This window comes from Schistocerca gregaria, chromosome 6 (genome assembly GCF_023897955.1).
Source record: "Schistocerca gregaria isolate iqSchGreg1 chromosome 6, iqSchGreg1.2, whole genome shotgun sequence".
Classification (NCBI taxonomy): Eukaryota; Metazoa; Arthropoda; class Insecta; order Orthoptera; family Acrididae; genus Schistocerca; species Schistocerca gregaria.
Genome location: NC_064925.1, coordinates 347,668,064 through 347,812,242, shown reverse-complemented (window position 1 = coordinate 347,812,242; position 144,179 = coordinate 347,668,064). Strand labels below are relative to the sequence as shown.

Here is a 144,179-nt window from a genome sequence, read left to right as displayed (position 1 = left end):
TCGGGCACACAGTTTTAATCTGCCAGGAAGTTTCATATCAGCGCACACTCCGCTGCAGAGTGAAAATCTCATTCTGGAAACATCCCCCAGGCTGTGGCTAAGCCATGTCTCCGCAATATCCTTTCTTTCAGGAGTGCTAGTTCTGCATGTCTCGCAGGAGAGCTTCTGTAAAGTTTGGAAGGTGGGAGATGAGGTACTGGCAGAAGTAAAGCTGTGAGTACCAGGCGTGAGTCGTGCTTCGGTAGCTCAGTTGGTAGAGCACTTGCCCGCGAAACGCAAAGGTCCCGAGTTCGAGTCTCGGTCGGGCACACAGTTTTAATCTGCCAGGAAGTTTCATATCAGCGCACACTCCGCTGCAGAGTGAAAATCTCATTCTGGAAACATCCCCCAGGCTGTGGCTAAGCCATGTCTCCGCAATATCCTTTCTTTCAGGAGTGCTAGTTCTGCATGTCTCGCAGGAGAGCTTCTGTAAAGTTTGGAAGGTAGGAGACGAGGTACTGGCAGAAGTAAAGCTGTGAGTACCGGGCATGAGTCGTGCTCGGTAGCTCAGTTGGTAGAGCACTTGCCCGCGAAAGGCAAAGGTCCCGAGTTCGAGTCTCGGTCGGGCACACAGTTTTAATCTGCCAGGAAGTTTCATATCAGCGCACACTCCGCTGCAGAGTGAAAATCTCATTCTGGAAACATCCCCCAGGCTGTGGCTAAGCCATGTCTCCGCAATATCCTTTCTTTCAGGAGTGCTAGTTCTGCATGTCTCGCAGGAGAGCTTCTGTAAAGTTTGGAAGGTAGGAGACGAGGTACTGGCAGAATTAAAGCTGTGAGTACCGGGCGTGAGTCGTGCTTCGGTAGCTCAGTTGGTAGAGCACTTGCCCGTGAAAGGCAAAGGTCCCGAGTTCGAGTCTCGGTCGAGCACACAGTTTTAATCTGCCAGGAAGTTTCATATCAGCGCACACTCCGCTGCAGAGTGAAAATCTCATTCTGGAAACATCCCCCAGGCTGTGGCTAAGCCATGTCTCCGCAATATCCTTTCTTTCAGGAGTGCTAGTTCTGCATGTCTCGCAGGAGAGCTTCTGTAAAGTTTGGAAGGTAGGAGACGAGGTACTGGCAGAAGTAAAGCTGTGAGTACCGGGCGTGAGTTGTGCTTCGGTAGCTCAGTTGGTAGAGCACTTGCCCGCGAAACGCAAAGGTCCCGAGTTCGAGTCTCGGTTGGGCACACAGTTTTAATCTGCCAGGAAGTTTCATATCAGCGCACACTCCGCTGCAGAGTGAAAATCTCATTCTGGAAACATCCCCCAGGCTGTGGCTAAGCCATGTCTCCGCAATATCCTTTCTTTCAGGAGTGCTAGTTCTGCATGTCTCGCAGGAGAGCTTCTGTAAAGTTTGGAAGGTAGGAGACGAGGTACTAGCAGAAGTAAAGCTGTGAGTACCGGGCGTGAGTCGTGCTTCGGTAGCTCAGTTGGTAGAGCACTTGCCCGCGAAAGGCAAAGGTCCCGAGTTCGAGTCTCGGTCGGGCACACAGTTTTAATCTGCCAGGAAGTTTCATATCAGCGCACACTCCGCTGCAGAGTGAAAATCTCATTCTGGAAACATCCCCCAGGCTGTGGCTAAGCCATGTCTCCGCAATATCCTTTCTTTCAGGAGTGCTAGTTCTGCATGTCTCGCAGGAGAGATTCTGTAAAGTTTGGAAGGTAGGAGACGAGGTACTGGCAGAAGTAAAGCTGTGAGTACCGGGCGTGAGTCGTGCTTCGGTAGCTCAGTTGGTAGAGCACTTGGCCACGAAAGGCAAAGGTCCCGAGTTCGAGTCTCGGTCGGGCACACAGTTTTAATCTGCCAGGAAGTTTCATATCAGCGCACACTCCGCTGCAGAGTGAAAATCTCATTCTGGAAGCTTTATGATAACCTGCTTAAAAGTGTGGCACATTAGTCAGTAACAGTTTGACACTGCCCATAAAAAAGATGATGATAATGAAAATCTCTTGTGTACCATATACACACACACACACACACACACACACACACACACACACTGCTGCTAAGTTCATTCCTATAACACTGTAATGTTCATCTCATTAAAAAATTGCTGAAAATTTCATTAACTTAATGTGGATTTTCAAGAACGTTAATTGGTCATATTTAAGAAGTGAGAAATTGAGTCAGTAAATCAGTTTTGAGTCTCTTTTGATTTCCAAACACATATCTTTGCAAATTTTCTGTACTCAGAGTTATATGTATGTGTTATAATTAATAACAAATGTCTAAGTAATGAGAAAATATAAGCACTGCTAGTATAGTAAAGTAGCAAATTTATTTGTCTTTTCATGTTGGTAAATGGCGAGCACCATATTACCTACGGACCTAATGAAAATGTAAAGGATGACTTACACAAAGGACCTGCTGCAGGCAGTGAGACTGTTTTTTGTGAAAATGGGGCCAGCAGTGAGTAAACAAATTGTTAACAGAGGAAAATATGCAAAATAACACAAATTATCTGTGGATCATGAAGCAACATGATAAAAATGTATTGTAAAATATTGGAATTTCATATATTTCTATGCTGTTTAGAAAGTTTGTAAAGTGTCTGTAACAATGTGGCAATGGAATGTTGTTAGGTAACAGTGAATTAAGATACCTAACTTCAAAATTATAACATGTTGCAATGTTACGCCTGCAAGGTCAACAATACATCCTAAATAGTGTCAAGGGCTGCTTGCTCACCACACAACCACTTCTCCCAAAAAAAAAAAAAAACACCTGATTTCCTGGTGTTCCACTATGTGGCCCAAATGCCGCAGCCAGAGGTTGTGAAAATCTACTTGCTTCCATAATTAACATGACTGCAAATAGATCCCAAGATATACTTCCACTGGACGGTATTTAGGCCAATGAATGGCCATCCATCCGGCAATTCATTCTGAGGCAGAATTTCAGTTTGAACATCCAGCTCCACACTGCTGCCACCATCTCCACCACTGAACAGCTGTACCACTATGGACTACTCCCTGGGTCACAGTGCTGCTGCCAAAAGACCTGTCTGTTTGGTTGTGGATGTTGTAAGATTTTGCTTAAATTATTTTTGTATCACATTTACTGCAGACTATTCCAAGGGAACTTCAGTTCCATGCTTAGTTGGCAGAACTTAAACCTTTTGTTGAACTTTAACTCTGTGCATAGACAGAAGAACTTAAATTGTTTGTTGGATTGTAATAGCATTCTAGGACAGAACAGTTTCAACTCTTAGCTGAACTTCACTTCAAGTGGTCTCAGCCAGATGATGGAATTTCAGATGTGTGTCAAACTTGTTTTCTAAACTGCAGCCTTCAACCTGTGACTTTCAGTTAGTAAACATTGAATTATTATTCATTATAGTACATGAACAATGTTTCTGATTTTTGTAAATAAACCTTCTGAAGAGTCTGTGACATTCTTTGTGCCACTTACGGCAGATTCTTCAGTGACAACAAGGATTATTAAAAGGCTCACGTATGCACCAACAGCAATGTTTACTGAACTGTGTGCGCTCTCAAACTGTGCCAAGTTTATCTTTGTTTTTGAGACTGTATGATGGATTTTACTGCAGGTTATACTGATGCTCCAACATATGCATCAAGCTCTGCATACCACAAGAGAATCGCCACAGTTTCAGCCTCAACACCAGAGGTATCCAATTCTCTCTGCAGTACTGACACTGTGTGGTCATGATGTTCTGCACAGCAGCCCATATTTGAGCCATTTGACCCTGAGACTGAATAGTGTGCCAACTGTGTCACAAGTATGGAACAGCACTTCCTGGTCCACAGCATCTCTGATAATTAGCAGCAATGTGCTTTTCTGTTGGCTTGCACAGAACGAGAGATATATCATCTCATACAACAACTTAACCCGAGACAGAGTCCATGCCCTCCCATATGATACAGTCAAATCCAATTTCTGTGAATACTTTGATTCTCAAGTTCATAAAGCTGCAACTAGACTTAGTTCTTTAGCTGTCGTAAGCCAGCAGATGATCATACAGAGGATGGATTGCATTGTTACAAGGATTATCCATGGACTGTATATTTGTGTGGAATAACCAGGACAACAACAGTCATATGCAGCTTCATCAGTGAGAGACATGATATTAGTGCATGCTCTGGATGACACTCCCCAGATGGACTTGTTCAGATTGAAAGACACTCTGTTAGAATCAGTTTTCCCATCATTAGTGCTTTTGAATAGTCATTGCATTCAGCAGGAACTCTGCAAGACCTTCCCAAATTTTCTCGACTAGGGCAACCTTCACACCTCACCACCAATCAGAACAGATTGATAGATGGCAAGAAAAGACTAGGCACCAATGCAACAACTACAACAGCTCTGATTGTGTAGCAAGAGTTTTATATGACACCCCCTTCAGCAATATCATTATCACAGGGCAAAATTTAGAACATGTGGGAAGTCAGGACATCGGGCAGAAGTATGTCAATCACTGCAACAAATGTCAGTGGACTACATCAGTGTGAATCCACTGGAAGAAGAAACAGTGACCAGAGATGAACCTAATCCTGACATAGCATACATTGAATCTGTCCTCCCAGCTACCACAAAAATATTTCCTAATTATCTACATGAGGACTTACAGTAATAGCTTCATGCATTTTTCGGGGCAGTTCACCGCAAAGGTTTAGTGTGGCCCCCATGCTGTCATGATCTAAATTGTTGTAAACTCCAGAAGCAGTAAACCTATTGGGATTAGATGCCTACAACACATTGGGACTAGAGGTGCACAACACTACACTCACTGCCCACTCCTTCAGCATTTCCAAATTCCTTGACAAATTGTTTGCAAATTGCAATTCAGTTTTTATCAACCAATATCACATATCAAAGAGTTTGAAGCACATATAGCTCAACTCCTGTCTGTCACCCCAAAATTTTTCAAAGCACAGAATGTGACTTTTACCTTATGAGACAAGCTAAAAATTGAATTAAAACAACTACAGGATGAGGGAATCCTTACCCATATCTCAAACATTCAATGGGCCACACACATGGTCATAGTAGAAAACCTGAATAGCCCCGTACACATATGTGGTGATTTCAAACACACATAATACAGTCCCAGTCCATGGTGGACTCATACAAAGATGTACGATATCTTGACCCCTTTAGCAGGTGGATCAATTTTTGCTAAAATTGACCTCAAAGGCGTGTACCTTCAGCTTCCCCTAGATGCTGAATCCCAGCAGAAACTAGTAATCGGTACTCAGTTTGGACTTTATCAATACAACTGCATACCATTACAAGTGGCTAGTGCCCCAGCCATCTTCCAAAGATATCTGGAAAATCTCACTCATGAAATGCCATACACAGCAAATTATCTAGACAACATCACTGCTCTGGGCAAAAATGCTCAGGACCTAACAAACACCTTAGTGACATTGTTTCCAGTATTCTAGAAAGCAAATCTTAAGAGCAATAAGGAAAAGTGTAGCATGTTTGTAAGGCAGGTTGAATACTTGGGGTGTTTTCTCAATGCTACAGGCATTGTCCACACCAAAAGATACTGGCCAACACAAGTCACCACTAGGAAAATTGAACTGTTAATGGAAATTCATGCCAGAGGCAGCAGAAATTGCAGCAGCTATCAACCAGTCCCCCCCCCCCCCCCCCCCCCTCCTCCCCCCAGACTAGCCCACACTTACAGAACTGATGCTGACTGAAGTGGTGTCATTCCATCCAATTCCCTACCCACCCACTGTCAAGGGTCCAAACGTACATTTTCAGAAATGTTGTCCTCAAATTAACACCTAAGTTTCATACTAGCACATTTCTCTTGGCCAGGAATGCCCTTTCTCCTAATGCTAGTCTGCTTTTTGTGTCCTTCGTACTCCATCCATCATGGTATATTTTTCTGCCTAGGTATCAGTATTCTTTAACTTCATCTACTTCCTGATCCCAAATTTTTATGTTTCATTTCTCACTGTCTTCATTTCTGCTATTTACCACTACTTTTGTCTTCCTTCAATTTACTCTCAATCCATATTCCGCACTCATTAGAGTATTTATCCCATCTGACAGATCCTGTAATTCTTCTTCGTTCTCACTATGGATAACAATATCCCTTCACCTTGAATGTTAATCTCACACTGGAAACATCCTTTTATTTTCCTCATTGCTTCTTCGGTGTATAAATTGAATAGTAGATGTGACAGACTACATCCCTGCTGTACACCCTCATTAACCCGAGCACTCCTGTCTTGGCCCTCCATTTTTATTGTTCCCTCTTGGTTCTTGTACATTTTGTATATTACCCATCTTTCCTTATAGTTTACCTCTACTTTTCTCATTATTTCAAACAACTTGCACCATTTTACACTGTCAAAAACTTTTCCCAGGTTGACAAATCCAATGAATGTGTTTTGATTTTTCTTCAGTCTTGCTTCCATTATCATCTGCAACATCAGAACTATCTCCATCGTGTCTTACCTCTCCTAAAGCAAAACTGATCATCATCTAACAGATCCTCAATTTTCTGTTCCATTGTTCTGTATATTATTCTTGTCAGCAACTTTGATGCATGAGCTGTTAAGACTGATTGAGCTAATGGACAACAAAAGGAGATATTGTTACCAGTCATTCAAAAGCAGACATCTCAACTGTTCAAGCACATATTTTGAATGATTTGAAACTAATTAACTTAAGAAATAACTGATATTAAAAGTTTGAAGCCCCACAATTGCCTACTTTGTTTTCATGCCTACAAGATTCTGAACTTCAACAACATGTTTTTATTGCTCTGTTTTTGCTGAATCAGGCAACATCTCTCACTAATTAGTCTCTAATGATGTAAATAAAATAGAAAGAAACTTCCACATGGGAAAAATATATTAAAAACAAAGATTCCAAGACTTACCAAGCGGGAAAGCGCCGGTAGACAGGCACAATAAAATAACACACAAACACACACACAAAACTTCGAGCTTTCGCAACCGGCAGTTGCTTCATCAGGAAAGAGGGAAGGAGAAAGAAAGATGAAAGGATGTGGGTTTTAATGGAGAGGGTAAGGAGTCATTCCAATCCCGGGAGCGAAAAGACTTACCTTAGAGGGAAAAAAGGTTAGGTCTGTACTCGCACACACACACACAAATCCATCCATACATATACAGACACAACTAGGGTAAAGATAGATGACATCTACTGGAAAATTAAAAGGGCAATGAATGGAAATCTGAAAGGTGAAAGTAATATATAGAAGGTCTATCTCTTTAAACAAATTTGAGGACAATATCATAGAAAAAAAAGAGGAATTCAGTGAAGATGAGATGGGACAGAGAATAATCTGATGAAGCACTAAAAGATCTAAGTGGAAACCAGACCTTTGGAATAGATGACATTCCCTCAGAATTATTGAGATCTTTGGCAGAGCCAGCCATGACAAAATTATTCTACCTGGTGTTTAAGACATATGAGACAGGTGAAATTGCCTGAGACCTCCAAATAATGTAATAGGAGAACTGCTAAGAAGGCAGGTGTGAACAGGTGTGAATACTTTTGAACCATCGGCTTAATACACCATGACTGCTGCAAAATATTGACATGAATTATTCACAGAAGAATGGAAAGAACTGGTAGAAGCCAACCTTGTCGAACTTCAGTTTGGGTTTCAGAGAAATGTAGGAACATGTGATGCAATACTGACCCTATAACTTATTCTAGAATATATGTTAAAGAAAGGCAAATCTATGTTTATAGCATTTTTAGATTTAGAGAAAGCTTTTGAAAATTTAAGTGGACTACATTCTCTGAAATTTTGAATGTAACAGGGATAAACACAGGAAGTGAAAGTTGTTAGGCAAGCAGGGTGCACTCAACCTTTGTGACACAAACTGAGGAGCTATTTGATTGAGAAGTAGTTGTTTCAGTCTCGTAAATTGGGAATGGGAGGGAGAGTGGTGTGCTGGCTACATGCCCCTGCATATCGGCATTCTGTGATGCCTATGGGGTGAGGATGACATGGTGGTCTATGATTAATGGTTCAATTAGTTCTCTTCCAGGTATGTTTACAAAGGAAGAGATGTATGCCTCTTTATCTGTTTAAACTGTGATCTATAAAACTAGAACTGGCCATAAACTAAAGAGGGAGATGCCACATTTAAAATTCATCTGTTGTGTAGTTTATATCATTTGGCACTAATCTTCACAGTATCATTTTTCAGAATATCTTTTCAGTACATCAAGATCTGACTCTTCAAGATATGAAAAAACCAAGGGCAACAGCCATAACAGGTGAAAGGGAATACAGATGTCTAAAAAATTAGATTGACATAAGTGCAAAATGATTAAGCAGGAATTGCCAGAGGCTGAATGTAAGACTGTAGAAGAATGTACAACTAGGGTAAAGATAGATGACATCTACCTAGATTCTACTTGTCTGAAAGCATTTGAGTTCTTTGGAACAGGACCTTTTGTACAAAATATGTCTGTGAGGGAGTGCTCCCATTAACTAGAGTGTCAGTCCTGTTGGGCCTTCAAAGCCTGTTTGCACTGTGTCAAGGAAAGGTTATTTGCAACTTGTGTGGAAACCAAGCTGCAGATATAAGACACAAAAAACATGAAATGGAAGTTGTGGTTGAGAAGGTAATGAGACAGGGTTGTAGCCTATCCTGATATTATTCAATCTGTTTATTGAGCAAGCAATCTAGGAAACAAGGAGAATTTTGGAATGGGAATTAAAGTTCATGGGAATGAAATAAAAATGTTGAGGTAGTGAGACAGGGTTGTAGCCTAACCTGCTGTTATTCAATCTGTTTATTGAGCAAGCAATCCAGGAAACAAGGAGAATTGTGGAATGAGAATTAAAGTTCATGAGAATGAAATAAAAATGTAGACATTTGCTGATGACACTGCAATTCTGTCAGAGAGAGTAAATGATGGTGTCTTGAAATGAGATTATAAGAAACACTAACAAAAGGGACTCAAGGGTAATGAAGTGTAACTGAATTAAATCAGAAAATGCTGAGAAAATTAGTTTAGGAAATGAGAAACTAAAAGTTGTAAATGTATGGGCAGCAAAATAACTTATGATGGTTAAACTAGAGAAGATACAAAATGCATATTGGCAGTAGCAAAAATAAACTGTTTCTGAAACAGGGGATTTTATTGGCATCATTTAAGTGTTATGAAGTCTTTTCTGAAGATATTTGTCTGCAGCATAGTGCTATACAGAAGTGAAGTGCAGATAATAAGCAGTTCAGATAATAAGAGACTAGTAGTTTTTGAAATGTGCTGCTACATAACAATACTGGAGATTAAATTGCTAGATCACATAACTAGTGAGGAGGTACTGGAGCGAATAGAGGAGAAAAGAGATTTGTGTCAGAACTCGATTAAAAGATGGGAATGGTTGGTAAGACAAATTTTGAGGTATCAATTAATTATCTGTTTGATATTGGAGGGAAGTAGGGGGTGGAAGGGGATGGATGGTACAAACTATAGGGAGACCACAGCTTGAAAACAGTAAGCAGGTTCAAATGGAAGATTGTGGTATTTCTGCAGGGATGAAGAGTTCTGCACAGGTCAGACTAGCAAGGAGGAGCTGCATCAAACCAGTCTTCAAACTGAAGACCTTAACGGTGATGCTCTCTCAGATTTTCTTGGCATGATAGATTAATAGCATATTTTCAGTTGTTCAACTGATTTGCTATTTCCATTTTCCTGCAGTATTTTGAAGAGTGACCCAATTGTCTTCTTGTGATGGGGAAACTTATGGTGTTATGTGTGCTCTCTGTTTGGACTCCAACCAGACAGTGAACTATTGTTGGTATCATGCTCCTATTTAGAGCTGATGGTGAATCATGCAAAAAATTATCTTTGATGCTCTTTTGTTTCTCAAATTTCTCAATGATATTCCATGAAATGACCATTCTCTCAGAACTTCTCTTCCCTGTTGGATGTGATGGCTGATGAAATCTTAATAAATCAAGTGTTGAACCCCAAGCTTTGTTTAAATTGAAACCTCTATCGCTATTTGTTACGTTTTCTGACAGCTTTATTTCAACTGACTTCTTATTTGTTTCAAAAGACCCATTAACTAGAGTGCTCCAAAGGCTTGGGGCTTGCTCCATGATACTTATCTCATCCTATCTCATTTCATAATTATATTTAAGGCAGTTCACAGTGATAGCTGATTTGTTTGATTATTTTAGTTGATTGCAATATGAATTCATCCACTGAGTAACAATATTTAAGTCAGTGTCTCATATAGCTTGTGTTGCTGAAATTCATTGCCTCTCTCCTTGACCATTCTAATAGTCTACCCCACATCAGATATACCACATTCTCATGGAAGACAACATATACCAAGCTTCTGGACTCCTATACTGTCTTTAACATGACAAAGAAGACTTTTTATCTTCATTGGGAAGAGTGAAATGCACTGGATGCCTGCATGTTTCCATAGGAGTCTACTGATCTTTCTGGATATTAGAGCAGCATAAGGTATAGAAGCAATTCTTACCTTCTCTTTCTCTTTGTCAGTCTCAACTTCTTTCTCAGGTTTTGTTGATTTTTGGTGTAATGCCCACTCAATTTGGTAATCTGTGTACCCATTTCTATGGGACACTATTTATAGGTGTTGCAATTCTTCAGCTAGATTCTACTTGTCTGAAAGCATTTGAGTTCTTTGGAACAGGGCCTTTTTGTGCAAAATATTTTTGTGAGGGATTGTGATGGCTCAAGATGTGGAGATAAAGGTTAGTGTGCTTGAATTTTCTATATAAACTGTGACCCAGAGGTCCACTGGTCTTCTCTTTACTGATGCATTGAGGAAGGGTAGCTGGCCTTCTTTTTAAGGTCCATCATGAAGGGTGGCTGGGCTTCATTTTAAGGTCCATCATCAATTTTATATTAGTATGGATAGAATTTAAATGTTCCAGGAACTGTTTGAGTTTTTTCATAGCAGATGGTCATACAACAAACATGTTGTCCTTGTGTTGATAGAAACATTTTGGTTGAACTTGGCAGCAAAGTGTTAGCCATGCCTTTTGTTTATTAAATAAAATTTTCCATCAAAAAGGAAATATGAGGGTAATCCAGAAACTAAAGTTATAAGAAATTTTTGAAGTACAAAAAACCAATTTATTTTAATAAAGTTTACATGGATTGTAGTATAGGTCTCACATTATTTTTCCACATAATTACCACTTACATCAATACATTTGGTCACCCGTGGGATGCATTTTTTGATTTCTGTTCATAGACGCCTTTTTCAGACAGTTCTTCAGTCTGATTTTCACCTCATGATCATTGGAAAACAGGTTTCCACAAAGGTATTCCTTCAATTTAGTGAACAGATGATAGTTACTAGGTGCAAAATCGGGGCTGTGAGAGGGGTATCTTAAAATGTCTCAACCAAAGAAAGTCAATAATTCTTGTGTTGCATGAGCAGTGTGTGGATGCGTGTTGTCTTGAAGGAGACGGACTCCCTTTCTTAGCATCCTGCGACGATTGTTTTGTACGGCTCTGTGAAGTTTCTTCATGGTCTCATAATATCTTGCAGCATTTATTGTTTCACCTCGTTTCAAAAAATCAACAAGTAGAACCCCTTTTCTGTCCCAAAATACTGACACCATGATTTTCCTTGCTGTTTGCTGAGTTTTGAATTTTTTGGCTCATGGAGAATGAGTACAGCTCCACTGCACTGATCGTCGTTTGCTCTCTGGAGTATGGTGATAAGCCCAAAAGTTTCATATTCTGTCCCTATAGAGTTGAGAAAAGTCTTGCCTCCAGTCTCAAAACAGTCAAGAAATCCACGAGTGACACTGAACTCTGTCCATTTTGTGTTCTTTGGTAAGCGTCTTGAACACCCACCACACACACAACTTTTAATAATTTAGTCAATCAGTTACGACTTCACGAATAACAGTTCATGAAATGTTTGGACAAACTGCATGCACGTCATCAGTTGTCGAATGGCGGTCAGAGAGAATATGTTCTTCAATTTTCTACACCACATCAGTCACAACAGACTGCCTTCTACTTCTGTCTTCACCATGAATTTCTGTGCTTCCAAAATTAAAATTTCATACCCACTTCATCACATGCTGCCTTGACATTATGTCCTCTCCATAAACTGAAACAATTTCATAATGAACTGCAGCAGCATTCATGCCTTTAGCATTTAGGTAGTGAATTACAGTGTGTTCTTCACACTTGGCAGGAGCCGAAATGGGAATGCCCATTTCCAACAGTCACCACAACACTAATCAACGAACTAGTGATTTTTGGGAAAGCTTGTTACTTCTGTTGGCTTCCCACTATATGACAGTGGTACCAACTTCTCCCACAGACATTTCATGCTAAAGCTACATGCCTTGTAATCTTAGTTTCCCGATAACCCTGAAAAGTTGACATCAAAACATGACTAAAAAGATCAGTGAAACTATCATCAAATTTTTCAGCCTTCAGTTCCATGCATTCATTACATTCTTCAGTCCTCAGTTCAATGGATTCTGAAAGAGGGTCTCTTGCAACAAGATCGACTACATCAAAATTTAACACAATATATACATGACTGAAGTTGTGTACAAAAGTGAGTGGAGCTCTGACAGTGGTTATTGCACTTCCCCACATATTAGCTGAGGATACATTTGAGGTACTTCACCAACTGGTACAGATGTGTGCCAATATTATTTACTATAGGTATTAGAGGAATGCCTTACTTGAGTACCTTAGTCCAGTCATGGTGGCACAACTGGTTGTTTTCTAGGACCGTTCATGATCTTACTTGGCATGCTTGACTCACTGAAGAGAACCATTATCGTACTCTTGATTTTATTCATAGGGTTGACATCTGTTTGTCTGCAGGCAGCTTCATTCAGAGGATTGAAAATTGTCTTATTGTATTTCACATGTGACATAATGGCTATAGTATTACCTTTGTTGGCTGGCAGAATTACAGTTTCCTTTTTCCTTCTGCAGGTTTCTCAGTGTAACTTGTTCTTTCTTGGAGATGTTTGATTTTAGGATTGCTGCCTACAGGTTTTGATGCAAACCCTTTTGCCATTTGTGATGACTGAGAAACTGCAACATGATCTATAGAACTGATGTAATCTGCCATAGAACTGATGTAATCTGCTATTGGTAGCATTTATGAAGTGGGTGCAAAATTTAGCCCTTTAACAAGCTTCTTCATTGTATCCTCATCCAGATGTTCATAAGTGAGATTGGATCCCTGCTTCCTGTCTTGGCTTTTTGTGCAAATGATCAAATCCTGCTGTCTGGCTTTCATACATTTTCAACTGCTTTGTTTCTGCTTGTGACCATTCACACTGTAAAACATTCCAAAGAATTTACAGAGAGGCAGTCAATATGTAAAGATGTGGATGAAGAAGCTCTTGGGAAGTGATGTCTAACATTCATCAGATATCCCAAATCCTCTCGTACTAGTGCCAGGCTTAAACGGTAGGTAATCCTATTGTCTGATGGTGTGACTCTGGTGTTTCATTTTGACAAGCATGGACACAACTTGTCCATCTTGACAACTTGTGAGGCAGGTCAGTGTACTGAGAAATCTACCTTCTCCTTTAGCAAAGATAATTCAACTTATCAACTTTGTGGAACAATTCTTCCCCTTAGAATGAAATGATCTGATCTCTCTGGGTTTTTCAATGTGATCCATTTAAGGTGTACTTTTGGCTGTTCACTTAAGTTAGCATTTCCATTTTCACATACTATTTCAATGACTCACCTAATCGTCTCCTTCAAGTGCTGCAAGTTATGCTGTTATGTGTACTTGCTGCCTGGACCGCAGTTAGACTGTGAACTATTGCTGGTATATGCACATTCTCTCAACATTTACCTCCCTAGTGAATATAATGGCAATGAGACCTTCATAAATTGTGTGCTGGACCCCAAGCTTTATTTAAATTGAAAGCTCTGTCCCCATTTATTAGGCATTTCCAAAATATTTATTTCAATAAATCCATTACATACAGTCTCCCAGAAACTTGGCACAACATGATGCTAGTCTCATCATATTTCATTTCCTGATTATATTCAAGGTATTACTTGACAGTGGCTGATTTGCTTGGTTGTTTTAGTCATGTGTGTCACTGATATTCCTTGCATTTCTCCTTAACTATTATAACAGTCTGCTCCACATAAGACTTGCCACATTCACATGGAATCCTTATCTACCTCTATATCTTGAAAACCATTGTGAGGTGCATGACAGAGGATACATCCTGTTGTACCAGTTATTAGGGTTTCTTCCTGTTCCCTTCACTTATGGAGTGCAGGAATAATGATTGTTTGAATGCCTCTGTGCATGCAGTAATTATTCTTATCTTATCTTCACGATCCCTACGTGAGTGATACATAGGGCACTGTAGTATTTTCTCACAGTAATCATTTAAAGCCGGTTCTTGAAACTTTGTTACAAAATTTCTTGGAATAGTTTGTTTATCTTCAAGAATCTTTCACTTCAGTTCCTTCAGTATCTCTGTGACTCTCTCCCATGGATTAAACAAACCCCTGATCATTTATGCTGCCCTTCTCTGTATATGTTGAACATCCCTCATTAGGCCTATCTGATATGGGTCCCACATGCTTCAGTAAGATTCTAGGACCAGTTGCATGAGTGATTTGTAAGCAATCTCCATTGTATATTGATTACACTTCCCCAGTATTCTACCAATAAAACGAAGTCGACCACCTGCTTTAGCCACTACTGAGCCTATATGATCATTCCATTTCATGCCCCAACAAAGTGCCACACCCAGGTATTTGTATGAGTTGAGGTGTTCCAACAGTGTTCTCTGATATTATAGTCATAGGATGCTACTTTTTTTTTTTTTTTATTTTGTGAAGTGAAGTGCAAAATTTTACATTTCTGAACATCTAATCTTTGCACCACTTTACAGCTTCTTTCAGATAGTATTATAGATAACTGCATCATCTGTGAAAAGCCTGATTTTATTACTGATATTTTAGTGTCTGCAAGGTCATTAATGTATACCATGAACAGCAAGGGTCCCAACACACTACCCTGGGGCACACTCGAAGTTACTTTTACATCTGACGATGACTCTCCATCCAAGATAACATGTTGAGTCCTTCCTACCAAAAAATCCTCAGTCCAATCACAAATTTTACTTGATGCCTTATTGTACTTTGGATAGTAAGCGTAGGTGTGATACTGAGTCAAATGCTTTTCAGAAATCAAGAAATACTGCGTCATCTACCTGCCTGCTTTGATCCAAAGTTTTCAGTATGTCACATGAGAAAAGTGTGAATTGGGTTTCAAATGATCACTATTTTCAGAATCCATGCTGGTTGGCATTGAGAATTCCATTCTGTTCGAGAAACCTTGTTATGTTGGAGCCCAGAATATGTTCAGCCCAAAATATGTTCTAAGATTCTATAACAAATAAGTGTCAATCCACTGGATGGTAGTTTCATAACTCACTTCTACTATCCTTCTTGTATGCAGGTGTGACCCATTGTTTTTTCCAATAACTCAACAAGATTTCTTGTTCAAGGGATCTACAATAGATTATAGTTAGAAGATGTGATACATACCTGACTTTTTGAGACCTAGATAATCTTTAATAGTACATTTATCAGGCCACTGTTTAAATTAGTGCTCAGAATTTGAACTGTATTCATATTGAAACTTCCTGGCAGATTAAAATTGTGTGCTGAACTGAGACTCAAACTTGGGACCTTTGCCTTTCGTGAGCAAGTGCACTTCACATCAGTGCACACTTTGCAGCAGAGTGAAAATTTATTCTGGAAACATCACCCAGGCTGTGGCTAAGCCATGTCTCCACAAGATCCTTTCTTCCAGGACTGCTAGTTCTGTAAGGTTCACAGAAGAGCTTCTGTGAAGTCTGGAAGGTAGGAGACAAGGTACTGGCATAATTGAAGCTGTGAGGATGAGTCATGAGTCTTGCTTGGGTAGCTCAGTTGGTAGAGCACTTGCCTGCGAAAGGCAAAGGTCCCGAGTTCCAGTCTTGATCTGGCACACAGTTTTAATCTGCCAGGGAGTTTCATATCAATGCCACTATCCACTGTTAAGTGAAAATCTCATTCTGCAAAATCCCCCATTCTGTGGCTAAGCCATGTCTCCACAATATCCTTTCTTCTAGGAGTGCTAGTTCTGTAAGGTTCACAGAAGAGCTTCTGTGATGTTTGGAAGGTAGAAGATGACGTACTGGCAGAATTGAAGGTGTGAGGATGGGTCATGAGTCATGCTTGGGTAGCTCAGTTGGTAGAGCACTTGCCCACAAAAGGCAAAGGTCTCAAGTTTGAGTCTCAATTTGGCACACAGTTTTAATCTGCCAGGAAGTTTCGTATCAGAGCACACTATGCTGTAGAGTGAAAATCTCATTCTGTATTTGTATTATTATTTATTCTGATTTGATTCTGTTATTAATCTGTGAAACAATTTACACTGTATGGATTGTGTCATTGAATATTAGACAATTTAACAGTTTACATTTGTTTCTTACACAATACTTGACAGTGAAATTTTCTTAGAATCTAATTTACATTTTTCAGTCATATATAATTATTATTTCTCCATATAGTTGAACACAGAACTTTCAGATTTTAAGTAACCTTTTTTAATTCAAGTACTCCATTATTGTATAGTAACTTTTATTTTGTAAAATTTTTTTTAGTTTTTCTTTGAAGGAGGAGATTGTCTCTATGTCTTTTATGTTTACCGGTAATTTATTATATAATTTGATGGCATTGTATAGTAGACTCTGTTGTATTTTAACTTTATTTTTTCTATCCAGGTGCAAATTATTTGCAGTTCCTAGTTTTGTAACCATGTACAGAACCATTGTTAACATAGTGTCCAATATTTTCTGAAAAATATATTCACATGGGGCAGTTAAGATTTCCAGCATTTAAAAAAGTTAAAGGTAATGAGCCATGCTGCCACTCTTGGTCATTATATGTACTGCACTTTTCTGCAATTTGAATGTAGCTTCGGTATTTTTCCTGTTCACTCCCCAGAATATTATGCCATAACTACTAACAGAATGGATATACGCAAAGTATACTGATATAATACATGAAATATCACATGCCGAAGTAAGAACTCTGAGGGCATAGCATGCTGTAGAGATTCTGTTACGAAGTATTTTTACATGGCCTCCCAATTCAACTATCAACTTGCATGCCACGAAATTTTGTGCTTTCCACCCATTGTATGTTTTCATTACCTAACTTCAGGTTATTATAATATGGTTTTTTGTTTATGTAAAAGTCCATAGAACTTGTTTTCTTAATATTAAGCGTGACTTTGTTGTTAGCTGCCCACTCATATACACTTGTTAGTGTTTCTCCAGCTTCCTCTCTTAGATCTACGTGTGATGTGTCATTGATTAGCACATTAGAGTCATCTGCAAACAATATTGTATGCCCATGCTTTATATTTTGTGGGAAATCATTAATATAAATTAGAAATAGTACTGGACCTAGGACACTACCCTGTGGTACACCTATATTTATATGTTTGGAGTCAGAAATATGTTTTTCAATACAGTTGGATTTACATGATAAATGTGTTATTTCAATCATCTGTGTTCTATTTTCTAGATATGACTGGAACCATTTTTTTTTACAATCCCCCCAATTCCCAGTTCATCTAGCTTATGGGTCATTCCATGTCAAACTGAGCCTGAGGCTTATTTTTTGAAAAAAAAATCCAAATTTAACAATGTTATAGTTTTTCGAATCTACAAAAGTTGAATTTTGCTGTCCTGAAAAAATTATAAAAATTACATAATTAGCTCAGCAAATATAGCCTAGTTAACCAAAGCCGGCAATTCTACAGATGAGGATGGAAAACAAAAAGTTTGCTTTTTGTATTGGCAGCTGTTTAAATTTGGGTTGCAGCGATTGTTGATGTTTTAATTGTTAAATTTCAAGAGCAGAATCGTATCTTTCTGACAAACTTCAGTTTTTAAAGAAAGGTAAGTTATTAAGTATGCAGCTAATTCACAAAAGTTACTATATATTTGGTGTCCCACCCATGACAAAAAACATGAAAAAGTTTAACTTCTAACTCAGCAATTATAGTAATTCTATATATTTTAGGTTAGGAGTAAGAAAAACAAATAAAAACATCCAATGAACCATAAAGCAACTTCTAAGTTGTAAATGATAATTTATAAATGTTAAAAGAAATTGTGTCCCACGCGTGACAGTTTTTTGGATGTTACTTAAATCTAAACCATTTAACACTTCTTGTTATTGTTAAGTTAAATTGGTTGATATAACAAATGCTTTGATGGTTTACACATAATAAAAACTTACTATTTATTCAGAAAATGGGGAAAACAACATAAGCAGAGCGTATGAGAAAACTTCAAGAAAAACTGAAGAAAGATACCAGCAAGTACAACATCCCAACATCCATAAAGAAAAAGAAAGAGAGTGTGATAAAAGAAGAATGGAAAATATGAAGATAAAGGTATCCTTCAGCAAAAAATCTTTATTGGAATATCGAAAGAAGGAAGCTGAAAGAAAAAGGAAGTACAGACTTCAACTAAAATCCGTATTAATTGAAGGTCAGTCTGAGGCCCGTATTTCCCAGTTAGGATCATATAAATGTCCTCAGTCCTTTGGCAAAGCAGTTTCTCGGGTAAAGAAGGTGCTTCCTTCAAGCCCCTAAAAAAAATCAGTACTCAGTAATAAAAAAGCTTGTAAGTGAAAGCTTACCTAAAAAGGTAGTAAAGAAGATTTTCCCAGTAGTGAAGAAAATGTCTCCTAAATTTACAGATGATAATCTGCTCAAAAATATGACAGTTAAGGAAGCATTTTTTCTTTTTAAGCAAGACAATCCAGTTACTGATATCAACGTTTCAAAATTCTACGAGTTGCGGCCTAAAAATGTTCTAACATCTCAAATGCCTCACAATGTAAGCGTGTCCAGATATCATGCTAACTTCAACTTCATCATTGAAGCCGTTCACAAAAAAATAGCCAGTTTTCCTGCTACTCACACTCACCCTATGAATCTTGTTTGGTGTGATGTAGAAAGTGAAATATGCATGACAAGTCAGTGCAAGAAATGCATCATGAATTTGCACACATTAATAGATGGAAAGTTTGATTTGTGTGACATAATATCTTGGAGAAAATGGACCAAACGTGTCACCCTAAACAGACTACTACCAGTGGAACACTTTGTGAAGCTATCTCTGAACTTCAGTCTCAACTAAAAACATTCAAGGAGCACTTCTATGTCAAAAGAATGCAATCTGGAGCTTTCAAAACACAGATTGTACTTTACATGTGTCCCACCCATGACAGTCTTTGATTGCAATTATTGTAAGCAAGTATTACTAATCTAATATTTATTGATGTCATGTGGAGAATTGTTTTATTAATGTGAATTCAATATTTTCAAAAGAAAATAAGTGCATAAATCACAGATTTCTTCTAAAATGTTGGTAGTTATTCAATGCTATGTCTATTTGCTGTCCCACCCATGACACAGTTTTAAAGATGAATAACAGCTCAATTTGTAAACTTCTGACATTCAGGTTTAAAGGGAAGGTAAAACAATTATTTGTATGGCAACCAGTCAATCTTTACATTATTTATATTTATACTTTGTGTTATATCAGCATCTGACTCTTGAAAAATGTAGTGCAGCTGTCCCACCTGTGACAATGGAATCCCCCTTATCGAGTGCTTCAAGAATATATTTAGTGAGATATGTTTTTGCTGCTTCTGTGCCTTTCCCTGTTCAGAATCAAAACTGGTCTTTGGTTAGGAGGTTGTGTTTATTTAAGTAGCTCATAAGTCTATCTTTCACAATAGTTTATAAAATAGAAAGGAACTTCCACATGGGAAAAATATATTAAAAACAAAGATTCCTAGACTTACCAAGCGGGAAATTCTGTGTGTGTGTTTGTGTGTTTTATTCATTGTGCCTATCTACCGGCGCTTTCCCGCTTGGTAAGTCTTGGAATCTTTGTTTTTAATATATTTTTCACAATAGTTTCTATTATTTTTGCAAAGCACGAGAGCAGTGAGCGTGGCCTATAATTTTCTATATTTCCTGTGTATCTTTTTTTGAGGAGAGGCAGTACTTTAGCATATTTTAAGTAGTCAGTAAAGTAACCCTGCTTGAATGATTGGTTTATAATATTAATTGATGGTGATAACAGTCTCTCTATACAGTCTTTAATTAGAAAAATTTGAACCTCATCTAAACCAGCTGAATTTTTATTTTTCAGTTTGAAAACTATTTTGCAGACTTCTTCCTTTTTTGTGGGCAGTAATACCATTGAATGTGGTACATTTTTGTTTAGCATTGTGATCTGAGGGACTTTTTGCTGTAATTTTGTACCTATACTGCTGAAATAATTATTTATATACTTTGCCAAATATTTTGGATCTTTTATTAGAATCCCTTCTTTTTTTAATTTTTATGTTTGACACATTCATCTTTCTGTTGCCGGTTTCCTGTTTTACAATCTTCCAGACTGCTTTGTTTTTGTTTTAAGCACTCAGCACCAGTTTGGAGTTGTGAGCCCTCTTAGCAGCACCCAACACTTAGAGCTGAGGTACTTCAGTGTTTGAGATGATTTTTTTGATACCTTTTGTTACCCATTTCTTTTGTTCAGCTGTTGAGAATGGATGTAACACTTTAAGAAAGATCTCTTCAAATTTTAGTTTGAATAGTGTCATGAAGTTCTTGAATTTATCATTTGTATCTACTGTTTCCCATGTTTCATCTGCTATTTCTATAGCAAACTCCAGCCTTTTCGGTTTTGAAAAATCTCGCCTATATACTTGTATTTTCTTTGTTATTTCGTTAGTCATTTTTATATTTACAATTTGACCAGCATGGTCAGATAATCCTAGCTCAACAACATCTACACTACAGTTTTCTTTGTCTAAATCTGTTAAACCTGATCAATAGCTGTCTTTGAATGGTTTGTTATTCTTGTTGCACTGTTAACCCTTGGCACTAAATTGAAACTTATTAATGATTCCCAGGTAGGATCTGTATTAAGTTTGTCTATATTTAGGTCTCCACATATGAGAATGTTGCTCCTTGGCTTGGATATCATATCAAGCACTTGATTTAGTTTAGACAAAAACTTACTTATGTCTCCACTAGGAGACCTGTATAAACACAAAATAGTTAATTTTCTACGTCTGTACTGATCTCTAAATTCTGTTGCTGCCAACTCAAAATGTTGGTCTTCACTGATTGCACATAAATCACTTCTGACATTATATGGATAATTTTGTTTAACATAAATACAACCTCCACACTTCATAGAACTTCTACTGTATGCACATGCTAAATTGTAAGATTTTACGACTACTTGATTGATTTCCACTTCATTGCACCAATGCTCTGTGATAAAAACAACTGAGCTGTTTATAGTCTCCAGCTCGACTTCTAGCTGTTGGACTTTGACGTTTGTCACTCAGAAATTTGTTAGGGTCGACGAAAATCGCACCAAGTTCATCGCACTGTTCCCTGATGACTCAGTTTATATTGTTTATATAAGTGTTACTCACCGATCTTCTATGTAAGATTCCACTGATTACGATTCTACAGCTTGTAAACAATTTTTTCGCCAAACGAATTACATTTCTTGTATCGTTTATGATTTCTTCTTCACTGCTGCTTCAAATTGAGTTAGTCCCAACATGGGTCTATGCAAGGGCGATGTACTTGAGGACAATATTATGGAAATGGAAGAGGACGTAGATGGAGATGAAATGAGAGATAGGATACTGCATAAAGAGTTTGACAGAGCACTGAAAGACCTGAGTCGAAACAAGGCCCCAGGAGTAGACAACATTCAATTAGAACTACTAATGGCCTTGGGGGAGCCAGTCATGACAAAACTCTACCATATGGTGAGCAAGATGTATGAGGCAGGAGAAATACCCTTAGACTTCAAGAAGAATATAATAATTCCAATCCCAAAGAAAGCAGGTGTTGACAGATGTGAAAATTACCGAACTAACAGTTTAATAAGTCACAGCTGCAAAATACTAACCCGAATTCTTTACAGACGAATGGAAAAACTGGTAGTAGCCGACCTCGGGGAAGATCAGTTTGGATTCCACAGAAACTTTGGAACACGTGAGCCAATACTGACCTTACGCCTTATCTTAGAAGAAGGATAAAGGAAAGGCAAACCTACATTTCTAACATTTGTGCACTTGAAGAAAGCTTTTGACAATGTTGACTGGAATACTCTCTTTCAAATTCTGAAGGTGGCAGGGGTAAAGTACAGGGAGCGAAAGGCTATTTACAATTTGTACAGAAACCAGATGGCAGTTATAAGAGTCAAGGGGCATGAAAGGGAAGCAGTGGTTGGGAAGGGAGTGAGACAGGGTTGTAGCCTATCCCCGATGCTATTCAATCTGTATATTGAGCAAGCAGTAAAGGAAACAAAAGAAAAATTCCGAGTAGGTATAAAATATATGGAGAAGAAATAAAAATTTTGAGGTTCGCCGATGACATTGTAATTGTGTCAGAGACAGCAAGGGACTTGGAAGAGCAGTTGAATAGAATGGACAGTGTCCTGAAAGGAGAATATAAGATTAACATCCACAAAAGCAAAACGAGGATCATGGAATGTAGTCGAATTAAGTCAGGTGATGCTGAGGGATTACGAGGGTATTCCGGAAAGTAAAGATACACTGTATGCCAGAGGAACAGAAGAGTTTGGGTGAGCAAGTTGGCAACAATGGTGTTAACCTTGAACCATCAGATTTCTCCTTGCGGTCATTCGGCAGTTGATTCAGAATCTCGCCAAATGTGAAGTGCGCTCCATTATAAGTTTTCTTCATGCAAAAGGTCAGCGACGAGCAGATATTCACAAAGAAATTGTTTCTGTTTAGGCGACCATTATGAATCGATAAAATGTAATGGAATGGTGTCATCATTTCTCCGAAGGTAGGACTGATGTTCATGATGAACAAAGAACAAGTCGGCCATCTGTGATCTTTGATGCCCTTCTTCAGAGAACGGAGGAAGCAGCTCGTGAGAATAGACATCTCACATTGAAAGAATTGCATCAGATCATACCGTTCGTGTCAATGACAACTCTTTATGACGTTGCGACTGTCAAGTTAAAGTACAGGAAATTGTGTGCCCACTGTTCCAAAACTGTTAACAGAAGAACACAAAAAGAAAAGGATGGGCTTTGCACTCGACTTCCTCACACGCTATGCTGAAGCAGGTGACGAGTTCCTTGATCATATTGTGACAGGTGACGAGAAGTGGGTTTATCATCATACACCTGAATCCAAGCAACAATCAATGCAATGGCGCCATTCAAATTCACCAAAAGCCAAGAAATGCAAAACGTCGTGAAGAAAATCATGGCTTTTGTGTTTTGGGACAGACAAAGCATTCTTCTGTTGGAATGTATGCCTCCTGGATGACAGTTAATGCTGCTGCATATTGCCAGACTTTGAAATGTCCTCGATGGGCAATCTAAAACAAACACAGAGGAATGCTGACAAGTGGAGTCCACGTGCTTCATGACAACGCTCGGCCTCACACAGCGCTTGTAACCAAAGCACTACTCAAACAATTCAAATGGGACGTATTGGACAATCTGCCATACAGTCCGGACTTTGTGCCCACTGACTTCCATGTCTTCCATTACCTGAAGTCACATCTTGGTGGAAAGTCATTCCAGGATGATGAAGAGATCAAAGATGAAGTTGAAATGTGGTTCCAACAACTGGCGGCAACCTTCTATGACTGTGGGAGACAAAAGCTTGTGCACCGACTTAACAAATGTTTGGATAACAGGGGTGATTATGCCGAAAAATAACAAATAATCCAGTTAATAAGATGTAACTGACGTTTTCTTAATAAGTGTTCTATTTAAGGATTGCGAGCCATTGTATCTTTACTTTTCGAAATGCCCTCGTAGATTAGGAAACGAGACATTTAAAGTAGTAAAGGAGTTTTGCTATTTGGGGAGCAAAGTAACTGATGATGGTCGAAGTAGAGAGGACATAAAATGTGGAGTGGCAATGCCAAGGAAAGTGTTTCTGAAGAAGAGGAATTTGTCAACATAGAGTATAGATGTCAGGAGGTCGTTTCTGAAAGTATTTGTATGGAGTGTAGCCATGTATGGAAGTGAAACATAGACAATAAATAGTTTGGACAAGAAGAGAATAGAAGCTTTCGAAATGTTGTGCTACAGAAGAATGCTGAAGATTAGATGGTTAGATCACGTAACTAATGAGGAGGTATTGAATAGAATAGGGGAGAAGAGATGTTTGTGGCACAACTTGACAAGAAGAAGGGACCTGTTGGTAGGGCATGTTCTGAGGCATCAAGGGATCACAAATTTAGAATTGGAGGGCAGTGTGGAGGGTAAAAATCGTAGAGAGAGACCAAGAGATGATTACACTAAACAGATTCAGAAGGATGTAGGTTGCAGTAAGTACTGGGAGATGAAGAAGCTTGCAAGGGTAGGGTAGCATGGAAAGCAGCATCAAACCAATCTCAGGACTTGAGACCACAACAACAACAACCCAACATGGATTATCACACCTCTGAAGTTTGTCGTCATATCGCTACTATTCCTAAAGTTAGTCTGTTTTGTGTTCATAATATTTTTAAAATGCTTATTAATTTGTTGTGGTCAAATGCCATGGCGAACATCGACGTCACAGTTCAGAACTACTACATTTTTCAATATGGAGTCGCCAATTGCAAGAAATTCATTTTTGTCTTCCTATTTAGACAAATCACTTTCACGTTTCTTGTTCTTCTTGTATGTCACTGTTTCCCAGCTATATTTGTTTACAGTTTCACCACACGATTTGTTTTCTGCGTCCTTTTTTTCTGAGGTTTGCACACAAGAATCGTCACAGTTTTTTCTTTTGTTTGACAAAGGATTTCCACATACACAGTATGGTGATTCACTTACTAGTTTAGCGTTTGCATCTTTTAGCAATTTAATTTCTTTTTTGAGAGCACCAATATCACTTTGTAACAATTTTATTATTTCGTCTTTCAACTTTATTGAACTTACAAGATCTGTTGTTTCACACTTTAGACAGTCAAGGCAAATCCAGGGAGAGTCATCACTTATGTATTTTAGGTTCACTTTTGCGCACCTTTCATGTAGCCAATATTTGCACTTAGCACATAAAATGCCTTTTGTAACACATTTTTTGCACTGCTTGCACGATGAACTGATGTTTTTTCTCCCTTTTTGTAAGAGAACAATGTGTTCAGTCGGCACCATCTTGCTCTATCAACTATTGCTTTCAAATGCACTACATACAAATTAATCAGATACACCTTATGTATGGATAAGAACACCATAATTGAAAACACTAAAGAAGTGACTAAAAAAGGTTGGTCTATTCTGAGTGATATCAGAAGTGTATGTTTTGTTACAGTCAAATGCATATGTGCAAACACACACACACACACACACACACACACACACACACACACACACACACACACACACAAAAGTAGGCACATTCTTGAACTTCCTGCTTGCTCTTAACATAGTATATGTGAATGAATGCACTGAATAAAATAACTGTTCATAACATTGTTAAAACAAATGAAGTAAACATAACATGAAAAACTATACATAACGCCAACATGGGAATATGTTGGAATGAGCAATGTGGCCATATGGATCTGGATTTTTCTGATGACATCATTCTTCTGTCAGAAATGCAAAAAGTTTACAACAACTGACTATCAAGATGGATGGAATGGGCAGTTCCGCAATACTAAAAATAAACACTGGTGAGACAAACAATGTGTACATAAATATTGGAAATATATCTACTCTAATTATAAGACAACAGAAAATACTACAAGATGTTGAGTGGTTTCCCTATTTCAGCAGACTTATCTGTAATAAAAGGGCCACAGATGCAGACATCAGCTGCAGAACTGAGAAAGCCTCTGCAGGCTTCCAATTGGTGCAATCCATATAGCATTTAGTCTGTATGAGGTCTGTTCAAAAAATTCCAGAACATTCGTAATTTCGCATAAATGGTGTTTGCAGCGAAATGTGGTGACATCGCTGCACATGCCTGTGTTTAATGTGTAACTGCCAGAAGTTTCATTGTTGAATGTCTGTTAGTTATTGTTCAGCACTGTGTTGCATAGAATGTTGTATCACACAGATTGCGAACTTAGAGATGACAGAGTTAGAGGAGCAATGCAGCAATGTATCTGCATTAAATTTTGTGTGAAACTCAAGAAAACCTTTACAGACACACAAGATGATGCAGAAAGCCTACAATTTTTATGTCTACCAATGAAGTTCATGCCAGGGACATCAAAGAAATTGTGCATGCCAATCAAAGACTGACAGTCTGAAAGATTGCAGAAGAAGATAACATTTCAGTTGGATCATGTCATGAAATCTTGACAAGCACCTTGGAATGCATCGTGTTGTCACCAAGTTTGTCGCACGGCTCATGAGAAGAGACTAGAAAGACCTTCGCCTCGCAATCTGTGAAGAGCTTTTGGATCACGAAAATGAGAACGAGGTGTTCCTTAAGAGAATCATAAATGATGTTGACATGTGGTTCAGTCTTCACAATCGGCTGGGAAAGGTTCTCTAAGACTAACAAAACCTTGTCAGCTCAGGTCAAATGTCAAAGCTATGCTGATAGTTTTTTTGACTTTGTAGGATTAGTTCATCATGAATTCATACCACAGTTACAAACTATTAATCGATGTTACTATCGAGACAGGCTGCAATCTCTCCAAGAAAATTTGAGAAGGAAAGGGCCTGAAATGTGGTGAGACAATTCATGGCTCGTGCATCACAAAAACACACCCGCACATTCATCCCTGTTCGTGCGTGGCTACTGCACAAAAAACGAAATCACTGTGCTGCCTCATCCTCCTTAGTCTTCAGACCTGGCCCCTGTGGACTTTTTTATTTCCAAAGTTGAAAACCACTTTGAAATGATGAAGATTTGCAATGATTGATGAGATAAAAGAAAATCTGCACATGGTGCTTTGTGCGATCCAGCAAGAGGCATACCAAGACTGCCTCCGGATGTAGGAACAGTGTTAGGAGTGATTTATCAATTGTGGAGGAGAGTATTTTGAAGAGGACCACGCACAATAAATGAAAGGTAAGCATAGAAAAATTTTGTGGATGAAGTTAAGGAATTTTTTTAACAGATCTCGTTTAAGTATGGCCACAAAACTTCAGCTGTACTGCTCTATCACTACCAATGGCCATACGTACATGTCAGACCTCGAACATGTCAATAAAATCACCACAGAAGCTCAAAGTTTTTCATTAATGATGCTTGAGTTGATTTTTGAAAATCAGTTATCACAGCCATGTTTTCAATGATGAAGTTTTGAGAAGAAGTGACCAAAACACCCAGCACAAAATCATTGCTGAAAGAAGACTCAAGCTTGTGGAGCATATTCTGCATGGAAGATGGAACAATCACCACTGTTGTGGAAACTGACAGATGGATACAAAAGTAGAAAAAGACCTTGTAACACATGAAAATAAACCTTGGCAAAGCATCTTCAGTACATGGACATGGACATGAGTTGAAAACATGGCAGCTGATCAAGGAAACTTGTTGCCCAATATGGTATCTTGCATTGGAGGAAGTAAGTCTAAGACTAAGTAAGAAAGCAGATATGACATGATAAATGTGATGAGACAGAAGGAAACAGAGAAGAAAATGAATGACTAGTAAAATATAAATAAAAGAGAAACAGTGGGCACAGACAAAAGGAGAAAATGAACTATAGCAATACTGAAAGATGGCACAGAAATACAGATACACAATTACTTTTGAGCTACCTCTCTTTTTCCAGATTAAGCACAAACACTTATATACATGATGAAACAGACACCCAAACATATCCACCTGTGGCAGTGCCAATTTCATCATGTGTTTTTATTCATGTTTCTATTTACATTTTATCTTACTGTAACACATTTCATGAAATTACAAACAGTCAGAATCACAGGCAAGCACTTACCATCAGAAGGAAAAATTCTCGTAATGATACATTTGATGGTGAAAACTTTAACCCTAGCTTTTGGAACTATTGGTGCATTTCCTTGGGAGGAAAGAGGATAGATTAGTGGTGATTAGAAAGGAGAGATTGATCATTCAGGCCCCCTGGATGGCACAAACGAACTGTTGTGTAGATAAAGAAAAATAGTTTAGAAAGGAGGCACATGTCATTCAGATCCTAGGATGAGAGACCAACCAGCTTTGAAGATCAGGGAAAATAATCTTTTGTAACACATTTCAGTCATTTACCTGCAAGCAAGATTATATTTGTTACCAAACACATTACCTTTAGTTGGGCAATCTTTCTTTCATAAGTGCCTTTGTTTTTCTTCACTGGTGACTTCATTTTTGACATGTTCTCTTGTAAGATAGCTTCTTCCAGTTTATCTAAATTAATTTTCTGGCCAAATTTTCTTATCATACAAGCCTCAATTTGGGATTTCAGTTTTCCAATTTCATTTTCCATATGATTACAATCGATTTTCAGTCTATGAAGGTGTTGCTTATTTGTTCTGAAATTAAAAATCACATAGTTTTTAACACATAGTGAACTCGTCTTCATACACTGATGAGCCAAAACATTATGACTACTTCCCACTCTGAGATTGAATGCTGCTTGGTGTCATTGTGGGCACATGGTGCAACAAGAAATGTATGAAAGCAGAGTTGAGACAAATGGGGTATCATTCCAGCAATGACACAGGTCACAAATGAGGAAATTCACTGTCACTGTGACAAAAGGCAAATTGTTATGGCCCAGTGCCTGGAAATAAGCAGCTTGGAAGTGGCCAAGCTGGTCAGCTGCTTGCATACTACTGTCATCAGTATCTGTGGAAAGCAGTTGAAAGACAGTGGAACAATGAGTTGGCAACAAGACGTTGGATATCCGCATCTCATCAACTTGGATGTTGGAGGTTTGTCCTCTCTTTGAAGCAGGACAGATAGCAATCTGTGGAAAATCTGAAGACAGAGTACACTGCTGATGCAGACACAAATGTTCTGGAACACACCTTTCAGTGCCCATCGCTAAACAAATGCTGCAGTAGATGACTCCTATGTGTTTCCGTATTGACCTAATGTCATCATCAATAACAATTTGAGTGATCACAGTATCATCGAGACTGGACTACGGATGAATGGAAACACGTCATGGAAATGTGTCACCTTGTTGGAAGACTCATGTTTCTTGTTATACCAGGTCACATCCAGAAACACCACCATCCAAGCGAGTGGCTATTTGAAACATTCACCTCACCATAGATGCAGGTCATTGGCAGCAGTATTATTCTATGGAGGCTATTCATCTGGACTTTTTTATGGTCTGTGGTAGGAACTGAAGGCTCCACAACAATTGTGGACTACATGAACATTACTGCAGACTACCTGCATCCCTTCATTTTTTATGTCTTCCCTAAAGGTGAAGTATCTTTCATGAGGATGACTGTCCATGTCACAATGCCTGAATCATGCTACAGTTATTTGAGTAGGATTACAGGGAACTGATGTTGATGCCTTGTCCACCAAATTCACATGATGTGAATCTGAGAGAATATACTGGGATGCCATCAGGCCCATCTCTGCAACCACAACCACAGGCCCATAATTTATAGGAATTTCATGATCTATGTATGGACATTTTAATGCTGGAAACTTACCAAAGACTTGTCACATCCACAGCTCATAGAATTACTGCTGTATTGCATTCCAGTGATGATCATAATGTTTTGGCTCACCAGTGTAAATCTAAAGTCTCTTATTACATATAAGTAGACCTTAAAAAAATATAGCATTGTTAACATATATGTATGTAGCAGAAGACAAATTTTGGAAATAAATAACTAGAAAATAACAGCATAAGGCAAAAATATAAAAAAGTAATCAATTTTTCAAAATATAACTGTATAGATGAAAAAATCTACTCACCAAGCAGCTGTAGGAGAAAAACATATAAAAGTTATGGAAATGTGAAAGTTTTCAAAGCCACTGGCTTCTTCTTCATCTGGCAGAAGCGTTGAAGTGAAAAGAAGAGGAATGAAGAAAAAGGACTGGCAAGGTTTAGAAAATGCGAGAGTTTATCAAATGGCATGAGAAGCAAGGACTGATTGTTGAGACTCAGAACAGAGAATTCCTTTTGTAACCATACTCTTGCACCAACTGAATTAAGGTTCTACATTCTGTTTCTTGAAATTTACTTGCACCTTGGAGTTACTTGCAAAGGCATAATTTTGAAAGTCCCTATTTCTGGATGTCTTCCCACTCTTCACTGACCACTTTTACAGTTTCAAATATAGTAATCTCTTGCATTTACCCAGCAAAGCTGTGACCTATATACCACACCTGCCAATTTTCACTCCATCTTATTATCTTATTCTTTTCTTCTACAAAGCCCTGAAGTTATCTGCTCATGATCCTTGGATGATTTCATGCACCAAGCCAACTTCAAACTGCAACAGCAGTGTTTCCATCCCTGACCCACTCCAGCTCCCTAAGCAGCCACTCCATTGGCCATCCCATCTCTTCTACAAACTGAGCTTGGCCAACCTATATAACATACCCCAGTCTTCACCAATGCCTCCCAGTACAATGGTAACTTATGCTCACAAGAAACAGCCACAACAGTCCTGTGTTTTTGTCTTTCAACTAAGACCCTCTCTCCACCTGAATTATCTGTATTATCCAAAGATCTCACTTTCAGCCCTAATGCTGATTTGATGAAGGACCTGCTCTCTTTCAGGCATAATGACAACTGGAAGTATCACTTTGCGACACGATCCTAACATCTTTCCATTTTGACATTGAACCCTGCCTTGAACAGTTCCAACCACGATCCTAACTTAATCCACCAACACCATCTCAAAATCACCTCTTGCAAGCTTTTCAAGAATTCCTAACATTCAGCATTGCTTCAGAACCCTTTCTCAGGCCCTTAAAACATGACACTAACCTATCCTCTACAGAACTCCAGGCTCTCCACATCTTAAAAAGTGATGACTCTGTCATCATTCTCCCAGTGGACAAAGGGTCTAGCACAGTGACACTTGACCAATGGAGGTACGAAAGTGAGGGTCTATGTGAGCTTTTTGACACCTTGACACACAGCATCTATGATCAAGATCCTCCCCCTCCCCTGTGGTACAAACTGTCCTCCAGTCCCTTTATAAAATCTCATGCCCCTCTTAAAGATGAGCACCTCAAACCATAGAATTTCTTATCCCACCCAAACCATGGACCCCCACCGTTGGTAACAGTACTATCAAGTTATCAGTTAGGATGACATAAACTGCAATTAATATCAGACTTTCTGTATAATTACTTGTACGGACATAGTATACTTGAACAGTGTTTTCAAAATCCCTATTTGGACTGTAAGCAATGACTGCCAATTATTAAAATTCAAAACATATACTTTTTATCTGCCACCTGTAATCACAATATTGCCTTGAATACTGATTTAAATATGGTAATGAAGTGTGTTACAGATTATGTGAATGTGATAGTAGGATGATGCAAATTTGAGAAATTTTTACTTATCTTGTCTGTCCATTAACCCACTGACAATATACATCATTACCTGCTTGCTATAGCTTCCAATAGTACAGATTTTTGCAAAATGGGTATAATGTTGGCAGTCTCATAAAGAAAACACATACTAAAAAGTTATAATTTACACTAATAATGTACAATGAACTGTCTCTATTGAAAGCTGCAGTGAACTATGGCAAATGCAGCCACTGTGGTATAAATAAAAAAGTAACATTAGGAACTAATGAAGAATTATTAAAACATCTCCACAAATAAACTTATAAATTACAAGTTCACAAAAGTTCATTAATGTTCACAAATAAGCAGAAAATATTTGGTATAAATTTAATGTTATTTAGAAATAATTTTATATACAAATTTCTAAAAATATGAGTAGTGAACAACTGGTTCCAAAGAAGTTACTTTTTAACTGTTTAAGTATTTTAATTGATAACATTTATGGTGTAATTTAACACTGGATAGATCTGTCTAGTTTTTGCTCTTTAATTGGAGATTAATTAAAGATTTAAAATGTGACAGTTAACATAACCAAAAATAAAACATTCCCATACTTGAATAATAATGACCTTACTTATCCTTATGAATAATATAATAACCAGTATTTAACAACAGTGAATAAATAGAGTCATAATTCTTGAGTATTCATGAATGGAATAAACATAGATCACATAGTTTACTAAACGTCACACTCACACACACACACACACACACACACACACACACACACACACACACACACACACAGAGAGAGAGAGAGAGAGAGAGAGAGAGAGAGAGAGAGAGAGAGAGAGAGAGAGAGACAGAGAGAGAGAATGCATCTCCCGGAGTGAGAGGAGATGAAATTTTACATGTACAAGTGGTGCTGACACATCCTGAACAAAGTTTACTGTGGGTCATGATCTGTTACTGGAACGGAAAGTATGTGGTTTTTGGGCATGATGACATGACAACATACAATCTGCCATTTTTCAGATGTGTATGTCAACTTTTACCTTATAAAATACATTCGGCTGCTGTTCTTGGAATAATTTGTTGTAGTGGACATGCTGTGCAGTGCCACTGAAGCCTGCTGTTGGACTTCTCCACTTGTTGTACAAATGCTAGAAGAGAGCTCAGATCTAGTGAAGCTACTAAATGATGAACTCACTTCTGCATCAACTGTTCTGTATTTACAACAGAATCTTAATACCTTACAACCTTGGTTACAATTTATCGTGACCAGATTTTTCACAATGTATAGCTCTCAATACGTCACATAATGTATGTGTATTGACATGACATTTCAAAAGAAGAGATAGATCTCCTCAACATCTTCAACTGTTCGGACCTTTACATTGTTGACCGTGCCCTTTGCCTCATGACCTCCAAGGGAGATACACCTTGTCTGTGGCTGGAGCTGATGTCTTTACAACCCATCTGCACATATATAACAAAGTAGGTCATGCACAGTGGGATGTTCCATATTTATCAACTACATTAAATAATGTTTTTGGTTTGTACAGACATCTTTCATCTGCCTGAGTGGTCAGAAGTGGAACATGTTACCACATAGGATAGACATTTTACACCACAGATTCCCTCCCGCACCACATGAAAGGCATAATGGAACCCACCTTTCCTAACTAATCACAAAAATCAAATAACACTGAACAAAGTGCCAACCAAATAACAACATATGTCTTCACTCATCATTTCTTAGATAAAATTTCTTCTTTCAAACTTTTATGAGAGTTTAGCTCTCCCCTGTGCATTTTCATTTTGAAAAGATATTTATTACATAATTCAGCTTGTTTATATAAGAGATGAAGTACCTCTTTACAAGTGTCTATCTTTCAAAATTCAGGTTTATGTCTATTGCCCCATACAGTTGTTTATTGTGCAATATAATCCAGTAAATGATGTCCCCATTATGCATTTTATTGCTCTGGTAGCTGATAATAACCTACTATGGTGGGGATTTAGTCTTCTATCAGTAGTTTTATAAATGTAATAATGGACAAAAATCTGCAGTGAAAGACTTTCTTATTTCGTTTTTTAAATTTATTTATTTATTTATTTATTACACATAAAGTCTTTACATTAAATTGCATATTTAAATACTAAATTTGATGTTTGGTTATATGATTCATACACACATATATTTTCTGCTTGTCTCACACTTGAGAACACAGTATAGAGAAACAGGGTTCCTTCAAACTACCTCCGCAGTTGTGAAATGTTTGGCCCTGAGTCTTATTGATTGTCATACTACAAGCTTAGTTCATAGAAAATTGTCATCTCTTGAAATAAAATGGCTTATAAGTTTAGATCATTCGTATTTTGGTATGGACACAGATTTTCCTTTTTATTTACCAGTTAAAACTATTGCTTCAATAATATTATGAAGCAGTTGTTTGATAAACAATCTTGTGATATTACACAAGCCGAGTGGGTTAATATTTCATAATAGTATTATAGGCAATCCAATTTTCAGTTTGAATGTGTGCAGGGGCATACTGAATGGATTTAATGAGTTTAAAAATTTGGTTGGAAGGTTGACACTTTCTTCTTGATCCATTATTGTATCTATTGATTTATTTATTGTTTCTGCTCCTTGAATCATCTTCTGTATTAGCTGATTTATTTGTTGCACTACCTCATTCCTTGATGTTGAAACTGTCCACTTGCCCAACCAGTTATTTCTATCAGTGGATACACTTGATCAGTAAGTTGTTCCTTGGCTTCTACCACATTACATAATTCTTGTGTTAAAAGAAGCTTACCACAGTACAGATCAAGAGGGTAAGTTTTCCAGTTTTCAGTAAATGTTTGGCAAATATGTAAACTTTTGGATCTCCTGACATTATTGTACGCATATTTTCTTACAAAGGCAACTTTCCAACCTTATCCCAAAATATTAATCTCTTTAAACTTGCATTTATTTCATCTGTCAGTGTTGATTCTGAAATTACTGGTAATGTTTGCTGAAAATCTCCCGAAAGTAGCAACAAAACTACCTCCATTAATCTGTCATTTTTCCGAAGATCTTTTAATGTTGCATTGAGTGCTTCAAGATTTTTTTTATGGGCCAAGTCTTGCAGCAGGGAAGATCACAGGGGCAGAAGCCATAGATGAAGGGAGATGGGTGCAGATGGAGCTTAGGGTCTGGTAAGGATATTGCGGAGATCGGGAGGGTGACAAAAAACTATTCTAGGTGTAGTGTACATAATCTCAGACAGAATAGATCTCATGGGGGCATGATTTTAGGAAGCCTCAGCCTTGTGAAAGTAGCTGATTAATACATTCAAGACCAGGATAATACTGAGTGACAAGTGATGTACACAGAAGTTATTTTTTGGAGAGATCGGCTGTACCAGGAATGCATGTGACAGCCCAGGAAGTCTGTTTTTGAACTAGATTGTTGGAATAATTACATGCAGTGAAGGATGAGGTGAGAATGGTGTTATATTGCTGTAAAAAGTCTGCATCAGAACAAATATGTTTGATGCCAAGGCTGTATGGGTGGGAACATTTGACATGTAAAGCATGGCAACAGTCAAAATGTAAGTACTGGTGTTTGTTGCTAGGTTTAATATGGACGGCAGTGTGTAGCTGGCCTTCAGTGAGAATGAGATCAACGTTAAGAGAAGTGACATGGGATTTGGAATAGGGCAATGCGAAATTTAATTGGGAGAAGGTATTCAGAGATTACAGGAATTTTAGCAAGTCATCCTCACCATGAGTCCATATGGTAAAGATGTCATCAATGTATCTAACCCAAACCAGGGGCTGAAGACTTATGGATCATCTGCAAGTGACCCAGGAAAGGGTGGCATAGGAAGGAGCCATTCCTGTTTCCATGGATGTACCTCTGATCTGTTTGTATGTCTGTCCCTCAAAGGTGAAGTAGTTGTTGGTAAGTATAAAGTTGATTAAGGCGAGTTGGAAGGAGTTCATAGGTCTGGAATTTGGTAGGCACTGACTGAGGAAATGTTCAGAGAGAGATTAGATTAGATTAATACTTGTTCCATAGATCATGAATATGACACTTCGTAATGATGTGGAATGTGTCAAGTTAAAGAAAGATGTCTGTACAAGATATTACATTACACAAAATATTGCATGACACTAATGCTCAAGTTAGTTTTTTCCCTTCCTTAATTTATATCTAAAAATTCAGCCAATGAGTAGAAGGAGTTGTCATCTAGAAATTCTTTTAATTTATTTTTAAATGTTGGTTGACTATCTGTCAGGCTTTCGATGCTGTTTGGTAGGTGACCAAAGACTTTTGTGGCAGAAAAATTTACCCCCTTCTGTGCCAAAGTCAGATTTAACCCTGCATAGTGAAGATCATCATTTCTCCTGGTGTTATAGCTATGCACACTGCTATTACTCTTGAACTGGGCTGGATTATTAACAACAAATTTCATAAGTGAATAGATATACTGTGAGGTTACTGTGAGGATCCCTAGATCCTTAAATAGATGTCTCCAGGATGACCTTGGGTGGACTCCAGCAATTATTCTGATTACACGTTTTTGAGCAATGAATACTTTTCTACTCAACAATGAATTACCCCAGAATATGATACCATACGAAAGCAGTGAATGAAAGTAGGCATAGAAAGCTAATTTACTGAGATTCTTATCACCAAAATTTGCAATAACCCTAATAGCATATGTAGCCGAACTCAAGACATTTCAGCAGACCATCAGAAGCACACAGACCTTGTATGTTGAGGATGTTGGTATAGTGGGAGGTGGCATCAATGGCGACAAGCAAGGTGTGTGGTGGGAGTGAGACGAGTATGGATTTCAGACTATCTGTGATGTAGGAGGGGAGTCTTTGTACTATGGGTTGCAGGTGTTGATCAACTAAGGAGATATATGTTCGCTGGGTGCTTTGAACTGTAGGACAGCCAGAACAATTGGGTTTGTGGATCTTAGGAAAAAGGTAAAAGGTGAGGGTGCATGCTTTTGTTGGGGTGAGAGGTTCTGTGGATTGAGTTGTTAGTCCTTGTGAGGGCCCTGAGGTTTTAAGGAGGGACTGCACATTAGTTTGAATCACAGGGATGGGATCTGGATGGCAGATGCTGTATTTAGAGGTGTCAGACTTGACACCTGGCATAGACCGTCACTAACATACTCCTTTTGGTAAAGTACTACAGTGGTAGATCCTTTGTCTGCTGGGAAGATAATTATGGATTCATCAGCTTTTAGGGAATGTAGGGCCTGGAGTTCTGCAGAGGGTAGATTAGAGTTATTTTTCAGCAACATGACAAATGGATGTGATATAATGCTGGATGTGAGAAATTCTTGGAAGGTTTCTAAGGGATGATTTTGAGGTAGTGGTGGTGGATCAAGTTGGGATCGTGGTCTGAACAGTTCAAGGCATGGTTCAATGTCAGGTTTGCTGTTGGAAAAATTTTGGGATTGGGTTGCAAAGTGATATTTCAGATAATTCAGGAGGGGGGAGTGCTTTTGATGAGAGGTTAAGGACATTGTACTGTTTGACTGGTTCTTGGGATTATGGGTTATTCTTGGTCTGGGAGGCAGTGGTGAAGGGTGTGTAAATAATTTTGTCAATAATTGATTGTTTTCATTGTTATATATGCTATTAAGTGATCTAATAATAAGCTTTCTTTTGTGTCATCCCTCCTACATTTGTTTTGCTCTGAATTACTAATACCATGTATGTATGCTTCTTGAGGAAGTTTTCACCTCCTGATAAACACTAATAGTCATTTATTGCACACAAGGGAGCTATTAATTGTGACTTCATTATTAGGTCCCCCTCTCCCCTTCTTCAAAATATTTGCCTTCCCTTCACCCCAGAAGAAAGAATATTACAAAAGTGCAATTGGCAGTGTCTGATAACTTACTCTATTCTTCAATTCTTTAGAGAAATACTCACTTTGTATATTAAAAGCCTCTTTTAAAGTTCTGTTGGAAATAACTGTAAGTTTGTTCTGTAGCTGATAATTATAAGATACATCTACCTAATATCTCATTAATTCTTTGATGTTACACCTCCTGGCATAATCTAATTATGACTATAGCCTTTTTTTCAGTTGCTAAAATCACTTATCCATTAGCACACTTTCCCTATCATCAGAGGTTAACTTGAAACTTTGTAAGTATTTTACACATCAGTTGTTCAGCAGTAATTCTTTAGCGTCCTCTGACCAGAGATTACTGTAAACTTACCATTACTTCTCCACTGCAGTGGCAGAGCAAGTAAATTGTTATGCTGTTGCTTTTTATTCCATGCACATTAGTATATTCAAAAGGACTGTTTGGAAAGTAATTGACAATTTATAAGTAAAAAAAATTAACACTATGGAAAAACCCAATTCTGTTAATACATATTTTGAAGGTAAACTCTTCAGCTATGTGTCTACATAACTGCCATTCACATTGCGGCAGTTATAGTACTGTGGCAGAAGTTTTTCACAAACGTCTCTGTAGGAATCTGCCACCTGCAATTGCAATCACTGGTTTATACCAGCAAGGCACCTGAACGGTGGCTGTAACCCTCTGCTCATTGCCACGATAGACCAAATATATATGGAGGCAAGTAAAAAATTATCTACATTATTGCCATAACGTTTGCTACATTGTGCATGTTGTCTTCTGTCGTCACATATGTCATTGTTATACTGTTGTGGTAATGTGCTGGTTGGAGGGTGTCAAAGGGGCAGACATTCATTGCTGACTATTATTGCAATATGTGAGAAGTGCAGTATCACACAAAATTGTGTTTTTGTGGTTTGAGAAGATTAAAAGTGGTCAAACAAGTGAAACACATGAAGAGGGAGAGGGGCGGCCATCAACCTCCACTACAGAAGACAACCTTCAGCAAGCTCAAGAGATAGTTCTGGTGAATAGGTGAATTAATATCTATGAGGTAGCATCTGCTTTGAACATCACCCATGACTCCACCCATCACATCATCCATGACGAGCTCAGTTTTCATAAGGTCTGTGCATTGTGGGTACCAAGAAAGCTTACCGACAACCATGAGTTCACCCCTGTTAGGGCCTGTCAACACTTACTCAGTTGCTTCAACAACAAAGGTGATGCACTTTTAAGGTGATTTGTCACTGGAGATGAAACGTGGGAGCAACACTACAGCCTGAGTCAAAGCACCAGAGTATGCAGTGGAAACACCCCGGATTGTCGATGAGAAAGAAATTCAAGACAGAGCCATCCAGAGGAAATGTTATGTTAACTGTGATTTGGGACTCAAAGGGGCCTATACTGGCAGAGTTCATGGAAAAGGGAATGACTATCAACAGTGTGGGGTATAGTGAATTGTTGGAAACAAAGCTGAAGCCAGCAATTTGCACCAAGCACCGAGGTTTGCTGTTGGAGAAGGTGTTGTTGCATGAGATTGCACAGTCACACATGGCCTGTCACACTATTGAAACAATCAACAAGATGAAATTTGAGGTGTTGAAACACCCTCCTTACAGCCAAGACCTTGCTCGAAGTGATGTTCACTAGTTTGGGATGCTCAAGGATGTTTTGCTTGGTCGCCGATTTGCCTCAGATGTGGACATGCGAAATGTGCTGCAAAAGTGGCTTTATGACTAACTGCAAACCTTTTATTTGGAAGGAATACGTAAGCCCGTTGACCGTTGGGCCAAGTGCATTGAGAAGGAGGGAGTTTACGTAGAAAAATGATGTGCATCGTATACTCCTATCTTCACGTTAATAAACAGTAGAGTGAAAAGTGTAATATATAAGTAAGACATTCATGAATACTTGATGGTACATCAATAGTGGTGTGTAACAGACTGGAAATTTGGGTCAGAAGGGAAACATGTTCAGATGGCCAAGGCAGTTAAGGTGAGTTCAGATGGCCAAGGCAGTTAAGGTGACTGCCTGTGTAAAGTGCAAAATCTGGGTTCAAATCACAGTCCTGCACAAATTTTCACCTGTTATCATTGACACATTTTAATGACTAAATGCGGCAAACATTTGTTTATTTATTTATTTATTCCATGTGATCTGATGGTACACAGTGTGTTGCAGAGGTTGGAAAATATCAGTTAACATTGTTAACATATATTAATGTAGGTCTATAGTATCCTAATGTATTATATTGCTCAATGTTTTCAATTTAACACAAATAGCAAGATTCCTGTTCTAAGTATTCATTTACAGAGTAAAAACAGTGACACAACAAATATGACTTCACGGCTTTGCCAAATTTTATGTTGTCTTTGATAGACATAATACTAGTGGGATGATTGTTGAACAATTGGAGGCCCATGTGAAAAGCTCCCTTTTTACACAGTTGAGTGTTTGTACATAAAACATGCAGATTTGCCTTTTTCCTGGTGTTGTGTTCATGTATTTCATTATTTTTTATGACTCTGGTGTCAGTTGGCACTATGTGGTTTCTGAAAAATTTTGGAGTCTCGAGAATGTACAGGCAAGGCAGTGTAAGGATTTTCAACTTTCTGAAGATGGGTTTGCAAGAGTATCTGGGTTTGCTGCCAGTGATAGTCCTCATTGCTCTCTTCTGGATTCTGAATGTGTTCAGAGCAGTAGGAGAATTTCCCCAGAATATCACACCATATTTTAGGTGGGCTTGTATGTAAGCGTAGTATGTGCTGGTTAATGTTTTCAGGCTGGCACATGATTTCAGTACACTCAATGCATAACAGCCAGTACTAATTCTAGCATTTACCTTTCCTGTATATGGATTCCATTTCAGGTTATCTTCAACCCATAGACCCAGGAAATTGAAAACAGTGTCGGTATCTATTGACTGGTTATTTACAGTGACAAATGGCAGAGAGGAATTTGCATATTGTGTTGTTTGAAAGTTCATGGAAGCTGTCTTTTTGGTGTTGATAGTTAATCTGTTGATTTTAACCCAGTTGCTGAGTTGTTCAGTGGCCAAGTTCACAGCTTTTTGCACAGCCTCTGTATTCTCTTCTTTGAGGAGTACAGTTGTGTCATCCGCAAATATTATTGTTTTGTGTGCATCAACATTCAGGCTCAAGCCATTAATATACAGGAGGAAAAGTAGGGGTCACAATATTGAGCCCTGTGGAACACCTTGCTTTACAGTTTTGTTATATCACACCATATTTTATGTGGGCTTTTTTAACATCCATGAGATGAATTTTTGGCTACAGTGCAACAAGAGGAAATTATGCCTCTAACAGTTATAAACATTATCTATTCGACGCATGAAAAAACAGAGAAAACTTATAAATATTAATTATTTATATAATATTCTATGATGTAATGGGACATGTGTATCATACAAAGACAATGATAATTGTAAATTCCTTTTATGATCTGCGTTTGTCTTCCTTGTTTTTACCTTTTGTTGGTTGGCTTTTGTAGGTTGCGGACGCATATCAAACTGAGGTCTGTTAAGAAATTGTAATTATTTGTTAATTATTACTTGAAAATAGAGTTCATTATTATTATAAATATGAGTGAATAATTATTTGTAACTTTAATTCCTCTCTCAGTAAACATTATCTGTGTTAATTATTTCTTTCCGCTACAAGGAGCGCAGCCATTGATGATAGCGATTTGTATCGCGTTTTTGTCTGTGTTTTCCTTAGAAACAAATCAAATGTTTGCTTGATGAAGTCTAAATAGTGCACAATATGAAAGTAGAGTTTATGTAAAGTTTAATAAGCATTTAAAATACTTATTTGCTCTAACAATAGAAAGTCTCTATCAATTGTCTGCCACCATCTTAACAATTATCTCAGTGGCAAATTCAAATTTAAATTACGCAATTCTGCAGAATAAATGCCGAAGGTAATACAAATGTGTAAAAATAAATGGGCACCGGTGGTCCCGAACTCATTTTAATGAAAATGATTTGAATCGGATTGGTTCTTCAAACACAGTGCTCATAGCACGATCCTTATAAGGAACTTTTCTAGCTGATGTATGGAGCCGAAATTAATTATGCCCGAGTTGCGAAGAATATTGTTTCAGGTAACATACATGTGGCTGATATTCGGTGGTTTTAATGATGATTTTGCTGAAGATAACTGCTTCCATCTTAAGCAATAGTTGTAAGGAATTTGTTGTGTGAACTGTGATTTAGTGACACTTACACAACTTACAGACAACACTTTAACACGACGTTAACTTGGAGTTCTTTAGCAACTTGATCAAATCTTTAGCCGGGAGAAAAATTATTTAGTAATTACTCAATGTAATAAAATAAGATTATCTTTTCCATTTACAAATTAGTTAAATACCAAACCACTGAATAACACAGTGAACGCCACAACAGGCAAGACAGTGTAAGGATTTTCAACTTTCTGAAGATGGGTTTGCAGGAGTCTCTGGGTTTGCTCCCAGTAATAGTCCTCATTGCTCTCTTCTGGATTCTGAATGTGCTCAGAGCAGTTGGAGAATTTCCCCAGAATATCACACCATGTTTTAGGTGGGCTTGTATGTAAGCTTAGTATGCGCTGGTTAATGTTTTCAGGCTGGCACATGATTTCAGTACACTCAATGCATAACAGTCAGTACTAATTCTGGCATTTACCTTTCCTGTATGTGGATTCCATTTCAGATTATCTTGAACCCACAGACCCATGAATTTGAAGACAGTGTCGGTATCTATTGGCTGGTTATTTACAGTGACAAATGGCTGAAAGGAATTTGCATTTTGTGTTGCGTGAAAGTTCATGGAAGCTGTCTTTTCGGTGTTGATAGTTAATCTGGTAATTTTAGCCCACTTGCTGAGTTGTTCCGTGGCCAAGTTCACAGCTTTTTGCGCAGCCTCTGTATTCGATCCTTTGAGGAGTACAGTTGTGTCATCTGCAAATATTATTGTTTTGTGTGCATCAACATTCAGGCTCAAGTCATTAATACACAGGAGGAAAAGTAGGGGTCCCAATACTGATCCCTGTGGAACACCTTGCTTTACAGTTTTATTACTTGATAGTATTTCGGTTATTGAGTTGCTTTGTCTATTAGTGTATTTCATGCTGACTCTCTGCATCCAATTGGTTAGGAATGTAGCAATCCAATTGTTTGCAATTCCTCTGATATCATAGTGTTCTATTTTTTCCAGCAATATTTTGTAGTCAACAGTGTCAAAAGCCTTTGACAGATACAGAAATATGCCTGTTATGGGTTGTTTTCTATCTAACAGTTCTAAAAGCGTATTTATGCAATCATATATTGCAGTTTCAGTAGATTTCGTGCTTCTGAACCCATGTTGAGCTAAACTTAGTAAATCTTTTTTTTTTTTTTTCAGTGAAGTCCACCATTTTTTTGTACATTATTTTTTCAAAAAATTTAGAAAAGCAGGATGAGATTGAGATAGGCCTGTATTTATTCATATCTTTATTATCACCTTTTTTGAAGACAGGAATTACTTTAGAAAGTTTCAGAGCTTCAGGGAAAATACCTGCCTGAAAAGAACAGTCACAGAGGTGAGTTAATGGTTCAGCAATTGTGTGTTCACAATTTTTATTACAGCTGCTGGAATACCATCAATTCCAGCTGAATATGAATTTTTTAACGCTCTGAGGGCTTTTGTAACATCATTTTCAGTGATTTTTCTAAAAGTCTTTCTAAAATTTTTGAGAGTGCTGACAAAAGTAAAATTGGACAGGAATTTGATGGTATTTATCTCCTTCCTTAAACAAAGGCTTAACTTCCGCACATTTTAACCACTCATGAAATGTCCACTGGTAAATGACTGGTTTCATAGATAATTTAATATGTTGCTAAAATCGTAAACACACTGTTTGATTAATAAAATGGTTAGATACTAACGAAGTTCAGTATAAGAGGAGACTAAATGAATTACTGGTGGCCAGTTCACTCTCTTCCGAGCATGACTTTTTTAGTAGAACCAACTGATGTATAAATTATTTAATAATACAAGGTAATATGAACATTATTTAAAAATCTGACTTCTGCACATATTCACTGTAATAATGTTATCAGTGTAAATTAAGTGCTTCAAACTGCTTTCTGATGCATGGCTACAATAATCTAAGAATTAATTATTGCACCACAGTACATACGCATTTAAATGCTTATGACAAGGAATTATGATAATTTAAATGAAAATATATTAGAGATATACTGACTTATTCCACGTCCACAAGGACTATTTCACTTAGAACTTGTGGAAGGAACATTAGCTTACAGTTTTTTTTAATAAGTATGTTTGATATATACTTGTTTTTATGACACATTCTACAACCTTGTGGATCTCCTCTCTATGGATTTAAGAAACATTCTGCATCCTTCTGGATCTCCTCTCTATGGATCTACACTACTGGCCATTAAAATCGCTACACCACAAAGATGACGTATTACAGATGCGAAATTTAACCGACAGGAAGAAGATGCTGTGATATGCAAATGATTAGCTTTTCAGAGCATTCACACAAGGTTGCCGCCGGTGGCGACACCTACAAAATGCTGACATGAGGAAAGTTTTCACCCAAATTCTCATACACAAACAGCAGTTGACCGGCGTTGCCTGGTGAAACGTTGTTGTGATGCCTCGTGTAAGGAGGAGAAATGCGTACCATCACGTTTCCAACTTTGATAAAAGCCGGATTGTAGCCTACGGCGATTGCAGTTTACCATATTACGACATTGTTGCTCATGTTGGTCGAGATCCAGTGACTTAGCAGAATATGAAATCGGTGGATTCAGGAGAGGAATGCCGTGCTGGATCCCAACGGCCTCGTGTCACTAGCAGTTGAGATGACAGGCATCTTGTCCGCATGGCTGTAATGGATCTCTATCCCTGAATCAATAGATGGGGACATTTGCAAGACAGCAACCATTTGCACAAACAGTTCGACGACATTTGCAGCAGCATGGACTATCAGCTCAGAGACCATGGCTGTGGTTACCCTTGAAGTTGAAGCTGCATCACAGACAGGAGCACCTGTGATGGTGTACTCAATGATGAACCTGGGCGCACGAATGGCAAAACGTCATTTTTTTTGGATGAATCCAGGTTCTGTTTACAGCATCATGATGGTCGCATCTGCGTTTGGCGACATCATGGTGAATGCACATTGGAAGAGTGTATTCATCATCGCCATACTGGTGCATCACCCGGCGTGATGGTATGGGGTGCCATTGGTTACACGTCTTGATCACCTCTTATTCGCACTTTGAACAGTGGACGTTACATTTCAGATGTGTTATGACCCATGGCTCTACCCTTCATTCGATCCCTGCGAAACCCTACATTTCAGCAGGATAATGCACGACTGCATGTTGCAGGTCCTGTACGGCCTTTCTGGATACAGAAAATGTTCGACTGCTGCCCTGCCAGCATATTCTCCAGATCTCTCACCGACTGAAAACCTCCGGTCAATGGTGGCCGAGCAACTGGCTCATTACAATACGCCAATCACTACTCTTGATGAACTGTGGTACCGTGTTGAAAGTGCATGGGCAGCTGTACCTGGACACGCCATCCAAGCTCTGTTTGACTCAATACCCAGGCGTATCAAGGCCATTATTACGGCCAGAGGTGGTTGTTCTGGGTATTGATTTTTCATGATCTATGCACCCAAATTGCGTGAATATGTTATCACATGTCAGTTCTAGTATAATTTATTTGTCCAATGAATACCCGTTTATCATCTGCATTTCTTCTTGGTGTAGCAATTTTAATGGCCAGTAGTGTAAATATCAAAAAGTATGTCTAAATCTCTAAACAAAGCTTAAAATGATAAATGTCATTTACTTCCAATTTGGCAAGTGGGTATTTTTCTTGTTACACTGTTTGAAAAGATTCTATTAGATAAATTCCTTGACTGCAGTGTATGTTGAATGGTTCTTTAGACAAATCATTTTGCCTTGTCTTGAATGAGAGAGTAATATGTGACAATGTATTTTCATAATATATTATATTTGACAGTTATTACCTCTGAATGTCTTTTTGATCATCAGTCTCTTTCTGCAACTCAGTTACACGTTGAATCAGTCGCTGGAGAACACTTGCTGAGAACAATAATTTGTCATTCAATCTGTGTGATATGGTGTTTGCGTTGTCTACACACTGCATCTGATGAAGATGTAGTACTACCACAGTTTCAATTCTATTAAGCAGTCGCTGTTTCTTGAGCTGAAACACATTTTTATATTATGCCATACAACAGACAACTTTTAGCTACAAAAAACAGTTACAGATCTAAAGTATTAGTGTACAGGATATGAATTGTATTTGCATGATCATTAATTTAGTGTGAAAAAGTGAACTAACAGCCATTCCAAGACGCTAAGTCGGGAAGCAAGGAAGGGAACAGTGAAATAGGATACCCTTGCTGGTAACCGCTAGTCTTGAGTGCTTCCAAGTCTGTTGCTCAAGTTTGTGGGACATCTTAATTAGTACATTACCCTCTACAAAATTCAGTTTGGATCCAAAAAAGGGCATTGCAACAGAAAAGGTTGTAATCCAATTTATGAATCTAGTTTTAGAGTCCAGCAACAATACAATGTTACCAACAGTCAGTCTTTTGTGACCTCTCTAAAGCATTCGACTATGTGAACCACAAAATTTTATTCAAGAAATCAGAGCAGTATTGCTTAAGTGGTATAGCAAAGGTGTAACTCAAATCACATTTATATGAAAGAAAACAGAAGGTAATTCTAAAAATGCGGATAGAATGTCTGCCTTCTCTTGCTGGGATGGCATGAACTGAACAATCATGTGGGGATCTATCCTGGGTCTCCTTGTTGTTTTTCCCTTATGAGCTTCAATGAAAAAAAAAATTAAATCTTATGTGCATCATGCTTGGAATGACTTGGGGTTTTATTAGAACCAAAAAAAAAAAAAAAAGTATTGCTAGACGAATGAAAGATCTCTTGCACGCGTTGTTTGGTGATGATGCTTGGCCTCCCAGGTCCCCAGACCTCAGTCCATGCGATTATTGGCTTTGAGGAAGTCGCAAGCGTATCATGATTGACCGACATCTTTAGGGATGCTGAAAGACAACATCCGACACCAATGCCTCACCACTCCGGACATGCTTTACAGTGCTTTTCACAACATTATTCCTCAACTACAGCTATTGTTGAGGAATGATGGTGGATATATTGAGCATTTCCTGTAAAGAACATCATCTTTGCTTTGTCTTACTTTGTTATGCTAATTATTGCTATTCTGATCAGATGAAGCACCATCTGTCAGACTTCTGTGAACTTTTGTATTTTGTTGGTTCTAATAAAACCCCATGTCATTCCAAGCATGTGTGTCAATTTGTATCTCTCTATCTACATTATTCCATGATTTATTCAGTTTTCAAATTTATACTGACTTTTTGATCACCCGGTATTATGGGCTTGCTGCTAACTGCTTTTTGTCCTGTGTGACTAAAAGGATGCAACAAAGCATCAGTAAAGGAGTAATGGCATCGTATACTTGAATAAGAAAATTTTAACAATTTGAATACAATGAGTAGACATTGGTTAGCAGTGCCAAGAAATTTAGAATTAGAATTTATGAAGTGGTATGTTTGTATTGAAAATAAAATGCGCAAATTACCTTTTGAGACCAACAGAAGTAAAGCAAAGGAAACATTGGAGATTATTCATACTTATTTGAATGGGCCTCACTCAACTCATGATTTGGATGGGGAGATATATTTTCTCACGTTTATTGATGATTATAAAGCAGCAAAAGTTTACAGTATCAAATCTGAAAATGAAGTTTATGATTTTTGTGCAGAATATGTTAACAAAACTGAAAATTTAACTGGTAAAACTAGTGGGTGTTCAGAAAGTAACTATGAAGTGCCCTGTTGTGGTGTGCTAAGTAATGGCTGATTTGATTTTCAATTATTAAAATATTTCCCATTGTTTGACATTTTTTAGTCACACCTGAACTATATTTGACCACATATTTTTATTTACTTGCAGATCCAGTTTGATTGAAGACCAATGTCTTGTGTGACATCATTGTGATCCAGATCATCATGCTGATGATTGACCAAAGAGTGTTTCTTGTGGAGCATGTGTTCTGCAATGAAGACAAGTTTACCTCAGTAGTGGAAGCTGCATCTGCAGCAAAGTTTCCAGGAGTGAAGATGCATAACTGCAGTGCCTTACAGAAGCTCATCACCAAGTTCCAGAAGACCAGAAGCATTCATAATGCTCCAAAATCAGGCAGGCCATCCACATCTACATCCGAAGAGAAGGTGGTGGAGGTACAAGACATGATGCTGCAAAGTTCAAAGAAATCATTTAGATGACTAGCTCAGCAGGCCAACATGTCCATGGGTTCCGCTCACAAGGTTCTCTGGAACTCATTGTCCATGAATCTGTACAAAATGTTGGTCATGCATGAACTGAGAGATACTGATCGCCCAGCACATGTGAACTTTTGCAACTGGTTTCTGTCCTTCTCGCAGTACAATGGTGACAAGATTCTTGACACTTTTTTTGCAGATGAGGCATGGTTCCACCCCTCTGGTTATGTGAGTAGCCAGAGTAGTCACGTGTGGACTATGGAGATTCCAAATGAATTTAAGGTGTACCCACTGCATGGTCAAAAGGTTGGTGTTTGGTGCACCGTACCTTGTAAAAGCATCATTGGGCCGATCTTCTTTCAGGACACCATAAATGCAGAACAGTATTGCACCTGCAGTCTGGAGCTCTTCCTAGATGAACTGAATGAGTATGAAATTGAGAATGCCTGGTACATAATTCCCACAAGGCGATGAACCTTTTAAAGGATGTCTTCAGTGACCACATCATCTTGAGGACTCTGGCCTCTGCGTTCAACCAACTTGACTCCACAGGATTACTTTCTATGGGGTACATTGAAGGGAAAAGCGTACGAAGGCAATCTGCACACCATACAAGAACTCCAAGCTGCACTGGCACCTCACATTTGGAACATCACTCCCAATGTTCTGCAAAACGTCTTCAAGAACATGCAGAAACATGTGTCTTCAAGTTCAAGGGGATCACTTCTAGCATCTCTTATAACTTCCATGACTTTAACGCGGCAAGTTATGAACTGCATAGTTACTTACTGAACACCCTTTGTTAAGAAACTGAGATGTAACAATGAGAGAGAATATTTGGTTTCAGATGTGTATCAACATACAGGACACAAAGGAATTATTTTAAATGCATATCCCTATCTACATTAATTAAATGGTTCAACAGAAAGATACAACAGGTCAGTTATGGATATATCAAGATGCCTGTTAGCTGAAGCAAGAGTAGATAGGAAATTTTGGCCTGAAGTAGTTTGTGCAGCTGCATACATTAAAAACAGAACTTATACTATAGAAAGGAAAATTTATTGCAAGATACAGAATGGGGAGAACCTAATGTTAAAACATTTAAAGTTGTATGGAAGTAGGGTTTCTGTACATGTGCCAGAACAGCTGAGAAAGTCAAAGTGGGTATCTAAAGCAGACTTGGGAATGTTAACAGGGTACAGTGAAGTTGGACACATAGTATTGATTAACAACAAAGTTACCATTGTCAGACATGTTGATACTGTGGAGGAGGGAGCCAGATGGGTTGATATTCAGGACTCTGATACAGGGAGTGAACATTTTAGTGATTATGAGTGCAAAAGCATAGACAATGCAGCAATAAATGTGAGGCAAATGGAAGAAAGTGGTGTCAAAGCAATTTTTAAAAAATTGAATAAAAACTAAAACATGGAAATTAGTGATTAAACCAGTAAATGTAAATGTGCTTGAAGTTAATGGGCTTTTACAAGAAAATCAGGTAATACTTCTAAAGCAAGATTCTAAGTTATTTAAAGCATTATATGGTTTGAGGGGAAGTCCAAGAGCATGGTACGATTGTCTGGATGACTTTTTAAAATAAGCAAATATGATTATTATGTATAATATGTACTGATGACTAAAAATTTAATTTGTTATAAAAGTAAAGTGAAAATGCAAGAAATGAAAGTCTGTCGTTATCCAAAAGATATCAGATGAAAGACTTAGACAAAGGAAAGAGTTACCTTGGGTTAAATATTAATTATAATTATGCAAAGAATGTAATGACTCGAAGTTAGGAAAGCTTTACTGAATCTCTAGCTAATAAATATCAGATTGAATATTCAAAGTTGAATTTTAATTTTGAAATTAGAAGTAGCACAAAATGAAAGTCATGATATAAAATACAGGAACTTGATAGGACTCTCCTGTACACTAATAGGGCCAGATACAAGTTGCACTGTCAACTACTTGACTAGATTTCAAAACTGTTACAATGATACTCAATTTAAGTATTCTTTGTGAGTCCTGAAATACTTGTATCAAACTAAAGGTTTGAAGATAACATATGAAAGGATTGAAAATACAATCTTAATTTCTTAGATTGTATTGTAGATTGGGCAGCCAATTCTGTAGACTGAAAGTCCACAGCAGGCTATGGTATTAGATTATTTGGAAATGTGATATTTTCGAAATCTAAGAAACAAGGAAGCATTACTAAATCTTCTACTTCTGCTGAGTATGTAACATTGTCAGAAGCTGTCACTGAAATTAAGTTAATTCTAGATATTTTGAATATTTTTGATGGAAAGTCTGACATGCCTGTTATAGTATCTGAAAAATAACTCAGGGGTGGTCAGTATTGCTAGATATGGTAATGTTACTAAAAATTCAATGTGTATTGCAGTATATTACCATTTTGTGAATGGATGCTATATGAATGGAATTACATACATTTATAAGGTAAGCAATGTAGTGGACATCTTTACCAACTTTTAAGCAAGGATAAATTTGTAAAAGTTCATGTAATGTTAAATGTAATTTGATTGTGATATAAAAGTAAGGAGGTGTGTTGGAATAGGGTGCATTTATGTCGTTAGTACTGACTGTTTCAATAGGGATCCCAGCAATGAGTATTATATTTTTACTCCTGAAAAGTTAATCAGTTTGTTATGTGTGATGATTGTGTTCATTGTGTAAGACAAATGTATTTGTTCCATCATCTTTCGGGCATGCACTTGGGACAGCGACAATTCTTATTGCGATATTTCGGCTAGAAACCTCCCAGCCATCTTCAAGGCGAGTCAGAGACTGAGTTCATAGCGTTTGTGCGTGCCTATTTATACGGAGAGTCATGTGATACAAAACTGCTAAGGATTGAAAGCGCATGCGTCAAAGATATCAAAGTCGCCACTACTGTGCTAGTCATAGATAAGATGTATATAGCAAAGATAAACATATAAGTGCAGAGTGCAAACAAAATAGTGCTGCTGTGAATCCACCGTGCTTGTAAATAAATAATTAATCTTAAAAGTGGTAACATCTGTCAGAAGTGAAGATGCAGAAATTCTTTCCGAACGAAGGTGTGAAATAAGCGGTTTCCAAGCATTTCAAGATGAAATCCTTCGTCACGGTTTAACAGGTTGTCGGCTAGTTGTATTTCTACAGCTTCCTTAACAACTGAGTCCCAGAAAGATGAAGCAGTGCTTAAAATCTTAACATCTTTATAATCCATGGCATGGACAGTAGAAATGCAATGTTCGGCAACTGCTGATTTGTTGGACTGAAGAAGACGTGTGAACTGCTGGTGTTCGAAGCATCGTTCCTGTACAGTGCACGTGGTTTGGCCTATGTAACGTTTGCCACACTCACAAGGGATTGCATAAACTCCCGCCTTTCGCAAGAGCAGATCATCCTTAACAAATCCCAACAAGGCTGCAGTCTTAGCTGGTGGGCGGAATATCACATCCACTTCATGTTTCTTCAAGATTCTAGTGATTTTAGAAGAAACATTACCCACGTATGGGAGAAAGGCTGTAGATTTCACTTCCCTTTCCACTTCCTCATCCTTTTCCTGTGATTTTTCCTAGTTTTTATTTGCAGGGCTTTCTTAATCTGCTGTTTCGAATAGCCATTTCTCCTAAAAACTGCCTCCAGGTGTACAAGCTCATCTTGCAGGCTGTCAACATCAGACACTACATGAGCCCTGTGGACCAAAGTTTTCAGAACACTCATAATTTGCGATGGATGGTGGCAGCTAGACGCCTGCAAATACAGGTCTGTTTGTGGGCTTACAGTATATGCAATGATCTAGGGATCAATCTTCTTCCTGGCGAACCAGCACATCCAGAAATGGTAAACAGCCATTCTTCTCTCGCTCCATAGTGAACTTGATGTTTCCATGAATGGAATTGAGATGCTCCAAAAACTCTATAAGTTTATCCTCTCCATGGGGCCACACTATGAAGGTGTCATCCACGTATCTCCAGAAAATCGTCAGTTTTAATAATGCTGAGTTGAGGGCTTTCTCTTCCCAAGGTACATGAAGTTCTATGAACGTCCAGTTCAGAAGAAACTGAAAATCTTAATCCTTGTTTGGAGCAGATTTTAAAAGTGCTGACTTTTCGACCAATAGTTAGCCATATAGGTGCACCAACGTACTCATTGGCAAAATATTTGGCCTCTCTGTTGAGACCCTTTGTGGGGAAATGTGAACATTATATTCACAACTCGTTGGATTTTATCAGTAGGTTGAAAGGTCTGAAGCTCAATAGCACAGATTAATTAGTTAGTTTTGACATTGTCTTGTTGTTCACCAAAGTTCATAAACAGAAGAGCAGAAGGTCCATACCATCCTATAGTTCAAAGAAATATTCCACAAGTGGAAGGTGACAAATGTCTCAGGAATACGGCCATATTACTACAACAAAATGTTAAAGAATAAAGTTGATGCTCTAAGATAAGGGTACACCTGTCATGATAGCGAGTGATGTGATGCAGTTATTAGCAAACCCTCACCCAGATTAAGGTTTTCCATAATTTCCTTAAATCACTTAAAGGAAATGCCAGGATCGTTCTTTTCAAAAGGACACGGCTGACTTCATTTCCCATTGCTTCCTAATCCAAGGATGTGCTTCCTCTCTAATGATATCATTCTTAAGAGGATGTTAAACTTTAATCTACCTTCTTCCTTTTTTTCTATAATGGTTCAAAAAATTTTCTTAACTGCAAGAAGAGTTGCAGTTTCCTCACCATTTGACAGTGGTGGAAAACATATTAATAAACTACCACAAAAGCCATGGCAAGTGATTCACAAAACAATACCTCTCAAATATTGCGGAAGTCGAAGTTTGAGCCGTGCGGTCTGAGGAGCCATGTCACAGTCTGCCACCCCCCCCCCCCTCTCCTCCTCCCCCCCCCCCTGTCGGAGGCTAGACTCCTCCCTCAGGCATGGCTGTGTGTGTTGTCCATAGCATAAGTTTCAGTTAGATTAAGTAGTGTGTAGGCTTAGGACCGATGACCTCAGCAGTTTGGTCCCATAAGACCTTACCACAAATTTCAAATTTCCAAGTTTGAGATCCAAATTTGATTTTTACATCATAACAACAGCAAAGTATGTTGGTTAAAAGCACATCATGAGTATTTATCTTTAGCACGTCTCAAAATTCTTCATCGTCATTGCTGTCATTCACCTTTTCATTTTCCCTTGTTTTCATAAGTGAAGACTCAATAGAAATAATGGGATTTTGGTTCTGCAGAGGTGAAATGATGAGTGTGCAAGATAGCCAGAGAATACTACATAAATAGTGTCACCCATAATTTCATAGCAGATGCGGTAAATGAATCAGATGTTATTTAGCATAAATAAAATAAATAGGCTCAAAATGGAAAAATTTCCTTGTATCCATCATATTACTTTATACGGAATTAAAGATTAACAATGTAGAAAAAGGAAGATTGCTACGAATTGAGAAGAAGACACATCAAGTTGCAGACAAGCACAATGAAAAGACACTCACATAAAGCTTATGGCCACAGCCTTCATCAGTAAAAGACAAACACACACACACACACACACACACACACACACACACACACACACACACACACACCATTGACACTCACTCATACACAAGCAAGAATATCTCTTGCACACATTACTGCCAACTCCAGCTTTCTGAGCCACGCAGATGGGAGTTATCCTTACAATACATTCTCCGTTTTTTGTAATTATCCTGGCCTCAGCCTACACTTACATACTGTCCCCACACCCTCCAGCCAACAGTTTCCACCCCCTCTGTCCTAACATCTCCTGCCCATTCTCATCTCACACCCTGTTTATTTGTAGTTCTCTGCCAATGCATCTGCCCGTCTGTCCCCGCTCCTCTCCTCTTTTGCTCCTTTTTTCCCCACCTCCATGTGTGTGTGTGTGTGTGTGTGTGTGTGTGTGTGTGTGTGTGAGTGTGTGTGTGTTTTACTGATGAAGGCTGTGGCTGAAAGCTATATGTGAGTATCTTTTAATTGTGCCTATCTACGCCTTGATGTGTTTTTATTATGGTAAGTAGCAATGTGTCTTTTCCTACATTATTGATATTCTTACCTGGAGTTTTCATTGTTATATTAAATATTATCATGAATAAGTTATAAATATTTTGGAATAGTTATAATCTATTATTTTAGCCAAAAATTTAAAAACTAGTTTCAGTTCTCACACAATACCTGGAGAGCATCATATCTTTGTTGCAATAATTTTGAGTTGACTTCCACACTCTTCATTTTCTTGGAGTTTGTTTCTAATTCTTTTTTAATTTCTTCTATTTCTTTTATTTTTTCTGCAATTCCTTGTTCAAGCAAGTGTCTACAAAAATTATTTTCTGTTAGTAAAATGGTAAGTGGAAAATAATTTCAAAATCTTTGACAAATACCATTAACTTTACCTGTCAGATCGCAGCTTAAGTGTCAATTCATACAGTTCCTGTCTACAGCCTTCTGGGCATACATTGTCAACAATTCCCTGTGGTTGCATTTCAAGTGGAGTGAAACTCTCATTCCCTGTTTCATCCCCTGAAGAGCTGTCTTCACAAAGGCTTATATTATCATCTGAATCTGATTGTTGACAAACATTATGAATTAATATAGATCTATGAGGAACAAGTGGATAAAGATGAGTTACATTAATGCTAGATGTTACCTAGGCAATGTTCATCCACATCCTTTCACTATTTCTACAAATGATACACTTACTGACTACTACTACTACTAATGAAATAAGAAAAACCCTTGAAGCAGTGCATAATTTCTCATCAATACATGAGTTTTCTCTATTTAAACTTCTCTACAGTGTTGCTTCTTATAAATCCATCATAGCTTGTGACAAAGCATGTGGATCCTTCCCATCTGTTATGTTTTTCTTCTCCCAGGATTATTATTATTTTATTTATTTATTACCTGTTAAAATTTTGTGGTATCCTCAATAATGTCATTTATATGTCAGTATCATTATCAGGAGAAAGAAAACTGGCGTTCTACGGATCGGAGAGTGGAATGTCAGATACCTTAATCGGGCAGGTAGGTTAGAAAATTTAAAAAGGGAAATGGATAGGTTAAAGTTAGATATAGTGGGAATTAGTGAAGTTCGGTGGCAGGAGGAACAAGACTTTTGGTCAGGTGAATACAGGGTTATAAATACAAAATCAAATAGGGGTAATGAAGGAGTAGGTTTAATAATGAATAAAAAAAATAGGAGTGCAGGTAAGCTACTACAAACAGCAAAGTGAACGCATTATTGTGGCCACGATAGACACAAAGCCCATGCCTACTATAGTAGTACAAGTTTATATGCCAACTAGGTCTGCAGATGATGAAGAAATTGAGGAAATGTATGATGAGATAAAAGAAATTATTCAGGTAGTGAAGGGAGACGAAAATGTAATAGTCATGGGTGACTGGAATTCGTCAGTAGGAAAAGGGAGAGAAGGAAACATAGTGGGTGAATATGGATTGGGGCTAAGAAATGAAAGAGGAAGCCGTCTGGTAGAATTTTGCACAGAGCATAACTTAATCATAGCTAACACTTGGTTCAAGAATCATGAAAGAAGGTTGTATACATGGAAGAATCCTGGAGATACAAAAAGGTATCAGATAGATTATATAATGGTAAGACAGAGATTTAGGAATCAGGTTTTAAATTGTAGGACATTTCCAGGGCAGATGTGGACTCTGACCACAATCTATTGGTTATGACCTGTAGATTAAAACTGAAGAAACTGCAAAAAGTTGGGAATTTAAGGAGATGGGACCTGGATAAACTGAAAGAACCAGTGGTTGTACAGAGTTTCAGGGAGAGCATAAGGGAACAATTGACAGGAATGGGGGAAAGAAATACAGTAGAAGAAGAATGGGTAGCTTTGAGGGATGAAGTAGTGAAGGCAGCAGAGGATCAAGTAGGTAAAAAGACGAGGGCTAATAGAAATCCTTGGGTAACAGAGGAAATATTGAATTTAATTGATGAAAGGAGAAAATATAAAAATGCAGTAAATGAAGCAGGTAAAAAGGAATACAAACGTCTCAAAAATGAGATCGACAGGAAGTGCAAAATGGCTAAGCAGGGATGGCTACAGGACAAATGTAAGGACGTAGAGACATATCTCGCCAGGGGTAAGATAGATACTGCCTACAGGAAAATTAAAGACACTCTTGGAGAGAAGAGAACCACTTGTATGAATATCAAGAGCTCAGATGGCAACCCAGTTCTAAGCAAAGAAGGGAAAGCAGAAAGGTGGAAGGAGTATATAGAGGTTTTATACAAGGGCGATGTACTTGAGGACAATATTATTGAAAGAGAAGAGGATGTAGATGAAGATGAAATGGGAGATATGATACTGCGTGAAGAGTTTGACAGAGCACTGAAAGACCCGAGTCGAAAAAAGGCCCCCGGAGTAGACAACATTCCATTGGAACTACTGACGGCCTTGGGAGAGCCAGTCATGACAAAACTCTACCAGCTGGTGAGCAAGATGTATGAAACAGGCAAAATACGCTCAGACTTCAAGAAGAATATAATAATTCCAAAGAAAGCAGGTGCTGACAGATATGAAAATTACTGAACTATCAGCTTAATAAGTCACAGCTGCAAAATACTAACGCGAATTCTTTACAGACGAATGGAAAAACTGGTAGAAGCCAACCTCGGGGAGGATCAGTTTGGATTCCGTAGAAATGTTGGAACACGTGAGGCAATACTGACCTTACGACTTATCTCAGAAGAAAGATTAAGAAAAGGGAAACCTATGTTTCTAGCATTTGTAGACTTGGAGAAAGCTTTTGACAATGTTGATTGGAATACTCTCTTTCAAATTCTGAAGTTGGCAGGGGTAAAGTACAGGAAGCGAAAGGCTATTTACAATTTGTACAGAAACCAGATGGCAGCTATAAGAGTCGAGGGGCATGAAAGGGAAGCAGTGGTTGGGAAAGGAGTGAGACAGGGTTGTAGCCTCTCCCCGATGTTATTCAATCTGTATATTGAGCAAGCAGTAAAGGAAACAAAAGAAAAATTCGGAGTAGGTATTAAAATTCATGGAGAAGAAATAAAAACTTTGAGGTTCGCTGATGACATTGTAATTCTGTCAGAGACAGCAAAGGGCCTGGAAGAGCAGTTGAACGGAATGGACAGTGTCTTGAAAGGAGGATATAAGATGAACATCAACAAAAACAAAATGAGGATAATGGAATGTAGTCGTATTAAATCGGGTGATGCTGAGGGAATTAGATTAGGAAATGAGACACTTAAAGTAGTAAAGGAGTTTTGCTATTTAGGAAGTAAAATAACTGATGATGGTCGAATTAGAGAGGATATAAAATGTAGACTGGCAATGGAAAGGAAAGCGTTTCTGAAGAAGAGAAATTTGTTAACATCGAGTATAGATTTATGTATCAGGAAGTCGTTTCTGAAAGTATTTGTGTGGAGTGTAGCCATGTATGGAAGTGAAACATGGACGATAACTAGTTTGGACAAGAAGAGAATAGAAGCTTTCGAAATGTGGTGTTACAGAAGAATGCTGAAGATAAGGTGGATAGATCACGTAACTAATGAGGAGGTATTGAATAGGATTGGGGAGAAGAGAAGTTTGTGGCACAACTTGACTGGAAGAAGGGATCGGTTGGTAGGACATGTTTTGAGGCATCAAGGGATCACAAATTTAGCATTGGAGGGCAGCGTGGAGGGTAAAAATCGTAGAGGTAGACCAAGAGATGAATACACGAACCAGATTCAGAAGGATGTAGGTTACAGTAGGTACTGGGAGATGAAGAAGCTTGCACAGGACAGAGTAGCATGGAGAGCTGCATCAAACCAGTCTCAGGACTGAAGACCACAACAGCAACATAACGGTATAATACGACCAACATCTAAATATCTCAAATATGGATCCAGGGCTAATTCAACTTAACTTCATCTTATGTTATATTCTTTTGATTACTATTAGTATAGAGAGCTAGTTAGTTTACCTGAAGCACATGCTAATTACAAAACTCAGTAATTTCAAGGTTTGTTATCATGTTTATATACAAACATATACATGTTCACTGGGTTCCTGATAAAATAAATGAAAAAGCTGTAGAAATAAATAAAGTATTCATGCAAACAGCAATAAAACTATGTTAGAAACCTCTGTGCTAATTTAATTTCAAGGCAATTAACATCTTAGGTAAAACATTGTTACCGAAATAGAATACATATCTACACAAACTAACCAACGTAATTTTGTAGAAATTATTACCTTATCCGAAAGCTCATGTTTAATGAGTCTCTATCTACTGTTCAATTAAAAATAAATGTTTAATTTTAATTGTAATTTGTGAAAATTTGCCAACAACAATATATAAATTCTGTTTTAATCATTGTAAACTTATAAAAGAGTCATGCTGGAAGCCTTGCTATGTTCAGTCTTTGATCTGAAAGTGAGCAGTTAACATCTGTGCCAGATAGACTCTCGTTTTCTAACTTATCTTTCCATTATAAGTACTCTGCACTTGAGAATGCATTCAATGCAAAACTCACAAACATCAGTAACTAATTACTTCCATGTGATCTTTGCAACTTCAATTAATGAACATTTTTTACTGTGTTGTGACTGTCAGGAGTGTACAATGTTATTATAAGAACTAGTTATTGTTGGATTCAATATTTTGCATAATGGACTCATTTCAATAAAGCATCGAAGAGTAAGTATATTCAATTAATTGAAAAAGGACTGTGCTAATTGTGAACTGTGATTATAGAAAAGTGAATTTTTTAGTTTGTGCCATGATTGAAAACTACACCACTGTTACAGCAGGCACTGACATGTAAACTTGCTTAATTAACATTCATAGTAATTGAGCTGGTCACCATTATCAATATTCAAAATTTACATTTAAATCTATACTCTGCAAACTACTGTGGAGTGCATGGCAGAGGGTAAGCCCCATTGTGCCAGTCATTTGATTTTCTTTCCATTCCATTCACATGTTGAGTGTGGGAAGAATGATAATTTAAATGCCTCTGTCTGTGCTGTAAGTAACCTAAGCTTGTCCTCAAAATCCCTAAGTGAGTGATAGGTAGGAGGTTGTAGTATATTTCTAGAATCATCATTTCAAGCTGGATCTTGAAACTTAGTAAGCTCGCTTCCTCAGGATAGATTACATCTATCTTCAAGGGTCTGCCATTTCAGTTCCTTCAGTATCTCTATGACATTCTCCCACGCTTCAAAATATCAGTGACCATTTATGCTACCCTCCTCTGTACATATTCAATATGCCTTGTTAGTCCTATTTGATATGGGTCCCACACACTTCAGCAATATTCCAGAGTGGGTTACAAAAGTGATTTGTAAGCAATTTCCTTTGTAGATTGAGTGCATTTTCCCAGTATTCTAACAACAATTTGAAGTACATCAACTTCTGTTTATTGGATCTTAATTTTCTGTTGGATTGCTCTGTGGACTGGTTGTGATACTCTAGTGTTTAATCTACATCTATGGACACAGACATTTGAGGTGGTCTTGTATTCACTCCTCCTGAGCCTATGCACGTTCACTGCAATAAAGTACAGTTTGTGTGAACTCTGTCCTTTCCACAGGAAGCACATCAAAAATTTTGTTAAGAACTTTAAGGAAACAAAAATCTGTATCATGATGCGTATTCAAATCAAATCTTTCTAGATGTGAATCCAGTGTCTTAAACACAATGCTACCTCATTTACTTGAGGCACTGGTAAAGGTTGTACCTTCAGGCAGAAAATAAAAAGAATAGAAATCTCAACTTTTGCACTTTTATTAGACTTTCTGTACACAAGATCCAGGAATGTTCAAACTGATGTATCTACAACTGTAGAAAGTCCTCATCTAGAGATAAGAGCCTAATCTTCTGTCTGTGTTTGCCTCCAAATAAATTTGTTTTAGGATATGTTATACCTTCAGAAAACACAGCTTCTTCTTCTTTTCCCACTAATATGTTTTGCAAAAGTTACAGCAGGTTAAGCAGTTTTTACATTTGATTCCCATCAAATAACAGGATATTTTTTCTGTCTGTAAATAAAGAACTGCAGTTTTTATGTGAAGTATTCATATATTGAAACAATTTTTTTTATATATCTTGCTGCCACATGCTGAGATTCAATACAGAATTTTTACATCATTCAATTTTTGGATATATCTACATCTATACTTCGCAAACCACTGTGAGGTACACGGCAGAAGGTACATCCCATTGTATCAGTTTTTTGGGTTTCTTCCTGTTCCATTCACATATGGAGCACAGGAATAAGAATTGTTTGAATGCTTCCTAATCTTATCCTCATGAACCCTGTGTGAGCGATATGATTCCTAGAGTAATCATTGAAAGATAGTTCTTGAAACTTTGTTAATAGACTTTCTTGGGGTAGTTTATGTCTATCTCGAAGAGTTTTCCAGTTCAGTTCCTCCAGTATCTCTGTGATACTCTCCCATGGATTAAGCAAAGCTGTGACCATTCATACTGCCCTTCTCTGTATACATTCAATATCCCATGTTAGTCCTATTTGGCATCGGTCCCATACACTTAAGCAATATTCTAGAACTGGTCCCATGAGTAATTTGTAAGCAATCTCCTTTGAAAGTTCTACCAATAAACCAAACTCTACTACCTGCTTTACGCATGTCTGAACCTATGTGATCATTCCATTTCATATCTGTACAATGTGTCACAACCAGGTAATTGTATGGGTTTTCACCAATTCCAACACTGACTTATTGATATCATAGTTACCGGATACTTTTTTTTTCATTTTGTGAAGTGCAAAATTTTACATGCCTGAACATTTAGAGCAAGCTGCCAATCTATGCACCATGTTGAAATCTTATCAAGACCTGACTGAATATTTATGAAGCTTCTTTTCAATTGCACTGTACTGCATTATAGATAACTGCATCATCTGCAAAAAGCCTGATTTCATTATTAATATTGTCTGCAAGTTCATTAATACATAATATGAACAGCAAGGGTCCCAACACACTTTCCTAGGGCACACCCAAAGTTATTTCTACATATGACGATTAATCTCCTTGCAAGATAACATGCTGTGTCCTCCCTACCAAAAAGTTCTCAATCCTGGTTGGCAGCCCTGCAGTCAGGTGACTAGCGCTAGTTTTGGTGTTCTGGTAAAGATAAGTCATTTTAGATTATAACAACATTTAGTTTAGTACTGATTATGTGGTAAATAGGTGTATTAGTGTGCTTTTTAAATGCACCATTAAGGATTCATTTTTTTTTTTTTTACATAACATTACAGAAAATGCGAAATGATCATACAGTCATGTTATAGTCGTATTTTCTGTTTACATTTTTCCGCAGCAAATCTATAGAATTTCGTGTAATTGTTCTTCAATGTCTCCAGCAATTTAAGTGTAGCATACCTCTTCATTATTTAACTCACATTTCCAATACGGATGTAAAGTTTAAGTTGTTGTTTCAGAAACTTTGCACTGTTGTTTTTGTTTACATACAGTTGCATGTAAGCCAAATTCATGGAATCATATTTTCGTGTTTATCTTCAATTTAACTGACTTATTCTTAATAAACTATTACACTTATCATGAGTTAAAAGTGCTTGGCTTGCTGTAGAATTATTAGGTTGGGGCTTTAGTGTGACAGGTGCTGTAGTTTTTCCTATTTAAGTGACTGTAGTGGCGTGGGAGTGGGGGGAGTAAATGAGACTCATCAGTGGTTTTGTAAGATATGTAATAGAGAGAGGAAGATACTAGAATAGAAGGGGAAAATTGCCACCCTGAGTTAGACAAGGCCAGGGGAGATCTTGACAGGTTAAGCAGGGAGAAGGGTAAAGAGAGCTGGGAAGTGGCAACAGGTGGAACAGGCCTATAACTGCCTGACAGATCTGTGGTGAATGTGGGAAATAGATTTGACCTGTTGATTCAGTTAGAAGCTGGTGAGCCTGAAGCATTTGCAGGTGTAGACAGGGCACAACAAACTTCCAGCAGCAAATTGAAAAGTAAGAATGTAGAGAAATCAGTAAAGAGAATGAAACTGTTGTTGTTCCCATGGAAGAGGTGCTGTCCAACTATTGCACGATGGACTACTATGAAAATAACAGGTAACTTTTTTTTTTTTTTTTTTTTTTTTTTTTTTTTTTTTTTTTTTTTTTTTTTTAAAAAGCCTGGTGTTGGTTGTTGGTCTGGAGCAGGTGACAGAGGATTTAGGATCATTTTGCAAAGATTTCACTAATGAAGATGCCATGGTTTTAGTGGGTGGGCCAGGTAATAGTACTGACAAAGATCCTGGGTACAGTGTGACCTGGCAAAGATTGCATCAGCATGGAAACATACTAGTGTTGAGTTTGTGTCTGTTATTGGGTGCCATGACCAACCTCATTTGAACTCTTCTGTCAGGAGAGTTAATTGCTTATGTAGGGTGCAGGATTACACATTGTTGTGGTTCCTGTTGGTTCTCTCAATAGGTGGGTTATACTAGGCATGGCCTTCACCTCAACAGGAAATGAAAGGGTTGTTGCGGCCACATGTAGTAAGCATTGATTCACACAGTGGAGAATGGCAAAACAGAGGCACACCGCCAACCGAGGCATTACGAAGTAGGCAAGCACAGATAGCCTTGCTGACAGCAACAGTCTACCAACAGACTGACGCAAGGACGCACACAGACCGAGTGCCAAGTAAATCATGGAGAGTGCTGAGTAAGGGGAAGTGTGGCCAGCACACTAAGTTATGCTGCAATATACTGCGGGAGTAATAACAAAAAGCTACCACCGAGGGTAAAAAACGTCCTCCTGCCAGATATAAATAGTGGAGTGCAGGCAGCAACAGACAGAAGCCATTAGGAAGCAGTTCGGATCTGAGGACGGACGTGGTCCGTGTCCGAATGTTCAGTCTTCGTAGGTGACGATTCTGGAAGGCTGTTCCAGCTTGCAGGTGTCATCCGTTCACAACCAGATGTCAACTTCAGCTCTGGGGTCAGCCTGAGTTCAGTCCGCACCATGGATGACTAACTACAGCAAGAACTTCCAGCAGGACTGGCCGCAGCGCGGTCTTGGTCATAGGTGCCGCGGGGACTGATGCCCGGACTTCACTGCAACCCGGTCCCACAGCGCATGGTCCGTCCATGATGGGACCTCATGGACATTGCAACTGATGGCAGCAGGCGTTGGCAGCTGGCATGGGCGATGTGGCTCCATGGGCGTGCCTGTACTGGGGCGCCGGGCGGCGACGAGTTCATCTCAACCACAGGGCATCCTGGCTTCAGTGGAGCACTGGTGGCTTGACACTCTCGAGTGCGATCAGCGGCGCATGTTATGTGCATTGTCGGAGAACCTACACAGCAGCAGCCAGGCGGAGAGATCCACAAGGTTGGGCAATGACGATGAGGGAGAAATTGTAAAGAAAGTTCAATAAATAATTGTAAAACTCCATGCCACCTCAGTATTTGGCGCAGCCACTGTGTATGCTGGTAACAAGTGGTGTCAGGCACACCCACACCATGACTTTGACTAGCACCATGCGGAGCAACCGAGAAACACCGAATAGGGTGGGTCCAGCAACTGCCTTCTCTCTATGTTTTCTGTGTAGTTAGACATGTTGAGGGTAACATTATGGGATGTGAGAGTGTCATTTGAAAGGCCTAGCAGCCCTGTAGACTTATCGCAGTTTCGTGGGAATGATAGTCACCTTAACTTCGTTTCATCTAAATGTGTAGTGTGTGGATTAACAGGTCACGTCGCTCCTTGTGATAAATTTGTGGCAAGCACTTGTTATGTATGTAGCTTCTATGGTAGTGTAACAGGGTAATGTGGTAAGTCTAAATGGCTTGCCATTAGACATGCTAGGAATTAACTTGCTTCTGGGTAATACAATTTTATTTTTGTGAGGTGAGGTATACCACAAGGAAAATGCCAGAGACACGTGCAACCAGGACAAGTGACACCATAGTCGCATTGACAGAACCTCTGAGATACAGATTGCGTGCAGTAGGTGATAAAACATTAGATGCACTAGGGCAGCACAGCTCAAGTTTAAGACAGGGAATGTGTGGAGCAAATGGAGGTATTGTCAACTGTGGGACAGGGATTTTCAGCGTTGCTTGGGTTGGACTTTCTGATTAAACATCATGCCACAGCAGGGGTTATTCTTGGTAGAGCCACTACCGAGTAATGAGGTTTTAGACGCATTGCTTTATTTGTAGGAATGTATCACAGGTAACGGACATAAATGGGCAGTTTATGGTTCCGGTGGGTTTAGATAACTTCAGGCGGGTTGATGTTGATCTCCTGAAGGGATTAGTAATAGCCACAGTAGAGTTAATGGATGAAGAGGAGATAGATAGAGGCTAGACTATGATGTAAAGAAAACTGTCAGCATGTCTGCACTTTGTGACAAGGTAAATCATTTGAGAGGAAATGATCGTTCGGCTATGGAAGCATTATTACTAAAGTATAAAGCATTGTTTGAAGCACAGGGTACATTACCTGCTACACCGATAACACAGCACGATATTCCGACAGGGAATCACACTACGGTGTATCATAAGCCATACAGACTACCGAAACAATTACAACCAGTAGTAGAGCAATTAATAGAGCACCAACTGGAAGATGGGACAATCCAGCACAGTAATAGTCCTTGGTCTAGTAGTGTGGTCCTAGTTCCGAAGAAGACACCGGACACGTCGAAAAAATTTCGCTTTTGTTGCGATTACAGACATTTGAATGAACGGACAGTGGCAGACATATATCTGATTCCGAATATCACAGAAACGTTGGACAACCTAGGGCAGTGTAAACTTTTCTCCACTATGGATATGCGAAGCGGTTATCACCAGATTGAAGTATGTCTGGAGGAGAGGCCAAAAACAGCATTTACGACGCATTGTGATCACTTTGAGTATAAAAGAATGCCGTTTGGACTAAAAAATGCTCCAGCAACATTTCAGAGGTTGTTGGATGGAGTCCTTCATGGGGTGAAACCAAAAAAAATGCATGGCTTAAATGGATGACATCATAGTTTTTTCAAGAGATATAGAGGATTATGTGGAACAGTTAGAAGAGGTGTTTAAAAGATTAGAGGGAATACGGCTAACATTAAGTTAGGACAAATGCCATTTTGCACAAGCACAAGTAAATTATCTCAGGCATGTTATCAGTCAGGACAGGGTATGGACAGATCCTAGTCTCACTTCTGCAGTATGAGATTTTCCGGTTCCGCAAACAGTTAAACAACTGCAATTGTATATTGGTCTTGTGAGCTATTATCAAAAATTCGTACAGAGGTTTGCAGAAATAGTGAGGCCACTTACTAAGTTGCTAAGAAAAGGTGTTACCTTCCAGTGGATGTCAGAGTGCGAGAAAGCATTTCAAGAGTTGAAACGGTTACTGACATCAGATCCAGTTTTGAAGTTTCCAGACTTTTTTGAAGGAGTTATACTACAATGTGACGTGTATAAAAACTCTCTTGGGCAAGAAATTGATGACAAAGAACATTGAACATCCGATTGCATTTGCGTCTCGTCAGCTTAACAAGGTGGTACAAAAATACTACACAACAGAGGAGGAATTGTTAGCGGTAATATATGGGATTTCGTACTTCCGATGTTATCTGTACGATAGAAGGTTTAAGGTTGTGATGGATCATTCAGCTCTGAAATGGTTATTAGGTCTGAAAGATCCAGCGAGTAGGCTACTGAGATGGGTGCTGAAACACAGTGAGTTCGCTTATGAGGTGATACACAAACCAGGTGTGAAACATGCCAATGCTGACGCACTAAGCAGGAAAATGGCAGTATTAAAAGTAACAGGGATGACTGAAGATGAGTGGAAAAGGGCACAAACCATGGATGGTGATTGCCAATTGTTCAGAAAGCAACCGCAGTTCCTAGTACAGGATGGGTTACTTTGCAGGTCGACGAAATGCGGTCCGCGCGTTATCATACCAGCAGCATTTAGATCTGAAGTTTTGCAACAGGTGCATGACCATTTTCTTTCAGGGCGTGGCAGGAGAAGATCTATGGATAGGCGTATAGTGGAGAAATTTTGGTGGAGAACACAACATCAAGACGTGGACGAGTACGTCAGGAATTGTGTGCCATGCGCACAGCGTGCGGACTTGAGCCATCAAAAGATTCAGCTTCAAAGATTACCAGAGGTAGACACACCTTTCCAACAAATCGGAATTGATGTATTAGGCCTATTTAATAGGAGTGCAGCAGGGAATAAGTATGTGTTAACAGTGATTTAGTCATGGTCGCATTACCAGATCAGAAAGCAAGTACGGTGGCACAAGTTTTAGTTAATAATTGGTTACTCAGGTATGGGATACCTCAGTCCTTAATCTCGGATCAAGGTACTACTTTCATGTCTGATCTGATGAAGCAACTGTGTAAGTTACTGAAGGTAAAGAAACTATGGACTACTCCATTCCATCCGCAAGCAAACAGCCGAACGGAGAGAGTGCATCGCATGATTGCTAAGATATTGAGTCACAATGTAAATAGTGAACACACCGACTGGAACGTGTACTTGCAATTTATAACCAGTGCATATAATACTAAGGTACATACGCCAATAGGATTGTTGCTGTACGAAGTAGTGTATGGGCGGAAGCTGCCATCACCTTTTGACATGCTTCGTCCATGGCTGGGAGCGGATGGCGAGCATGTAAGGCAGTTTGCGAAAATCATTAAGGAAGTATGGCAGATAGATAGACAAACTAACATGAAAGCATTGGAATGACAAGAATGGATGGGAGGTACAACGAGGAAGTTGCCACAGTACAGAATAGGCCAATGGGTGCTACTAGCTAATCCATATGTTCCAAAAGGGAAAACCAAGAAGTTCACAAAGTTCCAGGGACCGTACCAGGTAGTGGAAATGACTTCACTTGTCAATGTAAAATTACAAGTGCCTACCAAGACAGTGGTGGTTCACGTTAGTAGTGTTAAGCCATTCCAGGTGGTAGTAGATCCATGTATATGTACTTCTCCTTCTGGCAGAAAGTGAAAAGAAGTGCCAGAAGCAGACAGTAAACCAGGTATTAAGTATAAGTTGCATTTGAGGGATGTGTAGTTAGCAGTAATTATCATGTGTGTATTATTTTTGTGCATGGACTAGGGTTATTTTATTGGTATTAAGGGGTAGTGATGGGAGGTTTTTCCTTCTCTCTCCATTCTGTAGGTGATGCGGGATGGGGTACAAGAGGATAGTATGGGGCATAGTGCTCTGGCAGTTGACACAAACTGGCCAGGTACAGGATATGCCGTTGCAAAGTGGGGTGTTGTTTGGGAAACAACAGGATGTGGTCCTCACGAGTCACAAGTGGACCCTTCGGCTGGCACTCAACATCCTGCAGGTAAGGAACGAGATGCGGTAGCAACAGGAGGTGGTATCGAGTGTGGAAACAGTTGCATCTAAGAACGGAATATTACCAGACATGCAAGAAGAGTACGAGGCTTTGGATAGGTCATGTAAGGAAATAACTGCGCCAAGTCATGAGCATGATTCCACGGAGGAGAAAGAGAGTAAAGAGGGGTTGGTTGAATGCAGGTGAGAAGTTGCTGAAAACAATTTTTGGAACAGCGGATAGAGGCGATATTGAGGGTTTGAACAATTCTTTAACAGTTATTCATGACAGGGAGGAAAGCATAGGGAAGTTAGTGGATATACACACAACAGAGATACGGGGATTAGGTACAGAGTAGTTGAATGTGACATGCGTGGTGCATGGGATGGCTACAGGGTTACAAGCATATTTAGAACAAACACAGAAATTATTGAATATGGATCTGACCAGGTACAAACGCGATTGGATATAGTGGAAAGGAAGCTGGAAGTGGCTAAATTGCTGCGGGAACTGGTTAACAGAACTGGTGATGCATGAGTGGGGATGGATGAATGGCAAGAGGCAGTACATCACGCATTGCACTGGCAGGTGAGTGTGACGTTGATGTCACCAGGAAAATTCAGACGGAGTCTGAATCAGGCAGAGGGAATGTTTCCAGAGGGGGTAGAGCATGTAGTCCATAATTGAAGCAAGTGTATCACTTTTTTATCATATGTCTAGGATTAAGGTAACAACGGATTTAGTTAAGATGTATATAGAGAGTAGATTTCCAGTAACTAGTGTGAGGAGACGTATCACTGTCACAAAGTGGTATCACTGTCACAAAGTGCATCCTTATCTGGTCAGATGGGAGTGCATGGGGAAGGTCGTACAGTTCAGGACACAGGAGGTTTTATTAATTTCTAAGGAGGGGGATACTCATGCTACAATGTCAAGTTTAGAGTTGAGAAGATGTCTAACGGAGTCAGTTTTCATTTGTCCATCATGTTTTCATGGGCAAGGAGTCATGTGAGATACAGTTATTTAGGGCAGAAGCAGAAACTTTGGAGTGTCAGAGAATAATAGTGAAGGCTACGCCACATTTTCAGCAAGTTGGGAGGCATTGGTTGTATTCAGTATTCGCTATGGAAAGGATATCAGCCAAGTGTTATGACAATGGAAATTGGACAGCAAACCCCGAGATGGAATTTTGGGACAGTAGTTTGCTAATCAATGGGAAAAATTGTGAAATAGTAGAGGATTGTTTTAGCTTATCTGTGACAGTCACGGGAGTCACCAAGGTTACAAATACTCATATGATGTTGTACTGGCCAGATGCATCATTCAGAATCACTCCAGGAGAAAATTTGACATATATTAACAACACCTTGGATGCTAGACTATTGCAAACGATAGATAAACTAGTATATTCGGAGAAAGGTCAAATTTCAATGCAGCAAATATTAAGGCATGTGGAGGAAAACGATACCAGCCGGAAACGTAGCATAGCGACTATTGGTATTTCAGCCAGTACTATTACCGTGTTGATTGTATTTATTGGTGTGGTATGTGTCTTATTAAAATAGAGGATTCACCATGGTAATGCAAGACCACTCCATGAGATTTCTGTAGAATGGATTACCAGTAGGGCATGAGTCAGGGCAACTTGGATGTATATAGGGATGAAGTAGAATATAGAATAGAACTGGAGTTAACGTATAGGGTAAATTTGGGGACGAATTTAATTTTCAGGAGGAGGGAGTGTTGCGGCCACATGTAGTAAGCATTGCTTCAGGCAGTGGAGAATGGCAAAACAGAGGACTGAGGCATTGTGAAATAGGCAAGCACAGATAGCCTTGCTGACAGCAGCAGTCTACAACAGATAGCCGCAAGGACACACACAGACCGAGCACCGAGCGAAGCCTGGAGACTGCTGAGTAAGGGGAAGTGAGGCCAGCATGCTAAGTTACGCTGCAATATACTGCGGGAGTGATAACAAAAAGCTACCACCGAGGGTAAAAAACGTCCTCCTGCCGGATATAAATAGTGGAGCACAGGCAGCAACAGACAGACGCCATTAGGAAGCAGTTCGGATCTGAGGACAGATGTGGTCCATGTCCAGATGTTCAATCTTCATAGGTGATGATTCTGGAAGTCTGTTCCAGCTCCCAGGAGTCATCTGTTCACCGCCAGATGTCAACTTCAGCTCTGGAGGTTGGCCAGAGTTCGGTCGGCACCATGGCTGACTGACTACAGTGAGAACTTCCAGCAGGACCGGCCGCAGCGCTGTCTTGGTCACAGGTGCTGCCGAGGACTGATGCCCGGACTTCACAGCAACCCGGCCCCACAGCGCATGGTCCGTCAAAAATGGGACCTCACGGACAACGCGACTGACGGCTTCCCAGCTGCCGGTGCAGCAGGCATCGGCAGCTGACCTCATGGCGACGCGGCTCCTTGGGCATGCCCTTGCTGGGGCGACAATGAGGGAGAAATTGTAAAGAAAGTTCAATAAATAATTGTAAAATTCCATGCCGTCTCAGTCTTTGGTGCAACCACTGTCTCTGCTGCTAACAAGTGGTGCTGAAGTCATAACAGGGTAAACTGGCTGGGAAAAAGCAGGAAAGTTAAAGGGGAGAGGCACTGTCATGAGTGATAAAACACTAGTGCTTATATGGTTCAGAAAAGACCCTTTTTAAGTGCAGGGAGGACAGAAAGAAATCAAGTTTTAAGAGAGGTCAGGATTGAGACAAACCTTCAGTTTGAGAAAGAAACCAAAAAACATAATTCTACCTTATTACATCTACATAAACAGCTGCTGGTTAAGAATTTTCAACAAGCAGCAGAAACTTCAACTCTACCCAATTTTAACTCAGTCAATAGGAAATCTCAGCTATCTTTATTGCATCAAAATATTCACAGACTGAGAAATAAAATGAATGAATAATTATCTGCATAGTTGACACATTCTGCCTCTCTGAACATAATGTGACCACTGGTATAAAACTTTTAAGTGTTACAGGATTTAGGTTAGCATCTCACTTTTTTAGAACAGGAATGGAGGACGGAGGGGTTGCCACATTTATCAGGAACTGTCATAAATTTAAAAAACTTAGACATTCATACATTTTGTCTAGAACAGCATATGGAAGGATGCAGAAGCAGAATTTCATAAAAATCCTTCATAATATTACAATACGAGAGAAGGAGAGCTGCTACTCACCATATAGCGGAGGTGCTGAGTTGCGATACATACAATAAAAAGATTCACACAATTGTAGCTTCTGGCCATTAGGGCCTTTGTCAGCAGTAAACATATATACACACACACGCGCACACACACACTCACACAAGTACAACTTGTACCCACAAAATGCAGGCTCAGAGAGCTGAAACTACAATGCGAGTGGCAGTACCAGTGCATGATGGGAATGGTGACTGGCTGGCGTTAAGGAAGAGGCTGGGGTGTGGAGGGGGAGGGATAGTATGGTGGGAGTGGCGGACAGTGAAGTGTTGCAGTTTAGACGGAGGGCAGGAGAGAAGGTGTGGAGAGGGGAGAGGGTAAGTAGCGGAAAGGAGAGAAATAAAATAAATTAAAAGACTGGGTGTGGCTATGAAATGACGGCTGTGCAGTGCTGGAATGGGAACAGGGGGAGGAGGGAGGGGGCTGGATGGGTGAGGACAGTGACTAACGAAGGTTGAGGCCAGGAGGGTTACGGGAACGTAGGATGTATTGCAGGGGAAGTTCCCACCTGCGCAATACAGTAAACCTGGTATTGGTGGGAAGGATTCATAAGGCACAGGCTGTGAAGCAGTCATTGAGCTGAGGGGTATCATGTTTGGCAGAGTGTTCAGCTACAGGGTGGTCCTCTTGTTTTTCGCCACAGTTAGTCAGTGGCTGTTCATGCAGACTGTCATGCCTACATAGAATGCAGCACAGTGGTTGCAGCTGAGTTTGTAAATTACATGACTGGTTTCACAGGTAGCCCTGCCTTTGATGGGATAGGTGATGTTAGTGACCGGACTGGAGTAGGTGGTGGTAGGAGGATGTATGGGTCAGGTCTTGCATCTAGTTCTATTACAGGAGTATGAGCCATGAGGTAAGGGATTGGGAGCAGGGGTTGTGTAAGCATGGACGAGTATATTGTGTAGGTTCAGTGGATGGCAAAATACTACAGTAGGAGGGGTGGGAAGGATAGTGGGTAGGACATTTCTCATTTCAGGGCACGACGAGAGGTAATCGAAACCCTGACGGAGAATGTAATTCAGTAGCTCCAGACCTGGATGGCACTGAGTTATGAGGGGAATGCTCCTCTGTGGCCGTACTGTGGGACTTTGGGAGGTGGTGGGAGACTGGAAAGGCACGGGAGATTTGTTTTTGTACAAGGATTGGAGGATATTTACTGTCAGTGAGACCCTCGGTATATTTAGAGAGGGTCTGCTCATCACTGCAGATACGGCGACCATGGGTGGCTAGGCTCTACAGACAGGACTTCTTGGTATGGAATGGGTGGCAGCTGTCGAAGTGGAGGTATTGCTGGTGGTTAGTAGGTTTGATATGGACAGAGGTACTGATGCAGCTATGTCTGAGGTGGAGGTCAACATCTAGGAAGGTGGCTTGTTGGGTTGAGTATACCAGGTGAAGCAAATGGGGGAGAAGTTGTTGAGGTTCTGGAGGATTGTGACTAAATTGTCGTCACCTTCAATCCAGATACCAAAGATGTCATCAATGAATTTGAACCAGTTGAGGGGTTTAGGATTTTGGGATTTTAGGAAGGATCCCTCTAAGTGGACATGGAATAGGTTAGCATAGGATGCTGCCATGCAGGTTCCCATAGCCTTACTGCTGATTTGTTTGTAGGTAATCCCTTCAAAGGAGAAGTAATTGTGGATGAGGATATAGATGGTCATGGAGACTAGGAAGATGGGTGTTGGTTTGGAATCCACAGGGCATCTGGGAAGGTAGTGTTCGATAGCAGTAAGGCCAAGGGCATTAGGAAAGTTAGTGTACACGGAGGTGGCATCAATAGTAATGAGCAGGGCACTGTGTGGTAAAGTGAAAGGAACTGTGGAGAGTCGATCGAAGAAATGGTTGATATCTTTTATATAGGAGGATAGGTTCTGGGTAATAGGTTGAAGGTATTGGTCTACGAGAGCAGAGATTCCCTCAGTGGGGGCACAGTAGCCACCACAATGGGGCATCCTGGGTGGTTGGGTTTATGAACTTTAGGAAGCATGTAGAAGGTGGCGGTCCGGGGAGTGGTAGGGGTAAGTAGAGAGATGGACTCTGGGGAGAGGTTCTGAGATGGGCCTAGAGATTTGAGTAGTGACTGGAGATCCTGCTGGATTGCTGGAATGGGATCACTGTAGCATGGTTTGTAGATGAAAGTATCTGACAGCTGATGGAGACCTTCTGCCACGTAATGCTTGCGGTTCAAAACTACGGTGGTGGAGCCTTTGTCTGCAGGTAGGATTATAAGATTGGGATCAGTTTTTAGTTGGTAGACTGTGGTTCTTTCTTTGGAAGTAAGATTAGTATGCATGCTGAGGGTTTGGGAACTGATGGTGAGGAAAGGTCCGAGGATGAGAAATTCTGGAAAGTTAACAGATGGTGGTTTGGAGGCAGTGGGAGTGGATCACGGTTGGATGGAGGAGTGAACTGAGTTAGGCAAGGTTCAGTATTGGTCTTTGGTTGAGTCTGAGTGGTCAGATTGGTGGCGAAAAAGCGTTTCCAACATAGGGAGCGGGAGAAGGAGAGAAGGTCTTTGACTAGTCCTGAATGGTTAAATTTGGGAGTGGGACAAAAGGTGAGACCTTTGGAAAGGACTGATATTTCTGTGGGACTAAGGCTTCTGGAGGAAAGGTTCATGACTGTGTTGTGGGTCTGTTTAGGTTTTGAGTTCTGTGTGGTGGTGGGAGGGAGTTTTGGAGGGTGGGGTAAGTGTAGCAGGTCTGCGAGACAGGGTTTGTCAGCAATGAGGAGGCGTGGAGGAGGTTTGGAGGTTGTTGTAGAAGTGGTGGACAGTGGTACTCCAAGACAGGAGTAGGAAGTGAGCAGGATGGAGAGCTTTTTGAGGTAGCGTTGTGCATGTTGCTCAAGTTCCTTCAGGGCAATAGTTTCAATGTGTGTTATGGGTTCCAGGAATTTGGGATTACATAGCAGGAGAATTTTGTGGATGGAGAGAAGGTACTGCAAGGAGGATTGGGCTTGGTTGATATTGTTTTGCAGGTCTATGTTGGTGAGGACTAAGTATTGGAGGAATCTGTACAGGTGGAGGTCATTGTGGAAGGAGGGGTGGCAACCAGAAATGGGTAAAATGAGGGTAAGGTCATTAGGGGGGATTTCATGAGCCAAGCAACAATGCAGGAACAGTATGTTGGACTGGGATCTGGCTAGGGATAAGGAAACTTTTCTGTATTGACGCAGATGGAAGGAGCAAGGATCCATGACAGTGCAAAAATGTGAAAAAATACGTAAGAAGGTATAATTATGTCCGAAAAATTACGCAAAAATACACCCAAATACATGTGAAAAGTACGAAATGGATGCACAGGGGAAAAAAAGAGATGAAGTCTGAGGAAGACGATGATAGTGGAAGGCGAAAACTCACTATAATTGGTGAGAAGTCACAAAAGCCAAAGTTGAGAATAACTAATCATTAATAAATATATGTATATTACTGTAGGTAGCAGGTTTGAGGGTGGAAAAGCATATAAAGGGAGGTGGCAGATGTGACTGGATGGTAGATTTAGTGGGTGCGAATGGGGATAGAATGGAGAAGGTGTAAGGGGTGGGGAGGGGTTAGTAGTTAGAGATGTAAGATCGTGTGGCACCGCAAAAGTGCAGGAGATAACACGTAAAATTACAGGAGCTGACACAGGGAGCATGATCAGTTTGAAGGTATAGGCTTAGTATATTGGCGGGAGTAATGTGGGACATAAGATGCTGCACCAACAATCAGTGTGGTCTTGAGGCTGCCTGTGGCCTAGTCCGTTGATACAGTGTGGCTCATAAGTGGATTCCAAACCAACAACCTCCTTCCTAGTCTCCATAACCAACCATATCCTCACCCACAATTACTTCTCCGTTGAAGGCATTACCTACAAACAAATCTGCGGTATGGCTATGGGCACCTGCATGGCACCATTTTATGGTATCCTATTCATGGGCCATCTAGTGGAATCCTTCCTAAAAACCCAGAATGCTAAACTCCTCAACTGGTTCAGATTCATTGATGACATCTTTGCTATCTGGATTGAAGGTGAAGATATCTTATTCACATTCCTCCAGAACCTTAAGAACTTCTCCCCCATTTGCTTCACCTGGTATACTCAACCCAACAAGCCACCTTCTTAGATGTTGACCTGCACCTCAGAGATGGCTACATCAGTACCTCCATCCATGTCAAACCTACAAATCATGAGCAATACATCCACTTCAACTGCTGCCACCCATTTCATACCAAGAAGTCCCTTCCGTACAGCCTAGCCATCCGTGGTCGCTGCATCTGCAGTGATGAGCAGTCCCTCTCTAAATATACCGAGGGTCTCATTGAAGCCTTCACTGACAGTAATTATCCTCCCATCCTTGTACAAAAACAAATCTCCTGTGCCTTTCCAGTCTCCCACCACCTCCCAAAGCCCCACAGTACGGCCACAGAGAAGCAGTCCCCCTTTAACTCAGTACCATCCATGACTGGAGCCACTGAATTACATTCTCCTCCAGGGTTTCGATTACCTCTCATTGTGCCCTGAAATGAGAAATGTCCTACCCACTATCCTTCCCATCCCTCTTACCGTGGTATTCTGCTGTCCACGAAACCTACACAATATACTCATCCATCCTTACACAACACCTGCTCCCAATATCTTACCTCATGGCTTGTATCCCTGTAATAGACCTCGATGCAAAACCTGTCCCATACATCCTCCTACCACCACCAATCCAGTCTGGTCACTAACATCACCTATCCCATCAAAGGCAGGGCTACCTGTGAAACCAGTCATGTAATTTACAATCTCAGCTGCAACCACTGTGCTGCATTCTATGTAGGCATGACAACCAACAAGCTGTCTGTCAGCATGAATGGCCACCGTCAACACTCCCATCATGCACTGGTGCTGCCGCTCACAGTGTAGTTTCAGCTCTCTGAGACTGCAGATGTGTGTATAAGTTGCGCTTGCGCAAGTGTGTGTGTGTGCATGTGTGTCTACTGCTGACAAAGGCCTTAATGGCCGAAAGCTACAATTGTGTGAATCTTTTTATTGTGCCTATCGCGACACAGCACGTCCACTATATGGTGAGTAGCAACTTTCCTTCTCTCGTATTGTTACATTCAATCCTTAATATTCCATTGTTTGACCTTCATAATATTAAGTGTATATTGAGCACCTGCAGGTAACTTTAATCTGTTCATGAACAACCTTGAAGCTGCACTGACCCATTTAACAACCAAAAACAAAGAAATATTGGTTGCTGGTGACTTAAATGTAGATTTCCTTAAAGACTCTCTTAATAAGAACTTATTTGAGTGAGCAACTCTATATTTCAACTTAATTCCCACTGTAAAGTTCTGAACCAGGCTAGCCAATTGCTCACAACCAGCCACTGATAATATCTTTATAGAAAAGTCCAATGAATAAAATTGTATTACAAAACTAATATTCAATGTCCTCTCAGACCATGACATGCAGTTCCTTTTGTTAAATGTTAATACCGAGCAGAACATAAAATCTGTTAAATCTGAACTCAAGAGGGTAATCAATAAGCCAAAAATTGATTGTTTTATGATACTCCTTAGAGACATCCACTGGAGTGATGTTTACAGTGCTCGTGCCACGAATGAAAAAGATAACACTTTTGCTAATAAAGTGCTTACCTTATTTGAACACCATTTACCCCAAAACTACCCAAGGTTAGAGAAAAGTTTACAAAGAAGCCATGGATTACTCAAGGAATAGAGGTATCTTGTAAAGCAAAAAGGAAACTGTATCTGTCAATCTGAAACAGTTCTGATGTTGATGCTACAGCACATTACAAGAAATATTGCAAAATATTAAAGACTGTGATACAGGCATCAAAGCAAATATACACTCCTGGAAATGGAAAAAAGAACACATTGACACCGGTGTGTCAGACCCACCATACTTGCTCCGGACACTGCGAGAGGGTTGTACAAGCAATGATCACACGCACGGCACAGCGGACACACCAGGAACTGCGGTGTTGGCCATCGAATGGTGCTAGCTGCGCAGCATTTGTTCACCACCGCCGTCAGTGTCAGCCAGTTTGCCATGGCATACGGAGCTCCATCGCAGTCTTTAACACTGGTAGCATGCCACAACAGCGTGGACGTGAACCGTATGTCCAGTTGATGGACTTTGAGCGAGGGCGTATAGTGGGCATGCGGGAGGCCGTGTGGATGTACCGCCGAATTGCTCAACACGTGGGGCGTGAGGTCTCCACAGTACATCGATGTTGTCGCCAGTGGTCGGCGGAAGGTGCAGGTGCGTGTCGACCTGGGACCGGACTGCAGCGATGCACGGATGCACGCCAAGACTGTAGGATCCTACGCAGTGCCGTAGGGGACCGCACTGCCACTTCCCAGCAAATTAGGGACACTGTTGCTCCTGGGCTATCGGCGAGGACCATTCGCAACCATCTCCATGAAGCTGGGCTACGGTCCCGCACACCGTTAGGCCGTCTTCCGCTCATGCCCCAACATCGTGCAGCCCGCCTCCAGTGGTGTCGCGACAGGCGTGAATGGAGGGACGAATGGAGACGTGTCTTCTTCAGCGATGAGAGTCGCTTCTGCCTTGGTGCCAACGATGGTCGTATGGATGTTTGGCGCCGTACAGGTGAGCGCCACAATCAGGACTGCATATGACCGAGGCACACAGGGCCAACACCCGGCATCATGGTGTGGGGAGCGATCTCCTACACTGCCCGTACACCTCTGGTGATCGTCGAGGGGACATTGAATAGTGAACGGTACATCCAAATCGTCATCGAACCCATCGTTCTACCATTCCTAGACCGGCAAGGGAACTTGCTGTTCCAACAGGACAATGCACGTCCGCATGTGTCCCGTGCCACCCAACGTGCTCTAGAAGGTGTAAGTCAACTACCCTGGCCAGCAAGATCTCCGGATCTGTCCCCCATTGAGCCTGTTTGGGACTGGATGAAGCGTCATCTCACATGGTCTGCACGTCCAGCACGAACGCTGGTCCAACTGAGGCGCCAGGTGGATGTGGCATGGCAAGCCGTTCCACAGGACTACATCCAGCATCTCTACGATCGTCTCCATGGGAGAATAGCAGCCTGCATTGCTGTGAAAGGTGGATATACACTGTACTAGTGCCGACATTGTGCATGCTCTGTTGGCTGTGTCTATGTGCCTGTGGTTCTGTCAGTGTGATCATGTGATGTATCTGACCCCAGGAATGTGTCAATAAAGTTTCCCCTTCCTGGGACAATGAATTCACGGTGTTCTTATTTTAATTTCCAGGAGTGTATTACAAGGGAAAGATAGTCATATCAGATAACAAAATAATAACAATGTGGGATATATTAAAGGAGGAGACTAGTTGAACCAGACATGAAGAGGGGCAAATAGAATTTGACAGTAAATGATGTATTGGTAACATTTTAACAAACATTTTGTAACTGTTACTGAAAAGATGGGGTTATCAGGTACTGTAGATACTGGCATGGGAAACCTCAGATGAGACATTTCAAGTAACTTCCATAATATGATTTGATCCTCACTAACCCAGCAGAAGCAATGCCCATCATAAAATATTTCAAATCAAAAACATCTAGTGGGTATAATGAAATATCAACAAAGTTAATTAAAGAAGGTGATTCTGAGTATCAAGCTATCAGTGTCACCAGTCATTTATCAGTGGAATATTTCCTGAATGGTTGAAATATGCTGAAGTTAGCCACTGTTTATGAAGGGGATAAAGAAATAGCATCAAATTTCTCTCCAGTTTCACTTTTTCCAGCATTCTCAAAATTTTTAGAAAAGGCAATATACAATTGGCATTATAACCATGTTCTCACAAATAATACAGTGTTAAAGTTGCAGTTCAGATTTCTAAAGGGTTCTGATATTGTGAAGACTATCTACACTTACAGTGAAAATGTACTTAATTCATTAGATAAAAAATTGCAGGCAACTGGTATATTTTGTGTTCTCTCAAAGGCATTTGACTGTGTAAATCACAATATCCTTTTAAGTAAATTAGAATATTATGGTGAAACAGGAAATGGTGCAAAATGATTCAAATCTTATGTCTCTGGCAAGAAACAAAGGATGTTATTAGGAATGAGACATGTATTAGGCTATCAGGCATCATCCAACTGGGAACTAATTACATGTGTGGTCCCATAAGGTTCCATCTTAGGGCCCTTACTTTTTCCTGTGTATTTCAATGACCTTTCATCAGTAACATTATCAGATGCCAAGTTTGTTTTGTTTGTCGATGATACAAACATTGAAAGAAATAGCAAATCAAGTGTAGTCTTAGAGATATCAGCAAATAAAATATTTGTGGACATTAATCACTGGTTCCTAGCCATTACTTTGTCACTAAACTTTGAAAAAATACACTACATATAGTTCAGAACTTGTAAGGGATGTCCCACGAGTATATGCCTAACATATGATGACAAGCAGTTAGAAGAAATGGACAGTGTTAAATTCTCGGGATTACAACTTGATAATGAATTCAACTGGGAGGAGCACACCACAGAACTGCTGAAGCATCTAAACAAATCTCTATTTGCAATGCGAATTCTGTCAGACACACATGGGGTATAAAAACGAAAAAAGCTGGCGTACTATGCTTACTTTCACTCCATAATGTCATATGAGATTATTTTCTGGGTAATTCATCAAGCCAAGCTAAATTTTTCCAAGCACAAAAACATGCAATAAGTTAATGGTTCAAATGGTTCTGAGCACTATGGGAGTCAACTGCTGTGGTCATCAGTCCCCTAGAACTTAGAACTACTTAAACCTAACCTAACTAACCTAAGGACATCACACACATCCATACCCGAGGCAGGATTCGAACCTGCGACCGTAGCAGTCGCACGGTTCCGGACTGCGCGCCTAGAACCGCGAGACCACCGTGGCCGGCTGCAATAAGTTATATCTGGTGTGAACTCAAGAAAATCCTGCAGAGGCCTGTATAGGGAACTAAGGTTACTAACTACTGCTTCCCAATACATTTATTTCCTGATGAAATTCGTCAATAAAAAATATATCAGTTTTTCAAACTAACAGCTCAGTTCATGGAACGAATACTGTTGTTTTTGTGGTCTTCAGTCCTGAGACTGGTTTGATGCAGCTCTCCATGCTACTCCATCCTGTGCAAGCTTCTTCATCTCCCAGTACCTACTGCAGCCTACATCCTTCAGAATCTGCTTAGTGTCTTCATCTCTTGGTCTCCCTCTTCGATTTTTACCCTCCACACTGCCCTCCAATGCTAAATTGGTGATCTCTCGATGTCTCAGAACATTTCCTACCAACCCTTCTTCTAGTGAAGTTGTGCCACAAGCTCCTCTTCTCCCCAATTCTATTCAATACCTCCTCATTAGTTATGTGATCTACCCATCTAATTTCGGCATTCTTCTGTAGCACCACATTTGAAAAGCTTCTATTCTCTTCTTGTCTAAGCTATTTATCGTCCATGTTTCACTTCCATACATGGCTACACTCCATACAAATACTTTCAGAAACGACTTCCTGGCACTTAAATCTATACTCAATGTTAACAAATTTCTCTTCTTCAGAGACGCTTTCCTTGCCATTGCCAGTCTACATTTTATATCCTCTCTAATTCGACCATCATCAGTTATTTTGCTCTCCAAATAGCAAAACTCCTTTACTACTTTAAGTGTCTCATTTCCTAATCCAATTCCCTCAGCATCACCCGACTTAATTCGACTACATTCCATTATCCTCGTTTTGCTTTTGTTGATGTTCATATTATACCCTCCTTTCAAGACACTTTCCATTCTGTTCAACTGCTTTTCCAAGTCCTTTGCTGTCTCTGACACAATTACAATGTCATCGGCGAACCTCAAAGTTTTTATTTCTTCTCCATGGATTTTAATACCTACTCCGAACTTTTCTTTTGTTTCCTTTACTGCTTGCTCAAATACAGATTGAATAACATCAGCGATAGGCTACAACCCTGTCTCACTCCCTTCCCACCCACTGCTTCCCTTTCATATCCCTCGACTCTTATAGCTGCCATCTACTTTCTGTAAAAATTGTAAACAGCTTTTCGCTCCCTGTATTTTACCCATGCCACCTTCAGAATTTGAATGAGAGTATTCCAATCAACATTGTCTTAAGCTTTCTCTAAGTCTACAAACGCTAGAAACATACTTTTGCCTTTCCTTAATCTTTCTTCTAAGATAAGGTGTAGGGTCAGTATTGCCTCATGTGTTCCAAGATTTCTACGGAATCCAAACTGATCTTCCCCGAGGTCAGCTTCTATCAGTTTTTCCATTCGTGTGTATAGAATTCGTGTTAGTATTTTGCAGCTGTGACTTATTAAACTGATAGTTTGGTAATTTTCACATCTGCAAACACCTGCTTTCTTTGGGATTGGAATTATTATATTTTTCTTGAAGTCTGAGGGTATTTCGCCTGTCTCATACATCTTTACTACATCTATACTACATCTGCTACTACATGAATACTAGAAATAAGAATAATCTTCACAAGGATTTAAAGTCACTTACTCTTGTACAAAAAGGTGTGCACTATCCAGGAACACACATTTTCAATACCTTGCCAGCAGCCATAAGCTTAAGCTACGTTAACTTATTTGTTTTAGCTATAAATATTTGTCATGTATTATTGTTTTTCTGACATTATCTATATCCTGGATGACCCCCTCACTATGGTTCAATTGGAGTGAATGTAAATCTAATCTAATGTTATCCAGTCACAAATTCCACTTCATACCCTGTATGATCATGGTTTTGTTAAGTGTAGGTGTGGTACTGAGTCAATGCTTTATGGAAATCAAAAAATACTACACAATTGATGTTTTCGGAATCCATATTGGTTGGCATTCAGATGCACATTCTACTCAAGATATCTCAGTATGTTTGAGTTCAGAATATGTTCTCTAAGATTCTACAATAAAGCAATGTCAAGGACATTGGATGGTAGTGTGGATCACTTCTACTACCCTTCTTGCAGATGGGTGTGACTTGTACCTTTTTCCAAGAACTGGGAATGGTGTTTTGTTCGAGGGGCTCTGTGATTATAATAGGAAGAGGGGCTAACTCAGCCAAAAATTCAATACACAATCTGACAGGGATTCCATCAGGGCCTGGAGCTTTGTTCAGTTTTAATGATTTCAGCTGTTTCTCAACACCACTGATACTAACAACAGACATGAAGTAAGAATATACAAAAGCTACTACTGCTGCTAAGGCAAGATCAAATATAATGAATTTATTGTTCTAATAAAATAAATTTTGAAGCAATATGTAACTTGTGTGTGACATGAAGATGACACCCCACAATCTGTAGAGATTTACTGGATGAATAAATAAACAAGAAAATAAAAAAAATCTGACATTATAAAAAAAAATAATACCAGTACTTATTACATTCGTTTTTTCAGTTGTACAAGGATTAAATTGGGGAAATTCTGCTGGGTATTCCTTTGTAAAGGAACATTTAAAAATAAATTTAAGCATTTCAGGTTTTACCTTGCTACCCTCAATTTCAGTTTCTGTCTCATTCGCTAGGGACTGGGCACTAACTTCAGTGCCACTAATGGCTTTTATATGTGAATAGAATTTCTTTGTGTTCTGTGAAAGATCACTTGACAATTATCTGCTATGGTAGTCACTGAAGGCATTGCTCTCTTGGCCGTCAAATGCATTTCATTCAGTATCTATCTATAGCCTTACACTTTGTCTTGCACATTTCCCTCATAAGTCAGAGTTTCAAAGTCTTCTGTACTATCTTTGTTGTATATACATGAGTTATTGTGGCATTTATTGATATTTCACAAAATAGATATTTCAAATAGTGCACAGGTCTGCATTTTTACATAGTGTACTTTGAGGTACTCCTTGGGTGGTATGCGCCACTTGGAGTTCATCAGCAGATGACATTTTTGTCACAAAAAGTATGTCGTGGAGTTTCCAACAAGACACATATGCTTAAGAGGCCTCTCAGAGAAGACGAGATTGAGAATCAACATGGAAAATTGTATATTAAAAAAATGTACTGATGAAATGAGAAGCCCCTAGATTGTTTGGAATCCTATTCATATATCCACAATGAAAACGAGTTTGTAAATGCTCATGCAATAAATGCAGACTGTTATACAATTCAGTGAAAATTCATTGGAAGTACTTAGAAGTAAAATAAACTACTTGATACAGGCTGTCCCACATAAAACCAGTGCGCTTCATGTCTTGGTTAACCATCTTGAGTCAAATTGTTTGTGAAGTGGCAAAACTGTCTTGAAAGTTGACTACACTGCTGTAGGATCTGTTCCGAATGTACAGAGAAATAGGTGAACGACAGTGAGGGCCCCTGAAACTATAGACAGAATTTGCATGGATATTATGAGAAGTCCCTGCAAGTCGGTAAGGAGGTTATCGCAGCAGGTTGGTGTATGTTGTACATCATGTCATTGTATACTAAAAGCATATCATATGGGTGTGGAGCAACAGTTGAAATTTAAAGATCAGGAAAAAAGAATTCATTATTGTAACTAGCTGTTAACACCAACCATTATTGTTTACTTGGGCTCTTTGCTTTACGTCATGTCGGATGAGGCCTAGTTTCATTTGTCACGTTATGTAAACTACAAGAATCGCAAATACTGGTTACAGGACACCCCACATATTCTGCATGATGAATGGCCACAAGGGCTAATGTATTAACAAAAATAACCAATTTACGAAAATATAATGTAATTTGATACATAAAAAATCTACTTGCCAAGTGGCAGCAGGAGAACACACATACAAAGTTACTTAAGTTTGCAGCCAGTAGCTCCTTCTTCTGGCAGATTGGTTGAAGGGGAAGAAACATGGCAGAAGGAAATAGACTGGTGAGGTTTAGGAAAGGGGGTAGAGTTTAGAAATGTCACCCCAAACCCCGGGTAAGGGGAGAATTACCAGAAGGGATGAAAAGGAAAGAGTGATTGTTGGGAACTACATTGGATGAGATTTAAAAACCTAAGAGCTTAAATGTGGATGGTAGGATACTATACAAGACAAAGATTACTAACAAAACATCATGCCCAAGTTAATAAAAGGTTCAAAATATTCCGGAACATTCATAATTTCGTGCCAATGGTGTGTTAGAGCAAAATGCAATTGGAAACCCTGCACATGCCAGTGTTTAATGTGTAACTGCTGAAAGTTTCATTGTTGTATGTCTGTTAGTTATTGTTCAGTGCTGTGTTGGGTAGAATGTTGTGTCGCACAGTTTGTGAATTTCGAGATGGCTGAGTTAGAGGAACAAAGCATCTGCATTAAATTTTGTGTGAAACTCAAGAGAACCTTTATAGAGATACACCAAATGATGCAGGAAGCCTATGGTGATGAGTGCTTAAGCCATACTTGGTGTTACAAATGGTTCACATGGTTTAAAAACAGCTGGACAGAAGTTAAAGATGACCCTCATTCAGGATGCCCTTTGACATCTCCCAAAGGAATGCCAATGAAATTCTGTGTCTCAATCGCCGACTGACAGTCTGAAAGACTGCAGAAGAATGTAATTTTTCAGTTGGATCATGTCATGAAAGCCTGACACAGCATCTTGGAATGCATCACGTTGCCACCAAGTTTGTTCCACAGCTCATGAGTCAAGACCAGAAAGACCTTCGCCTCACAATCCGTAAAGAGCTTTTGGATCATGCAAATGAGAATGAGATGGTCCTTAAGAGAATCATAACTGGTGATGAGACATGGATCTATGGTTATGAAGTTAAGGCCAAGATTCAATCTTCATAATGGCTCATGAAAGATTCTCCAAGGCAAAAAAAGCTTGTCAGGTCATGTCAAATGTCAAAGCCCTGCTGATAGTTTTCATTGACTTTAAAGGATTAATTCATTATGAATTCATGCCACAGGGACACACTGTTAATCGATGGTTCTATTGGGATGTGTTGTGATGTCTGTGAAAAAATATTAGAAGGAAATGGCTTGAAATGTGGTGATGGAATTCATAGTTCTTGCATCACGATAACACACCCATCATTCGTCCCTGTTGGTGTGGGCTACTGCACAAAAAATGAAATCACTGTGCTGCCTCATGCTCTGTACACTCCAGACCTGGCCCTTCTGGACCATTTTTTATTTCCAGATTTGAAAACCCCCTTTGAAAGGATGATGATTTGAAACAATAGATGAGACAAAAGATAATTCACAGACAGTATTTTGTGTGATTCAGCAAGAGGTGTACCAAGAATGCTTCTAGAAGTGAAAATGGCATTGAGAGTGGTGTATTAGTTGTGGAGGAGAATGTTTCAAAAGAGATCATGCACAATAAGTGAAAGGTAAGTGCAGAAAAAGTTTGTGGATGAAGTTCTGGAATTTTTTGAACAGACCTCATATGATAGTGCAGGTGAGGGAGGTGGGAGGGGGGGGGGTGATACAGGGAAAAATAGATAGGTCAAAAAATAAAAGATATAGAAAACTAAAAGAGAGTGAAGAAAGGAATAGTTACTGTGTAGAAATGCTGAGACTGAAGAAATTGCAGTGTGGGGTAGCTGCGTGGTCTGGGGTGCCTTGTCACGGTTAGCGTGGCTCCCCCATCTGAGGTTCGAGTCCTCCCCATGTGCGTGCATGTGTGCGTGTGTGTGTGTGTGTGTGTGTGTGTGTGTGTGTGTGTGTGTGTGTGTGTTTTTGTCCTTAGTGTAAGTTTGTTAAGTTAGATTAAGGGGTGTGGGACCAATAACCTCAGCAGTTTGGCCCCATAGGAACTTACCATAAAAAAACTGAAGAAATTAACAGAAATTAAGGCCGCAAGGGTGGCAAGAACCTAGGACATGTTATAGTGACATTTCCCACTGTGCAAATATATATAAAAATAATAATAATAAATATTATTATTATTAATAATTGAATTAATTACAATATTATCAAATTTGATTTTTATAAATTTTGAAGTGAATGAATTGTCTTTCAGTCTTAATTTACAAATCTTGTAAATTGTAAGTCAGTAGTAGTGTGAACTTACATCGATTTTTTAGTTCTCTACACTGTTGAGATTTATGCTTTTTCTTCTGCCATAAGTACTTCTCATTTTTGACCGTGAATATAATACTGATTTTTATCAGACTTCCTCTTCAGATGCAGGCAGCTACAGTGACATGACGTTAGCATAATGCATGGAAGAAAATAAAAACTTTCATGGTTTTGCACTAACAAGAATCCTCACACTTCATATTTCATAAAAATTATTATTCAGGTATCACAAATTCTACTGCACACTTCTCACAAAAAATATGTCTTCTCCCTAGGAGGACTAAAGACAGAGTCTATTAAATAATTGACAAAAAATTGAATGAAGTTTCCATCATTTGTCATTCACCTTCCGGCATAGCAAAATACATCTTTTCTTTTGCTTCCAGCAGTCGCACTAGTGTTTATTATCATTGGTTTTTAACTTTTGTTGTAGAGTGTTGGGGCTTTTCCTTATGTATCTATACATCACCTTCAGAATTCTGAAAACTGATGATATTATTAAAGTGTTGTACCACAAATTCCCACTTGCAGAGTTCTGAGAAACCGATGATATTGTTAGAGAAGACCTTTTAAGCAGAAACGTTTATTAGGAGGTTACTATGAGGGGTAAAGGATAAACTGTTTGGTAAAGACTAGAGTAACATACCAGCATCATTAGAATACCTCGAACAGATTGACATGCTGGAGAAATTATCTCGCAAAATAGTAATAGTGAAAGTAATAAAAAGTTGAACAAAACAAAGTAGGATAGACATCATGGCACGGTAAGAGCAAAACATGATCAAGGATATAATAAGAAAGGATACAAATGGAAATGTAATGCACAAGATAAAAAACATTTGAGAAAGTTGTTTCACAACAGTGTCAATGACAAAGATGTAAACTCCAAAGCTTATGGGGTGCAGTATTCATTCTTTAAAGGATGAACACCTACATGGTGTATATTAATGTAGTATGAAGGAGTAGGGACTCACGGAGTGCCTACCAATAATTACCTTGGTCTTTGCACCCTCTGTCATTTGGGCAATGAAGAACCACTTATTGCCTCCCTATAGGGAAGTACCTGTTTAATGTTAACTCCAACTGCCCCAATGCACGATGACATAGTGGGTACAGTGTTGCTGCTGAGAGGTGCACATAGTGGGGTTGGGTAGGAGCATGCATCTATTTATCAGGTTATTGAAGTAGCTATGTGGTGTTGTAAGCACAGCACACACCACCAGGCAGCACCACAGTCATTGATAGGTTGACAACTCACTTCAGAGATGGTATGTAGACCAGCAATTGCCTCACCAAGAAGTCGCTGTGGTGGCACTACCAGAGAAGTGATATACACTGGCGCCACACAGAGCAGGCAGCTCCTAGTCAGATTGACTACTGAGAAGACTGCCTTCTTCTTGTGTAGTTCATGCCACATCATCTGATTATAGTGAGTCCACACCTGCACATCTTCAGTGAACATTCTAGTGGGACGATAACTATTTACTATCCAGCCTTAGCTTCTGGAATAGTAGGTAAACTTCAGGATCTGCTGCCTTTGCTAATTTGTACGAAGCTGAGTATTCATCAATAAATGTGTGTGTTCTTGTCACTAACCATTATCAGTATTCTCCTCTTTCTTCCCTCATAGTGTTTCCCTATGTATACTACAAATAGTTGAGAGTGGCAACGAGTATAATCACCTTATGTGGTTGTATCAAGTATAATACAACAGCTGTTGTCGAGGAGGGATAGGATCTGTGCAAGTTGCAGGATTAATTTTTGTTTTTGCTCTCCCATCCACCCTTGTTACTTGTTATTTATTTCTTGCTATTTCTTTTTATATGTCAAGTACCTTAGTGTGTAGACTTTCGACTCAGGATGGACACTACCACTGAGAGGAGTCTGTTATTTTGCATGTAGCGTCTAATCCATATTCCTTAGAGTCATGGCTTATATGTCACATTACAGTTCTCTAAAGCATGTTATTCAGTTACACAGCAAGCAAATCCAGAACTTTCTGCAAGCCGTGCAGCAGCTCGCAGCTAACACAAGGACAACAGAAGAATCTACAAGTGGCACAGCAGCCTCAGCTGCAGCTTCTATCAGCATTCCACCATTCCACAGACTCAACAAACAGCATGAGGACTGGTCAAAATACTGTTACAGCACAGAATATTAAGGAGTTGAAAATACAAAAATTTTATTAAAACTCATTACCTTGCTACAAGCAAAGTGTGGTCATGCCAGAGGCAGAGATAGAACATGAAATAAGTGGTATGTCCCCAGTGGGTCAGGCCTCAGCATGTTACAAAGCTGCATTGAGAGAGAGAGAGAGAGAAAGAGAGAGAGAGAGAGAGAGAGAGAGAGAGAGGATGAGCTCGGCAGAAAATAGTGTGGGACAGAAAACCAATGGAAATGTAACACGCATATTCATTAGCTCATAACAGACTTTGATAGAAAGTATACCTGTTTCATAAGAACCAGTATCAAAGAACACACAGCAATTGAGAGCCCGTTAAGTGAATATAGCAGAATAACATGGATACATTCAGTTATTATGAACAGAGCATCACGTCACAGCCTCATGTTAGCTCCCTTTAAATACTCGAGCTCTCCAGCTGTCAAGGAGTTGATCATTGGGATCAATTGAGTTCAAAGTAGCACTCGTGTCCATTACAATACAGTAGCAAATCTTTGTCCTAGATACTCCAGAATAGTCTACAAACCAGCCAAAGATGTATCTGAGATTACGGTCTTTGCCTGATGAACTTAATACTATTTGCACCTATCACTGCTGATGGAGAGGCTGATTGCCTTCTGACAACACCACATCATGCAGTGCTGACAGCACTGAACTTCAGAGCAGAAACTGGCAGCAGGGCCTTATGGGATATACATTCCTTTTCAACACTATGGATTCTCCTGGCCAGTAGGAAGGAGATCTGTCGACTACACGACTTCCAACAACACCAAATCAAAGATGGATCATCAAGTGTCAGCACAGAATTCGGAGTGGGATCAAGCACACTCTAACAGTTAGTATGAGACAATTCATGCTGTACCATAGATACGCTGGCAGCACACCACACTGCGAGTTCATTCGCTTTTCCCCTGGGACTGCAGATGAGGAGCTCAGTTGGCAGCCATCAGTGCAAATCCAACTCATAGCTGAATAAAGGATCGGTACAAGACTGGTGCAGAATAAGATGATTGTAAACATGGTAAATAAATAATTGAACTTTATCAATGTTTTATTAGCATCAGAGATGCTTCACAGGTACCCAGCAGCTATCTTGACTTCATGCAGAGGAGTCTCCATCCGGCCCCTCTGTAAATTGTTGTCAGATGGTGTGCACTCCAACACTGTCATCACATGATTTGACATCATAGGTGTTCAACTCCAGCACTTGGAATTCGGATGAAGTGATCTGCCTCTATAACATCCATACTTTGCAGCAGTAACTGCAATGTGGTGAACATAAAAAACATTTTTCTTTCTTTGTGATATTGCAGAATTCAGGTGTATTGATGGATGTAATATGTCAAAAGTATCTTTTGTAAAACTACCAAAGCCTGTTGATTTATCAGACTACAGAGGCAATTGTAAAGAAATGTATTTGGTACCAGTGAGGCATGCTTTTTGTAATTTAATTGGTCATAGTGAACAAACACTCAATTTGTAGCACTAACTTGTTCTGCTTGTAGGCTTTATGGTCATCCAGCACAGGAGTGTACTAAGTGTCACTGGGCAATGATTGGGCAAAAGAAGTAATTGAGTCTCGTTTTGTACAGTGTAAGTCATATTTTTCCTGTCTGATATATGTTGGTGCAGATATGTTTAGTATACATAAGAGATATGGTAAATTGCACAAATATCCTAGACACAAAATTGGTTACTACTAATGGTAGTATAATCACTTTAATGGGTCAAGTGTCACAACTGTTAGAAGAAAATGCTCAAAAGAAATTATGCCATGAGGAATCGGTGGGACAGTTAGAATCTTTGTGGGCCACATGAGATTCACAGCCGCATTGGAGTGAATGTAAGTGTTCAGTAGCTATGCTCCAATTTTCAGTAGATTCTCCAATAGCTGACCTCATCACATCCTTCTCTGGCAAAACAACTGAGGACATCATGGCATTCATTAATGATGTATTGGCTACAGCAAGAATGTGGAATTGGTCAGATGAAATTGCTCTATGGCTGGCCAATTCATGCCTTAAGGCTGAAGCCAGCAAGGCAGGTATATTTGAGCAGTTAATGGAAGATTTATATTAGAGATACTGTAAACAAAACAGTGCCAGGTTTTTAGGGAAAAGTTGAGTGTGTTAACACAGAAGGCAAAGAGCTGTAAACACTTTTTCAGTACATAAAGTAAATGCACAGATTTATGGGTTGACGGGAAATTCTGATAAGGATCACATCATATTCAGGAAGTCAGAGAACAGACCTCTCAGTGTGTTCTTGTGAGCAATTCCTGCAGAGTTTTCACAAAGAGTATGAGTGGAAAATACAGAGGATTTGGCTGCAGCACTGCATATTGCCATGCATCCACAGGAGATAGATACTGCTACATGGGTATGCACTGATAAGTGACTTTTTTCAGTTAAAAAGAATTGTTCTCACTGTGGGAAGAAAGGGCATAGGCACAGTCAATCAACCACTATGTTACAGATGTGGCCGTTTTGGTCACAAGACAAACAGGTGTCGAAATAAGAAGCAAAGTGAAGGAAATAATCAACAGAAAATGTTAAACATAAGTGGGGGTGTTCCGTCCATCAGAAATAATCCTCAGTAAGTCAAAGTACTGCAGACACTAAGGCAAAGACAGATTGTTGTTTGATGGGCTTTGTAAGTGATAAAGTATGTAAATTATATTAAAAACAAAGATTCCAAGACTTACCAAGCGGGAAAGTGCCGGTAGATAGGCACAATTAATAAAACACACAAACACACACACAGAATTTCGAGCTTTCGCAACCGGAGGCTGCTTCGTCAGGAAAGAGGGAAGGAAAAGGAAAGAAGAAAGGATGTGGGTTTTAAGGGAGAGGGTAAGGAGTCATTCCAATCCCGGTAGCGGAAAGACTTACCTTAGGGGAAAAAAAGGATAGGTATATACTCGCGCACACACACACACACGCATATCCATCCATACACACGCATCCATCCACACACACACATTCCATTCCCATTTTTTCCCACATAACCGATCATTTTTTAGCAGCTTCCCACAGGTTTAAACGTTATTATTTCTTCATCAAACAATTGTTAGCCTCATTCTCATAACCTGCCAGTACACAACCAGTCCTTTGAATACATTTACACGCATATTTTTCGAGATTTTATTCGAAAATTTTTTCGAAATTCTATTTTTTCGGGAATCTTTTTCGAAACTTTTTTCGAAATTTTTTTTTTTCGAAACTTTTTTCGAGATATTTCTTCCGAAATTTTCCTACATTTCCCCACACTTTAACGTGTTTTGGAGACAACACAACTACTTTTTTTTTTTTTTAATAAGGTGTATGTATAGGTGGATATGTGTGTGTGTGTGTGTGTGTGTGTGCGCTAGTATATACCTATCCTTTTTTCCCCCTATGGCAGGTCTTTCCGCTACCGGGATTGGAATGACTCCTTACCCTCTCCCTTAAAACCCACATCCTTTCTTTTTTCCTTTTCATTCCCTCTTTCCTGACGAAGCAGCCGCCGGTTGCGAAAGCTCGAAATTCTGTGTGTGTGTTTGTGTGTTTTATTCATTGTGCCTATCTACCGGCGCTTTCCCGCTTGGTAAGTCATGGAATCTTTGTTTTTAATATATTTTTCCCATGTGGAAGTTTCTTTCTATTTTATTTACAAAGTATGTAAATTTCTAGTCGATACTGGAGCACATGTATCTATTATTAGTGTAGACCTCATTGATAGGAGAAGACTAGAGACTCGAAGGTATAAATTACATGGAGTGGGAAACAATAACTTGGTATCATTGGGGACAACACAGCTCATTTTTAGCATTGGAACAATAGGGTTTTGGAGCATATGGAAATGTTGCCAACTGCGGAACAAGGGTATTCTGTGAATCTTGGACTTGACCTCATGAATAGACATCATGCAAAAATCAATCTTTCACAGTGCACAGTTGAACTTGCCAAGAACTTGTTTCCAATGGGTACAACAGATGTATTACTTCAATGTTGCCAGGTACACCAATTGCTAAGGTGACACCAATTGAACTGCATACACATACATCAAAGATGATTATGCATGACAAAGTACTTGCTGGTAAAGGGAAGTCGATTTGGTTATCTGTAGATGCCAATGTACCACAGCGGCAATTTTGTATGGTTGAGCCAGTGCAGGGCAATGAAGCATTAGATGAAATTCATTGTTTTATATAAAGAAGCATTGCATGCACAACCAATGTTTATGGGGAACTGATTATACCGGTAAGCATAGATAACTTTGGGACAGACGAAGTAAATCTCCTGATGGATTACTTATAGTGAGTTTAGAGTACTCAAAGATGAGGATATCAAAGGGTCGCACTGTGATCACAACTTGAAACTAACTGTCACTGTGCATCCGTACTACATGACAAGGTTCATCACTCGAAAGATAGTGAATGAGAAGCCATAGAAGCTTTGTTGTCAGAATATTCAGACTTATTCAGTTCAGACAGTCCGCTACCAGCAACAGCTATTGCACAACACCACATATCAACAGGCAATAACACACCAATTTATAGAAAACCATACAAGGTAGCAAAACACCTACAACCACTAGCAGATGAATTTTATAGATCACTGATTGTGTGAGGGTGTTACTGAGCCATAGCAATAGTCCCTCATCAGCAGATATTGTTATCTACCCAAAAATTCAGATGATTGCTCGAATTGCACAACTGTTAACTAAGTTGGTATGAAAAGGTGTTAGTTTTCAGTGTACATCACAATGCCAAAAAGCATTTGAGAAACTCAAAGAGGTATTAATATCAGATCCTGTGTTGATATTCTCTGACTTTGGACACGAGTTCATACTTGCGTGTTGTAATGTGTCGCCTTCCTCTAACATTACCTTCTTTTTTACAAAAACAACTGGTACAGAGCTGAATGGAGGGTCTGAATCATTGGCTCACATGGTTCTGCGACAGTTAGGCTGCAGATTCCTCGAATTGCGTCAAAGGGTGGTTGGGGTTTGGATTCCACTGAACAGGTCAGGTATCCACTATACACAGGAGGCGGCTACACGGGTAGCAAGGGCTGTGTGGCATGGACTGGGTGGTTTTTTAGGTTAGAGGGTCTTCATAAAACACAAGAAGGGCTTCAGTTACAAAGGATGCAGGCTGAAAACAGGAAGAATGTAGATACAGGAACCATTGGTATAACAGTTGTACATTGTTGTAGCTGTGTTGGGAAAGTACCAGAGCTCCAAGTGCTAATAGAAAGCACTGACACTCAAATTGTTATAGGCGCACTGAAAGCTGGCTAAAGCTGGATATAAGCTCAGCCAAAATTTTTGCGAAGAACCTAATGGTGTTCCGAAAGGATAGGCTAAACACATTTGGCGGTGGCGTGTTTTTTACAGTCAGAAGTAGTTCATCTTGTCGCAAAATTGGAGTAAATACTTCCTGTGAGTTAGCATGGGCAGAGGTCACTGTTGGCAACCGGATGAAATAATAATTGGATCCTTTTACAGAAATCCCAATTCAGATGATACAGTTGCTGAAAGGTTCAAAGAAAACTTGAGTTTGATTTCAAACATGTTCCTGACTCATATGATAATAGTTGGTGGTGACTTTAATTTACCCTCAATATGTTGGCAAAAATACATGAATAATTCCGGAGGTACACATAAAATATCATCTGAAATTCTACTAAATGCATTCTCTGAAAATTATTTTGAGCAGTTAGTTCATGAGCCCATACAGAGTTGTCATAGCGAGATTGAATATTGTAATTCCCAAATCCTCAAAAAACAAGCGAAAAATATACCAGTTCAAAAAAGCAGATAAAAACTCACTTGACACCTTCCTAAGAGACAATCTCCACTCATTCCAAATTAATAATATAAGTGTAGACCAGATGTTGCTTAAATTCAAAGAAATAGTATTGGCAACATTTGTGAGATTTATACCAAATAAATTAACAAACGACAGAGCTGATCCTCCTTGGTACACAAAACAGGTTAGAACACTGTTGCAGAAACAATGAAACAAACTTGCCAAATTTAAACAAACTCAAAATCCCCAATATTGGTGATCTTTTGCAGAAGCTCAAAATTTAGCGCGGACTTCAATGTGAGATGCCTATAATGGTTTCCACACCAAAATCTTGTCTCAAAACAGTGGTCGAAAATCCAAAGAGAAATTTGGTCATATGTGAATTTTTTTATCGGCAAGAAACAATCAATGCCTTCTCTGTGCAATAACAATGGAGGTACTATCAAAGACAGTGCTGCCCAAGCAGAGTTACTAAACACAGCCTTCCGAAATATTCCAGAATTTGAATTGAGAACAGCTGCTAACATGAGTAACATAGAAATAAATATCCTCAGAGTAGTGAAGCAACTTAAATCACTTATAAAAGTCTTCTAGTCCAGACTATATACTAATTAGGTTTGTTTTGCAGTATGCTGATGAATTGGGTCCATACTTAACAATCATATATTCGCTCGATGAAAGATCGATACCCAAAGACTGGAAAGTTGCACACATCACACCAATATTCAAGAAAGGTAGTAGGAGTAATCCACTAAATTACAGGCCCATATCGTTAACGTCGATATGCACCAAGATTTTAGAACATATATTGTGTTTGAACATTATGAATTACCTCAAAGACAACGGTCTATTGACACACAGTCAACATGGGTTTAGAAACATTGCTCTTTATTCGCATGAAGTGTTGAGTGCTATTGACAAGGGATTTCAGATCGATTCCATATTTCTGGAAGGCTTTTGACACTGTACCACACAAACGGCTCATAGCGAAATTGCGTGCTTATGGAATGTCGTCTCAGTTATGTGACTGGATTTGTGATTTCCTGTCAGAGAGGTCACAGTTTGTAATAACTGATGGAATGTCATCGAGTACAACAGAAATGATTTTTGGCATTCCCCAAGGTAGTGTTATAGGCCCATTGCTGTTCCTTATCTATATAAATAATTTTGGAGACAATCTGAGCGACCGTCTTCGGCTGTTTGCAGATGGCGCTGTCATTTATCGACTAATAAAGTCACCAGAAGATAAAAACAAAGTGCAAAATGATTTAGAAAAGATATCTGAATGGTGCGAAAAGTGGCAGTTGACCCTAAATAATGAAAAGTGTGAGGTCATCCACATGAGTGCTAAAAGGAACTCGTTAAATTTCAGTTACATTATAAATCAGTATAATCTAAAAGCTGTAAATTCAACTAAATACCTAGGTATTACAATAATGAACAACTTCAATTGGAAGGAACACATAGAAAATGTTGTGGGGAAGGCTAACCAAAGACAGCGTTATATTGGCAGGACACTTAGAAAATGTAACAGACATACTAAAGAGACTGCCTACACTATGCTTTCCTGTCCTCTTTTAGAATACTTTTGTGCAGTATGGGATCCTTACCAGATAGCACTGATGGAGTACATTGAAAAAGTTCAAGGAAAGGCAGCACATTTAGTATTATCACGAAATATGGGAGAGAGTGTCACAGAAATGATACAGGATTTGGGCTGGAAATCATTAAAAGAAAGGGGTTTTTTGTTGCGACGGAATCTTCTCACGAAATTCCAATCACCAACTTTCTCCTCCGAATGCAAAAATATTTTGTTGGAACCGACCTACATAGGGAGTAACGATCACCATGATAAAATAAGGGTAATCAGAGCTCGTACGGAAAGATATAGGTGTTCATTCTTTCTGTGCGCTATATGAGGTTGGAATGATAGAGAATTGTGAAGGCAGTTCAATGAACCCTCTGCCAGGCACTTGAATGTGATTTGCAGAGTACCCATATTGATGTAGATGTAGATACCATGTATACTCTCGAATCGGGTACAGGTAAACATTCGCAGCTGTTTAATTGAATGAACTTCATATGATTTTGTATATGAGGTATAATGTTTCAGGCTAAAATATATAAAAAGAAATTAATTAGTTACACTCTGTAAGTATGGTTAAAATTACTCTTCTTTTAAAAATATTTGAAATTATGAAATTTCTGAGACATTCATATCATTAATTGTACAATCTAACACTAATTATTAAATTTATTTCCAGACTCATTTATAAAATAATTATATACACTACTGACCATTAAAATTGCTACACTATGAAGATGATGTGCTACACATGTGAAATTTAACCGACAGGAAGAAGATGCTGTGATATGCAAATGATTAGATTTTCAGAGCATTCACCTAAGGTTGGCGCCAGTGGCGACACCTACAATCTGCTGACATGAGCAAAGTTTCCAACCGATTTCTCACACACAAACAGCAGTTGACCAGTGTTGCCTGATAAAACGTTTTTGTGATGCCTCGTGTAAGGAGGGGAAATGCGTACCATCATGTTTCCAACTTTTATAAAGGTTGGATTGTAGCCTATCGTGATTGCGGTTTATTGTATCGCGACATTGCTGCTCGTGTTGATCAAGATCCAATGACTGTTAGCAGAATATGGAATTGGTGGGTTCAGGAGTGTAATACGAAACGCCGTGCTGGATCCCAAAGGGCTCGTACCACTAGCAGTCGAGATGACAGGCTCTCTTATCCGCATGGCTGTAACGGGTCATGCAGCCACGTCTCGATCCCTGAGTCAACAGATGGGGATGTTTGCAAGACAACAACCATCTGCACGAACAGATCGACAATGTTTGCAGCAGTATGGACTATCAGCTCGGAGACCATGGTTCCGTTTACCCTTGACGCTGCATCACAGACAGGAGCGCCTGCGATGGTGTACTCAACAATGAACCTGGGTGTACGATTGGCAAAACATCATTTTTTCGGATGAATCCAGGTTCTGTTTACAGCATCATGACGGTCGCATCTGTGTTTGGCGACATCGCGGTGAACGCACACTGGAAGTGTGTATTCATCATCGCCATACTGGTGTATCACCCAGCGTGATGGTATGGGGTGCCATTGGTTACATGTCTGGGTCACCTCTTGTTCTCGTTGTCGGCACTTTGAACAGTGGACATTACATTTCAGATGTGTTACGACCTGTGGCTCTACCCTTCATTTGATCCCTGCGAAACCCTACATTTCAACAGGATAATTCATGACTGCATGTTGCAGGTCCTGTACAGGCCTTTCTGGATACAGAAAATGTTCGAATGCTGCCTTGGCCAGCACATTCTCCAGATCTCTCACTGACTGAAAACAGCTGGTCAATGGTGGCCGAGCAACTGGCTTGTCACAATACGCCAGTCACTACTCTTGATGAACTGTGGTTTGTGTTGAAGCTGCATGGGCAGCTGTACCTGTACACACCATCCAAGCTCTGTTTGACTCAATGCCCAGGCACATCAAGGCCGTTATTACGGCCAGAGGTGGTTGTTCTGGCTACTGATTTCTCAGGATCTATGCACCCAAATTGCGTGAAAATGTAATCACATGTCAGTTCTAGTATAAAATATTTGTCCAATGAATACCCATTTATCATCTGCATTTCTTCTTGGTGTAGCAATTTTAATGGCCAGTAGTGGAAATTGGTGGAAATTCTTCTTTTGTTAAGAAAGTTTGTAAACTATTTTGTTTTGTAAACCTTTTGGAATATTGTGAATACCATCAAATGTTAGTAGTAGCGGGCATGCCTCTGATGGAAGTAGAGGAAAGTCTTATCTTGTCAGCAACAATGTGAATTAGTGTTCTGAAAAGGAGATTGTGAAGCCAGTGTGATATATAAGAATGGGATAAAATAAAAAGATATTCATAGCAACAGGCAAATCTTCATTAGTTATTCAGTTCAACAAGAACCTGCAATGTTATAAAAATTACAGCCTCAAAAATGTACCCCTAGACACAATAAGACTTAGAGCCAACAACAACGAGATAATGAAGACCAGTAAAAAGTTTTTCTTTGTATATCTTACACCTTTTGAACCTTTCAAAACTTTTATAGACAGAGAATTTTAATAGTGATGTGTGGGAGGGTACGATTACAAGTGGAGGCTTCAGCCATGATCTGTTGACTGATAATGAAGTCTTGTCTGTTTCAGAAACTAGAAATGGCAGCAATTTGGATCATTTCTAGTTTTTATATACATTGGAAGCTCCATCACTTGACGAAAGGAGACCTGAGCACTGCCCAACAAAGTCGTATCAACAGTGATGAGAAAATATCAACAATGATGGACCAGATAAACTGAAAGAGGACTTTACAACTACGACAAAGGACTTCAGAAAAGGTAAGTACAAACCATTTTGTGGTGGAGTCATGTGATTGTTAGTAAAATAAATAGAGATGAGGGTAGTGGTGATGAAGTGAAAGCTGCAGGACATAGCCTAGACATGTTTGAACCAAGTGAAGGTGCAGTTAGCAAAGAAACAGTGAAAACTGATATTTTGTCAGTTGATTTTAGTAAAATTAGAAGAAATGAAGTTGGTCAACAATAGCAAATTTAGTGCAGTTAATGATCAGTTAACAGAAATAAAACCACATAACAACAGCAAATTTTGTGCAGTTAATGATCAGTGAACTGAAAAATTTACTTTACTACAAGGACAACTGAATGACCTGAAAACTGAACACAATGGTAATATGGACAGGGTACAAAATCAAATAGATCAACTCAGTAGTCAGATTTTGGAACTAAAAAATGGGATGTCACAGGGATTAAAAAGTGTGAATGAAAAAGTCGATGATTAGAAAATAAGTTTATTGTTTTGGAAAGTGAGTTAGTTGTCCAATCTGTGTAACAAATGATGAATTTTGATGACTTCAGAGTTCAGCAGAAGGTCATGCACTTGTATTTCCCCACCCCAAAACTGTGGACCTTCATTGAGGTGGACCGCTGTTTCCCGAATAGTTATCTCTATGATTATTTTCCCTATTATGTTGCCCATAGTTATCCCTGTTGTGCCTATTCTGCTGATGTTCAAAATTTCTGTCTCTCTTACCATTTTGACCCTGATTGAAGTTACCACTATCTCTGTTTCTGTAGTTGCTAACATTGTGATCTCTAACAAAGTATAACAGAGCTTTCGTAGTTTAGATCAAAAAATTTTATATCTTGAAAACAGTATGCTAACTTACGTAAAAGTATAGATAAAAAAAATTTCAGTAGTCCAGGAAAATTGCATTCATAACAATCACAATAATGATATTGCATGGTCCTGCATTTCAATCAAAAGTTTTCCATCAGACAATTTACATCCAGTGGATTTTCTAAACCACTGTAGATTTAGTTTTGTGTCAGGCATGAGTGACAACCAAAAAATTAAATTTGTTAAAAGATGTCTTGAAGGTGAAGCTCTGCCATGTGTAAATCTAAATTTAAGTCAGTGGGAGACATACTAAAGTTTCAAAAACTATTTTTTAAATGAATTTTGGTCACAAGCAGAACAAGGGAGAATTAAAAGTGAATTTTTGAATGGTCCAAATTATAGTTGTAACAATCAACTTAAAAAATTAACACTTCTTGACAAACCATTTGATGTAATGACTTTGATTAATGCACTCAAAAGGAGATTACCAGAAAGGTTGCAGTGGAATTTAGTACACGGACCTGACGACTGTCTTGAACAATTTTTACATGTTGTCAGGCTGGATAGGGCAGTAGAAAGAAGCATGTACCATACAATCGTAATGGTAGAGATCACAATGTTAGCAACTACAGAAACAGAGATAGTGGTAACTTCAGTCAGGGTCAAAATGATAAGAGAAACAGAAATTTTGAACATCAGCAGAATAGGCACAACGGGGATAACTATGGGCAACATAATAGGAAAAATAATCATAGAGGCAACTATTTGGGGAACAGCAGTCCGCCTCAATGAAGGTCCACAGTTTTGGGGTGGGGAAATACAAGTGCGGGACCCCTAATTTACATTTGCATTTAGAAAATAATAACAGTATTAATAATGTGGTACAGAAGGAACATCAGATTTCTCATTTGTTTTGATCTAAAGTTTTGGAATACTATGTTTAATTCTAGTGATGTATAATGATAATGGTGACCACGGGGCCCCAAGCTGAGTCCTGGCATTGCTTCTATTTACTTATGAAAGGCTCCTCACTTTTGTCTTTCCTATCTGGCTTCCCTCGGCCAGCTCTAGCTCTTTTCTGATCCTGGCGCTATTAGGTTTCGAGGGCTAGGGTTCTTTCATTTTCCAACCTATACTTCTCATGCAGCACCTTACCAGGAAGCAGCCAGCTGCAAAAGGCATCTGTATTCCATGTTAGGAATTGTGTATTCCCCCCAGAACTGCGGGAGGCAATGGAATGCCCCCACAGATTATCTTCCCTGCGTAATGCAGTCTCCATTTTATGCACAAAACTGGCTTCCTCTCATGTTAAATCAGCATCTGGAGGTAAAATTTGTCCCCCATTCAGATCTCCAGTGGGGGAGGGGGGAGGGGACGACTTGAAATGAGGCAAAAAATCAAAAAGAGGATTGGTACCTGGAATGTTAGAACTCTGCTACAAGCACGAAAACTAGAAAAACTTTTAAAAAAAAGATGGAAGAGAATCATATGGACCTCATAGGAGTTGATGAGGCAAGATGGAATGGATGTGGAGATCTACAGTCAGATGAGTATGTTTTGTACTACTCAGGAGGAGAAGTAAAAGGAATGAGTGGAGTAGGAATGATTATGACAAAGGAACTGGCTAAATGTGTGGAATATGTGGACTATGCAAATTACCGAGTTATTGGTGTAAGGCTGAAAGGAGCACAAATGATTTACTGATTGTCCAGGTGTATATGCCAACTTTGAATATGATGACCAAATTGTAGAAAAAACATACAATGTAATAGAGAGAATAATGGATGAAAATAAAAAATGCTGCAAAATAGTAATGGGAGACTGGAACGCCATTGTGGGAAAAGGGAAAGAGGGAAACATAGTAGGCAGTTATGATCTTGGAAAGAGAAATGATAAAGGTGAATGGATAATTGACTTCTGTGGGGAAAAGCAGCTGATAGTGGCAAACACTATGGTTCAAGAACCACAAGAAGAGGATCTACACTTGTAAATCACCAGGGGATAAATACAGAAACCAATGATTTTATACTGGTAGAGGAAAGATACAGGAATGGAATCAAGAGGGTGCACTCATTACCAGGTGCTGATATTAATAGTGACCCCAACTTACTTATGGCGGAAATAGAAATAAAAATGAAAAAACTGAAGAAGGTGACCATGGTGAAGAAGTGGGATCTAGAGAAGATAAGATCCAAAAATACTGTCACATGAGTTTCTAAACACATTACAAGACAAAAAACCACCTGATAATACCAACAAATACTGGAACAAGCTAAAAGATAGAATCATTAAAGCAGGACAGCAAAATTTAGGATATGGAAAAGTAAGAAGGGCAAAAAGCCATGGGTCACACAAAAAATGATTTCCCAGATGGAGGAGAGAAGAAAATTTAGAAACAAGAACACTGAAGATGCAAGAAAGATGTACCAAAGGTTATATAATGAACTGCGAGGAGAAACAGAGCAGGCTAGGAGAAAATGGCTAAAAGAGGAATGTGATGCAATTGAAGAACTGGTCAAGAAGGGAAGATATGACTTACTATACAACAGAGTAAAGACTGTGACATGAGATCAAAACAGAGCAGGAAGTGCCACTTTGGAAATTTTGAGTAAAGACAAAGAGGTAGTGTTCAAAGATCATGATGATGTCCTGCAGAGATAGGAAGAATATCTAAAAGCGCTATACGGCACAGATTGCAAACCAGAAACTCTGGAATTTGAATCACTCAATAGTGTAAGTGATGGTGAGAAAGGACCAACCATCATAATGGAAGAAGTAAAGTCTGCCATAGTTGCAATGAAAAGTGGCAAAGTGGTAAGTACAGATACGGTTCCAGGAGCAATGTTAAAATGCTTGAACCAAGATGGAATAAGACAAATATTGAGATTATGTAATAAAATTATGACAGTGGTGAATGGCCTGAGGACTTTCTGACAACAGTAATGATTCCATTACCAAAAAAACAAGGAACCAAATAATGCAGTGAGCACAGGACACTCAGCCTCATTTCACATGCAGCCAAAGTGATCTTAACAATAATTAATAAGAGACTTGGAAATGTAATGGAGGAGAATCTTGGCGAGAAGTAGTTTGGCTTTAGACGGAATATGGGCACCAGAGATGCAATAGGGCTCCTACGAATCTTGGGAGAAAGGTTTATTGAGAAATGAAGACCATGTATGTGCTTCATCAATCTAGAAAAGGCATTTGACAATGTGATTTGGGGCAAGCTATCAATTATAGTGAGGGAAAAGAGAGTGAAGTGGAAAACCAGAAGACTTGTAAACTCATTATATCTTAATCAAAAAGCCTCAGTTAAAGTGAGAGCAGAAAGTACAAACTGGATCGGACTAGGAAAAGGAGTAAGACAAGGATGCTATCACCTACCCTTTTCAACCTTTACTTGGAAAATATGGCTGACCAATGCTCATTAGATGACAAAGGAGAACAAATTGGAGGAAGAAGGGTACGATGTCTGAGGTTTGCTGATGACATAGTCCTTCTAGCCACAGGGGAAAAAGAATTACAAGATTTGGTGGACACCATTGAAGCGAATGGAAAAAATTATGGAATGAAAATTAACACAAAGAAAATTAAAGTATTGGTGCTAGGAGGTAATAAAGAAATAAAAATTATGCGAAATGGAGAAATAATAGAACAGGTGCAAAATTATAAGTATCTCAGAAGCACGATAGAAACTGACTGGAAGTGCACTACAGAAATTAAAACAAGGATAGCAATGACAAATGAGGCATTTTATTAGAAAAGAAGAATTTTCAGCAGTGGTGTGGACAGAGAACTCAGGAAGGGAGTCATAAAATGTCTTGTATGGAGTGTTCTTCTGTATGGCACTGAAACATAGACTTTGAGGAAGAAAGACAGAGAAAGGCTGGAGGCTTTTGAGATGTGGACATGGCAGATGATGGAAAGAGTAAGTTGGATGGACAGAGTAGAAAATGAAGAGGTACTGAGAACAATGGGAGACAAAAAACAGTTACTAGATGTAACAAAAAGAAGAAAAAGAAGTTGGATTGGGCATATATTAAGAAAGAATGACGGTCTGATAAAAACAGTTTTAGATCGTTATATAGAAGGGAAAAGGATGCGAGGAAGGAGGAGATTTTAGATACTGGATGACGCGATGGATGGTACAACATACAGCAGCCTTAAGAAGGAAGCAACAGATTGCAGAAAATGGAGAAGCAAAGGACCTCCTAGTATAGCAGAAAACTGTGATGATGATGATTAATCACAAACTAGAATGTGAGAGTAATGAGAATTTTGATGTAGTGTGTACTAATGATTTCTTCTCTTCGTCAGAAAACAGTGTTATTGATATGTGTAAAACAGGTGATGACTGCACAGAATCTGAATTAGGTAGTGTTTTTTATGTAGATGTGAATGAGAGCTGTGAAATGACAGAGGTTGGTAAGTCTGAGACTGGTAACTTATTGCAAATGAATGTAGGTGAGGTGTGTGACTTCGAGGGAGATGAGACTTGTGTTGTTAATGGTGTTATTGGTGATGTAATTTTGGAAGAGTATGATGATAATGATGATGAATATCAGTTTTTTGTGTAGTTTAAGAATGATGAAGTTTCAGAGTTGTTTGTGAATACAGATAAAGTAAGTGATTTTTGTGATGATATAAGTGAGAGTCATGGAATACCAGTCCAGTCAAAGCAGTTTTCCATTAATGTCATGCAGAGTAATGATCCAAACAGTAAAGGAGAGTTATCTGTAAGTCTAGAGAATAAAAGTGAAAACTTTTTGAAATTTGTTTGGGGCCAGATTAGTGATACCATAGATAAATGTGCACATTTGGAAATTTGTGGTAAGATCTTATGGGACCAAACTGCTGTGGTCATTGGTCCCTAAGCTTACACACTACGTAACCTAACTTAAACTAACTTATGCTATGAACAACACACACCCATGCCCGAGGGAGGACTCGACCCTCTGACGGGAGGGGGGGGGGGGGGATCCGCATGAACCGCGACAACAGAAATTATGTGAAATGAAAGCAGCTGTCAGAAGAACAATGAGAGATTATTTTAACGAATTGAAAGCAATATTTTATGTGCAGATTCTTAAAATAACTCCAAAAAATTTGGGTCGTACGTAAAATCTAAGAATGATACAAATAATTCAATAACTTCTCTTGCTGGCAGTAATTTAACTGATGATGATAAACAGAAGACTGAAATTCTAAACCTAGCTTTCAAAACTTGTTTATGGTAGAGGACTGAAGCACCTTTCCCCCTTTCAATTATCGAACAATGCAAGAGTGGCTGACACAGTGTTTAGTGTATCTGGGACTGTAAAACAGTTAAGATCCTTAGACACCAGGAAGGCATCTGGCCCAGACAGTATCCCTGTAAGATTTTATGTTGACTATGCTACAAATATAGCACCATTCTCATCAATCATCTATCAGAGATCATTGGAACAGTGGAAGTATCACAGGACTGGAAGAAGGCCCAGGTCATCGGATGCACATAATTACTGGCCAATTTCACTGACATTGATTTGTTGTAGAATCATGGAATATATTTTGTGTTAAGACATAATGACCTTTCTAGACTCTGAGAAGCTCATCTGCAGAAACCAGCATGGTTTTAGGAAACAGCAGTCATGTGAGACACAGCTGGCCCTCTTTGTGCATGATGTACTGCAGACTCTAGATACCGGCTCCCAGGTTGATGCCATTTTTCTCGACTTTTGATAGGCGTTCAACTCAGTTCCGCACTGTCGCTTGCTCCAAAAAGTGCATGATTACGGTTTATCTGATGACATAAGCGGTTGGAAAGACAGGGAGGAGTATGTCGTTCTGAACGGGATGAGTTCAATAGAAACAAGTGTAACTTCAGGTGTGCTTCAGGGCAGCGTAATAGGTCCACTTATTTTTATGATTTACATAAACAATCTGGTTGATGGTATTAACAGTTGCATTAGACTGTTTGCCGATGATGCTGTAGCCTACAGAAAAGTAGTGCCACACGAAAGTTGTGAACATATCAATGAGGATTTGCAGAAAATAAATGCATGGTGTAATGACTGGTAGTTGTCTCTCAATATTAGCGGGTGTAACCTACTGCATATAACAAGCCGAAAATTCCCATTAATGTATGAGTGCAAAATAAATACCCACTCTCTGGAAGCAGTAACATCCATCAAGTGTCTGGGTGAGACTATTCGAAATGGTCTCAATTGGAATGATCAGATTACACAAGTAACGGGTAAGGTGAACTCTAGAGTGTGGTTTATTGGTAGAATCCTGAAGCGATGCAGTCCTTACAGTCCTTCAACAAAGGAAATAGCTGACAATACATTAGTTTGTCCAGTCTTAGAGTACTGTTCATCTGTATGGAACCCTTACCAGTTGGGTGTGATTCAAGAGGTTTGAGAAGGTCCAAAGAAGAGCAGCGGGATTCATGACTGGTACATTTAGCCATCATGAGAGTGTTACAAATCTCATAGAAAGTTTGAAGTGTTGCACACTTCCAGATAGACAGCATACCAAATGGAAGGGGTTGCTCACTAAATTTCAAAATTCGATCTTCACCAAGGATGTAGAGCATATATTATTACCACCAACTTTCAAATCGCGCAATGATCACCATTTAAAGATAAGGGAAATTAGAGCTCGTACTGAGGCATTCAGACAGTCATTTTTCCCTCGCGCAATCAGCAAGTGGAACAGAGAGAGGGAAATACGACTTTGGTGCGAATTGTGCCCTCCGCCACACACCGCTTGGTGGCTAGGGGAGAATATATGTAGATTTAGATGTAGACAAGATGCCTCAGACTGCACGGCTACCCCGTGCAGTTGCATTCTGGAATAAGTTAGCTGTGGTTAGTCAAAATTTGTATCCAAATTGGTGGAATGAAGTGAAAGAAGATATAATTAGGAAATGTAATCTTGACAGTAATATAGTTTGCATTCCTTCTGTAATAAGTAATGTTAGTTGTGCTATGGAGTCCATTCAGTGTATTCAATCTTTACTTGATAACATTTGTAACTAAAGTAAAGCTATGATAACATTAAAGTTGATAAAACCTTCTAAAAAATGTAGATTTAGCATTTGATGAAACTGAAAGTGAGCTTTTACATGAAGTGTCTAATAACAGATTTGATGATTCAGATTTTGGATGTCCTTACATTAAGATTAAGATTGATCAGTGGGAAGGGAACTGTTTGACTGATACCGATAGCCCGATTTGTGGTATATCTGAACAATTTAGAGACAAGTTTAAATATAGTAAGAATTTTGTGGAACGCCCATTGTAGGTGTAAAGATAAGAGGAGCTACTTGTAAGCAAAGCAAGTATGTAATCTGAGCATATCTGTCTGTATTACCTTATAGCCCATTCTTTTCAATGCTGTTAACTCTGTTTATTAATGTTTCATAAGTGAACACTTTTTAACTGCATCTGACATAAATCATATACCACTGATCTTAGAATGACTAAGGAGAGCATATTTCATGTGATGTGAAGAAGGTATTGAATATTTAGTACATAAAACAATGTTTCAGGATTTTATGTGAATGTTAGACAGGACGTTATCTATCCGGTGGAGCATGTGATGGAACTCTAAGGAGGAATCTGAAACATGTAGGCAGATCCAGTCCGCACACTGCTGTATGGTTGTACCTTGCTGGACCAGTCAACTTGCAAGAGATTGTGGGTACTGGGTAATGTACTCAAGCATCTGTGACTGGATCTGTGTTGTTACTGATACTTGGGAATTGTTAGCCAAGACTGCTAAAGACAGCGTTATTCCGCAAAATGCATGAAGGGGGATTGACTTTCCAAAACATTATGTAACTTTAAATTTGTACGTACTCTTTCATCAACTGTGGATGAATCTTCTAGGTCTCTATGTACGTAGATTAACTGAATGGTCAATTATCAAATAGTGTGGAGGACATTTGCACCAAATAGTGTGGAGGACATTTGCTAGTGTAGACAACCAACAAGACGCATACATGTCTGCTTTCATACTCTGGTTTTGGTTCTCAGCTACTGGATTGTGTCATCATTCAAAGCTATTTATGACTATATTTACTTGAATCTATCCTGAGTATTGCAATATTGTATTTGATTGGATCTTGAGTTGTGGGCAGGCTCATGCTTAACTCTATTCTGGGTATCCCTCGTCATCGTGACTGTGTGTGTGTGTGTGTGTGTGTGTGTGTGTGTGTGTGTGTGTGTGTGTGTGTGTACACCCAAGGAGAGTGTACAATCTTTGATTGAGGCTAGATGCTTCTTACAGTTATTCTTTGCATATAATTGGACTTATTGATATCATTATGAGCTTTATTCATTTTGTTGTGTTGAAACTCTTTTGCTGGTTTGTACCCGGTGTGGTTTGGATTCATGTGTCAATCCCCACATTGTAAACTGTGGTCCTAATATTTTTCCATTATTTTCTTCTTTCATGAGTCAACATACCCATAAATACTATGGTTTATATGGCTGACTGATTGCTCCTCATGATTGAGTATATTCTTCTGGTCTGTACCCATTATTGTGAGTTTTTCAAATTGGCTCACTCATTGTACACTTAGGCTCTGAAATTTTTTCTCTTCTCTTTTGAAGATTTTGAAGGTTTGATGGTATATATCTTAACTTAAAATTCATACTTTCTAATAATTTAATTGTCTCTGTAATTATTTCTATAATTTAGTGCTGCAATGTTATAGTTTTGATTTTGTATTATTTGTCTTGTGGCAGTATGTTCCACAGATCTGAAAATGAGAATTCCATATCCTGATATATGTATAGATTATGATTTGTAAAGTAGATATTTTTCTTATGTTCTCTGTAATATGTTATGTTACAGATATTTTCTATACATCTGTCTGCTGTCCTGGGAATCATTTTGTACACCATTTGGCAAACCTTATAGGCGCTGTCAAAATATTGTAAACATTTTGTTTCCAAATTTTGTGAGAGGCATATTGTAATGGGTCAGCCTCCTCTAACATTACCTTTTTTTTACGGCAATATTCGATACCATATTTACTCTCAAATCTAGTATAAGTGAATATTCTCAGCTGATTAACTGAATGAACTTCATATGATTTTGTACACGATGTGTTATGTTTCAAGCTAAAATATATAAAAAGAAATTAATTTGTTACACTCTGTGTGTATGGTTAAAATTACTCTTCTTTTAAAAATATTTGAAATTACAAAATTTATTGCAAATTTAAAATTCTTATCAGTAATTGTACAATCTAACACTAATTGTTAAATTTATTTCCAGACCCATTTATAAAATAATTATATAACTTGGTGGAAATTCTTCTTTTGTAAAGGAAGTTTATAAACTCTTTTGCTTTGTAAACTCTTCGGAATATTGTGAATACCACAGAATACTAGGAGTAGTGTGCATGCCTGTGATGGAAGTAGATGAATTCTTAATCTTGTCGGCAACAATGTGAATTAGTGTTCTGAAATGGAGATTGTGAAGTCAGTGTGATATATAAGAATGGTATAAAATAAAAAATATTCATAGCAACAGGCAAATCTTCATCAGTTACTCAGTTCAACAAGAACCCACAACATTGTAAAAATTACAGCCTCAAGAATGTACCCCTAGACACAACAAAACTTGGAGCCAACAACCACGAGATACTAAAGATAAGTAAAAAGTTTATCTTTTGTATATCTTATGCCTCTTGAAGCTTTCACAACTTTTGTAGGCACAGAAGTTCAATAGTGATGTGTGTGCGTGTGTGTGGGGGGGGGGGGGGGGGGGGGGCGGTAAGGGGGGAAGGGGGGGAGGAGGGGGGGTAAGATTACAGTTTGATGCATCCAACACTACTTTGGGCTGTGTCCTAAATCAGAATGTTGATGGAAAAGCCAGCATCATATAAGGCTGGAACTAATTATTCAGAAACTGAAAAAGAAATGTTAGCAGTTACATACGGTATCTCTTATTTTTGGTGCTACTTGGACGGTCTTAAATTCAAAGTAGTCACAGACCATGCATCTTTAAAATGGTTTTAGGGTTAAAAGATCAGTCAAGTTGATTTGCAAGATGGGCATTAAAATTAAGTATGTCCAGTTATGAGATAATTCAGAAGTCCAAAGTCAAACACACAAATGCTGATGTCCTAAGCAGAAAGACAGCAGCTTTGCAAGTAGTAGGTGAAAGGCAGGCAGACTGGATAAAGGCACAAGGAGCTGACAGTGAATGTCAATTGTTTTGAACACAGCCTCAATTTGAAATACAGGAAGGCTTGATATGTAGATCTACAAAGTGTGGACCTCACATTGTAGTTCCTGCAGCACTGAGACAGGAAGTATGACGTCAAGCACACAACCACATATTATTGGGTCATGGAGAAAAACAGACAACTAATAGACCTGTAGCCAAACGATTTGGGTGGAAAACACCTCACTCTGATGTAGAACAATATATAAGGAACTGCACCCCATGTGCACAACAGGTAGATTTGAGTCATCAGAAAATTTAGTAACAACAACTACCAGAAGCTGACAAACCATTCTCGTTGCTGGTGTTAGAGATCCTGGGACCTTTTAATGGGGCACAAGTAGGTAATAAAATGTGCTTACCATGCTAGATCATTTTTCACAATATTTAATTATGCTAGCCATTCCATATCAGAAGGAGAGTACAGTATCATAGGCAATGACAAAGAACTGGTTATTAAAATTTAGTGTGCCAGGAACAATCATTATGGACCAGGGCAGTGATTTTGAATAATATCTAACAGCTACAGGGTGTTTCAAAAATGACCGGTATATTTGAAACGGCAATAAAAACTAAACGAGCAGCGATAGAAATACACCGTTTGTTGCAATATGCTTGGGACAACAGTACATTTTCAGGCGGACAAACTTTCGAAATTACGGTAGTTACAATTTTCAACAACAGATGGTGCTGCAAGTGATGTGAAAGATATAGAAGACAACGCAGTCTGTGGGTGCGCCATTCTGTACGTCGTCTTTCTGCTGTAAGCGTGTGCTGTTCACAACGTGCAAGTGTGCTGTGGACAACATGGTTTATTCCTTAGAACAGAGGATTTTTCTGGTGTTGGAATTCCACCGCCTAGCACACAGTGTTGTTGCAACAAGACGAAGTTTTCAACGGAGGTTTAATGTAACCAAAGGACCGAAAAGCGATACAATAAAGGATCTGTTTGAAAAATTTCAACGGGCTGGGAACGTGACGGATGAACATGCTGGAAAGGTAGGGCGACCACGTACGGCAACCACAGAGGGCAACGCGCAGCTAGTGCAGCAGGTGATCCAACAGTGGCCTCGGGTTTCCGTTCGCCGTGTTGCAGCTGCAGTCCAAATGACGCCAACGTCCACGTATCGTCTCATGCACCAGAGTTTACACCTCTATCCATACAAAATTCAAACGCGGCAACCCCTCAGCGCCGCTACCGTTGCAGCATGAGAGACATTAGCTAACGATATAGTGCACAGGGTTGATGATGGCGATATGCGTGTGGGTAGCATTTGGTTTACTGACGAAGCTTATTTTTACCTGGACGGCTTCGTCAATAAACAGAACTGGCGCATATGGGGAACCGAAAAGCCCCATGTTGCAGTCCCATCGTCCCTGCATCCTCAAAAAGTACTGGTCTGGGCCGCCATTTCTTCCAAAGGAATCATTGGCCCATTTTTCAGATCCGAAACGATTACTGCATCACGCTATCTGGACATTCTTCGTGAATTTGTGGCGGTACAAACTGCCTTAGACGACACTGCGAACACCTCGTGGTTTATGCAAGATGGTGCCCGGCCACATCGCTCGGCCGACGTCTTTAATTTCCTGAATGAATATTTCGATGATCGTGTGATTGCTTTGGGCTATCCGAAACATACAGGAGGTGGCGTGGATTGGCCTCCCTATTCGCCAGACATGAACCCCTGTGACTTCTTTCTGTGGGGACACTTGAAAGACCAGGTGTACCGCCAGAATCCAGAAACAATTGAACAGCTGAAGCAGTACATCTCATCTGCATGTGAAGCCATTCCGCCAGACACATTGTCAAAGGTTTCGGGTAATTTCATTCAGAGACTACACCACATTATTGCTACGCATGGTGGATATGTGCAAAATATCGTACTATAAAGTTCCCCAGACCGCAACGCCATCTGTTGTTGACAATTGTAACTACTGTAATTTCGAAAGTTTGTCTGCCTGAAAATGTACTGTTGTCCAAGCATATTGCAACAAACGGTGTATTTCTATCGCTGCTCATTTAGTTTGTATTGCCGTTTCAAATATACCGGTCATTTTTTAAACACCCTGTATATTACTTATTAGAAATAAAAAAGTCGCATACCAGCTGTTTCCATACTCAAACAAATGGATGACATAGTGGATCTACCATACATTATCCAAAATGTTAAGCCATTATGTGACCATTCAGGCTGGAATATATATTTAATTTTTGTTGTCTGTGCATATAATTCAAAAGTTCATACCAGAACTGGGCTCTTGCCATATGAGGTATTGTATGAGCAGAAAATGCCATCACCCTTTGAGTCCACAGGGTGAACCAGTGAAGAATTTTGCAAAGAAGTTAAAAGAAATTTGGCAAAGGTAAAAGCATACCAATACAAAAGCTTTAAAGAAGCAAGAACATATTGGGCAACAGGTGAGCAAACTGCCACAGTACAGGATAGGACATTGGGCGTTACTAGCTAATCTGTACACCCCACGTGATTTACCAACTGACCTGCCTACACTGTGATGCTTTCTATGTGGGAATGACCAGCAACAAACTGTCCATTCGCATGAATGGACACAGGCAGACAGTGTTTGTTGGTAATGAGGATCACCCTGTGGCTAAACATGCCTTGGTGCATGGCCAGCACATCTTGGCACAGTGTTACACCGTCTGAGTTATCTGGATACTTCCCATCAACACCAACCTATCCGAACTCCGGAGATGGGAACTCGCCCTTCAGTATATCCTCTCTTCTCGATATCCGCCAGGCCTCAACCTCCGCTAATTTCAAGTTGTCACTCCTCATACCTCACCTGTCTTTCAACAACTTCTTTGCCTCTGTACTTCCGCCTCGACTGACATCTCTGCCCTTACTCTTTGCCTTTAAATATGTCTGCTTGTGTCTGCGTATGTGCGGATGGATATGTGTGTGTGTGCGAGTGTACACCTGTCCTTTTTTCCCCCTAAGGTAAGTCTTTCCACTCCCTCTTTCTTGAAGAAGCAACCATCGGTTGCAAAAGCTAGTAATTCTGTGTGTGTGTTTGTGTGTTTTGTTCATTGTGCCTGTCTGCCGGCGCTTTCCCGCTTGGTAAGTCTTGGAATCTTTGTTTTTAATATATTTTTCCCATGTGGAAGTTTCTTTCTATTTTATTTACAATATCATGAGAAACGTAGACAAAACACAATCAATTACAGTTTATCAATGACAAGCATAATCTTAGTTCTAGCATTTATTTGCGCAACTTACTTTTGTATAAAGCATAAGAGATCTCATTCAAATGAGGCAACAAATCGTCAGATACTCGTATAGTTGGTATGAACCAGTAATAAGTAATAGAAGGCAAAAATGTAAATAATGTAGTTAACTAGGGCAACATGACAAAGTAGGTTAATTAAGATAACTAAGATTCAAGACTTTGGTTGTGAAGCAACACAGGAACCAGTTATAAACTAATTTTTTAAAATATAAGGCAGGTATTGACTAAGTAGTAATAAGTAAAAAGGGAAAAATTAAGGACAAATTTTGTTAAGGAGGAGGAAGGTGTTATGGCACAGAGTAGTAAGTGGCTGAAGATTAGAAAATTTTATTAAAATTCATTTATGTTGCTACAAGCAAAGTGTGGTCATGCCAGAGACAGACACAGAATCAAGAAATAAGTGATATGTAGCACATTGGTCAGTCCTCAGCATGTTTCAAAACTATGCTGAGAGAGAGAGAGGGAAGAGAGAGAGAGAGAGAGAGAGAGAGAGAGAGAGAGAGAGAGAGAGAGAGAGAGAGAGAGAGAGGGTGAGCTCAGCATAAAATAGCACAGGACAGTGTTAAGTGAATATAACAGAGTAAGTAGGACACAAGCAGTCATTACAAACTGAGCACTGTGTCATAGCATCTCGTTAGCTCCCATTAAATACTGGAGCTCTTCAACACTCCCACGGAGTTCATCATTGGGACTGATGGCATTCACAGTAATAGCACTCAATTCCATGATTAAGACACTGTAGTGAATCTATGTCCTCCATACTCCAGAACAGCCTATGAACCAGCTGAAGATGTACCTGAGATGATAGTCTTTGCCCGATGAACTTCATACTGTTCACCGCCTATCATTGCTGATGGAGAAACTGACGGTCTCCCAACAAAAATATATTGCAGACTATTGACTGGACTCAGCTTCCGTGTGGAACCAGGAGCAGGGCCTCTTGGGATCCACATTCCTGTTCAACACTTAGGTACCTCTGGGTGCTAAAACCCACCTGCCTGGTAGAAAGGAGATCTGTCAACCACATGACTTCCAACAACGCCACATCATGAATGGGTCATCAAGAGTCAACATAGGTATCAGAGTGGAACTGAGCACACTCCAACAGGTAGTGCGAACTATTTGCACTGGACCACAGCCATGTTTGCAGTAGACCACAGCATGAGGTCACTCAATCTTCACCTGGGTCTGCAGATGAGAAGCTGACTTGGCAACTGTCAGCAGGAATGCAGCACGCAGCTCAACAAGGCATTAACTACACAGCCAGTGTGGAACAAGATGACCATAAACTTGGTTAATAAATAACTGAACTTTGTCAATATTATGATAAGGAAAGTTACTAGTGTCAAGAGATGCTTCACAGGTACCTAGCTGCTATCTTGGATTCTTGCAGAGGAATCTCTTCTCAGCCTCTCTGTAATACTCACTTCAGTTGATAAAACATATGGAGGCACACCAACTGCAAGGTATGAAGAGTAAAGAATTTTTTTTCATTCCACGTGGGCACAGAAGTTCACAGCATCATAGTGAAGTTGTTTCCTGACAAATAACCAGAACAGTTAAAGTTTGAGACTTTAGTTAGCAAGTTTCAAGCTTTTCTGCCTTCAGCCAGCAGCACGTTAAACTCATAAACAGTGGAAGGTTTAACTGTTGATATTGTTGTGGTCTTCAGTCCTGAGACTGGTTTGATGCAGCTCCCCATGCTAATCTATCATGTGCAAGCTCCTTCATCTCCCAGTACCTACTGCAACCTACATCCTTCTGAATCTGCTTAGTGTATTCATCTCTTGGTCTCCCTCTACGATTTTTATCCTCCACGCTGCCCTCCAATGTTAAATTTGTGATCCCTTGATGCCTCAGGACATGTTCTACCAACCAATCCCTTCTTCTAGTCAAGTTGTGCCACAAACTTCTCTTCTCCCCCATCCTATTCAATACCTCCTCATTAGTTACGTGTTTTCCCTGCCGAATCTTCAACATTCTTCTGTAGCACCACATTTCGAAAGCTTCTATTCTCTTTTTGTCCAAACTATTTAATGTCCATGTTTCACTTCCATACATGACTACACTCCATATAAATACTTTCAGAAACGACTTCCTGACACTTAAATCTATACTCGATGTTAACAAATTTCTCTTCTTCAGAAACGATTTCCTTGCCATTGCCAGTCTACATTTTGTATCCTCTCTACTTCAATCATCATCAGTTATTTTGCTCCCCAAATAGCAAAACTCCTTTACTACTTTAAGTGTCTCATTTCCTAATATAATTCCCTCAGCATCACCCGACTTAATTCGACTACATTCCATTACCATTGTTTTGCTTTTGTTGATGTTCATCTTATATCCTCCTTTCAAGACACTGTCCATTCCATTCAACTGCTTTTCCAAGTCCTTTGCTGTCTCTGACAGAATTAGAACGTCATCGGCGAACCTCAAAGTTTTTATTTCTTCTCCCTGGATTTTAATACCTACTCCAAATTTTTCTTCTGTTTCCTTTACTGCTTGCTCAATATACAGATTGATTAACATTGGGGAGAGGCTACAACCCTGTCTCACTCCCTTCCCAACCACTGCTTCTCTTTCATGCCCCTCGACTCTTATAACTGCCATCTGGTTTCTGTACAAATTGTAAATAGCCTTTCGCTCCCTGTATTTTACCCCTGCCACCTTTAGAATTTGAAAGAGAGTATTCCAGTCAACATTGTCAAAAGCTTTCTCTAAGTCTACAAATGCTAGAAACATAGGTTTGTCTTTCCTTACTCTTTTTTCTAAGATAAGGTGTAGGGTCAGTATTGCCTCACGTGTTCCAACATTTCTACGGAATCCAAACTGATCTTTCCCGAGGTCGGCTTCTACCAGTTTTTCCATTCGTCTGTAAATAATTCGTGTTAGTATTTTGCAGCTGTGACTTATTAAACTGATAGTTTGGTAATTTTCACATCTGTCAACACCTGCTTTCTTTGGGATTGGAATTATTATATTCTTCTTGAAGTCTGAGGGTATTTCGCCTGTCTCGTACATCTTGCTCACCAGATGGTAGAGTTATGTCAGGACTGGCTCTCCCAAGGCCGTCAGTAGCTCCAATGGAATGTTGTCTACTCCTGGGGCCTTATTTCGACTCAGGTCTTTCAGTGCTCTGTCATACTCTTCACGTAGTATCGTATCTCCCATTTCATCTTCATCTACATCCTCTTCTTTTTCCATAGTATTGTCCTCAAGTACATCGCCCTTGTATAGACCCTTTATATACTCCTTCCACCTTTCTGCTTTCCCCTCTTTGCTTAGAACTGGGTTTCCAACTGAGCTCTTGATATTCATACAGGTGGCTCTCTTTTCTCCAAAGGTCTCTTTAATTTTCCTGTAGGCTGTATCTATCTTACCCCTAGTGAGAGAAGCCTCCACATCCTTACATTTGTCCTTTAGCCATGTCTGTTTAGCCATTTTGCACTTCCTGTCTATCTCATTTTTGAGACGTTTGTATTCCTTTTTTCCTGCTTCATTTACTGCATTTTTATATTTTCTCCTTTCATCAATTAAATTCAATATTTCTTCTGTTACCCAAGGATTTCTACTAGCCCTTGTCTTTTTACCTACTTGATCCTCTGCTGCCTTCACTACTTCATCCCTCAGAGCTACCCATTCGTCTTCTAATGTATTTCTTTCCCCCATTCCTGTCAATTCCTCCCTTATGCTCTCCCTGGTTTAACTATGCATTGCAAATTTTTGTGTACCATATTGTCATGCTGATTGATGCTGTAACTCAAAATATTTTTGACAATAGGATTCTTGTTGCTAATTTGAAACAACATGATCCTTCTTTAGAGACAGAGTTACAGTTAACTGAGGCTCAGGACACTTGTGATTTAGCTAAGTGTGGGATGCAAATGTCAAATATTAATGAACTGCATAGTGACGGTGTTAGTAATGCTGCAGAACATAAACAGTCCTGTGCCCACCCAACATTTGACATTATGTGTAGAGACAAACAGTGCCATGGTGTGTTGGCCGAATTCTGGTAAACAGAAAAACACAGCAAAGCCTCACCTAACATGCACCATAAGGATGCTCAGTGCCCCCGTCATGATGCTGTTGTTATTTTTGGAACACAAAAGGTCTTGTTCAGTCAGTGTGCATGAAAAAGATGCATGCACAGCAAATTTCCAAGCAAAATGCCACTAAACCAGTTCAAATCATTAATGTTTTCATTGTGCAGCCAATCATGCAACAGTGCGACTCAGTGATATTAGTAAATGTTGTGAAAGGTCACCCAAGTACAAAACTTAACAAACACCAATAAGTTGATTCTCATGTGTCAGAAAAGTCACACTGATGCAACCACATGTCAATCACTAAATAATTGTCCATTTCACCTGTCACACATTGTAGCAGCTCACAGCAACAAGAAGGAAGTGATAGTTCTCTCTTAGATGCGGAACATAGTCAGGACAAGATGTTTGTTACTTTGACAGTACCTAAGAAAGATGTCAAATTGCAACTGGACTCTTCTGAACAAACTTACTAATGAATGATTAGGTTCACCAATACTGAGTCCAGTTATGTATGTGTTGTCAGCTTATAACAGACATATGCCAGCTACTTTTCAATGTGTAACGAAGACAGTTGCATTCACAAAGCTTTCTGCCAGACGTTCGCAGAATATTTTTGGCTTAGATTTTTTGACATTTCAACAGATGTGGCTATAGACAAGCTTCAAGCTCTGTGTGACAAATTTAGTGAACTTTTTAGCAACAGTCTCAATTATGCAAACACTTTTTAGCTCATGTCTCACAAAAAGACAATGCACAACTAAAGTTGTGTCGAGCTAGGCAAGTGCCCATTACCATTAGGGAACAAGTCAGTGAACAATTACGGCAATGGCAAGCTGATGGGGTCATTAAGTCAATCAGTGCAAGTCAGTGATCTTCCTCATTTGTCATCCTTCACAAACCTTCATGACATCTTTGACTGTGTGTTAATTTTAAGTCAACTGTGAACTTTCAGACAGTGACAGACACATACCCTTTGCTCTATCCAGAGGAACTGATGGACAGGTTATCTTTTCAAAATCGACTTGGTGGATGCTTACCTCCAATTGTCTTTGGATAGCTGCTCAAAGAAATTTTTGGTTATTAAAACTCATCTTGAGTTATCTGAATTTCAATGCCTGGCCTTCGGTAGTGCCTCATCACTGGTGATCCTTCAATACTTTTTAGAACAAGTGACTGCCACAGTGCCTTCCTGCTCAAATTGCCTGGATGTCATTGTCAAGTCTGGACATTCTGCAGTAGAGCATTTAGCAAATCTTGAGGGTCTTTTCCAAGTCCTGTTGTTGGCAGGCCTCAAGTGTTGTAAAGACAAGTGCTCTTTCTTCCAGATGGAAACAATATCTGGCACATATCATTAGTGTGCTGGGTATCCACCCCACCTAAACTCATTTGTGAGCCCTCTAAGATTTGCCAGTTTCCAAAAATCTGCAGGAACTACAAGGAGCATTAGGTAAACTGAACTACTACTTCGAATTAATTCCTCATGCCTCTCAGATTGCAGCTTTGCTTCACAAGTTAAGTGTAAGGATGTTCTGTTTGCATTGACCAAGGAATGTCAGATAGATTTTGATCAATTGAAACAAGTACTACTTAGTAATATGTGCCTCATACATTTTGATCTGGCTAAACTGGTGGTGTTAGCAGTTGATGCTTCTTCTGTTGGCCTAGGCACCATTCTGTTGCATCTTGGTGGATCTACGGATAGTCCAATAGCATTTGCCTCCAGTCTTCTGACTAAGACTCAGGCAAATTACTTTCAGATGAAGAAAGAAGCATTGGCAACCATTTATGGTGTAACCAAGTTTCATCATTACCTCTCTGGAAGGAAGTTCTATCTGGTCACAGATCATAAGCCACTCACTTTGCTCTTCCACCCAACCATGTCTGTTCCCTCACACATGGCACAGAAAATGCAAAAATGGGCTTTATTGCTGTCAAACTACAACCATGAAATCTTGTACCACCTTGTGGCTCAACATTCCAATGCTGCGGTGTTGACAAGTTTACTGGTAGACAAGAATGATCAATTCAACTTCTCCAAAGCATTATGTTGTCAGATAGATGCTCTGGATGCTTCTGCACTTCACAGTTTACCCATGGACTTTTGTCATATAGCACAGCAGACATCTGCGGATGCAGATGTAAGCACTGTACTGAATTATGTACGCACAAGATGTCCAGGCAAAGAGATAGAAAATTGTTTGGCCGGAAGTACATCGATACTTTGCTCGTTGCCAAGCCTTGTCAGTACAGTATGGTGTTTTACTGTTACACATTGAGAATGACCCTTCAGCAGAATGTTTTAAGGTTGTTGCATCAGGGTCACTGGTGTATTGTGAGGACAATGCAGTTTGCTTAACACCATCGTTCTTGGCCATACTGAAGACATGATGTCACACTGCACTACATGTATGGAACAACAGGCAGCTCCACCTTAACAATTTTCTGACTGGTTGCCCCCAGGCAGTTCATGGGTCACATTGATTTTGCTGGAGCTTTGTGGAACACACAATGGCTTATTGTAGAGGAAGTCTTCAGTCATTTTCTGTTTGTGGTTTCCATGAAATCGACTGAATTAGTCAGTGCTATCAGAATTTTACTTTAATCTTTTGCGTCAAGGGACTGCCAGAAGTGTTAGTGTCTGGTAATGGATTACAGTTCACCTCACAGGAATTTGAGCACTTCTGCATGGCCCAAGCTATTAAACATGTGATCATAGCATCATTCCACCCACAATCAAATGGTGAAGTTGACCATTTTGTGTGAACATTTGAGGAACAGATGAGTAAATTCTGTGGAACTCACACATGGGACCAGGCCTTGCAACTGTTCCTGTCCACCTTCCATGCATTGCCTCAAGATAGATGTTCCCCGGCTGAAGTCTTGCATAGCTGTGGGCACTGTGCCCTGCTTCATCTGCTGCACCTGCCAGATAGGAGTACCAGTCGTACAAAGATTCTCATTTTCAGATTCTGGGTGCACTACTCTTCAGGACCTTCCAGCCCAGATGGCAATGGCAAAAAATAACCACTTTCTGCGTCCCTGGACACAAAATGTTCTTTGTTTCTTCCCCTATAGGATCGCTGCTCCAATGATGCCAGAACCAACTTCAGCCGATGATAATCCGTGATCTTGCAGCTGTGTTTCATTTTACAGATTCAGCACACATCCAGGAGCCAGAGTCATGGTGATCCACACAGACCAGGTGGCATCTCAGCCCATGGCACTTCCTGTTTTGATGCAAAACTTTAAAAGAACTTGACCAGGAGTTACTTGGACATTGCTCTAAAGTAGCCACTCATGTAATCCATCCTTAAATTTACCAGTTATGTCAAAATAAGTATAAGCCAGACTATCTGAATTACATTTAAGCTAACTGTCATTGTCTAAACTCATCCATTAACTTTAGAAAATTATTCAAATCCAGTTACATTATCATTCAATATACTCCAGAATACTATAAATTCATTTTGCACAAAACCCATACCAACTACTATCACCACTCAGAAGAAAACTGTACAAACTCACACCAGATTTTCTGATCCATAAAATAAATCTACAAGACCCACTATAAAAAGCACTAAAGAAATCCCATAAAATCTCTACCCAGATGGATGGCATCACTAATCTGGAGCAGTATTCTTAATCTAAAGACCCGTTAGGGAATTGATGCTGTGATTAAATTATAACATGTCTCTCATAGTGTAACACATACAGCATGCCTCTAGCATTGCTAAAACTACCATTATCATTTCTGAAGTACAGTGTCATCACAGTCATCATAGTGCATGTTAGGGTGTCTGTGTGGTTTTTGTGTGTCAATGTGTGTACTGTCAGCCAGAAGAAGAGCCAGGACTCAAAATCTATTTAATACTATGTATTATTAGGCGAGTCTATGTGGCACACATAAGACTGCTAAAGATGAATGGTGACTTTTCATTTATTTTATACATATATGCACATATTTATACAAACAATTCCACTTCCTTACTGCTACTTAGCCTATGCACTATTCAGACTATTATTACTAAATTACTCTTCATCCTCTAACAATCTCCTACCATTAACAGAATAAAAGAAATGTCATCTATGAAACTTTTTCAAACTATCTTCTTAAATTATTGTACTGCCAGATGTTTGTTTCCCCCCCAAATGTCATGTCATAGTATGATGGTCCTGTAGATACTTCTATCAGAAATTTTGAAATCCTCACATTTTGTAACATACATCATCATTATTTCCATACTAAATTCAATAATATTCATTGTCAGTTTGGTGTGTCACATCCTGTAATATCTGTTGTCACTATCTGAATGTACACCACACTAATGCTTGTCAGTGGGAATATCTGACATTCTCCTCAGCCATAAGGCAATGGCTCCATTTGGACCACAACCACAAAACTCCAGGTTGCTTCTGGTATTATTAAATACGAAGTATTATTTAGGCCTAGACCTGAAATAATTTTCTCATTTGCTGACATATACTATATTTCTCACTGTATTCTTACCAATACTAAACATAATCCTAAAGAAATAATTTTTCTTCTTCTGTAGTTCACACTTTTTTGACAAAAATATACATCATTTAATTGTATACTTAACTCACATGTAACAAATAAAAAGTATAAGTAATTATTAATTTGAGTCTCATGTATAAGAAATCTGTTATCCCTAAAGCTGTATGCTGAGGATCCAACCTCAGTTTGTACAGCAATAATGTAAGATAGCATTAAAGCAGCAGACAGTAACTTTCTAGATGTAGCCACTTAGTAATAAAGGGAAGTAATAATTTGTCAATAGTTACGGTAAATACACTAAGGTGACAAAAGTCATGTAATAGCAACATGCAAATATACAGATGGCAGTAGTTTCATGTATACAAGGCACAAAACGGCAGTGCATTCGTGGAGCTGTCATTTGTACTCAGGTAATCCATGTGAAAAGGTTTCCAACATGATTATGGCTGCATGATGGGAATTAACAGACTCCAAAAATGGAAAATGGTGTTGGAGCTAGACACACAGGATATTCCATTTTGGAAATCATTAGAAAATGCAATATTCTGAGATACGCAGTGTCAAGAATGTACAGAGAATTTCATGGACTACTCAGTGGCTGGCTGCCTTCATTTAACAACTGAAAGCAGCAGTGTTTGCACAGTGTTGTCAGTGCTAACAGACAAGAAACATTGCATGAAATAACCACAGAAATCAATGACATAGGATGAATGTGTCTGTTAGGACAATGGGGCAGAATTTGGCATTAATGGGCAATGACTGCAGACAACCAATGCAAGCTTTTTTGCTAACAGCACAACATCACCTGCAGCACCTCTCCTGGGTTTGTTAACTGGAAAACCATGGGCTGGTAGGATGAGTCCCAATTTAAGGTGGTAAGGGCTGATGGTATGGTCCGAATGTGGTGCAGACCTTACAAAGCCAAGGACACAAGTTGTCAACAAACCAATGTGCAAGCTGGTAGTGCCTTCATAATGGTGTGGGCTGTATTTACATGGATCATTGACTGGAAATGGTTATGTTCAGCTACATGAAGACCATCGGCAGCCATTGTTCCCAAACAATGACATCATGTCACCAGGCCACAACTGTTCACAACTGTTTTGAAGAACATTCTGGACAATTTGAGCAAATGATCTAACCACCTAGATAACCCACCATGAATTCCATTGAACATTTATGGGACAACATCCTTCACCAGCAACAGTTTTGCAATTGTGGATAGCTAAAGAGGCGCCATTGTGCAATATTCCTGCAGAGGACTTCCAATGACTTGTTGAGTCCATGCCATGTAAAGTTGCCGCACTACACTGGAAAAAAGGAGGTCTGACACAATATTAGGAGGTATCCCATGACTTTTTTCATCTCAATGTAGTTAGTTATCAGTAGTATCACTCAATGGTAAATTGTCAGTAATAACTGGATACAGTAACTTCTTGGTACTAACAGATGGCAGTAACTCCTCAACAATAACTGGAGATACTAATCAGTCAGTAGTAGCTGACAATGGTAAGCTGCCGGTAAAAAAACTAAAGACAGTAGCTTATCACCTACAAAATCTTCATTATGAGCAGTTTCTTTACTATGAGAGAGTTTCACACTGGATACTAATTTTTTTAAAATGTGGTTCTGTATCACATGTAATTGCTGTCTGTGTTCCCCATTCTCAAATGTAACTTTTTCTACTTTATGCTTTGCCTCCGGTAAATCTTCTTTTATTGCTTGTTCATTTACTGGCACACACTGTATTGAATCATTAGTGTCTAAATATTCAACTTAATTATCTACTGTTATCTCATTAAAATCTAAACACTCATCAAAATACTCTACTTATCTCAATTCCAAATATATTGTATTTTCTAATTTGTCCAGTCTGTCATTGAAATTAGAACCAAAATTGAGCAGTTTAAAAACATACAAAATCTTTTGTCTATTTGATCAAATTTCTAGCTCTTTCGGGAAAATTTTTTTGTTTATTTGTGTTCTCAAGTCTGAAAGTGCCTATAAAACTGCTTCTAGAGTTATCTTTCCCTCTATGAGATCTATTTTTTATCAGTTGCTTAATACATTTTAATGTAAAGTTAACAGAATCAACATTCTAACTTAACAACTGCTCTTATAATAATAAATTATATATTTTTCTTGTGTCCATATCATTTAGTAATGAACAAGTTCTCGGCCGAAATTAAGTGTCATCCAAAAAGTCAGATTTATATTTTGGTATCTACCTAATGAACTCACTCTACAGATCATAAAGATCAATTTATTAATGAGCCAGTGCACAAGAGTGAATTCTGCTGAGAGGTTTTATATGCACTGACAACTCTTGTTGTCAGTAACTTCTGTGCATATCCACTTGATGCTGCTGGTAGTGCTGACTGCACTGCCATGTAGCTCTTAAGTGATGTGTGGCAGTTACAAAGCTTTTCCCCAGCCTGTGTTGTGCAGAAACTGCTGACTGAAATGCAGCTCCCAATTGCCATTAAATTGATAAAGCACACCTACTGATCTGTCTGTCACTGCTTTCTCAAACAAATCTTCTCACAGACTGACTTTATAGTCAATAAACTTGTAAAGGGTGTGAATTTTCTATATTTGCTTTTGACATGCAACTTTTGATTAATGTTCATTGAAGACCAATTTAAATTTACTTTGATGTTGCAAAATCTTTGTATATTTGCTCTTGGCTGCCAGATACTGTTGGATAATGCTGTATGGTGTTTTTATCTTCTAGCTGATTTTCTTCACAAAATGTTGTTTATTAATGTTATCACAAAAAATTACATCTATTTCTTCTTTGCAAATGATAACAATTATTTAAAAATACTTTCCTGTTCATAACTGGAAATGATTACTAATAGCTTGATGTATTAACTCAACAGTTATTTTACTTCCAGTTCATGTTAGTTCTTCAGTGGTGTAAATATTGTATACATGTAATTCATCCCATGTAGTTACAGTCCTCAGTATTTCAGTATTACTTTTAAATACAGCAATTTGATAATGCACTTTCAATGAAGTGTAAAATCCAGTGTTCAGTTGCATTTTGCACTGAAAATTATCAGTAAGTCTTTATTTAGTTTTTATTTGGTATGGTTGTCCATCCTAGCTCACTGTACAGCAGCGCTCGGATATGTAACTATGTTGTCTGCAATTAATAATGTGTGTCCCCACATTTCATTTGAATGTAGTGAAATGTAATTCAGTCTTAAATAACCAATTCAGAAAGAAAATATTCTTCAGTACATCTTGAAGCAGGAACTGAGTGAAAAAAATTTTTCTTAATAAGTATCTTCTTCATCTTGAATTTCCAACTCAAAACTTCTTCATTGTAGTTTCTTACTTTCATTCATAGTCATCACTCAAAATGGTGTGTGATTATGAAAATGTGGTAAATTCTTGTAGCTAAATTCTTCTTTGTTAATTTCATCCTATATTTCAATTTTCAAGAAAAATTCCTTCATCACAAATCCATATTTCACTCATAGTCCCCACATGAGATGGTTCCAGATACCAAAACTGTGAAAATACTATTATAGGTTTGATACTGATATATCATTTATTAACTAGTCTTCATTTACTACCCTTGAAAAACATCCAGCTGTTACAGATAATGATTCACATCTGTAACAAGTTTGATTATGTAAGTAAATATTGACTGTAGATCTCGATCTGCAAATTTTTTACAAAAGAGATGGGTCAACCGAAAGATCCAATTCCAAAGATCTGCTTTGACCTGTGATGTTAAGTGTGCAGTGTTGTGTGATGTCATTGTGGCACAATATTTCTCAGTTGTGTTGTGTTTGTAGATGGTTTTTTGTAGTAATGGGTGATGTGCTCTTTTGTGTTGGACGTTTATGTTTTGAATTTATTTGTTAGGTGTAGCATTTGACATTGTTAACTGTATGTATGACATAGTGATTGGAATAGTATAAGTTACTTGGATTTCGAGTTGAGAGTTACGTGTTCATGTTTGTGTTAGGTATTATTAGTGATTCTTGAAAGGTAATAGCTTTTCCCCCCCTGATGGGATATAAAAGAAAATTTTACAAGTTGTTCTTTGCTTGTTGCAATGAGGAATGATATGTTGTGTATAATCAAGTTTTTGTAGCTGTTTGGCTTGATTGCAGAATATATTCAGCATTCACTGCTACATGGGTCATAAAATTATGAAGTTGACAAACACCCTGCTTTTCAGACCAGAGACCTTTACACATGCCGTCGCCACCATAATAACATGTGGTGATCCATATGCAGCAATACCTGCTTCAGGAATTCTATGTTCACCATCCATGAGATTGTTTAGCTTACTTATTATTTTTGTTATCAGACTTCCATTGATTTCTGTGTGCATGAGACTGAAATAAGTAATCATCGTGTGTTAGACTGCTTTTCATTTTGTAGAGAAGTATGTTATCAATCAATTAAGTACAGGGGAGAGTTAGGAGTGGGAGTTCTAATGTAAATAGGTGTATCTCAGATTTGGGAGGGATGCCTCTTGTGTAGGTTTACTGTTGTGTCAGAGGGTGGGTTTTTGGTGTTGTTTTGCAGATGGTTGAGAACAGAACTAAATGGGTATTGGTGGGTTTGACTGAGGATTACATTGTAGTTTCAGATTTTTTTCTTCATGTAAGATTTTAGGGAAAAGGGGGTGTAAACATGTAACTGAAAATCACAGTATTCATTTCAAAGGTTTTTGTACTGTTGTGCCTACCAGTACAACAGAGGGTTTGGAGGCTGTGAGAGGAGCTGTTTCACCTTGCAGTTTCATTTAAATGAGTAGTCCAGGTAGTGGGTGTCAATTTTGTTAAACTGTGTTAGTTGTATTTTGGTGTGGTGATTGTGGTTAGTATTGGTACTGAGTGGGGTGGGTAGCTGTTGGTCTCCTGGAGGACGAGGGGTTATTTCTGTAAAATGTATGTTTGTGTATGTGGTAATTTTCTTCCCCCTTGCTTTATTTTATTTAACTGCATTATGTGTGGTTGTTTGTTAGGTTGTTTCCATGTGTTTTAATTGGTAAAGTGAAATTTGTGGTTCTGCAGTTTGAGTTTTGTGTCAGTACTGATGGCTTCATTTGAGCTATATAGATCAAGTGAAAATTGTGGTAATAGGTTTTTGTGTTGTGTATGATTTTTTGGTATCAAGGTCTTCGTTTGAGCTATATAGGTCAAGTGAAATAGTGGTACCAGGCTTTTGAGTTGTGTGTGGGTTTTCTGGTACTGAGAGCTTTGTTTGATCAATATAGCTCATGTGAAAATTGTGTTACCATGTTTTCAAACTGTGTGTGGGTTTTTGGCATTGTGGATTTTGTTTGAGCTATATCGGACAAGTGAAATTTGTCGTTCCTATGGTTTTCATTTTTGTAGTGTAGTGTGGAAAGTTGAGCATTTTTTTGTGCTTGATTTTGTGGTTAATATCCTAAACCACCCCATTAGTTTCATTTTATTGCTGAACTGAAATATATTTTTACCTTTGATCACAAGTGTGTTTAGTGATGGTGTGGTCACAATTTTGTATATGCCTGAAACACGGTATCTACCATCTCGATGGCATCACAGGTCAAAGCAGACAGATGGAACCAGAAATTCCAGTACTGCCAAAGCATTTGTACAACTGTTATTGTACAGCTTCTTCAATGGTGACTCCTGATATCACCAACTCTGAGGCTCCCTCAAGTAGAATGTCAGAGTCGAAAGCTCCATGAAACACTTACTGTGCTGCAAGGTGTCTGCTGGCAAACTACAAATGTCACATACTACCCAAGGACTACCTCAAATAAATAACAAAACACAAGACAAATATTTGATCTAATAAAAAATCCTATATATTAAACATTATAATAATATTAAATACTTACATGCTTGGTCATTCACATATGACAATGAGATACAGAAAACTTTACACTTTCAATACTTATGGATACTTCAAATTGGATTATGGCATTTATCAAGAATATAACAACAATAACAACCATAGCATTATATACCTGTACTGGCAATGTACTTCAAAAGGTGCCTGGTGCCAGAAACAAGATGTGCCTTGTAGAACAACAGAGGTGAAAATGCAGCCAAGATGGAATCATTTACTTTGTGAAAATATATATATCATGTAAAATACCCTGTATCTCCTCAGAATTTGATTGTTGATATCTTTTCCCAAAAATATGTCTGAGAATATCAGCAAATTTATCTTGTGAAATGGCCTCATCAAAAGATTTTAGAATATTTTTGCTTCTATTCTTCAAAATTTCAAGATCTTTTGTATGTGATTCAATATCATTCTGGAGATCAGTTATCTGTATGGATGCAATAAAGAGATACATATAAAACAAAATTCAAACAATATTAAGTGAATAATGATTAGATATGGAAACTACTTTTAAGATTAATTAATTCAGAGCTCATTCAGTCACACATCACGATCTATAAATCCTGTTCACGGATGTGGAACTGAGTCACATCATATGTTCACATACACTGCTGGTTACTTTTGTGAAGTATACTAACAACAAATTATGACAAGCACTAATCTATTTATGGTATAACTAAGATAATTACTTGTAGATTATTTTGTGTATGTATGCTAGGAGAAAAATAGCTTCTTTGAGGGGAGGGGAATACACACTGCTCATCCTCTGTTACGGAGCTGCTATTTTTATCTGATACTTCAAATAAAGGATGTATTTAGCTTTACAAAGACCACTGTTAGCTGTCTATAAACCAGTAAAGTAAGGATTTAAGTAATACAAATATTACAGTTCCTATCTGGTGACAATATGTTGATAACTCGTATTGGTGCTGCTGGTTGCAGAAAAAATCATCCCTAGTTGGAAGATATTCATCACTGCAGTAAGGAGACAATGCTACCCTACCCTTAAAATTCTTCTCATCTTGACAGTTTTCACATGGAAGCAGGGCACACTTCCCAATAGTCACTGCACAATGAACCAACTTACAATAGCCAGACAGTCTATTCCATACTCTAAGTGTCCTGATAAATTGTATAAGTAGTGGCTAATGAGGTATTCTTTTACTTTATTTTTAAATGTTTGGGCATTTTCGGTTTCCTGTCTAATGTCTAATGGCAAACTGTTATAAGCTTTTGCACCAGAATATAAAACTCCTTTCTGAACCCAAGAGAGGGACACATAGTCTATGTGATAATTATTTATACCTCTGATATTGTGGCTGTGAATTGCTAGTCCATCCTATATTCACTCTTGTTATTAAGCACAAATCCCACCGGGAAGTTTATGTATAGGCATGTAAATGAAAGGATCCTGAGGTTCCTGAAGAGGTGTCTGCAGTATGTTTAGTTAGTGCCAACTTTACAAAAAATTTTTACTGTGTGCTTCTGCAGAATAAATACTTTTTGCACCTTACCTTCAGAGCACCAGAAGATTATGCCACCTGACAGTCATGAGTGAAAGTATGCTAGCAATCTTTTCTGCATGTCAGTACGGCGAGAGAGATTTCTGTGTGCAAAGCAGACTTTTGGTTAACATGTCCACATGCTGGAGCTACATCAGTTTACTGTCAATCTGGGTGCCCAGGAACTTCACACGTGAAGCCTCTTTTAGTTTATACCCATTGATCTCTATTTTTGACACCTGTAACTCATTTTTATTTGTTTGTAATTGCATAATATGGGCTTTTGTAAGATTAAAGATTAAAGTGTTCTCTGTGAACCAGTTGTAAACCTGTTCTGATAGTCTCCTGGTTGTGTCTGATAAAGATGTGTTTGGACTCTTTATTAATATGCTTGCATCATCAGCAAATATTACAGTTTTTGAAGAGTCAAACAATCTTGTAGGTAAATGATTTATGTACATCAAGAACAGGAGAAGTTTCTCTAGAAGAATTTTTTTTTACTACACAATCAATGGCCTTGGTAAGATCAACAAAAATGCCACAACAGGGTAATATTTATTCTCACAAGAGAGGGGGGGGGGGGGGGGAGGGGGAGAGGACTTTAAAGAAGCCAAACTGTGCAGTTGGTAAGAGGCTATTGTCAGACAAATGATTCAGTATCTTGTTGTAAGCTACCATCTTAAAAAAAAATTGAGAACATGAAAAGGAGGGGTGATGGTTAGAGACCATTTGCATTTCTCCACTTTTATACAAAGGTATAACTAATGTGTACTTCTGTCTTTCAGGATATACTCCTTGGCCTGTTAACCATTTACAAGGGTAACTCAAGGTAAAACTCTGCAAGTTGAAACTATTACATCTGCAATTGTTCTACTTCTTTTAATAACAATTTTTCCCCATCTTTCAGCTAACTGGATGGCATGTACATACTTCAAATGATTAATTTCTTATTTACATAGTATCACATATGTAAATTCATAACATGTCAGATTTTACCAACTGCTAATGATAGAGATATATTTTGTTACATCATGAACTTTATTACTTAAAGGAAATGGGTTATTTGAAATTATTGCAACAATGTTTAATGGTGTAATCTGAGTGAGCTAATCAGTAATTGCTAGAGTATTGATGCTACTAATTGGAAAGCCTTGAGACCAAACTTTCTAATAACCTTTTTCAGTTTTCTGAGCACTAATTAACTTAAAACAAACAATATTGGGAAGGTATAGATTGATACTCACCATCAAGGTAACCCACTGAGTTGCGCAAAGGTACAATTAAAAGACTATTACACATTATAGCTTTCAGCCAAAGCCTTCCTCAGCAAACAAAACACACATATTTTCACACAAGCAAGCATACCTCATACACACATGATTGTTACCACTACCAGCTTTGACCGGAATTATGATAAACATATTCACGATTAAAAAAAGTCACACTCAAATTTATTTTTGACAGCTGGGTGCTATGTTTTTAAATTCCTTATACATTTGTTGCTATAATTTTCTGAACTACATAACCCACATCATTATTTAAACAAGCTCATAATTAAAAATTTTCATAAATTAACAAAATTTCAAACATACAGTAATCAAACGAGAAAAATCTATGACACAGAATCGACATGTTGCAATAGCCAGTTTCTTACCTATGAAAGTTCAAGGCTAGAAGGCCCTAAATTGACAAATCTTTGTCAATGTGTTTGTAAAATTTTAAGTTAGTGACTATTTCCATGATCTCTCTTTTGTTACTAATTACATATGTGAACTACGTCAGCCCATCTGCACTTAATATATGATTTTACATGTACCTTATGGGATGTGAACTATGCACAACTGACTATTGCCTGAAGGACTGTGATCTGTGGCAGACTGATGTTGACTAATTGTTTTGCCACTGATAGTAATCTTGAAGTATTTGTGCTAGCCCGGTGTTCGTAAAATATAAACAGAAGTGTACGCTAAACTGATCATTACTCCAATGAAAATATCTAATTTGAATAAATGCGGAACAGTGAAAAGTTCAACTCAAGTGTGTTATGTTTGTTACTTAACTATGTGAATATCAATCAAAAAAATTGTAGAGTGAAAGGCTTCAATTCTGTGTGTGTGACCAAGGAACTTTAATCTATAAAAAAGTTAATAAATTTACATTTGGTACACAAGACTGTTGTCTATGTACCAACAACAGACATATCCAAAATGTTTTGACAGTGAAGTAGACACTATGCAGAAAATAGTTTTAATATAAATGTGCAAAAGGCAGCCGTTATTGTGAATATAGTGTTTAACGGATAAAGTAAAAACAAAATTTGGAGGGCTCAGTGACACTGTTTGTTTCATTGCATATCTTGTTCAAGTCAATAGTAAATGTTGGACTTCAGTCAACAATGTAAGGTTATATGGAGGAGCAGGGGGTCAGAGTAATTATGGACCAATGTCTAGGCAGCAATTCACTGAACTATACTATTTGGCAAGTAGTGCATTCCCCAGCTGGGTAATACCATTCTTCTCTTCTTGGATCATTCCCTTGTCTAACTATCCAATTCATTGATTATAAGATGAACTGTATTGTCTTCAGCAATTAAGATTTTGTGAAGGAATGGAAAGTTGTGCTGTAGCTGGTTGCTGTGAAGTATCATTCTTTAGTCATTTTTGCAAGTAAGGCAAAGCAACATTTCTGGTATTTAATGATTTAATTATGAATAAGTATTTATAATGAAGCAACAAAATGTAATGAGGAGTATGAAGTAATAATGTAGTAATGAATTGATGAAATATGATTATGTAAGGCAACAACAAACCATTATTTGTATTGTGATGAATATGCATATTATGTGAAAAAGCAACAGTTTCTGCACCAGCTAATTTTTATGAATGCACTTCTTCAGTCAAAAAGACTGTAAGCAAAGAATGTAATGAAATAACAGACATTGGTAAGCAGTAAAATTTGAATATGTGTGAATCAACTGAGTAATTTTAGGTGACACACTGAAGACATGTATGAAAATGGAGTAATGTAGTTTAAAATATTTTACTACATTGCTGAAAATGATTATAAGATATGTAAAACATAACAAGTTATTTTGAAGTAGTAATTTAAATATTACTTGGTTTAGCATCTCACTGAGTATAAACATAGTGTTGAAAAATTTGTTTTCATAACACTAATACTATAGCTTTCATTGTATAATTTGAATTTATTCCATAAGTATTTGTATCAGAAAATTTCAGGAGAACTCCTTTATGAAGAATATGTTGGTGATTAACCAGTTCCAACAAATGACAGAAATGTGTAACAATCTGACAGGAATAAAGAATGCGAATGAGATAGTTTTTGGATAAGTAAAGATTGAGATTTTAAGTATTTCTCTTTAAATGCAGAAAGGAAGCTTCCACCCCCTTAAACTAACTATTTATGTACAACATTATGTATTTATATTATGAATATTTTGATCAATATAGCTATTAATCCTGTTTGTTTCAGGTTTAGATGAAAATTTTGTGAGTTGTAAATGGATTCACATCCTGGACTGCACTATACAATGAGTGAGTAATATGGTAAAGTGATTTCTGTTTCTTGTCTAATGTTTCAAAAGGAAAATAATTTGTACCATAATTTCTAATTGTCTGTATAGAGGTATAGAGAATTGTATCAAGTTGGTTTTTTCCCCAGTATAGAGTGATGATCAGCTACAGCTTTATTTTCAGTTGCTTGTCTGATATTGTAAATCCATATTGTATAAAAAATATTATGTTTGATGTTTTGCTTAATTTTAAAATTTTTATGAAATGTAAAAGTGGCCAACTATTTGTTTTACATTAACTATCTAGTCAGCTATTTTTCATTATCTTTCTATATAATTCAGTGTGGCGGTAATGAAACATAGTGAGTTGAAACCATTCCACTTGCTTTTGTTCTTCTCCTTTTAACAACTATTTTTTCCTTGTATTTCAGCTAATTGTACTTATGCACATATACCATACACCACATACATACTTGTAATGATTATTTCCTTATATACATAGCATTTCATGTAAATACAATTCTCGGGTTTGCCACCAGATCATACTGTGTAACTCGCACAATGTTTCATGGAGCAACTGCTGCTGTCAGTGCTGTAAGGCATGACTAATCATAATCACATGGCGACATCGAAATTTCTCATGTTGGGAGCAGTCAATATTCATGTTTGGGAAGACGCTTGTAGTTGGAGGAAAGCGGCATTCCCAGAGACCATTGCTGGGAGCTGCTGAAGGGCCATTTGCACATGCACTATGGGCAATGACTGTGCAGCAGGATGCTCTTGTGGTTAAATCTCAGTGGCGCATTCAGTCGCGTGATGAATCGGAACTTTGTAATATAATGTGGCGAAAATGTGAAATTTGGGATGTTTATCGTTGCTTAACACAAGAAAAACAATATACCACATCTTATTATGGATATCCTCCACCAAATAAATAATATGTATCTTGCATAATCTGGGGTGCTGCTTATTGATGCTGTCATAGGTTCATCTTGATGTACTTGCATCGCCACATGGGAGTCACGTAATGGTGTAAATAAGTTTCAGTACTTCTTGTTCGCAAAGAATTTTATTTCACATGCTAGATGTTTGGCTGTGAACTATATGTATGAAACTGATCTGAAGATTGACTTGAGACTGCCTCCTGACTGAAGTATGGCGACGTACAAATCACCTCTTTTTATATGATTTTAAACAATTACTGTTATTGCTACATATTGAATTTTGCATAATTAACAATTAAAGTTTTTACATACATCTTCCCAAATTACATAGAAAATTATATGGAATAACCCTGAATATTTTCACACAAATACAAGAAAGAATCTGTTTCTATTAAGACTATAAATTACTTTTTTATCATTGCTACAATATGTTTCATTAATTTGCATATATTGTTTTATTAACTAAAAGAAGACTTATCCTATCATTTACAGGTAAACAGAATAATTAGTATTATTGAATGAAAGGCCTAGATTCAATTAATTTCATTTTGTACCAGTAAAATTTTACATTTTCTATAAGATTTTAATTACAGTTCTATTAGCTAACACCAATCAGAACATGACCATGTTTGATTCTGACTGAAAAATCATTGTGTAATATTCCTATTATGGATGTAAATAATTTTTGATTTAACAAAACATTAAAATAACTGTCTCTTGATGACTTGAAATATCATAACTTTAATCTTTAATTATTCCATCATTACAATAGTAATTTTATTCCTACCATGTCCCTGTAGTTTGTATTGTGGGTAAATTGTTAGTTTTTAATCCAACATGTTTCCTTCATTCTATATATTGGTGAGGTCCAAAGTAAACAATGTCAAAATAATAGTTCAAATTAATGTAAATTACTAACTTGCTGCGTGAAAAATCTTCGGTGTAATCAAATCCAGATAACCAGAAAAGACAAAGTCAAAGCAGCAGTTTAAATTGGTATAAATTAATAATATTACATATACCGGTATGCCCTCTTTGGGAGAGTGAGGGTAGAATACGATACAGGATCCCAAAAGTGGTTGTGGTATCACAAGTTCTTGTTTTCCCTGTTTTGATGTAATGGCAGCCAGTGCTGGATTCCAGATGGCACTTAGTGGAAAACCTGCATGCCTGTTAATAAGATTGTGTGTCGTACAGATATGTATGGCTTCCTTAACAACACTGTCCCAGAAAAAAGACGCTGGGGCAAAAAATTTCAGACTTTTTGTGAAACATATGTTGCCCGTGCCCAGGCAGTTCTCCGTTACTTCAGATTTATCAGATTGTCCCAGGCATGTATGATGATGCAAAGTTCTTGAACAGTTCAGCATGTCTGCCCAATATAAGATTTTCCACATTGGCATAGGATTTTATACATGTCACGTTTCTTAAGGCCAAGGTCATCTTGAACAGATTAGATTAGATTAGATTAGATTTACTTTCATTCCAATTGATCCATAGTGAGGAGGTCCTCCAGGATGTAGAACATGTTGTGGGGCGGCGGGTGGAAATATATTGTTAGAAATAAATGAATGTGGAATGTCTTTCCTAACGATGCACCATATGTGGGCGGGCATATGCAATTTTGTTGTTATTAAAATGTGTTCCTATGACTTATTTAATGCTGTTGTTGCCGTTCTCAACACTGGCTCTCTAACTACAATATTGGCAACCAGAAAGTGATTAACAAAACCTGAAGCCTGTAATTAGAATTCCTAGTGCCCTCTTCATCTGAGAAATTCACCTATAGCTACAGCTTATAGCTCTGAGGAATTAGGAGATTGTCTGGGATCCATAATCAAAAACGATTCTTTCAAAAATGTTCACTATATTCTGAAAGTTACAGACCAAAAAGGATCCACACAATCCAACTACCAGAGCAGTTCAGAGTCTAATGCGATGATGCAACTATAACTGTTCAAATTAAATGCTTAAGTGAATGCTTGCCATAATTTGATGATAATGTTCATCAAACGCCACGCTAAATAATGGTAGAATGTCAGTCCCACGATGGCACGTGAAAATACGACATACGCAAACTGAAAATAGATCATTAAAGTCATTCCAGAATTAACACTTCACTCGAAAATGATTTCATGGTTATGCGTATCCCGAGTAACTTATTACGGCATCCGAGGCTGTTTATAGCAATGATACCGACATGACGCGACTCCCAGCACAGGTAGTGCGCTGATCAGCATCTAGAGAGAACTGGGGCCTTCTTTTCTTGTGCAGCGTTCTTATATATAAAGCCCGTGCGGACGGACAAGGGAACGCCTGATTAAATTCGCTGCCCCAACTAGCCGCTGGGCTAGTAATGCACCACTTCAAGTTATTGAATAAGTAATTGCTTCCTTTGCTGAAGGCTAATGAAGCTCTCAATTTAAATGTGAAATCAGCACACAAGTAAGTAATCATAATAAAAGTCTGACATGGCTCAGTCAAATATTTTGGGCGAGAGAATTAATTTAATTACACTACACACAGTAGACGAGCTTTGAACTTGCCCTTTGGAGATACGCTATCGCTATAGTTTTATAGTTATTCAGTTGAAACTTCTCACATCTTTATGAATATGGCGGATCTCCCTTCTACTTAAATTTAAACATCCTAGCTTTATTTATTCACCTACTTAATCTATCTTGCTTCCTTAATTTTTAACACAAAAAACCAGAAAATCATGATTTTCAACTAAAATTTTAATTTGTGAGATCCACAATACTGTTGTACAAAATTAATTATGCAAAAGGAATCTAAATATATTTTTTTAGGTTTTTAGTTCTTTTCTAATATGCCAATTATTTTTACAGAAAAACGTCCAAATTTGTGGTTACAGTTATTGAACTGATATTCAACACATACTGATTTAGTATTACTCCTGACATGCTAGAAACGTTTCAGGTTATTTACTTGATTTTTAAAGTATTGCGCAACATTTATGACATCAGAGCTAGTTACAGCGAACTGGCTGGCACACAATGGAAAGACTGATGTGAAGTTTATACGGCGTGAGTAGGCTGCTTCCCTACAATGTCAGAAAAACAACAATACATGACAAATATTTACAGCTCAAACAAATAAGCTAATGTACAATTCCACATGTCCCAAGTGGAATGATCATCATTTTTTAATGAACACTATATGAAAGAATCATTTTAAAAATACTCATGCACTGAATTTAAAATATAAAAAGTTTATTTATTTATTTATAAGGTAATAAACGTGTAATACAACTATTATAATACTTATTTGCAATGAACACATAACTGCATTGAAATGGTGCAGAAGTTAGATTGTACTTACACACACACACACACACACACACACACACACACGCACACACACTTATTTACAATGAACACATTACTGCACTGAAATTGTGCAAAAGTTATATATATTTTAAAAACAAAGATTCCAAAATGGATATGTGTGTGTGTGTGTGTGAGTGTACACCTGTCCTTTTTTCCCCCTAAGGGAAGTCTTTCCGCTCCCGGGATTGGAATGACTCCTTACCCTCTCCCTTAAAACCCACATCCTTTCGTCTTTCCCTCTCCTTCCCTCTTTCCTGAAGGAGCAACCAGCGGTTGCGAAAGCTAGTAATTCTGTGTGTGTGTTTGTGTGTTTTGTTCATTGTGCCTATCTACCAGCACTTTCCCGCTTGGTAAGTCTAGGAATCTTTGTTTTTAATATATTTTTCCCATGTGGAAGTTTCTTTCTACACTCCTGGAAATTGAAATCAGAACACCAAGAGTTCACTGTCCCAGGAAGGGGAAACTTTATTGACACATTCCTGGGGTCAGATACATCACATGATCACACTGACAGAACCACAGGCACATAGACACAGCCAACAGAGCATGCACAATGTCGGCACTAGTACAGTGTATATCCACCTTTCGCAGCAATGCAGGCTGCTATTCTCCCATGGAGACAATTGTAGAGATGCTGGATGTAGTCCTGTGGAACGGCTTGCCATGCCATTTCCACTTGGCACCTCAGTTGGACCAGCGTTCGTGCTGGACGTGCAGACCACGTGAGACGACGCTTCATCCAGTCCCAAACATGCTCAATGGGGGACAGATCTGGAGATCTTGCTGGCCAGGGTACTTGACTTACACCTTCTAGAGCATGTTGGGTGGCACAGGATACATGCGGACATGCATTGTCCTGTTGGCACAGCAAGTTCCCTTGCCGGTCTAGGAATGGTAGAACGATGGGTTCGATGATGGTTTGCATGTACCGTGCACTATTCAGTGTCCCCTCGACAATCACCAGAGGTGTATGGCCAGTGTAGGAGATCGCTCCCCACACCATGATGCTGGGTGTTGGCCCTGTGTGCCTCGGTCGTATGCAGTCCTGATTGTGGTGCTCACCTGCATGGCGCCAAACACACATACGACCATCATTGGCACCAAGGCAGAAGCGACTCTCATCACTGAAGACGACACGTCTCCATTCGTCCCTCCATTCACGCCTGTCGCGACACCACTGGAGGCGGGCTGCACGATGTTGGGGCGTTAGCGGAAGACGGCCTAATGGTGTGCGGGACCGTAGCCCAGCTTCATGGAGACGGTTGCGAATGGTCCTCGGCGATACCCCAGGAGCAACAGTGTCCCTAATTTGCTGGGAAGTGGCGGTGCGGTCCCCTACGGCACTGCGTAGGTTCCTACGGTCTTGGCGTGCATCCGTGCGTCGCTGCGGTCCGGTCCCAGGTCGACGGGCACGTGCACCTTCCGCTGACCACTGGCGACAACATCGATGTACTGTGGAGACCTCATGCCCCACGTGTTGAGCAATTCGGCGGTACGTCCACCCGGCCTCCCGCATGCCCACTATACGCCCTCACTCAAAGTCCGTCAACTGCACATACGGTTCACGTCCACGCTGTCGCGGCATGCCACCAGTGTTAAAGACTGCGATGGAGCTCCGTATGCCACGGCAAACTGGCTGACACTGACGGCGGCGGTGCACAAATGCTGCGCAGCTAGCGCCATTTGACGGCCAACACCGCGGTTCCTGGTGTGTCCGCTGTGCCGTGTGTGTGATCATTGCTTGTACAGCCCTCTCGCACTGTCCGGAGCAAGTATGGTGGGTCTGACACACCGGTGTCAATGTGTTCCTTTTTCCATTTCCAGGAGTGTATTTTATTTTCATCATATATATATATATATATATATATATATATATATATATATATATATATATATATATATTAAAAATAAAGATTCCAAGACTTACCAAGCGGGAAAGCGCCGGCAGACAGGCACATGAACAAAACACACAAACACACACACAGAATTACGAGCTTTCGCAACTGGCAGTTGCTTCGTCAGGAAGGAAGGAAGGAGAGGGAAAAATGAAAGGGTGTGGGTTTTAAGGGAGAGGGTAAGGAGTCATTCCAATCCCGGGAGCGGAAAGACTTCCCTTAGGGGAAAAAAAGGACAGGTGTACACTCGCACACACACACACATATCCATCCGCACATACACAGACACAAGCAGACATATTTAAAGGCAAAGAGTTAAGGGCAGAGATGTCAGTCGAGGCGGAAGTACAGAGGCAAAGAAGTTGTTGAAAGACAGGTGAGGTATGAGCGGCGGCAACTTGAAATTAGCGGAGGTTGAGGCCTGGCGGATATCGAGAAGAGAGGATATACTGAAGGGCGAGTTCCCATCTCCGGAGTTCGGATAGGTTGGTGTTGGTGGGAAGTATCCAGATAACTCGGACGGTGTAACACTGTGCCAAGATGTGCTGGCCGTGCATCAAGGCATGTTTAGCCACAGGGTGATCCTCATTACCAACAAACACTGTCTGCCTGTGTCCATTCATGCGAATGGACAGTTTGTTGCTGGTCATTCCCACATAGAAAGCATCACAGTGCAGGCAGGTCAGTTGGTAAATCACGTGGGTGCTTTCACATGTGGCTCTCCCTTTGATTGTGTACACCTTCCGGGTTACAGGACTGGAGTAGGTGGTGGTGGGAGGGTGCATAGGACAGGTTTTACACCGGGGGCGGTTGCAAGGGTAGGAGCCAGAGGGTAGGGGAGGTGGTTTGGGGATTTCATAGGGATGAACCAAGAGGTTACGAAGGTTAGGTGGACGGCGGAAAGACACTCTTGGTGGAGTGGGGAGGATTTCATGAAGGATGGATCTCATTTCGGGGCAGGATTTTAGGAAGTCGTATCCCTGCTGGAGAGCCACATTCAAGGTCTGATCCAGTCCCGGGAAGTATTCTGTTACAAGTGGGGCACTTTTGGGGTTCTTCTGTGAGAGGTTCTGGGTTTGAGGGGATGAGGAAGTGGCTCTGGTTATCTGCTTCTGTATCAGGTTGGGAGGGTAGTTGCGGGATGCGAAAGCTGTTTTCAGGTTGTTGGTGTAATGGTCGAGGTATTCAGGACTGGAGCAGATTCGTTTGCCACGAAGGCCTAGGCTGTAGGGAAGGGACCGTTTGATATGGAATGGGTAGCAGCTGTCATAATGGAGGTACTGTTGCTTGTTGGTGGGTTTGATGTGGACGGATGTGTGCAGCTGGCCATTGGACAAATGGAGGTCAACATCTAGGAAAGTGGCATGGGATTTGGAGTAGGACCAGGTGAATCTGATGGAACCAAAGGAGTTGAGGTTGGAGAGGAAATTCTGGAGTTGTTCTTCACTGTGAGTCCAGATCATGAAGATGTCATCAATAAATCTGTACCAAACTTTGGGTTGGCAGGCTTGGGTAACCAAGAAGGCTTCCTCTAAGCGACCCATAAATAGGTTGGCATACGAGGGGGCCATCCTGGTACCCATGGCTGTTCCCTTTAATTGTTGGTATGTCTGGCCTTCAAAAGTGAAGAAGTTGTGGGTCAGGATGAAGCTGGCTAAGGTGACGAGGAAAGAGGTTTTAGGTAGGGTGGCAGGTGATCGGCGTGAAAGGAAGTGCTCCATTGCAGCGAGGCCCTGGACGTGTGGGATATTTGTGTATAGGGAAGTGGCATCAATGGTTACCAGGATGGTTTCTGGGGGTAACAGACTGGGTACGGATTCCAGGCGTTCGAGAAAGTGGTTGGTGTCTTTGATGAAGGATGGGAGACTGCATGTAATGGGTTGAAGGTGTTGATCTACGTAGGCAGAGATACGTTCTGTGGGGGCTTGGTAACCAGCTACAATGGGGCGGCCAGGATGTTTGGGTTTGTGAATTTTAGGAAGTAGGTAGAAGGTAGGAGTGCGAGGTGACGGTGGGGTGAGGAGTTTGATGGAGTCAGGTGAAAGGTTTTGTAGGGGGCCTAAGGTTCTGAGGATTCCTTGAAGCTCCGCCTGGACATCAGGAATGGGATTGCTTCGGCAAACTTTGTATGTAGAGTTGTCTGAAAGCTGACGCAGTCCCTCAGCCACATACTCCCGACGATCAAGTACCACAGTCGTGGAACCCTTGTCAGCCGGAAGAATGATGATGGATCGGTCAGCTTTCAGATCACGGATAGCCTGGGATTCGGCTGTGGTGATGTTGGGAGTAGGATTAAGGTTTTTCAAGAAAGATTGAGAGGCAAGGCTGGAAGTGAGAAATTCCTGGAAGGTTTGGAGAGGGTCATTTTGAGGAAGAGGAGGTGGGTCCCGCTGTGATGGAGGACGGAACTGTTGCAGGCAGGGTTCAATTTGGATAGTGTCTTGGGGAGTTGGATCATTAGGAGTGGGATCAGGATTGTTTTTCTTCGTGGCAAAGTGATATTTCCAGCAGAGACTACGAGTGTAGGACAGTAAATCCTTGACAAGGGCAGTTTGGTTGAACCTGGGAGTGGGGCTGAAGGTGAGGCCTTTGGATAGGACAGAGGTTTCGGATTGGGAGAGGGGTTTGGAGGAAAGGTTAACTACTGAATTGGGGTGTTGTGGTTCCAGATTGTGTTGACTAGAATTTTGAGGTGTTGGGGGGAGTGGAGCTGGAAGTGGGAGATTGAGTAGATGGGAGAGACTGGGTCTGTGTGCAATGAGAGGAGGTTGAGGTTTGTTGGAAAGGTTGTGGAGGGTGAGTGAGTTGCCTTTCCGGAGGTGGGAAACCAGGAGATTGGATAGTTTTTTGAGGTGGAGGGTGGCATGTTGTTCTAATTTGCGGTTGGCCTGTAGGAGGATGCTATGTACAGCCGGTGTGGATGCGGGAGAGGAAAGATTGAGGACTTTGATTTGGGATAGGAGTTGACGGGTGTGTTCATTGGCCGAGTCGATGTATAGGTGAAGGATTAGGCGGGTGAGGGCTATGGATTGTGCTGTTTGGAACTGGTATAAGGACTGATGGAAAGAAGGATTGCAGCCAGAGATGGGAACTTTAAGTGTGAGGCCTTTGGGAGTAATGCCAAATATCAGACAAGCCTATATAAATCTCTCTTTACTTTCACTTTAACCTCATATTACCCTTTCCACCCACCAATACCATGTCAACCTCACAACATCCCTACAACGACCCCATTAAATTTTATTTACATTCCCTCCGCAAACATGCCTTCACCCTAGCCAGATTACGCTCCCATATTTTATTTACTCAGGCTTGTCTGACATTTGGCATTACTCCCAAAGGCCTCACACTTAAAGTTCCCATCTCTGGCTGCAATCCTTCTTTCCATCAGTCCTTATACCAGTTCCAAACAGCACAATCCATAGCCCTCACCCGCCTAATCCTTCACCTATACATCGACTCGGCCAATGAACACACCCGTCAACTCCTATCCCAAATCAAAGTCCTCAATCTTTCCTCTCCCGCATCCACACCGGCTGTACATAGCATCCTCCTACAGGCCAACCGCAAATTAGAACAACATGCCACCCTCCACCTCAAAAAACTATCCAATCTCCTGGTTTCCCACCTCCGGAAAGGCAACTCACTCACCCTCCACAACCTTTCCAACAAACCTCAACCTCCTCTCATTGCACACAGACCCAGTCTCTCCCATCTACTCAATCTCCCACTTCCAGCTCCACTCCCCCCAACACCTCAAAATTCTAGTCAACACAATCTGGAACCACAACACCCCAATTCAGTAGTTAACCTTTCCTCCAAACCCCTCTCCCAATCCGAAACCTCTGTCCTATCCAAAGGCCTCACCTTCAGCCCCACTCCCAGGTTCAACCAAACTGCCCTTGTCAAGGATTTACTGTCCTACACTCGTAGTCTCTGCTGGAAATATCACTTTGCCACGAAGAAAAACAATCCTGATCCCACTCCTAATGATCCAACTCCCCAAGACACTATCCAAATTGAACCCTGCCTGCAACAGTTCCGTCCTCCATCACAGCGGGACCCACCTCCTCTTCCTCAAAATGACCCTCTCCAAACCTTCCAGGAATTTCTCACTTCCAGCCTTGCCTCTCAATCTTTCTTGAAAAACCTTAATCCTACTCCCAACATCACCACAGCCGAATCCCAGGCTATCCGTGATCTGAAAGCTGACCGATCCATCATCATTCTTCCGGCTGACAAGGGTTCCACGACTGTGGTACTTGATCGTCGGGAGTATGTGGCTGAGGGACTGCGTCAGCTTTCAGACAACTCTACATACAAAGTTTGCCGAAGCAATCCCATTCCTGATGTCCAGGCGGAGCTTCAAGGAATCCTCAGAACCTTAGGCCCCCTACAAAACCTTTCACCTGACTCCATCAAACTCCTCACCCCACCGTCACCTCGCACTCCTACCTTCTACCTACTTCCTAAAATTCACAAACCCAAACATCCTGGCCGCCCCATTGTAGCTGGTTACCAAGCCCCCACAGAACGTATCTCTGCCTACGTAGATCAACACCTTCAACCCATTACATGCAGTCTCCCATCCTTCATCAAAGACACCAACCACTTTCTCGAACGCCTGGAATCCGTACCCAGTCTGTTACCCCCAGAAACCATCCTGGTAACCATTGATGCCACTTCCCTATACACAAATATCCCACACGTCCAGGGCCTCGCTGCAATGGAGCACTTCCTTTCACGCCGATCACCTGCCACCCTACCTAAAACCTCTTTCCTCGTCACCTTAGCCAGCTTCATCCTGACCCACAACTTCTTCACTTTTGAAGGCCAGACATACCAACAATTAAAGGGAACAGCCATGGGTACCAGGATGGCCCCCTCGTATGCCAACCTATTTATGGGTCGCTTAGAGGAAGCCTTCTTGGTTACCCAAGCCTGCCAACCCAAAGTTTGGTACAGATTTATTGATGACATCTTCATGATCTGGACTCACAGTGAAGAACAACTCCAGAATTTCCTCTCCAACCTCAACTCCTTTGGTTCCATCAGATTCACCTGGTCCTACTCCAAATCCCATGCCACTTTCCTAGATGTTGACCTCCATTTGTCCAATGGCCAGCTGCACACATCCGTCCACATCAAACCCACCAACAAGCAACAGTACCTCCATTATGACAGCTGCCACCCATTCCATATCAAACGGTCCCTTCCCTACAGCCTAGGCCTTCGTGGCAAACGAATCTGCTCCAGTCCTGAATCCCTCGACCATTACACCAACAACCTGAAAACAGCTTTCGCATCCCGCAACTACCCTCCCAACCTGATACAGAAGCAGATAACCAGAGCCACTTCCTCATCCCCTCAAACCCAGAACCTCTCACAGAAGAACCCCAAAAGTGCCCCACTTGTAACAGAATACTTCCCGGGACTGGATCAGACCTTGAATGTGGCTCTCCAGCAGGGATACGACTTCCTAAAATCCTGCCCCGAAATGAGATCCATCCTTCATGAAATCCTCCCCACTCCACCAAGAGTGTCTTTCCGCCGTCCACCTAACCTTCGTAACCTCTTGGTTCATCCCTATGAAATCCCCAAACCACCTCCCCTACCCTCTGGCTCCTACCCTTGCAACCGCCCCCGGTGTAAAACCTGTCCTATGCACCCTCTCACCACCACCTACTCCAGTCCTGTAACCCGGAAGGTGTACACAATCAAAGGGAGAGCCACATGTGAAAGCACCCACGTGATTTACCAACTGACCTGCCTGCACTGTGATGCTTTCTATGTGGGAATGACCAGCAACAAACTGTCCATTCGCATGAATGGACACAGGCAGACAGTGTTTGTTGGTAATGAGGATCACCCTGTGGCTAAACATGCCTTGATGCACGGCCAGCACATCTTGGCACAGTGTTACACCGTCCGAGTTATCTGGATACTTCCCACCAACACCAACCTATCCGAACTCCGGAGATGGGAACTCGCCCTTCAGTATATCCTCTCTTCTCGATATCCGCCAGGCCTCAACCTCCGCTAATTTCAAGTTGCCGCCGCTCATACCTCACCTGTCTTTCAACAACTTCTTTGCCTCTGTACTTCCGCCTCGACTGACATCTCTGCCCTTAACTCTTTGCCTTTAAATATGTCTGCTTGTGTCTGTGTATGTGCGGATGGATATGTGTGTGTGTGTGCGAGTGTACACCTGTCCTTTTTTTCCCCTAAGGGAAGTCTTTCCGCTCCCGGGATTGGAATGACTCCTTACCCTCTCCCTTAAAACCCACACCCTTTCATTTTTCCCTCTCCTTCCTTCCTTCCTGACGAAGCAACTGCCAGTTGCGAAAGCTCGTAATTCTGTGTGTGTGTTTGTGTGTTTTGTTCATGTGCCTGTCTGCCGGCGCTTTCCCGCTTGGTAAGCCTTGGAATCTTTATTTTTAATATATTTTTCCCATGTGGAAGTTTCTTTCTATATATA

General features: G+C 39.4%; 1 protein-coding gene and 2 non-coding genes across 3 annotated transcripts; 2 read left to right on the top strand and 1 right to left on the bottom strand.

The window, feature by feature from the left end:
- The first annotated feature begins 535 nt into the window (after nucleotides 1-535).
- On the top strand, nucleotides 536-609 carry Trnas-cga (transfer RNA serine (anticodon CGA)). Its single transcript has one exon. It is a non-coding gene; the product is annotated as a tRNA-Ser (tRNA).
- A 226-nt stretch (nucleotides 610-835) lies between these two features.
- On the top strand, nucleotides 836-910 carry Trnas-uga (transfer RNA serine (anticodon UGA)). Its single transcript has one exon. It is a non-coding gene; the product is annotated as a tRNA-Ser (tRNA).
- Nucleotides 911-53,992: 53,082 nt separating this feature from the next.
- On the bottom strand, nucleotides 53,993-127,499 carry LOC126278878 (uncharacterized). The gene is made up of 4 exons (XM_049979152.1): nucleotides 127,482-127,499; nucleotides 126,728-126,905; nucleotides 54,229-54,397; nucleotides 53,993-54,149 (listed from the first exon to the last, which is right to left on the bottom strand). Exons 1-4 carry the CDS (start codon nucleotides 127,497-127,499, stop codon nucleotides 53,993-53,995), a joined length of 522 nt encoding a protein of 173 aa, XP_049835109.1.
- Between the last annotated feature and the right edge of the window lie 16,680 nt (nucleotides 127,500-144,179).

Excerpts from the sequence above, each read along its gene's own strand:
- LOC126278878 (XM_049979152.1), bottom strand. Across the intron at positions 54,398-126,727 it reads AAATTCTGAGGAGATACAGG|ATTCAGATGATAATATAAGC; the intron begins GTATTTTACATG and ends GTCAACAATCAG. Across the intron at positions 54,150-54,228 it reads CTTAAGCTGCGATCTGACAG|ACACTTGCTTGAACAAGGAA; the intron begins GTAAAGTTAATG and ends TAATTTTTGTAG.